The sequence below is a fragment of the Oreochromis niloticus genome, linkage group LG16 (genome assembly GCF_001858045.2).
Source record: "Oreochromis niloticus isolate F11D_XX linkage group LG16, O_niloticus_UMD_NMBU, whole genome shotgun sequence".
NCBI classification, from domain to species: domain Eukaryota; kingdom Metazoa; phylum Chordata; class Actinopteri; order Cichliformes; family Cichlidae; genus Oreochromis; species Oreochromis niloticus.
In genome coordinates this window covers 20,028,491-20,141,578 of record NC_031987.2, presented here as the reverse complement: position 1 = coordinate 20,141,578, position 113,088 = coordinate 20,028,491, and the positions used below count along the sequence as shown (strand labels likewise).

Sequence of the window (113,088 nt, the reverse complement as noted above, 5' to 3'; positions counted from 1 at the left end):
TAGTGTGCAAAAGTCTGAAGTCACCCCTCATTTCTCTGTATTTTTTCCCCAGGCGCCAGACTTTGGTGAGGTTTCTTTAAAGTGGTCTTGAGCAACAGTTTTACTTTGTACACTGGCTAATTTTTCATTAATTTTTTGGTCCAGTCTTTGCACTTGACCATTTTTAGAGGAATGTTTTCTGTTTGTTTGTTCACTGAATCACTTAATACTGAACTATGAATCACATCTTTATCTAACTTTGGTATAAACAGGTTATCGCAAGAAAACATTTAATTTGTTCCCATTTTGTTAGTTGAAGCTATGAAAAATATTAAAAATAATACAGTTTAACATGCATAAAATTGTGTTTTTGCACCAACAAGGTGATTGCCTGAAAACTTAGCATGTCTCAGCACAGTGTGGAGGGTGGCCTCAGAGAATTTACCTTGTCAAGTGAAGGACAAAAGAAGTGGAAGGCCTGCAAAACTATCTACAGCAGATAAGCAGAAATGAAATTAATGTCCTTAAGAAAGAGGATAAAAAAAATCCAACAAAGACCCGAGACATGACCCGAGAGCTGCATCTGGCCCTGCATCTTCTCCAACAAGGACAAAAGGCTGATATATGCCAAATTACACAAGAGCTGGACTAAAACTCAGTGCCAACAGGTCATATGGAGTGAATTCAAGCAACTGATTATCTTTCAACAATGACCCCAAACATGCAGTCAATGCAGTAAAAATGTATGTAGACAGAAAAGCAAACAGTGGAACACTGTCAGTCATGCATTGGCCTCCCCAGAGCCTGGACCTCATCATTACTGAAGCAGTGTGGGATCATTTTGACAGAGACCAGAAGCAAAGGTAGTCAACACCAAAGAAGAAGCCTGGAGAGCTATTCCTGAAAACTACTTAAAGAAAGCTTGCTAAGAGAGTTCAGAGTGTGTTGAAGAACAAAGATGGTCACTTTTGAGCTTATTATTGTATTGTATAAACCTTTTTTTGCCTCATATACTATATTTCTCTCTAAAGTAGCCATCTTACACCTACTGCCCCTACTCCCGCCCAGCTTTCCACTTAAATGTCATCATGTCAGATAAAATGTTCCATATTCATGAAGCTTGTTTGGAGCTCTGGGATTAAGTATGGGGCGGGGGTGTCATTATTCAATAGAGATTGAATAATGACACCCCCCAATACAGAAATAAGCTTTAACCTAAGCTATTTTAATATTTAATATTTACATATTTTTATTTATTTATTCATCATTCAAAAAAACAAAAACAAAAACAGTTCCACACAGTGAGGACAGTCACAACCTTTTTTCTGCTATGGGACAGGTTTGACATACCGATGAGATATGCTGTAGTCTGTATGCATTTTTACATGGCAGAACTATACCCACCAAGCTGACTAATGGGGACTTTGGTCCACACCAATTAATAAAGTCACAAAATGAAAATATGATGCTGGCCCACAAAGAATATCTACACCTATACATATTATCATATAAAAAACACTAGTGCAGCATACATATGAATAACCATGTGTGGAGAGGACACACATGCAATATCTCCATGTAGAATACTGATGTGTACACATTCATGTAATGTTTGCTTCTGTGCTTGTCAGGTCCTTGTCTTCAATTTTCTTGACAGATAATAAATGCAGATGACCTACAGGTGACTCAAAAGCAAATTAGGATGGACCGAGCTGCCCGTCATTGCACCACTCTGCATCTCTCCTTTCACCCTTAAAGAGAAGCCAGCCATGCTAATTAAATCACTTTTACCTATTAAGTAGGGCAATTACGAGATTTAATTAGTTGGCAAATGGTTGATTAGATAGTTAACTAATAGTTGATTAAAAAGTGCTACAGCACTGTGTGGTTCTGATTGTCATTTGCATTTCGGGGGTGGTTAGGCGAGAGAGGCTGTAACTCAAGATCTTTTTAGGTAAATATGATCAAAAAGAAAATTGCAGGGTATTTCCTACCCACATTTGTCATTGTGTCTCCCTCAGATGTTAAATATAAATGATGTGGGTTTTTCTCTTATCTGTCATTTTGCTGGTGACAGCAGAGACAAATGAAGGATGAAAGCTTGGCCACCATACAAAGGCGAGGTTCACGGGACAAATCAGAGAAGATGGTTTCACTCTCGCTGGCTTAGCCTATAACATGTACCTAAGATTTAAACACAGAAATATCTCTTCTGAATTCAACAATGCATGGTTACTCTCACCTCTATGTGTATGTATCCACTGATTAAATAGGCAGGTTCACAAAACCCCTTTTGGGTACACATGTGAGCTGGTGTTACAAGTGCATTTCCTTTGTTTCCACTCCACATAGTCATATAGACCATCTTATCGAGTGGTATGTGTTTACTTGTGGAAGTGGGTTTTTAATGTAAATTTGACATATAACAAACAGAGGCAAAGAAAGGTCCTTAGAGAAGTGACCCGAGGGAGAAAAGCACCATTGCAGCACAGTGGTTACACTACACTGACAGGGCCTTCAGTTGCTATGGAAACAATACAGAGGTTATTGACATAAATTCAGAGAGTTTCCAGGAATGCTATCTTCAAATTATTTTGCAAGCTGCCTTTATACTAATATAGGGGAAGTGCTCTAGAAGCACCTATACACAGTTTTAACATATATAAAACATTTGAGCAACTGTGAAGTATCAGACCGGGAGTAGAAATCAGTTTTTAAGTTAATTGCTTTTAAGTTTATCCTTATTTAATTCACACTACACAAGTCAGAATGTTTGCAGCCACATTTTAAAGATTTTACATCAACCCCAACCAATCACAGCAGATGGTTCTGACAGATGTTTCATCCTGTTAAAAGGGAGTTTTTCCTTCCCACTGTTGCCAAGGGCTTGCTCAGAGCGGGTCATATGATTGTTGAAGTTTTCTCCGTATTAATTTAGGGTCTTTACCTTGTTTATAGAAGCAGATATGTGTGTCTGACATTGTCAGGAGTATGGAACTCTGTTAACTGCTTTGTTAATCAAAGACAGTCTTAATCTCTGCTGACTAAAAAGAACATAAAAGGAAGATGATTCACTTACTGCCATCTGGATTCTGAGAGGGTGGGGCAGACAGTATTCATCAAGTATTACTGATTTAATGTCAGTGATTTATCTCTTTGTTTTGCTTTTCTGAAGCTTGAGCGCATGGGATCATTGTGTTTTTACATTAGAGAGTTAAGTGTATGTTGATCAAGTTTAGATGGGGGAAAGATTTTCTGTGGTGGATATGTTTGATGGAGCTGTTGGCACAATGCATATCTCATCACATGGGCTGATGGAAACTGTGTTTGTGCTATGGTGACATTTCACACCAGCTGTGTGGGTGCTTCAGTGTTTCATATGGTCAGTGTGTTCCCACAACACCCAAACAGGATTTGGACTTCCCTGGGCTCCCCACTGTAGGGGGACAATCTAAGACAATCTTCTGACTGTTTGTCTAAATACTGCTAACAGTCTGGAGCTCTGATTTAGCAATGAAAAGGCAAACAAAGAAAAAACAAAAGAAAAGAAAAACCCTGAGTAATAACTCTAGTCGAAAATCCCCTTCATGCTTATGAAATCACCTACTCTCCTTTACCACCACCTCAAAACCACTGCTTTTCTAATTTTTTTTTAAATGACCCCCACACACCTCAAACTAATCTTTTCTTTTTAGCGGGCGATGTCACATGCGCCTTTTTCTGACCAGCATCCTGGAGCTGCCTGTTCTCATTTGAGAACCTGTGATGTACGTTTCTCAGTGTTGATACTTTGATGTACCTCTCCTATCGCGCAGTTGTCCACTGGGTCCCCTGTATATAAGAGCAGAGTTGTGGTTCATAAAACTAAAGCAACAAAATGGATGTATGCCACTAAAACACTGTATTGTTGTCAGGTTGTTTACTACTAGGAACCCTTTTAACATTACATGGACTGTTGCTCTACTGCATGCATGAAGTATTCATAAGTTTACCTTTAAGAAACTTGTCTTAAGTATTTTTTTCTGCAGGTTGCATCATGCAAATTGGAGTACAGGAGCCACTCCATGTGTGTTTGTGTCTAATCTCATGTTTCAAAGGTTGATGTGATGGATGTGTCTGGAGAGACAGACCTATGAGTCGTTAATTGAAAATTGAGGCAGTGTTGAGATGATGGTATTGATTTTCACACTGTCAGCCAGCAGTGCATTTAAGGCTGTGCCAATGCGTGCATTGGGTGAAGAGGTGAAAAGGCAACAAGAGTTGGGTCAAAGCCGGATGGTCAAAATGGGACGATGGGAAAAAGAGGAGGTGAAAAATGGGACTGGCAGCGAAGTGAAGTTGCAAATGAACACTGAAGTGCTTGTCCTTCTTTATTATAACCCTATAACTAAACCAGGCGAAGAGTCCACTCTGAGTGAAAAATTCACACCAGTGCCTTTTCTTTGTGGCATCGATCAGACTGGAACAAACCAGTCCTCAGGTTGTTTATGAGTCAACATAAACCTAAAAGCCCCCCAACCAGTGCTCAAATAATCAATAGAGGTGGGAATTGTGTTTACTTCTGTGTTTCATGGCCTTTGAAATGTTGCAGATGGAAGAAATGCCTTCACCTGCTTCCTCTCCACAGATTTTTTCCCCTTTTTTAATTAAATTATATTTACAGAGCACCAATTTACAATGACAGTCATCTCATGGAGCTTTATGTTGTAAAGTAAACAATCCCCCCCTTTTTTTGCCTCAAGAGAAAACACGAACACAAACAGACTGTGGACAAGAAATATGACAAAACACTAACTGATACTAACGCTATATTAATGACATCCAACAGTAAAATATAAATGCCTGGAGTAAAAAATGAGGGGATTTCCCAATTTTAACGATACTGCAGATGAACAAAGGCAGCACTGGTTTAAGATTTGTGAGTTAAAGGGCATATCCTGGTCAAAAATGACTCCAGGGTTCCTTACAGCAGTACAGGGCACCAACTGGAACCAAATAAACCCACAGACAAATAGTCTGTGTGTCTATGGTGGTGGTTTCTAGACCGAAACAAGCATGGATAATCAATCTCTCCTTCCCACTGTGCATGCTACATACGGTAGTTCCCTATTTCCCACCACTCCCACACACTCTGTTGAGCAACCACTCAGTGCTTCCTGGGAACAATAACAATCTGGCATGAGATGATGCAAACATTTTATGCAAATACTGATTGCAAGCATCATTTATTTGTGTTGACTAATGGACAGGGTCCAGAATACTGCGAAGGGGAACTTTGTTTTTGAGTTCAGCCAAGCACATACAAAACACAACTCTTGATATGCTCAAAAACAAACACAGCAAAATCTCAAGTTTATTTATTCAGTCTTAGCGTTGTTTGGCTGTGCTTTTTTGTGGACATTTCCAGGACCTGCAAGTGAACAACAAGATGGAGTCACAGATAAGTTCCAAAAAGTTATCCATTAGTTGCTTTTTGCTTTACATGTCATGAGTTAGGATGTAAACGCTGTTTCTGGTGTTTAGTTGTTAAACTTGTGTCTCTGACGGAGAGGCAGTCAGCATCCTCATTCCATGATCGATATGTAACATGGACGAGACACGGAACCAGATCAAATTACTTGTATTGGCCTTTAACACATTTTGTGAACATATGAAAAAGTGGTACTGTCCAGTACATCCTGGCAGCGTGACAGTGAACCAGGATGTATTAGGACCAGGAACCTGATGCTAAAGTTGAATTTATCCATTATTATCTAATTATAGAGGACACTCTTTTGTATGAGCAGCTGTTTCACAAGCTCAAGTAACTCAGTGCAAAATCTAATACAGCATTTGCTTCATCAGATTTTCACTTGCTTTGCCAACTTCGGTATTTCGTCAGGCAGACATTTTCCACTTTTTTCTGCATTTAACTGCATTTCTCTCGCATACAGTTTGCAATTCACTATTGGGACTCCATTACCATTGAGAGGACGATGATGAGGGTAACTTTCACTAAACATAGACATCCTGTTGTAGTCTTTGTTGCTGTGAATGTTTGCTCTTTCTACTCTCATAATCCAGATTGGATTAACATGCACAGATGACTTTGAGATATTGACGTTTCCAATAAGGAATGAGAAATTAGGTTTTGTAGTAGTGAAGTAGGCTTTTCTAGTGGGTTAAGTTAAGTAGGCTTACAAGTACTGAGTCCTGTTTGGCAGGTGATTGGGAGTCAATTAGACAAACAAGGTTTTTAGGTTTCAGGGTAGCCTTAGGCCCCAATCACACAACATTGACTGGGGACCATGTGACCAGTTGCAGGGGAAATTTTGTATTCCTGGTTTCTGGGCACTTGCTGAAGGTTGCTGGCAGTTGCTGTAAAATCAGTCGCTGCAGCTAAAGCCCCAACACACAAGACTAAAGACTTCTCAGTGACCTGCTGGGAAATTGTGTAATTGGCTGGTTTCCAGTGTTTGCTGGAAGTTGCTGGCAGCTGTGAAAGTTTGTTTCAAAGAATTTTACAGTGCTGCACCAGAAACATCCATGCAGGTGTTATGTTGTTGCTTTGTTTGTGCAGAAGATGCAAATTGTCTACAAACACTTGCCAGCTACTCACTCAAACGTCTCACAGAAGGAGACGTTGCCATCAACATAAAAGGTGCAGCTTTTGATACATGTTGGTTTTAGGGAACTAAACTGGATCGATTATTGCAGTGAATGAACCAAGGGGCAATAGCAACGGTAAAGGGATGTGTACACAAAACATTGCTTGCGAGGTGTGCCGGTTGCTGTTGTTTTTAACAATCCACAAAACTCAGACAAATACTACTATTGGGCATAGATGGGTACAAATTGATCTTCAGGGTATCCTTTGGGGAACAATGAAGAGCAAAGTGAATAAGACGAAACAAAGGATAAATAAAGGCAAACTTGACCACATAGGGACCTAAATGGGAAACAAAGAAAAGGAGGCTTCTTTGATTCAGTGCTAGCTGGTGTACTGTCGAAGGGCTGTTCAGTCTAAATTGCCTCTGGGTCATTTATCCCCTCCTCCCATGTGATGGTGGATCTTTTCAACCCTGAAAAAATGACGGAATGGCCCTCGTGCCACTTATGGTGGAAGAGATAAATTAGAGAAGAAACCGGAGACGCTGGGGAGTAAGATTTAGATTGATGGTCAAACAGTGGATGGGAATACCTTCATTGCCCCTGTGTTAACACTTAAAATGGATTTTTTAATGAAAATTAAGGAAGAGAAAAAAAGTTGTTTTGCACATTATTGCCGAAACAGTCACAGAATATTAAAAGCTGAGGTTTCACGCATTCTTATTTTGTTATATTACAGAGAGTGTGAAATGAATAATAATGATTTTATTTGTTAAAGGATAATTAAAGCAAATGTTCTATAGTGAGTGTGCTTATAGTGTACCTGTTTTACTCATCATTTTAAAGCTTCTTTAGCAATATTAGCATCACAGAACTGTCTTGTTTTTTCTTTCAAAAGCAGTAGTTGGAGTGGTAATTACTATGTTACTAAATTATCAGCTAAGGATACCTAGCTTGGTTAGCTGCACTGAAATACTGTATGGGGACATACTTTCTAATTATTACTAAGTAACAGACTAATAAAACACTGGAACACAACTTATCTAAGTGAGGCACAAGCTGTTTGGATAGCTTTACAACGCAGCAAGATATAACACCAGTCAGATAATCTATTAAAATGTTCCAAAGGACACCAACAGCACAAAACACAGTGAAGAACTTGAGTTTCAGGCATTTTTGCATAGGCTGTGTTTTTCAACGTCTGAGGTTTTTCCTTGGAAGACACTCAAGGAAGAACAATAAAAGCATTAGGCAGAAACAGACTCACTGGAACTAGTGATTAAATGCTACTTGACCTCACATGTACAAGGAGTCACTTCTAAGTGACTTATTTGTGATTCACTGGTTATGAGACATGCCTTTTCACTCGTCAGCACATGTTATGTACATATATAACAAGTTAAAATGGTTCAGCCTGAATCATCCAAACATAAACTGCCTCCCAAACCTTCCAAATAATTCAAAGTTGATATTTTTTCCCCACAAAGTGGCAACTACAAACTTTTTCAGGTTTTTCTACAGGATCCTGCAGCGCGCAAGCAAAAGTTTGTTGAACGGATAATATTTTTGGAGGAATATTCTAGCACACATACAGTATCCAAGTTTTATCAGGATAAATATTTGCAGTTACCATTATCCCGGCGTCCATTAGAAGAAACTAAATGAGAAAATACGAATGAATGTGTGTTTTTCCAAGAGGTTAAGACTGTTCAGTATTCTGCTATTCTGATAAAGAAATAATTGATAAGATCTTATGCATGACTAAAGAGTTTTGTGAGATTTGTAGGGCTACCATGTAAATATAATGTTAAAAGAATAACCTCAAACCAATATCTAAAATTGTTTGTGTTTGTACGTTTGTACGATTGCTACAGAATGAATAAGAACTCCAAAGTAGTTCTATTAACAACCAATAACTACTGTTCCAAAGTTATGCCAGTTTGTTTAACTGGGCAATATAAATTTAATGTGACTTGATGATGACGTTTCTAAATCCAGAGTACATAGTCGACACACCTGGCAGTGCGTGTGTTAGTGCCCTTTGATAGAAGCCGTCTACAGTGATACACACTAAGGCATAAACTTCAAACGCTGGCTCCCACACTCTGAGGTGAAGCTTTCCAGTGAATGACGCTTGAGGCAAACACTTTTTTTTGGTAGACTGGAAAACAAACAGATAACTGAATCCTGCTTGTCTTGACCTGATTACTAACTGAAAAACCACAGGTTAGTAAATAGCTAGAAGCACACCCTCTCATCCTGGGAAATGTCACTTCAATCAAGCTTTATGCTAACACTGCTTTATGCTAACACTGCATGTATTGCGCTCCTCTTGTCATAATGTGTGCTTCATGGAAATATTAAGACACGCACACACATGCACACACATAAAAAAAAGCCCCACCAAAGTACATCACTGGAAACACTGGACAAATATCGGACTTTAATTACTAATCACTGTATTACGTTGTACTTATACTTCTTTACGGATTCATTGCTTTTATTTGCTTACTTAAGCAGCTACATTGCAGCACTGCGGTCATACATAAAAATGTTCAACTCACTAGAAAGTTTATAAAGTATCAGAACCAGAGAGTCTTTTATTCCACACATTTGTGTTTTACAGGTTCTCCTCCTTAGATTATGCTAAAGCTAATTTTACTATGATGCTGACATGGACTATTCTCAATCAGCAACGTCAGGGTGGAAAAATGTAGCCAACGTGTAAGTGTCAAAAACAGTTAGCTGTTCCTAACAATTCAATTTTATTTATATAGCGCATGAAAGTGTCCAGATTTCCAGTAAAAGTAAATGTTTAAAAACTGGAACTGATTTTATTTTTATTTTTTTAATAAGGCTCAAAGTTTGGGGCATTGCTCCTTTAACTGACAGGCCGGTGTCAACAGTGTAGCTAGTATTAACCAGCTATTAACTCCATGGATCTGGACATCTCAACTATGTTTCTGGTGCCTTTTGGAGCATTTTTACTGTCATCATTTGACAAATAATATGGCTTGCTATGCAATCCAAAAAGTCAAAGTAATTTTATTGGTATGGTACTTGTCACCAGCTAGTGTCTGTGACACCCAGGACAGGAATTGGCTGGGGAATGCGAGGGGATGGGAGGTTTCCAGCACAAAAAAAGAAATGACTATCACTTTTAATATCTGGTGATCCCTTGAGAGCAGAGAGGACATGTCACGGGTCTGGGATGATCTGTATCCCACACATTTTTCATTATGTCACCATTCCACTACTACTTTTTGAACTTGAAAACTACCACTATTGAAATAAAAGAGAAATCAACAGGAATCATAGACAAACGTGCCTAAATTCCATACAAAGTTGAATTCTGTAACTTTTTATTTGAAATTGCAGTTATGCAGAGCGTATTGCACAGTTTGTTGATTTTGCAAGTGATGGAGTAAAAGCTGTAATGGGCTGACACGAGAGGAACTGAGAGGAACTGTCTGGAGGCTTGCAGATGTGGGTTAAAAAAAAGGTTACACTTTGTAGCAAGCGGAAAAATCTTTTGTCAAAACAGACTTTTTACTCTTAGAAATATGCTTTATCTGAATTTTTAGTTATTCTTTCCTGAAACTGATTTTGTGCTGATGCTCAAGTGACACGGCTGGCCAAATAATGCAAGTAGAAGGGGGATTTAATTCTGGCATCTTAAAACAGTTTTATTGCTGCATTTGATTGTGCGTCTCTGAAAAAAGGTCAATGCTAAAACTGAGGGTTCAAAATTAGGTTTTACAAACAATGGGTAATGTTACAGTGGCTACTTAAATATAGACACACACACACACACACACACACACAGAAAGACTCGCATTGACACAATTGTGCTTTATTGCTGTACAAGTACAGTACTTAAAAAATTGGGAACATAATAATTCTGAAATATCACAATCATTTTTTTTCTTTCCACAAACACATATGTATGCAGATTAAAATATACTGTATGTCATGTACAAAAGAAAAATTACAATAAAAAAAAAACAACAATATGAAAGGCAGTGCTGAAATATCATGTCTCTCTGGACAACTATAAGTGGACCGGAGACAATAGATGGCCATTCTACACTGGCAGTAGCACCAGAGAGGTGATCTCAGAGCGGAGGATTCATAGATTCCTGGCTAACGAATATGACTGGCAGTATTTTGGCTGCCGGAGCTTACTTCAGAGTGAGCTAATTCATCAAGGTTTGTATGTGATGAAGTGGACATATTAGCAGATGGGTTTATGTGGATATGGATGAATGATGTGTTTAGCCGAGACACTGGGGGACAGTGGAGTGATTCACAGTGCAGAGGAAGCAGTTCTTCACATTAGACAGCCTTTATCTTTTCTGCACGAGCATGTTATAAGGGGAGGACACCCAACATGTGGTCATGCAAGGTAAAAACCACTGATATGCTTTAAAATACAACAAAAAAATGTCCTCATTTCATGACTTCCATAAACATAAGTATACACAAAACTGCACACGACCAACCATAACTCTAATTATACTGAAGGATAAATACCAAAGCTAGAAATTCTTTCATTGGCATTAGCAAGGTTGACGAGCTTAGTCTTGGTTCCTGTCTTTTGTTTGATCGCAGATGGAACACACAAATACTTGTGTGAAAATGTTTGATATATTTCTCCATTGCGGTGCTCATGCAGCCCCAATCACAGTGCACAAGGTGTGCTATATGGGGCAAATCAATACCTTATACTTGCATGAAAAAAAATGAACTGCATACACAACTTCTGAAGACAATAATCACATTAAGCAGTTAGGTACACTCTTTTGATTCAGGCGCATGTTCCAGTAATAAGATACAAAGAGATTCTGTGCACAGGATGGTGGAATAAAAATTTTGCATTTGTACATTCAGCCAGTCATTCCAAAACACAACTGGGCAAGTTCGCCTTCAACGGCCTCTTGAATATTTGTGCACCTTCACACGCCGACAACACCCGAGATTGATCCTGTGATGGCGCTGCTAATTTGCAAATCTGAACCAATTTAAATGCCTTGTGGGTGATCAGTGGGAATGAGAAATCTATTAGAGCTATTGATACTTGGAGGCTCTAACAATTCAGACTGGATCTTTAAAGATCGAACACCTTGTCTAGACACACCCAGCCCATTACAGAGGTCAACACAACACCACATAAACAATGTGCAATAAAACATCCATATACATTTAGAACATCTGCATTGCATCAGGGGAGCAGAACAATGGGGTCGAAGGGGAATAAACAAATCATTAAATAGAGTATAAACGAATTTTCATAACTGTAGGCAGTCGTTCTAAAAAAAAAAAGAAAAAAGCATATTCACATTTTAAAATAGACCTCTTTCTCTCAGCATTGCATCTAACCCGAGACATTCTTCAATCTCAGTTTCACCATCATACACAGTATTATGTACTCATCCTTGTCCTTCATCTTTAAGATCAACCGCCGTGCTTTTCTTCTATAGTAAAAGCTAAAACATATGACACCATTCACTATTTACACTGTGGCTACCATGGAAACACCCGTAAAGCCGGTTTGATCCACTGGAGGAGGTGGGGTGGGTCAAGTAGGGGAAAGGGGAATGGGGTCTGTTTGTTTTGGGTCAAGTACGGGAAAGGAAAAGAAGATGAGGAGAGGACACAGGAAGTAAAAAACAGGCGACTGCGAGGACACACCGATGATGTAGGGCTCTGTACAATAATCAGGTTCATCTGTGCGCGACGTCTCCTGAAAAACGCATTAACCTGTTCAGATGCTGATGAGACACGTTAAGAGTGTGAACAGTTTTATATCCATTTTCAACACTTTTTAATGTTTTTAGTCCACACAGGATCACCAGTGAACTGCAACAACAGCTATGATTTGGTCATTTGTCAGTCTGTACATACAGTATACAAGCATAAGGAGACTACCGTATACATCAGTTTTAATAACTATACTTGTTAGTTTAGATATAGCTTTTACACATTGTATCACTTTGGCACAGAGTTTCATGTTCACAACATGAACTAAATACCTATCGGCTAAAGCTTTTTTTTTTTTTAAATCTCAGCTTTACCTTTATACATAAAGCCAAAGTATGCTCATTAGATGGATCCCCGTCTCCTAGTAAAGGTAAGTGCAGTAGTTTAGGATTTGGCCAGAGGGCTTTCTCAAAGGCTGGTGGTAACAAGGGGGAAGAGAAGTGCACCTTGGGATAATACTGAGGTTACCCTGACCCCCGGTCGCTTGCTGCCAGGGCTGCAGTAGCACTTAGAGCCCAAACATGAGACTCTAAGTGAGAGCTGTGTACCTGAAAAAGGTCCCATGTCTAAGCCAGTAAAGTGTTGTTCAAAACTGGAGGTCTCCAGAGGCGTTGGTTGACTTGTAAACTTTCTGAGACTCAGGTGTGCACATATGACAACGCATCACACAGGAACATCATAGCACGTCAAGTATAATCAGCACCGGGTTTTAGAGTGGAGCTCGTTTTAATGCAGCAGCACATCTTATGAGGCCATATGATCCAAATCAGATGGCCATTTGGCATCTAAACCCCAGGTCAACTACTTTGCTTGTAAATTAAGCCTCCTGTTGATCAGCGTCAGTCATTTCATCTTAGAAGAGCTGAAAATAAATAGACACGTCAGTATTTTTCTCTTTTTGATCATATATGTCATCACAGACTATCCCGCATCTATACTTTTTCTGCTTTGCAGTCATTTTTCATGGATATCAGAGTTAGCTGTCACATGGTGCTGAGTTTCTATCACGTAAGTAAGGGAATCCCCCACAGTTGAGTGCAAAGGGAAAAAGCAAGACCTTCAGCCCAGGGACTAGGCTCATTCTTGGACCTTAAGCTTAGTCCATGGGGACAGAGGTTAACGGATCATAAACAAAAAAAGAAAAGAATAAAATTTAAAAGCTCGTGCAAGTGTGGCTGAAGAAAGAGGGAGGAACTTCATAGCCAACGTATGTGACTTTATCAGAAAACCTCCATCATGGAGGGGCCTTCCTGTTGGTCCAGAGCAGTGTGGGGGGCAGGGGTGGGGACTGAGGTGGGCGGCGCTTCCAGTCACTCCGCCCCTCACACTGCAATCGCCGCCATCGCAGAAGCTCTCCAAGGGCAGCGCTCTCATCCCCGTTGGACAGACGTAGCCGCTGGAACACCTGGGGCAGAGAAGGAAGCATACAAGGTCAGGAAAGGAGGTTAGGTTTTGCTGAGGAGATGCAGCACACTGAAAAATCAAAAAGATTAACGACAGGAAGTCAACATGACAAGCCATGATCGGAGCGGAGGGGTGGGATGATAAACAGTGACTGCACAAGCATCACAAAAATAATAACATTAACACCTACAAGCCAAAAAAAGAAAAAAAACAGGACACAACTTTGGTTGATTTTACATCTTAAAAAAAGGAGAAGTCCATCTTCTACAACTGGGTCACTTTTTCTCATGAATGATTCTAATAACACAGAACTGAATGTGGGTCTGGCACTGAGCCACCGTATGGGAGTAGATGCAGCAGGAATCAGGATCCCAAACTGACATTTCAACAGAAACAAATTTCCATATTGTGTCACTTGAGTCCAACTACAACACCTCCAAGAATATATTATGAGTTAAATGTTAAAGTAGTTCCTCTAGTGTCTTACAGGCACTCACAAAAATGTACACACACACACATATGCAACAGTCTGTATAGAGCCTCATCAGTCATCCACGAGTCAATATGCAGGTAAATCAATCAGAAAGGAATTCCAATCTCCCTCAGTGAGTAACACCGGCAACAGGAACGAGGCCTGGCCATCCAAACCTGATTAGAAACTGGGAGGTGGGGGGGTGGTATGATGGCAGCTGGTGGCCTCAGAAAAAAGAGCTCAAAGGTGAACGCTTTTAAGATAAAGCTGCAAATATCCCACTGTTGTTTTGTTCATTTTAATAAATACTATGAAAACACTCCCTCTCTGTGTGATTTCAGCTTCCCTTACCCTCACTGCTGCACTCTAAACCTGCTGGTTTTTACTGATGATGTAAAGTTTCAAAAACACCTTTAAGTGCTCCCACGGGCCCTATGAATCTCAATAGTAAAAACCATTTAAATTTAATTTTTTTAATCCACGGATATAAATTCCCTTTCTTAACAAAGCTGTTTCTCTTCACACCTATCAGTTTTTCCACTCTGCTGAAGTAGGAGCAGTGAGCTAAATCAGCTCAGTAGTACCTATAATGTAACATTTTCCAAGTCAACTGCCAAACATGTCATGTGTTTAGTGAGGAAGTCATAGGCTATGCCACACACACACGCGCACACACACACAGACCGGGGAAAAAAAACATTGCGCCGATTGGATACTCTGACAAACATACCTGCACATACCTGGAGAACTGCACGTGACTATACGTGCACACCCAAACGCACAAACATACATCGAGATAGATTGCCTGCACTAGCACAATACTCAACAAGCTAATCCATAATTTACACCTCCCTGCCAGGCTATTCTTTGCACTGGCGCCAGCGAGGAACACCGGCTACTGGAACAGAAAATAAGTAGGAACACTGTGTCCCTCTGCAATGCATGACTGTACTGTTCATGGACACACACATACACAGAGACATGCACACAGAGACATTCAGTGCGCATCAGATACAGTTTTTTTCTAATTAACAACTGTGAAACAGTTATGGTTTCTGGCCTTGATGTCTGAAATGTAAAACAGTTCAATGCTTGTCTTCAAAATGTCAGCATGACATCGAGGCGAGATGACAAAGTTAGGTTTAAAAAATAAAATCGCTTTCTGACTATTCAAAGCTGTCTGACGGCGACTTCACTCCAGATAACAGCACTCTGAAATCTAAACCACACCCTTCTGTGTTGGGGGAAGTGGTGGGGGGATGGGTTTAGATCATCACCAACATGTGAATGGATTGTTATGGTAATAGCGTGGTAATGTGGGATAGTAGTCATTCCAAACTGTCACTCACAGGAAGGATATCCCGAGGCCACAAAATATTCCAATAATCGCCGAGCTTTTCCACATAAAACGCACACATTCCCGGGTGTAAACAGCTACTGCATGCACGCTACTGTGTATACACCCTCAGATATAGAAAACTAAAACACCGCATCCTCCGATTGTTTTGTTTGTACTCACAGCACTAGATATGACTTAGAAAAGGATTTCACAGAATATAAATTGCATTTTTTTATTATCTGACAAACAGTAATACATGAAATTCCAAAAGAGTTTCTTTTATGTGTCATTCAAAGCAGATAGAAAAATGAGAAAGGTCACTAAACAGCTAATATTTCTATAACTGTGTGGCCCAAGGACGGGTCGATAACAGAGAATACAACAGGTAGAATAAAAGAAACTGCAGATAGGATGATATGTTGCTATCTCGGGATGACTTATGTGTGATGTTTTCCTTTGAAATTCCCCTGAATAGTTTCTGTGGAGTCATGTAAGGATCTCTGTCTAGTCCGATACATTTTAAGAATGAGGAATAGCGTGTCACATGTTCCCGAGTAGCACATGTGACCACTCCTTCTATTTCAAATGCCCTGCCAAGTCATTGTCTGAAGGGATAAACAAAAATATCAATCTTTGTACCATTCAATCATTTAGCAGTCTGTCAAGTCTTTATATAATTAGTCTAGACTGCTGCTCGCTATTCACGGCGAGGACCCAAACAAACCAGTCCATTCATTCTTAAATGAGCTGCCCATTCATCTTCCTTCATCCTTTCATTTTTATTTATCCCATTAGTTCTGAGAAACCTACATAAACCCAGTCTAGAGTGCAGCTAATTGAAAGACATTGTGTGTCACAGAGTTATTCCCACCTCACGATCGTGTATAAACTCACAGTGATGAAGGTGATCAAGAAAGCGAAACACCGGTGACAGCGATGATGCAGTGATGCCAGAGAGAGTCTGAGGAAGGGTTAAAAGGGAATCGAGTGATGGATTCAGCAACATAAAAATCCCAGCAGATGAAGAGCAATAAAAACTGCAGCTCGAGTTTGAGACTCTCAGGAAAAACACTGTATAGTGACTTTTGGCATGTGCTGAGGAGGACAGCAACAAAAAGGAACAACTGCAATTGCCAAAGGATTTCTCCACATGTGTGGGTATTCAGATCTATTTATCCTGTGAGCTGCAGTTTCTTTCCAGAAATGTGGGATAAAAAACAGAAGAGCGTAAATGTCATCGACTCTCAGACTCCTGAGAGCCGAGATGATGTCCTGCAACAGCAGTGGTTTTCAAAGATGCTTCTCCAGTGACCCATATTTTCAGAAGATTTGATTTTTTATTTTTTATGACAACTGCCAGAAATTCTGATTAGAATTTTTACATCTCATTTTCAGCCATGAGTTAAGACTTAAAATCCTGTGTAATATTAAACTAGAATTAATTTCAGGTAACCGCAGCCACTGATTTCCAAACCTTTTGGAAGTTTTATAAATCATTACTGATTTGACTGCACACTGGATTGATGAAAAACACTGCGATTAAGGGCAGAGAGGGGCGCGGCATGACATAACTCACCACATCCCTATATGTGCACAAGGGCTCACAGCGAGCCCACCCCCTGTGCCCCCCTCGCTGTTTTAGAGGGCAGCCCCAGCACCGAATGGAGAAAAGTTGAGATGACCCCTCTGGAAAATATAGGAGGGAGTGAGAGTAACAGCCAAGCTCATTAGATTCATAGAAAGAGAAAAAAACAGGCATTTATGTACAAGACAACAGCGTAGTCGAAAGTAGATGGTTACATGTGCTGCTGTAAAAAAGCAGCACTAAGCAGAGCTTGCTGGCACGTCTTTATTTTATTCCACAGTCACAAACAGGCTTCAGATACTCAATGCACAAGGTGAACTCACCCAACTCTGAATGGAGCGATAAAATCTGAGGATTGTCAAGTGGGTACACAGCGTGCCTTTACATCTCTAGTGATGTTTACTTACGAATAGCGTGTGCTGAACTCTTCTGAGAGTGGAACAGAACGTCCTTTGCTTCTTTGTGTATTAAACACAGCAGAAAGTGACACTCAGTGTCTCATTGATACACTGCAATTAATTTTAGTTCCTTCGCATGTTTGTTTTGATGTGGAAAACAGAGGCATATCCAAAACAAACATGGGAAGGAGCGCAAGCTATTGAAGAAGGGTTTAACTGTTTTTTTGGGGGGGGGGTTTATATGAGATTTTTGACCTTGTATAGATTTTAATCAATTTGATTTCAAATGAATTCTAAATTTAACCAATCTGTGGAAGGAACGACTCAAAAGAAAGAAGCCAAAAAAAGCCAGTGTTAAGTTTTTGTGTGATATTGGATTTAAACCCTACTCTCCCCAGTGCAAAGTTTCTTTCTTCCTGTGCGGCTCTTCCTCCTACTCAATCAGTCTGGTCTGAAAAGACCAAGACCTATACGGTATGTTCAAGGCCTGATAAGAGAGCCAAGAGAATGATTAGAGGATGTTTTTTTTTTATCTTAAACAGGAACTGGGAAGCAGTCCTGAACATAACGAATAACAGTTACCAAGCCTCCTCGTTCTCCTTTTTTTGTTCTCAAATGCATACAATGTTTTTTGTATGTAACTAAAAGTTGTCTAAGAAGCTTGGAAAGAAAAGCATCTGGAATTCTTTAAGTTCTTAAAGACGTTTCACCTCTCATCCAAGAATTTTCTTCAGTTCTAAGGAAAATAAATGCATAAACGCATAACACAACATAGAAGAGCCACCTCGGCAGGACAAGACTCTGCCGTTCATCTGCATCTAAAGGACAAAGGTCACTCTTTCGAGGATGCCAATATTCACATTTTGGACAGAGAAGACAGATGGTTTGAAAGAGGAGTGAAAGAAGCCATTTATGTCCACTGTGAACAACCATCTTTGAACAGAGTCGGTGGCTTACGACACCAACTGTCTGACATCTATAATCCAGTTTTGAGATCCCTTCCCAGGCGCCTTAACGCCCACTTACATCTTGGGTCAGTTGATCTCAATAAGTGTTCTCAGGCCATGTCCACACTAATACGTTTTCATTTGAAAACACATCTTTTTCTCTCCGTTTTGACTTTCCGTCCACACCGAGACGGCGTTTTTGGTCAAGGAAAACGGAGCTTTTTGAAAACGCTCTCCAAAGCGGATACATTTATAAAACGGCGTTTTTGCGGCACAGTGGAGACTGCGTAAACTGAGACTTTTTAAAACGATGACACATTTTAGTCATGTGATGCAGTCATGTGACCAATTAAACTAAGATAGCGGAGAGCATTACACAGCAGTTGTTTTGTTTGCTCTCAATTTTGACAGCCCTATTAAAGATTAATATCAGTCTGTACATGCTCCAGATAGCTTTTCTTCAAATTCTTTAATTCTCACTCGCTTTTGCAACTTTGTCCTTTTGTGTTACTCGCAGCAACAACTCCACCTCATTGTTAGTCCATTAAAAAAAACTCGGTGCTTTTCCTCGGCATTTTGCCGCGATGTTTCAAAGAGCCGGAAAGTAAATAAGCGGCAGACAGAAATGAGGCAGGTCGAATCGTCTTACGTTTCACCCGTGCGCGATACAGGAATGTAAGCATTTTCAGTCATTCCAGTGTGGATGAACAACTGTTTGGAAATGATTGAAAACGATAGTGTGGATGCGGAGCGTTTTTAGACAAAAAGCCGTTTTCAAATTTAACAGGATTAGTGTTAACGTAGCCTCATAATGGGTTCACCCAAAACCTTGGCTGATTGTGACGCACACCCGTTTTCACACCTTGGCTCGTGTGATTAGTGACCCTCGTAGGGACACTCCCTATAGGGCTTAAATCTGGGACTCTGGGACCCACCAATTGCTCTTAGAATTGAAGAAGCTTCTCAGATGAGAGGTGAAAGGTCTTCAAGAGCTTAAAGAAGTCCAGACACTTTTCTCTCCAAGCTATGATGACCTGGATGACTGAGAACCTTCAAAGACAAAACTAAAACTTGATTCTTGAGATAGGTGTTACTTGTTTTGGACTGATTTGATTTATGTCTCCCATTTTTTCTCTCGTCTGCTATGTCACTTTTTTTCTGGTAGTTTAAGTTGGTTTTGTTTGTTATTTTGATAAGTTGCTTTATTTATTCAGTTGAGTTCTTTCCTGCTAACTTTGGTACAGGCCCAAAACTATGATGTGGGGTTTTTTAAACACGTAAAATAAAACCAATTTTTCATCTGTGCCCCATCTGTGTGCATCATCTTTGAAAGTTAAAATTAGACTTTCTATGACACACATTCATCAGTCAGTGGTAAGGCTCAGTTTTCAAAAGGCTCATCTACAGCCATACAGTAGTTAATGAGCTCAACATAATGAGATCCAGAGTATGTGCATTCATGTAAGCATGTGGGTAAGCTTGGATGCAAAAAACAAAACAAAAAAACCCCAAAAATATTTTATCCTGTAATCATACACCTGTCAGTGGAAGCACCAAAAGCTCACGTCACAAGTGATGCATGCCACTGACAGAGGCCACTTCCCTGTCCACTCGAAATGTCAACAAACCCAAACAGAAACCTTATATAGTCGTGCTGTAACTGTGTGTGTGTTTATCTGTATACATATGTGCATCCCATGACAAGTTTTAAGCACACCAAGGTCAGACGCATCCCCGTGTTACGTAAAGTGTTGGGGAGTAAGGTTGCAAAGAAAAAACTGCACCTGTTGCCATCTGTACATAGCTTCTGATGAAGGCACCAAAAGTGTGTCTGGGTGTTTAAGTGCCTGTCTTTGTGGTTACCTGAGTATGATGACTATCCATGTGTCTGTGCAGAGAGGGGGTGCTGGAGGAGTTTGACTTGCTGTGACTCTCATCCTCCAGCGACCCTGAACACACAAAAAGAAGCGTTTCACAAACCACGGACATCTGTCTTGTCAAGTCTTTCCACACACAGGCAGGTACAGTCTGAAGGACACACCGTTTTTCAAATACAAGCAATCTGAGAGAGGGCTAAGAAACTGTTTTCATGCAAAGAAAAACGTTAAGGCAAGAGTATGGTTTGGTTGCAAAACTCTCTGGGTATTTAAGAATAAAGTAACCACTCTCTGGTTCCAGTAAATCCTTCTCAGTTTCTCAGGTCACCTGATTATACCATTTAATTTCCCTCTCATTATTTGTAACTCTAACTCCACTTACCAATCTTCCCAGCCTGCACACTACTTTTATTTCAGTCCACTCCACGATGAATTGAAGTGATTGTGTGGCTCTGGCATTACAATGTCTAAAAGGAGAGTTGCCAGCTAAGACTGGCCTGGTGTATGACTTTGTCACTCCAAAAGTAGAGCCAGTGGAACGGTATTTCTTATTTACAACCACATAGCATTTTAACTACTTTTTATTAACTGTAAACTATAAGTAGACTGACACCTATTAATCTCTAGATGCATAGCTACGTACCAACATGACAGTGGTGAAGCTGGCAGGGCCTTAATAATTAACTGTAATATATTTTGCAATATTGTGATAACAGATGTTGTAAAAACAAAACAAAAAACCTCAGTGTGTCTTTGCTTATCACCTGAAATGTCATGAAGCTGCCATGTCAGTTTTCCTTAATGTCATACTTGAAATATGTCAAAAACACAGTGTAACCTTGACATTCATAAACTATGGCGAACTTATTCGATTCAGTCCAGGCTCTGTATGTGCGCAGCTTTGGATTTCTATTTTTGCCATGCTTAAAAATATCTTCATGGATTCCTGGTTTTGGGTCTGTTAAGTACCACTAGCAAGTCTGTGCCAAGCTTTACCAAAGTAACCTTGAATAATATAGCGGGTCATTGCTATTTAAAAATATGTTCCTAAGATTGTGAGTGTAAATGTGCAACATTGGGCTGTTACCGTTTGAGATCTGGTTCCCGTTCTCTACAGGGGCAGGGCTTTGTGAGTGCGGAGAGTGGTTGTTGGCGTTCTTGTCTTGTAGCTGGAGAGATGGTGAGGTGGGGGCAGAGCCACAGTCTTCCCTCCCTGGCAGATTGATATTAGAATTGAATCCTGGTGGGAATATAACAAGAGGAAATGCAACTGCATATCGGTGCATGTTACAAACGGTAATATCCATCATGCATAATATCATCAGAGTACCCTCTCTTTATATATTTCATAATATCTGTCTGCCTTTGTCCCTTCTGCTGCTCCTTGGGGCTCAAATGCTCTTACGCACTGCATGAGTAAGTAACTGTGGTTGCATATGTGTGTGGCAGTGTGAATGAGAATTCATCAGCTGCTGTCCCACACTGAGAATGTTTGCCTCCCGGTCCATCCATGGTCACAAGATGCCTAAATATAAAGTTACCAAACTGTACTATCCCATGGGATAGGTGAGTTTTTACAAGGGACAAAAGGCCACGCAGTGAGACAGAGCCCATGCGCATGTTCATGCTTATGAAAGATGAGTCATTCAGGCACAAAGACCATAATAAAAGCCAAATGAAATTGGAAATTTTGGATGGTGCTGCTGAGGTATGATGTGTCTCATGACTCTGATTTCCTAAAGCCTGCCAAGACCCCCTGCCCTCTTTCCCTTGCATTCCTGTGGTTTTCTCATTCCCTTATGATAAGGAAAGGTGGGGGGAGAAAAGAGCGTCAGCTGCTCTTCACTTCATGTCTGGGATAGCAACTGCAACCCCTGGGCAGTCCCACAGCGTCAGGTATCACATTCAGTTATTTAACGGCCGATAGGGAACGGAAGTAGGGCGTTCTGTTAAGCCCACTGGCATCTCTCTACGCTTGGATCTAAGAGGGCCGCCTTGCTTTGCCCACTCAAAATACACCAGTGCTTGGTTCCCCTGTCACACACACCGTTTCCATGACGCCAGCACTTTTCCCGTACAGTTGCAGGTGCTGACGAGGGGTCAGACGCAAGATGTCATGTGATGCAAATGCGTAAGCATGTTCACTTGCCCTCATACCGTCTCTTACAAGGAGTTCAACTTTTTGCCCACTGAACTTATTATATTTATAGAACTATGACACAACAGCTTTGATCACAGCTCAGCTAGCTTCACAATCAGCATCTGGCATGATGTCTGGCTGATGCATTCACCTGAATTCACCAATATGCAAATAATAGTCCAGGACGTGCTGTTCAATGCTGCGAGGCAGTCACACTCCCTTCAGTACAACCTGAGTGAGCTGTTAAATATTTCATAGCTATCCTCTTGGTTCTCCTGCTCATTTATTATTAACCCAGCCACAACTAATACACTTTGAGGAAACAGAAACTCAGACAGTAGGATGCGACAGTTTCTCAAGGTGGAATATCAGTGATAAGTTTACTTTTCACACTCTCTGTCTGGGTTTGAAACCTCTGACCTGGGGACCGGAGCTCATTTCATTCACTAAGTGTGACAAATACTGTTTGTTCTCCTTTTGTAAAGGTCAGCTTTTTCATCACTACACACAGTTTCTATGTACTTTACATGCAGTGTGCAGAGCTATAGCACACAATAACAAAGCTAAAACATAATTACAGTGCAGTGTGATGCTAAGTGATTTACACAAGCTGGCTCATTACCTAACATATTAGAAGGCAGCTGCAGCAGCCAAAGGGCACTACACAGGAGGCTGTAACAAATGGGTTGCCTCAAGTAGGCCAAAGGGGGTTGCTGGTTACAACACCTGATCTAATGTAAGGGGTTTCCAAATGTAGGCCTGGATAACAGTGCATCTTACCTCTCTACTACTCGAAAACAAAACAAAACCTGTGACAGATTTATCGACAAAAGATATGGTTATTACCTATCTAAGCCCGTAAAACTACTCCTGCTGTACAGAAGGTAATCAAATGGTATGCAATAAATCATCTGACCTAGGTCAGGATGGGATTTTGATCATAACCTCACAACTGTGGGCAGATAACAGCAAGAAACACACGTGCATTCAGCTGAATGGGAAACTGTTTACAAAATGCAAAAAGGTTCATATATTGGTGGTTTGGGAAGCAAATCAATACATATGCAATAATTAAAGGGAAAAGGAAAAAGGGGGAAGTGCATGTATTTTATAATGAGGAGTGTGTGTCTACTGACAGACCTCCATCTCTCATCTTGCGGCCAGACTTCCTCAGTAGGCTACGTCCAGAGCTGAACAGGGTGTTGAGTTCATCCAGGGGGCTGGTCAGGGGCCTGCCGTTGGCTGGGTTGAATAGCAGGGGAGACGAGGAGCACGAGTGAGCTCTTCGAGGCTCAGGACGAGACACCTTCACAGGGGAGTAGGGGGGAGGCTTCCCCAGCGGCTCCCCGCCTGTTCTTTGTGAGGAGGTTTTGGAGGAATCTGAGCTCCCGGTGACAGATGCTGCTCGTGTCAGAGCCAGGAAGTTGGCCTCAGGTGGAAAGGGGAAGTGTGAAGGAGGTCTATAGGGTGGAGGTGGGGCGCTAGGAGGAGGAGGTGGAGGTGGAGGAGTGAGTGGAGGTGTGGACTTCTTCTCTGGCATGAGAACTGTGAGACTTGGGGAAGAATCAGCCCTCTGGCGGGCGTACTGTGGGGACAGGGGGCTGTCTGGCCCAGTGGCATAGTTGAGGTTTGTCTCAAACACCGGCAGCTTTTTTACTTCCAGGGGGGTTAGGGGTGACTCATCAGAAGCAGGAGAACAGGTGACAGGGGAGGGCGGAAATACCAGGAGTGGAGGGCGGTGGGGAAGCAAGTTGGGAAAAGGTGCAGGAATGTCACAGCTGCCATCTTTTCCATGCTGGCTTTTGGGAGCTCCGCTGTTTGATGTGCTATGTGAGTGAGCGATGTCCAAAGCAGCAGTCAGCCCCAATGCCAGTCGTTTAGTCTCTGCACTCTGAGGAGGGGATGTCCCCAATCCTACTAAGTTCAGTCCTAGAGCCTCCAGTTTGGCTGGTTTGGTGACAGAGGCAGCAGCTCCACCATCTTCAGAAGGGTAATACTTCATCTCCTCGTAGACAGCTTCCGAGTCGGCTTGCTCTGGGCTATCAGGCGGCTCCTGGAGGCTTCGTGCCCGCTGCTGGGATCCCAACATCTCTATGTAAATGTCTTCTTCATCTTGGCCCTTGAACAGACTTAGTGCAACTCCTTGTGGAGCATCTATAGAGGCTGCTCTCTGCATCAAGCCTCCAAATCCCCCGCCACGTGAAAGCAGGGCCAACTTTACATCAGCTGGGCGCAGCTGATGGAGCTGGGGTGCTACAGCATTAATCTCCTCATATGAGCCAGTCAGCTTAGTGTTGGGGCTGCGCTTGGGTTTCGGGGGTGGTACCTTTCTCATAGTTGTGTAGTCATCACTATGGGGACGGGGCTTGGACAAGGCTAAGGAAGAAACAAAACAATGAAAGCTAAATCAATATGTAACAGCAATGAGGCACTGCCATCTGTTATATCTTTGACAGTCCAGTAGAAATGATTTACCTGCTGGGTCTGTGGGGGATAGCTGGGATTTAGGAGGGCTTCCAGCTGGTGAAGCGTAGCCCTCTGGAGTGGAGCACTCTTTGGCGGCCATCGTCAGGCCTGCACTAACTGCTTCATAAGATGCACTCAGACGGGTGTTGGGGTCCCTCTTTGGTTTAGGAGGAGGTTGCTTACGAGGAGAGGAAAGACCTCCCCCGCCTGCTCCGTCCTCATTGATATGGACAACTTGCTGCAAGGCTGGTTTGATGGGTGGACTGGCAGACGAATGGACCATGTTCTCAATGGCGAGCGGGGTGGGTACCGAGCTGGAACGAAAGTGGCGAATGACTCGACTTCCGCCGTTGGCAGGGCCTTCGTGCACTTTCGTGCTTTTCTCTGCCACTCTACAAATGGATACAAGGAACAATGAATTTATGTTTAAAAGGTGACGATTGAGTTAACTTTATAATAAATCAAACTCAATATATGCTTGCCTCAAATGTCACTTCAGAGGTTTAAGATAAATTGGGCAAAAGGAGGAAATAACCAAAGAGATTAAACCTAATCTCCTTGCTGTAATTTGATATCATCCAGTTTGATATTTCCTTGGCTAATCTGGGTGAGCCATCTGTTAGTTTTCTGATTCCAGGCAGGGATGGGTTCGGGGGTGAGAGGTGGGGGAGTAGCATTTGTGGAGGTACTCAGGAGAGGCGTTTTGAAAATCTGCAGTGAGATTACAGTAGGTGAATTTGGGGGAATGTGTAGATACATTTTTATCTCCTCTACAGGACAAAGGTGAAACCTGTTATCAGATGTTACATGCTCAAGGACACAGAGTTTATAGAAAACATGCGTCTTATATTATTTGTGAGCTCTGGTCTCTTTTCACGTTTAAAAAGCACATTTAAATGTGCTTTTTTTAGCGATGTGTGACAACAACTCAAACCTAAATAAATATAGAACAATTTGCTATTGTGTCAAAATGTTTTGTCCTGTCAGGATTTTAGCCACCAGTATTTATCAAACTGAAATAAAGGTATTTTTTCTCCAACAGCAGCAGTAATCAATAGAAATGATATAGCACTGCGTTCTCTGCAGGCAAAAAAGAATGTATAGAAATAATGCACATATTTATGAAGCAGACTGCAGAAAGCACAAGAATATAGTACCTGTACATACTTACGGCTTTAATAGTGCTGAAATACCAATCACACTTCAGGTATTATGAAGGCCTTTAATTTCGCGCCACCTCTATGAAGCTTTTTATTGCTTTTTTACACTTTTTCCAAGTCAGGCTTGAGAGTTATTTAATTTCCTCCAAGTGTAATATACTGCTATATTAGAATGAGGTGGGGTGGAGATAAGGATTGTATTCCATAGGAGCAACACAATACGAAAACAATCTGATAGCGCAAGTCATTATCTGACTATCCATCATGAACCTCACAATTAAAAGTCTGCAGCACACAGGTATACAGTGACATCATTAATCAGAAAGCACATGCTGTGCTGGCATGGCCACACACAAGCACGCAGATGAATAAACACACACAATTATGAAGGCAAATGATTCCTTCACACAGTCATAAATCCTGTAAATGACTACGACTGTTTTTCTCCGGGCTAAATGACGCTACAGTTACTATGAGGTCAGCACCTCATAATATGAATCACATTATAGTGAGTAATGAAAGCTCTGTCTTAGTGAGAATATGGTCTTGATTGATCGCAGTGTCTATAAAATGTCAGAAAATGGCTAAAGGTTACGAAGATGTGCAAGAAAAAATATCCATATTTTTAAATTAGCTCCAACCAGGAGAATAGCGGAAATCTATCCTTGATCAAGCAAAATGTTTGCTTTCTGATCTAAATAAAAGGGCGTACGCTGTATTAGTGTCTGCTCATTTACCTCCTGATTGGCTGATCTTCCTCCTTCCCCACCGGCTCTGGTCTTTCGCCAAGGGGTGGGCTACTGCCAAGGGTGTTGAGCAGGCTATTGCCATGGCAGCGCAGGCGGTCGTTTTCTCTTGCAATGTCGGAGGCATTTTGGATAACCAGCTGGTCGTAGGTTCGCAGCCCCATGTCTTCTGCGCCCTGCAGGAAGTGCTGCACACCGCACTCCTCTTTGTGTTGTAACGATAACCTGCGATTGACCCGCTGCCTGGCTAGCCAGCCGCGAACAACTGAGACATTGGGTGGAGATGAAGACAAAGTCACTAGAGGTGTCGTGGCTCGAAAAGAAGATGCTGGCAGATGATATTGTTGTCTTGAGTATTACCTTTCTGACAGGTGATGATCTTTTTATGTAGCTGGTAGCAGCGGTCGTTGAGCTGGTCTGCCTGCCAGTATCTCAGAAACACTTTACTGCTGCCCATCTACACAGACAACGAAACAAGCAATCTGATAAAACATATATATATATTTTTTTTTCATCAGCTAAAAGGAGCTGTTTTCTGTTGGAAATCTCAGAAGAGTGTGACCTGCTAGTTGAGCGATGGGAGACCGGTGATGTAGCAGTAATTTATGATAATCAGTGGGTGTGGAGTGCGGATAGGGTGTGGGTTTGCATGCTGATAATGCATTCACTTCCTGGACATAGAGAGCTTTTGAGGGGTGATAGAGGTCACGCTATACCAGGTGCAAGGAATTGTGAGGGTGACATACTTGCACAGATAGCCCCTATTCATTCCAGCACAAGCTACTTGTAGGAGTAACGTGTGTGTGTGTGTGTGTGTGTGTGTGTGTGTGTGTGTGTGTGTGTTTGTGTGTGAGTGACTGAGTGAGTGAGTGAGTGAGTAAGGCAGGGTTTTATCAAAAGTGTCTGCGGGCTATTGTGGAGGAGTGTGTATGCATGTGTGACCTGTGGGGTCACACGCTCAGACACAACAGCAGTTTAGCAGACAGGAGAGGGGGAGGTTGGAGGGGTCCGTGCTGCTGTGTGCGTGCGTGAGTGTGTGTGTGAGTCAAATTCTGATGAGGTGGGACAGCTGGAACAAGTTGTCAGGATTCCATGGGATCTTTGAAACAGAGGGTCAGGGATTAAGTCATTTGGCAAATTTTTCATTATTGATGGAGACAGAAAAGGACACTGGACACAAACACACCTGCCATCCCTGGAGTTTTGATTGTTGCAGAACTGAGCGACATTTTTCCTCCGGAGACAGTTTCTTCTTGTCTCCCAGTGTTGGGACAACAAGGTCTTTATATCTGTAACACGACAATGAAAAACACAAAACATCAGAGCTCCAGGGATAAACACGAGGAACCTAAAAACCCAGACAAGACATGGAGGCAGCCTATTTTGGAAACAATGGGTTCAAGGGTCATTAGGGTCATTCAGAAGACAAGCCAAACAGCATCTGTTCCTATTGGCAGTGTCCAGGGCAACCGTTGTTATGAATGGTCAGCTGGATGGAGTCAGTGGTTTGTTTATGCACTGGGTGGTGTGGAGAGAAGCAGCAAGTAAGAAAAGTGAATATAGCTGTTAATATATAATAAGAGTAGATGTTTTTCTATATTCTGAATTCTGAATACACACAGAAAAAAGAATGATTATGAATTATGAAGGAAATAAACTGACCACATAGAAAAATGTGACTGAACTGAAAACACAACATCCATAAAGACGAAGCGGCAACCGTATGCTTTGTTGGTGTGAATATAAGTGTACAACAAATGTACTCAATAAGGTATGAAGATTTCTCTTGCTGTGATTGGTTCAGCTTAAACCTATAGTAAAGCCTTTAGCTTAATGGGAATTCAGTTTGACTTTTCCTTATTCCATGCAGAGGAACTTAGTTTGCAGTCTGCACTGCCAATGAGGAAAGACTGTTTTGTACAATAGGAAGTGCTTCCAGCTCTTTAACTGAAAAAGATTAAAGAATTAAAAATTAAAGAAGCAATTTTTCCTGCGAATTAAGTAATTATCTATATATACACAGCTGATTGTTATACACTGGGGGACTGCACTGGTCCACACCCGATGCCATACCAATGTGGATGAGCTGTAAGTATTCTAACTGCGCTGTTTATCTTCGACAGCTTACAGCATTACCATCTGTGATGGACAACTGGCTGACAAAGCTCATCCCAATATTTATAAAACTATGGGACAAGGTGCATGTGTCATTAACAGAATATATATCTAAAAGTATGTCATGTCATGAAGTGCATACAGTAAATACAATAAGCTTATTCTGTGCAGGAATTCTTACTTGACTAACATTACTGTGCAAAAGTCTTGAGTCATTTCTTTCCAAGGAGTCAGACTTTCCTCAAATTTTTTTTAACTGTTCTTGAGCAAGTACTCAAGGTTGTTATCTACATAACAGATTTTGCTCAAATACAGTATATTTAATTCAGGTGTTTTTTAAGCTTTCTTACAAATCAACACCATTATGTCATTTTTCATTGTTGTACTATTTAACAAAAGCACAGTTTTTTCACGAGTATAAAATACAGTATAAAACACGCCCTTTTAATGTTTTAAAGTTCTTTAGATCTTCAGGCTTTTTAGAGGTCTTTCAAAGTTTTCCTTTGGACACTGACTGATTTTTACCAGAATTTTAGTCCAGCAGTTGACCATTTTCAAAGGAATTTTTTGTTTGTTTGTTTTTTAAGCCCATTAACACTGGCCTATGAATCATCCAAGCATAAAAAGGAATCTAACTCAAGGGATTAACCAGTTTTGTGTCAACATATAACAGACAGTCATCATCAGGCACTTTGTTACTTGTAACCTGTTGTAAAAGCACACATTTGTTCCCATTTCTTTAGTTCAATCTATGAAAAATGCCAAAAAATCATACATTGACAAACATGAAATAGTTTTTTTCCCACAAACAAGGTGATTCCCGAAGAGCTATTAGTCTGTATTGGCAGCATTGTGGCAGCATATGAGGAAACTGAACACATGGAGGAAAAAAATCCTAAAAAACTATCTGCAGCAGATGAACAGTATTGGAAAATCATGTTCTCAAGAAATAGGATAAAATAAATCCAGCAAACGCCTGACACAGAACCAGACAGCTGCACGTGACCCTTCAGTTTATCCATCTACTGTTCACTGAAGCCTCATCAGAAATGGTCTCAGTAGAAGGGTCGCTGTTAAAAAGCCAATTCTAAGGAAGGAAAGCAGGGAGAAAAGGCTAAGGTACGCCAAATTACACAAGACCTGGACTCAAAATCAGTGGAAACAGATCCTATGGAGTTACGGGTTCAAGTCATTATCAATATGTATGGAGGAGGTCAGGACAGAGGTACAACAGTGACTGTATCAACACTGCTTAAAGACATGGCTATAGGCTTTTGCACAGCACCCAAGCAGCAATAACACAGTCACTAATACAATATAAAGTATATTAATATACCGTATAATATATATTTTAATATATTATATTAATATAATAATATATAACAGTGAGTCAGTAATCTAATAGTGTATGAAGTAAGGCATGACAGTCACAGAAACACAGTATAAGAATGCTAAAAAATTTATATTTGGCAGAAAAAAAAGAAATTACCATGTACACTACAATTATCATTATATGCTATAATTAAACTTTATATTTTACATAATATGTCTAATAAATATCACAATGTACATTTTGCGATCATGTTTTATGCAAAATACTTTGAATTTTTCAGGAGCCAAAGAGCTAAAGATTAATATGCTGAATTTGTCACTGGTTTCTATCTTTATTTTTTCCATAAATGCTGTAACTAAAGCTTCCTTTACACAATATTTCAGACACTGGTTTTTGAACATTTGTTTTTATTAAAAATCAGTATCAGGACACTAGTCTGTCTTTTCTGTTCTCAATGGGAAGCATTGCTAGCTGATGATGCCACTCTGCTGATGGGACATATATAACAAGCAGATGGCTGGAAACATAAACCACTTGTGCTGTCAATAGCGAGTATGCGAGTGTACATGGATGTGGGATGTGTTTGATTTACAGTAGTGGGCTATGTCTGAACTCTCCCTAACCCTCTCTCTGTATGGTAATACCAGTTCTGCAGACAGCACACGCTGTCCCTGTGGGCCCATAAAATGCAAAGGAACTCTGTAAACCCATGACCTCTCCAACGAGGATATGAAAACCATTGATGGTCCCTGCTTTAACAAGACCTAAGGGGGCTTCATGTGGAGTCAAAGAAGTGAAATAACCCTTTTAAAAAAGCTTAAATGGAGGGTTACACTGTGCTAACGTGGTTCACTGTGACCAGAGGGCTGTCACTGACCTCGTTGACTGAGCATCACAAAGGTGGTAATGGCAGTGCATTTGTAATTTAAACTCTTACTTCCTTTCTGAAGCTGCTTCTCAGACATATTGCATGGTGGCATTATTTAGTCAATAATATCTGCCTACAGTGGTAAGACTAAGACATTACTTTCTATGTACTACCAAGAAATGTGTATTTTTATCTGTCAGTGGAAGGTAATGAAGATGTACTTGGAAAAAAATCATATTTAAAAATGACTTTTATTCTTGTGGACTGCATTTGTACCTTGCTCTGTAAATACTTATAAATCTTTCACATCCAATTTTGGATAAATGATAAGAACAACACACATCAAGGGCTGGGGTTGGAAGAAACAAGGTTCAAATGGTCCTATTTGACCTCACACATTTGCAGAAAATAAAGCTGGCCACAAAACACATATGGTATCATAAAAGACAAATAAAAGCAACAGTAAAACAGATTTCATCGTAAATCACCCTGGTTACCAGGACACTAATGTAATTCGCTTCAGGCTGCCGCTTTGACTTAGTCAAGTGGTCTGCGAGGCTCCAGTGTGTAAGTGTGTATTTCTGTGTAGGCATGGCTCTGTTTGTATTCATGAGACTACAGCAAAGTCAAGGATAATGAGTAATTTAATGGCCTGCCATTCTGATTAGTCTAGAGCCAGGGATTATTTCTGAAGGAGAGACACACATTGCAGGGAAACGATGGAATAAAAAAAATGGAATGAAACTGGAATGACTGTGTGGACATGACAAAAGTAGGTAGTGATGATGAGGGAAAAATACAAACAGTGGTTCAGAAGAGAGAGTAAGTGAGGAAAGAATGAGACATCAAGTGAGAAAGAGCTCTGGAAAACAGCAGTGCAATCCACCCCCAAATCAGCAGCCCAAGCAGTGATCATAGGTTGGCACTGTCTGCACTGGACCCAGTGGAGCTGAGAGAGATGAATGGCAAATGGCCTGGATTGACTGGTGTTTTGTGTTTTGTGAGTGGCAACCACTCTAAGTATTGCTTTGATTTACAAAAAGACACACACACACACACACACACACACACACACACACACACACACACACACACACACACACACACACACACACACACACACACATCAGAACACACACCATTTACTTTATGTATGGTAAATTTGTATGAACAACAACAACAAAAAAAGTGCCACATAGGCATTCAACAATTTTTGTCTTTTGCTTCTAATGCCAGAAACGACTCACAAAAGCTGGAACTGTAACTCTGAAAACAAATTCTCTTTTATATCTACAAATCATAAAGAGGTCTACAGTAAACTAACTTAAAGCTTAAAGAAATCTAAGGACAATTTAAATCCATCCCTCCTTAGCATCAGTGCTAAGCCAACTGTAACTTATATTCTAAATATTCTTTGGCAAAGTTCCCAAAATCTCCATAGAGGTGGTGACCCCAGTGACTCAAATAATTGACGCCCTGTCTTAAAATGGTCTAATTCTGAGTTTCTAATGGAAAGTGTATCTGGAAAAAACAAAACATTTTATAGTCAGAAAAGTCATGTTTTAGATACACAGCACAACAACAGCTGCAGTATGTGTACTACAATGTTATTGTAGTATGTAGTAATGCTATTGAAGCCCTTGATAATCATTAGTAATGCACTGCATTTTTCATATATCTACCAAAAGCATTTAATTCAGTAGATCACATCATTTTATTAGAAAAACAATTCTCAGTCAGTTTAGATGAACAGTCCCTTAAATGCTTTCATTGTTGTCTTCCTGACAGATCTCAGTAGACTCCAGTGGTTTTTCAGGTTAAGTCCACTTGCCATCTGGACAGGTGTTCCACAAAGATCTATTCTTGAACCCCTTTAATTTACCCTCTGCCACCCAAAACTGTAATGTATATTTTTATGCAGATGATACTATTTTATATGCTGCTTGGCATTCCATTCATTGCCATTACAAATCTACATTTTGCTTTTTTTTATAATTTCAGAAATGTCGTATCATACATGAACTTGATTTAAAATTCTGATAAAACTAGGAACTGTGTGGAAAAAAAAAATTAAAGATAAATAGTTTATTTACACACACAAGAAGATTAACAGAGCCCTAAGAGCCTTCATCTGGAATTTAATGGGGATGTGGCGAACAACACTAGAGACCAACTTGAAGCCAAATGAACAACTCGCCATCAAGTGCAGGATTTACCAAGGAGATGCTCTGTCCCCACTGCTGTTCTGCTACAAGACTGGCTATGGATACTGACTACAGAATTGAGGAATCATTTGACACCTCCTCTACATGGAGTAGAGTAAATGAAACATTGATTCACTGATCCAAACCACTAGAATCTACAGTAATGACGTTGCAATGTCATTTGAACTGGAGAAGTGTAGTCAGATGGTGAAAAAAAATAGGGAAGGTATTCAAAATTGAGGGAACTGCACTATCAGTAGGCAATATTGAAGACATTGAGGACAGTTACAAGTACCTGGGAATCCCACAGACAAATGGGAACCATGACGATGCTGTTAGGAAAGCTGCAAATACCAAATAACTGCAGAAAGTAACAAGAAGGGAAGAACAAGATCTGGGGAATCAACACCTATGTCCTGCCAATCGTCAGATTACCCTGTTGAGATAATCAGGTGCCCAAGGGGGGAGACAGAAGCCACTGACATCAAGACAAGGAAGCGCCTTACCATGCATGGAGGGTTTCATCCCAAAGCCAGCACCCTGAGACTGTCCACTAAGCGTGGTAGAGGACTAGTGAGTGTCAAAACCACTATCCAGAAATAAACAGCAAAGATCCATGAGTACATCAGGAAGATGGCCACAAATGATAGTGTGCTTAATGAACACCTCAGGTAGCAGAAACCCGATAAAGAAGAGGAGCAAGAAGAGTTACCATAATGGAAGGACGGGGCCCTGCACAGCATGAACCACTTGCAGATAGAAATGGCTGATATCAAGAAATCTCTCCAATGGCTGGACAAAACTGGACTGAAAGATAGCAGAGAGGCACTAATCATGGCAGCAGAGGAGCAAGCTCCAAGCCCAAGATCCATAGAGGCTGGGGTCTACCATACCAGGCAAGACCCCACCCAGATGTAGGCTGTTATGCAGGTGCAGGCTGTTATATGCTGGGCTGTCCCTGAGACAATCCAGAGAGAGAGAGGGGGAAACAGGAAACAATAAAACCAGTGTTGTTTCAAAATCCCAAGGACAAAATACAAGATCATTGTAAAATTTTGAAGCCTCATGTTTCTGTGTATCATACAAAAACAACAAACCTATCCCCTCAAAGTGTTCCTATCTTTAAGTGTTCCTATCACTATTTGAAAACTGTGTGATGGATTCATGTGTACAGTAAAATCTACAAACGTCAATCATGTGGACAATATGTATTGTCTGACTCACTGCTTTCATTTTTCTTGTTTCAAAATCCATTTAGTGGTTAAGTGTTTTTTTCTAGTCCACTAGAAAATCACAAAACCCGCCAACCAAACTTAGCTGAATGTAGTGAAAGTGCAAAAGTGCATGTTTGTTTTTTCTTTCTAACTGCTCAGCGTGAGGTGTGCAGATAACTGAAGAACTTGCAACACGTGTAACAAAAAACTGGCATTGCTGAATTTGTTAATTAATGTGTTAAGATTACAGCATTACAGAAAAATTGAATGTGATTACAGTAGTGAGTTACTTTGAATAGTGTTAAACCAAACAGTAAGAGGCACAGCCATTCCTTTTCTTTAACTTCTCATAATTATGTTTTGACAACTTCAAGAATGTTGCTTAAAACGCATTAGGAGTCAAAATACTGAACAGGTTTTCGATTCATCCAGTCTTTCAATTGAGGTTTAGGAAGTGAGGAGCTGGTTTGCACAAGTTTGTATGTATGAGTATGTGTAGATGTGTGTGTGTGTGTAGGTGGTGGGTAGGAGGATTGTGTGTGTGTCCGGGGGGGGGGGTGATGTTTACAGCAAAGTAGTGGAAACTTTTGAGGGGGTCATGTGACCAGCTTTGTCGTCTCTCATTATCTGCCAAGAATGTTCATGTTAATCCCTTTATCCTCAAAAAGAGAGAGGGACAAGCTAAGAGAACAGAGGATGAGAGAGAGAGAGAGAAAGGGAAAGGGGGTGGGGGTGGGGAGGTGGTTGGACTTAGAGGTAAATCCTCTCAGTATTTTACTGGTTCTCAGAATCAGAAGACAGGAAAAACTGAGACAATTAGCTAAACTGAAGGCGAGGAAGTGAGACAGAGAAATGGAGGAGAAACGCAATGTCAAAATCACATTGTTCTCTCTGTTTCTCAAAAAAACTACAATGAGTAACACATGAAGGCAAAGTGTTTTTAAAAAAAAGGGGTAGTAGCACATAGTAAGGGAAGTCAGGTGATGTGGAGTAATTGTCAAAAATAACCGTCAAGTGCAGGACAAAATGACCTTTCGCACAATTGGTTAATGCCTGTGTGTCACGCTGACATGGGAAATGTCTGTGGTATTCATTAGCAGCAATGGTCTCCCATTATACCTAAAAAAAGACATTCTGGGTCACGCTGCACTCGTAACGATAAGAGTTGCAGTGACTTTTCAATCCAAATATGTCAGTCTGCCAGTGAACTCGCAGTACTGTATGGTATACGCCCATGCATTCATTGGCAGAGTCATTTGCTCTGAATCTTTAAGCCTACTTTCACCTGCTAGATGTGTAACAGGTAAAGGGACGGGTCGCAGTGACCTGCTGGGAATGGTTCGGTATAACTGAGATGAGTCAGAGAGACAAAGAAGCAGTGCAATGTGTCAAATTTAAATTTCCCTAAAAGAAGCAGCTGAGAGCTAAGAAAGATGTGGTCATAAAGTGGATCAGCATACGGAGACAAAACAGTAAATTAAGAGGAGAAGTTTCGATAGTTGCAGCACTCTTATCCGCTGCTATCACACTGACCTGCTGAGGAAGCCTGGAAAGGACAGGCGCACGGGGTAACCATAACGGATCATGCGCACCATCTCAAGCACCCCGATGTACTGCAGCTGGGTAGACACATGGAAGCTGTCAAAATTGTCTGGCTGACAACTGGAGTTGGGTCGCACACACTCCACGAAGTGGGGAGTGCAGGCCTGCAGTTTGCTAACCAACTCTGACAGTGTGTTCTGGAAGAGAAAGAAAACAAAGAGGAGATGCATTCAATTGCACATTTTTAGCGATTCGATCACAATAGCCTCGTGGCTGTTTTTACATGTTAAGTAATTTAGAGAGGAAGGAAGGATTGTCTGACTTCATTTGATGTTTGACGTGTGTGCTGCACAAACTGGAGCAAAATTACAATGTGTTTGTGACAAAGTGGTCTGATTTTGGGGTGTGTTTTTGCCTCTGGAGAAAACAAAAGCACAAAGAGCTCTTTGCTCTGTCTACGGGTGTGTGAGGGAGAACGCGAGAAAGAGCTTTTCTTCAATCTCTGAATTCAAAGATGCTCCATTCAAGGTCACACAGACGCATAAACACTTACATCTGTGTTTTTGCCATTCGTCAAACTGACGTCAGTCTATGCACTGCATACCCTTAGGTTCCAGCGCTCAGTACCTCACCCCTCATCTTTGGATGCCACTAGCAGCATTCACATAACTGTCTTCCCTCCAAACATACGTATGCACACACTCAGATACGTGCCCACAGAACACAGTGGTTTTTGTTCATTGTTCATTCATTCATGTGGAGGGCTTCATGTTTGGCTTGGTACAGCATCATTCTTCAGCCCACTCTCTCCTTCCCTGCCATTCCCAGAGGGACTCGTTGACCACAAGTCTGATTGTGCAATACACTGGTTTCATTCAAACCAAAGGTACTGCTTCTCTCAACCACATTTTAGGCTTCTTGCGTCACCACCAAGAAGCCGCTCTCCCCTGCTCTCCTCTAACTGAAAATTTGTGCTTCTTTATATAGTTATGAAATCACAGCACCCAATTCTAAACTTAGTTTTGCATTGTTGCAAAGGCACAGTAATTCACAAGATTGACATAAATTCCTTTGCTTTATTCCTGTGAAATTTCAACTGCTTGCAACTGGAAGAATTATGCAACGGGACGAGATCATACCCTTAGCTGGACTGCCACTGTGGTGGGTCCACAACGCTCTAGTCGCTGGAGGAAGGAGCTGGAGCCCTTTTTCTTCAAGATCTGGAAGCAGGAAGTGATAATACAGGAACTTGTTAGAGAGATGAACCTCTTGAATGGGCCGTTGAGGAATATGGAACATTATCATCACATATCATCAAATTTGTGCAGCCTTAATAAAACCATGTTGATATCTTTGATAATTGGGGTGCTTCTTGCAATCAGATTAAATATCAGATTAAATATGTAGCATATTTAGAATTCGTCATATGTAAGAAGAGGTTCAGTGCTTTACTGTTATATTTACAGGCTTATACACCGAGCAGCAAAACAATATTGCCTAGTGTTACCGTATAAGGCTGCTGGGACAGATCAGTGAGGTTAAAGGGGCCTTATATAAGCCTTTGCTCTAGATGGCTAATGAGCCACAGAAACAGCAGACAGGGCCTCCTGAAGGTTATACAACCAGCAATCACATATGTGCACCACTACACTGTACTTTCAAAACATTAAAACAGATAAAATAAAGAGGGAAAAACTGCTGAACGAAGAGACTTGGGACACTATCGTTTTCAGGTGTGCTTTTTTTGAGAAAAGTGTATAAGCACACTAATGCCCCCAGTTCATGTGCACGTGTATACATTCTTGTGGAGCTTTTATCTCTTGCAGGGCTGCACAAACAAATCCAATTCCCAGATGTTTATATATAGCAATGTGGTGGGAAGAAGCTTAAATTAGACTTTTCTTTTTTAGTTCCTGAAAAATACCACCCCTGTTTTTCCATCGATTGATTTTAGTGGTCACTTTGCAGCAGAGCTTTCTGGGTAAACATGTCACCAAGTCATTTTATAATATGCAGTTGAAATGGGAGTGGCCATGTTATATTTTTGTTTACTTAAATCTAGTGGTCACGCACTAAAAATACTATAAAGGTGAAGAGATGTCAGTGTATTGGCTCAAGTGTAGGGTGTAGCCACAGTAGTGGACTCATCCCACTGTGTGCAAGGTACCGTACCTTGGTAAGATCATGGTACCTCCGGGGCTGTTGGGGGATTGAGCTGGCACTGACAAGGGAGACTGATGGTATCCTGTGGAGCAACAAGGCAGCTTTAGGCCCCCTCAGCCCTATGCAACTCCGGGCTGCTGGCACCAAGGAACCAGTCTGAGTCAGCTTGGACTGGAAGAGCTGCTGCAGCAACACACTCTCACTGGCTGCTTGGCACAAAGCACATACATGCAGAGAGGGAGGAAAACATAAGGGTAAGAGAAGCAATAGCATTGGTTGAAAAAGTGGGTGGAAGAGAATATGGAGAGGTGAGAAAGGAAGAAAGAAAGAAAGAAAGAAAGATATAAAAATGAACAAGGACAGAGAGAAAAATCAGTGGAGGAGTGTAAGCAGGGAGGACGCATAAAATTAATCTGCATGTAAACAACAATCAGTTAGGCAACAAGAGGGGGTGGACCATGTCACTCTATAACACGTGGAGCGGTCCGCAACAACAATGAGCTCATTCAGAAAGCCAAACAACATGTGTGTGAACGTGGGTGTGTGGCTCTAATCTGAAAGGCTGAGAAAGACACAGAAAAAAAGGAAAGAGAAAGCGAGGGAGAGGTGGTAAAGGATGGTGGCAGGTAGGTGCAGTTAAGCAAATAAAAAACAAGACTTATTTCAGGACTTAATTACTAAAAGCTCCAAGCTAATTGCCTTTTCATTCACGGCAATCGCTTCGACCATCTGAATAATCCATGTAGCTTTGTCTCGATCAATAATCTATTTTGAAAGAAAAATCTGGAAACAGTTTTTTGTTCTTAACTAAAAGTTTTTTTTCACTCATTTTAAAGAAAAATATAAATCCGAGCAGTTGGTGACACAAAACAGACACCAGGATTCCTTTTTTGGGTTCATTTTCAGCGTAAAATGACAGAGTTCATGTAAATGCTTCAGCTTTAAATTGCAATTACTAACCAAGTGAGGATGATTATATTCAAATGTATCATTTTTTATAAAAAAGCTCACATGCTATATTAAAAAAATATGCTGGAGTGTTTAATTTGATCACATTTATGGACACATCATCAAGGGTTGGGTAGATTAACAGGAGCTGTCACTATATCTAGGTAGACTTCGTTCACTTGGCAGTTTGCACTTAAATCTTGACTCTTGTTTTTTATTGGCTGTCTAGTTTGAATTTACACTGCCTCTTGTCTGCCAAACAAATCAGTGCACTTTGCTCTAAGTGACCTGAGTCTGCCATGACTGCCACAGGGGCAGATGATCATGTTGTAGCACAAGAACACCGGCAGTGCTGAAAATTTATTATTTTCTTCCTGAAAGCAAACCATAACTCTATTGGTGCTGTAAAGTTTAAAGATTGTTAACCACTTTGACTTTTATGCTTTACTGTCAACTTTGAAAAACTAATTGAAATAACTATATAACTTTTTTCAACTTTAGCAGCGTAACTAGCAATTTATAGCCTATTACACTTCATGACTAACCTTTTTCAGCACTGCTGTGCTCCTGTTTTCCAAACTGTGGTATAGTGCATGTAAAATTACAAGAGCTGTTGCCCCCACTAAGAGGGGCTAAACCCTTAAGTGAGTGCTTCTGTGAAGAGCAAACAAAGGTTAAGTGAATGGCTAGCCAGAAACATGAAACAGTATACTGCAAAACGTCTGAGCATTCTGCAGAATTGCAAACAAGGGAAGATAATAATAATTCATACAGAGTCTTTGTGTGCATGGACACAGATCCTAAATTAGCTTAATCAGCCTACCATCTTTGTAATGAAATCTCATAAGACATATCTGCGAAATGGAAAGGTTCAAACACTAAATATGTATCCAAATTATGTAACTTTTTTTTAAATACGCAATTCAATTTTAAGCACACATTTATATGTGAAAAGTCATAATTTTCACCTTTAAAACGCTGTTACAAACTTATTCTTTGAGTTGGTGTTTTGTTTCAAAAATGGAGATAAGCTACATGGATTCAGAATACTGAACTACACTACGAACATTTTGGGCACACTTTTGGTTTTGAGTCAAAGAGCAAAGAGAACCACAAACATAAAGAGCTCTCTACAGCAACAGTGAGAAAAACAAGGAATAAATCTTGCATTTTCTTCAGGTTAACTGATTATAAAAACATGCAGGGCATTATTTTTAGATCATCTTCACCCTATATCCACTGCCTACAATTTCATGTAATAATGCACATAGCAGACACTTTGGTCCTTTTAACTTCAAGCCCTAAGCAAGGAGTGACGAGGGGATGCCACCTAAAAGAAAAAAACCCACATTGTTTATGTCTCGGTGTGGATGAAAGGCAGCGATGCATCGACCTGTCAGACGGAGGGATAACAGCCAAGTCTGAGAGACGGGCTAGCCTTTAGAAGATTAGCCTCATCATGGAAATTATAGCAATTAGGCTTCTGGACGCGAGGCTTGCCTGGCAGTCACACAACGAGTCCCTGTGTCCTGCTAACCACAACACCTCACATCTGGCACTTTCTATAGACAATACACACACAGACGGTGCTGTCTGCTGCACAGGGGATGAAACACACATATAAAAACACAACCACACTTGGACAACGAGTGGTTTTGTGCGCTGTTTGTTTACACAAGAGTGCGTCTTTGTAATGAAGCGCGTGCTGACGCCACAATGTGCACGTATATGTGTTATTCATTGGGTACTTACACTTAATCGTAAACAGGAGATTCTGAGGAAGAGAGTCCTTGTTTTTTGTGAGCGATCCTGTGAGGTTGTATGAAATCTGGCAGAAAAAAACAAATAAATACAAATCAAGAAATATATACTAACCTAGTATTAAAAAATATTCCATTATATTTATTCTATCAGTTCATATGTCACAAATGTGCTATGAACCACAGATACAGATGCAAGACAAACAGGCCCAGTAACTGGCTGGTCCTTTAGTGGTCGCCATAGAGGATCATCTGCCTCAATATCACCCTTTCTCTAGCATTCTCCTTCTGTCAGGCCAATCCTCCTTCACTGCGTCCATGAACCTTCTGTGTGGTCCAATATAACCACCATCCCTCCTCTGCACATGTCCAAACCATCCTTGCCTCAATAAGTTCTATTGATGTACTCATTTCTAAGATTTACCGTTTCCAGCTTGGCTTCCTGTCTTTTTTTCAGCGCCACCATCTCCAAATTATACATGATGAGAACTGAGCTGGTCTTGCTACCAACCTAACCTTTTACTCTTGTTGCCATCTTTATGTCACAAATCTGACACTCATCTCAATCAACTCCATCCTACCTGTGGTATCTTCATTAGCTCTCTTGTGCACTGGCTGTTGCTTTGGATGGTTGACCCCAGGTATTTAAACTCCTCACTCCCTCTCTCCTTGCTTGCTCACTGTTACACCTGCTTCCATCTCATTCATACATGTGTTCTGTCTTGCTTCTATTGACTTCCATTCCTCTTCTCTCCAGAGCATACTTTCACCTTAAGTCTCTCTTCCATCTGCTCCCCACTCTCAGCACAGATCACAATGTTGTCTGCAAACATCGTAGTCCACACTCCCGCGCGACCTCATCTGTCAGCCTGTCCATCACCATCACAAACAACAAGGGGCTCAGTGCCGATCCCTGGTGTAATCCCACCCCCATCTTAAACCCATCTTTCACTACTACTGCACACCATACCACTTTATGGCTGTCCTCATACATGTCCTGCACCACCCCCACATACTTCTGTGCCACTCCTGACTTTCTCATGCGGTACTATAGTTTCTCACTTGGCACTCTTTCACATGCTTTCTCTAGATTCACAAAGCCATTCTGTATACGTCTCCATCAACACTCTCAAAGCAAACATCACATCTATAGTTCTCTTTCTTGGCATGAAACCATACTGCTGCTCGCTGATCATCATCTCTCGTCTTCACCTAGCTTCAACAACTCTTTCCTACGTCTTGGTATGAGTCATCACCTCTATCCCTCTGTAAATTCTGCACATCACCCTTACGCTTGAAAACTGACACCAGTACATTTCTTCTTCTCACACACGTCTTCATCAGGAGACTCACTCTAAGTCTTCTCTCACTGTATAAAACAATGTGCTCAAAAAGACATCCCAGATATCGCCACACCTCCAAAAGTATGTCATCTGGACTAACTGCGTTTCTAACATTCATGTTCTTTATAGCTGCCCTCACTTCATCCTTATTAATCCTTTGCAAAATCTACTGAAATAAAATCGTCATACACACACAGACCTGTCCTGCATAGTGGCTGACAATAAAGGCTGGGCCTTGGTCTTTCGGTGGGGGGTTCCCATTGCCATCCTTGGTAGTGAGAGACAGCCCATGAATTTGGTTGGAGTCCAACTGGGCAGAGAGCCTCTTGTACAAGGTCTGCTCTAATGGCCGCAGGCTCTGGCTCTCCTCATCTAACACGCACAACAGCCCCTGGGGCTTCTGGAGGAGGAACAAACAGATGTTCACATTATCATTTATTTAGGAGATATTTGCACGCACTAAGCAATAACAGTAATCCATATTTTGTGACACTTCCAGAGAGCAACATAGGATATTTTTTTCGTGTGACGTAAAGGAGATTCAGTGATATTATTTCATTTAGAGATTTCTCGCACCAATTAGAACAGAGGCAGACAGTTGGCTTAGAGGGGCATTAGCAGTTATGTTTATACAGAGTTTTTTGAACATGTTATGTTTTTGCCTTTTGTCTCAATTAAAACGTCAAGACTTTAACAGTGTACATTATTCGAATTTTAAATAAAACTGTGAATAAGTAAAGAAATGTGTACATTTTACTATGTCATTCCAAAAGTTAAGTCAATAGTGTGGTTGGGATTGTTGCATTACATAATGTCAGAGCAAACTGGACTGGACTGGTCCAAACTAGAAGCATACAGTACCTGAAAAAAGAAGTCCAGAATGGCTGGGTGGTTTCTGGGAGAGCGTGCGTTCTCCATGGCGATGCCCTCCTGCAGACACTCAGCCTGCTCCTGCTGGAATAGCACCTCAGAGACGTACTGCCTCAGCCGCTCATTGGTCATGTTCACACACAGCTGGAATGCACAGAGCACACACACACCAGCATGTAAACACTCTTCAGCACGCATGGCTGAAGTTCATCAGAGAGATGCTGCTGAATGCTTATGTTTAAAGAACAAAAATGCTCAGAAACAATGCTGGACACAATCGGCTGTCAGGGGCATAAATGAGCTGACTTCTCTTGTAACAGCTGACCAGTAAACTATTACAAATGTCTGACACCTTGGGCATGGTGTAGACTAGGGTTTAATGACAGAAAATGGGATTCCTGGGAAATTCTAGCAAGATCATTTCCCCAGTTCCCGGGAAATGTAAAGACAGAGAAAAAATTAACTTGGGTGCTGTTTATTAAGAAATGTAGCCTGTTAATGAATACAAAGCATTTGGGGTCAATAGCACATGTTCCAACTTCTGAGTTGACACTGTGGGATTGGATTTCCACGGTAACACATTTTGTATGGTGTGGCTTTGTTTATGCACACATCCAGAAGAAGAAAAAAGTGAGTGCAAAATGAAAAAATGTGACTAAAAGAAATGATGCATGTTGTTGCAAGTTCATTTTTGCTTTAATCGGGGAAACTCAGAACATATTTTAATTATTATTGGCCCATCTGATTTATATATTGTAGTTATATTTTGGTAACACCACTATACATTTTTATATGCTCAAAAATTCACTATGTTATAAAACTAAGAAAAAAAGATAAGTCTGTCCTGTCCTAATGTTATCTCTGCTAACTTCAAGTGAGTGTTCATTGATTTTACTAGGCTACGATTTATTGCTTTGTTGTTATAGCAGGTAGTCTACTTTGCACCTGTAGAGTTGCCATACTACTTAGTTCATGCAGCATGCTGGATGCGAATGTAGTTTGCATTTATATTAATGTTGGCTAACATTAATTGTCTTTTTTGCCTTAAATATGATCGGAATAATACATAGAAAATGTCATTGTGAACACGTGCATGCCCGATTCTCCGTGGTGTATTAGAGCTGCTTTAAATGCCCAGAGTTTAGCTGAAGTTATTAAAATGAAACATGTTTAATTCCCAGGATTCCTGGGAAAACTGAAGATGAATTTTCCCAGGAATCCCAGAAAATAAAAACACTTTGCAGTTTATTGTAAACACATGACAAAAAAAAAAGATTGAAAGAGGCTGCGAAACATCTACAAACATCTATAAAACAGGTGTAACACTAACTATATGCAGGTCTTCGTTGAGCTTACTGAGCACGATTATGATGCGACTGTATTCCTGAACAATGCAACTGTCATATCTAACAGAAGCACTGCAGATGCAAATCATCTGTGCCCTATTGATGGCTACTGTTAATAGGAGCACTAGAGTAACCAAAGACATATCCATAGCATCGTAAATTCAATAACAAATGCAGTTAAAGTCCGAGCAGCACTCACTGCCACAGCCGCAATTTCAATAAGCACAGACCACTCAAAGGCACTCAGGGCCAGCTACATACTGTCATAGCTTGCCCTTTTAATAGGAGTAATGAGAAGCAGGATAGAGTGGTCAACCTGCAGTGCAAAGTGTCACATCAACTCTCCTTTCTATAGTTTCTCTGGGTTGGCAGTGTACTATAACTGCACTAATCCAAGGCAGAAACTGCTCCAATACAGCAGAAGTAAAATATCACAATAATTATAGGATATTAGGATAAAATCTGATTTACTGAATGCATGGTAATCATTAACTAACAGGCGTAATATATTTTTCATGGTGCAGGCGGACAGAGTCCCATTTTTCTTCAGTCTATTCTTTTACTCCAAGCTAGTTTAGTCCATTAACAGCTTAGCCCCAGCAGGTGGTTGATTGAGTTAGCTCATTAGCAAAGTGCTGAGCAGGTACAACACATCCCTGACAAACACAGTTCTAATTAACAAGTTCTAATGACCCCGATCCTTGTGCGCATGTGGAGCGTGCTCGGGTACGTTGCTGCATATGTGTGCACATGTGTGTACAAACATGTCAGAGCTTGTTTGTCACTGAAGTGCCACGTCTACTGTACGAGGTCATTGTGTTTATCCGGAACTTGCCCCTCCTCTTCCCTCTTCTGTGGGTTTAGTGTCTGAGGAAAGAAAGCATGCAGTGCCAGACACACAGCAGTTTTTCCTCTCGCTATCTTTTTTTTTTTTTTTTTACATCTTCTTATCCTGTTATTTTCTTTTCTCTTCTGGCACTTTCCATGACTTAAATAGGAAAGGTGAAATAATCCCTCACCTCCATTTGGACTGGAAAAAAATCCAGATGGGTTAGGCCACTGTTATCTTAGTGACACACACACACTCATACAAAGCAAATACAAACAGACACTCTCTTAATAAAAGCTGTGAAAAACTAGTAGCTCCACAGAGAGGAAGTGTGAGCTTTCAGCAGTAGGAATAAGCACTTAGCCTCTTGAGCACTATGAATTACACTCTGAGGCTCCAGATACACACACACACACACACACACACACACACACACACAGAAACTTGTCTTGTCTGTCTGATCCCTGCTGATCTTACAACTGAGTAGTCTATTAACAGTGCATGCTTGATGAGGACATGACAGATTTACAGCCTATAGCAGGTGAGCTGTATACAGCCGCATGCGTAGCACTTTGCAGACTTCACAATCTATAGAACCAAAGATGGCAGACATGCTGAGCAGCCTGTGTATGCAAATGTATGTATATATACAAACATGTATTCCAAAGCTTCCTTGCCACAGCAGGTAGCTCCACGTGTTTATGTCTGAGACAGTAATGTCTCAAACATGAGATGCAGGACTTTAAAAACCCCGTTTCAAAAAGGAGTAGTTTATGTGCCAGTTTGAGGTACACCACTGTTATACATTAAGCAAATCTGCTTGTCTTCATAGATAGACTTCTTAATGTTAAATATAAACTTTACTCATGAACCAAAACTAAAAGTCATGCACTTACGTAAATATGGAATTATTTACTAATGTTTCTGGTAGTGAGCAATAATTACACAGCCTGTTACTAATGTTGCCATATCTGAGTGCAAAAATAAAAAATAAATGGGATCAACAATTCTGGACTAAGATTAACTTGATTCAATAGCCTGTACTGGCAAGTAATGTAATGCCAAATATATAAAGTTGTATTTTATTAAAAACAGATTTTGTATTCCTCACACACACACACCCACATGGTGGTTTGAGGCTGCCTATTACACTAACATGTTGCACAGAGACAGACACTGTGTCAGCCGTCGGTTCATTGGAGGACAGATGAAAATCACGCCACAGTCAGCCACAGACCTCACCACATTCATTACAATTACAGACAAAAATGTCCGGGCTAAAACAGATAAGAACTCCAAATATTTTAAAAATTTGATTAGGATCACATACAGTACCATTCAGAGAGGTTTCTATAGCAGAGGACAGCCACAGGGGATGCATTTGGCTCGATTAGGCGGAAGAATCACACAGCGTAAAGGGACGAGGAACATAATAGCGATGTTTTGTTTTTTTGGCTGAATTTTAAATGAGAAAGCACTGTCCCACCTGCTCAAATCCATTCTTCTGAAATTCTTCAAACCCAAATACGTCCAAGATCCCAATCTCCCAAGCAGGATCACTGGAACAAAGAAATGAATGTTACTTATTAAATAGCCACTTTTATTTTTCCTGAGTCAACATGAGAAAAGTGTTGCTTATGTCACTAACGAGACATTTCATTCTAGTGTGTGTGCGCGCGTGCGTGTGTGCGCGTGTATACGCATGTGCGTGCAATAAAATCTGAAAGGGGTGTGCCACGAGTGTGTGGTTCACAAATTTATTACATTCTGTGGCTGGTGTGTAAACAAGGCAGCTCACAAACACATTCCAGAAGATCTAGAGCAGGTTATCAGAGTGTGATAAGACTTCACAACATCAACAACACCAAGGATCCTACGTCCTTCACCTGGGTGTGTGTGAATGTTGTTTTTTGTGTGTATTTGAGGCCTTTAATAAAAAAAAAAAGCCTTGGTTGTGTCCTCCATCTTTACCCTGTTGTTCAACACACAGTTTAGTCTACAAGTTTATTTAAATGTTTATCTCTAAACTAAGGATTACTTTACAGTATTAGTGTTAGTCACTCCAGTTTACCCAAAGGTTTTTATTGTGGTATGCCGTGGAAACACATATAGACACAGACACCACACACCACTATACCTGATGGTGTCATCTTGTCCCTGAAGGTAGTCGTTGATATTGTTGACCAGATAACTGAAGAGGCGCCCGTAGATGGCTTTGGCAAGCTGGTCCCTGTACTGCTCTGACATTTCTACTGTGTGGCGCCGAGTGATCACATCACCTGCACAAAGGCACAAAATACATTTTCTGGTATTCGACAGATGGGGTTTTTACACTTTTCTTTCTTTAAAAGGTTAAATCTCCTTAGGGCTATGAATACTACCTATCCCTCTATGCCCTCTCTCTTGAGGACTCCAAAGACATTCCCAGGATAGAAGAGATATACAGATTTTTGACATATTAACAGAAAACCCTTCAAATTTGACGCCTACATAAGGGATATGCTGTAAGGGGTATTTCCCAAGCATGGTCTGGGTCCATTTATCCCTTTGGAGGAAGGACCATTGTAAAGCCAACCAGCATTTCCATCCTGTTGAAAGTGTCCATATATCCATCCATCCATATGGTACCTCATTGAAAGGTTGGATGAAAATAATGTGAATCATGAACAAGAAAAGGCTGATAAAGCGATACCTTTGAAATACTGAACATCAGAGGTGAGGGCGGTGCTTAAGTCACTGGAGGACACCTGCAATAATCCAGCAACTGTTGCAAGGAAGAAAAAGAGAGAGGGAGCGAGGAAGAGGCAGAGTAAATGACAGTGACAGAGTGACAGGTTAAAAAAGCATCAAAATAACGCCATTAAACATTAACCGAGCATCAGAAAGATAGGGATGATAACATCCCAGAGCCCACTGCTCTGATGATGATATCACGCTGACAGCATAACAGCCTGAACTCTGCTAAAGCTCATTCCCATTTAACTGATCGATGAAGCTGGCAGCAATTAGTCATCATTGGATTTCTGAGCAGAATCCATAAACAAGCAGCAAAAACAGGTGACAGCAACCCTTCGCTGACATCACTAGCCGTAAAAATACATCTCTAAGGTAACAATGTCTCCTTCCCGATCAGGTGCTGATGTGATTTGTTTACCTCAAACATGTGCTACCTGCATAATGAGCGAATTAGACTGAGAGACAGGGGAAAAAAAAGCTGTCCCTGATGACGGAGAAATCTGTACATGTACATTTTGTTTTCACTGTGGATACCAAACAGGTAACTGCCTGGCCTTCAGCTACTGCTGGCAAGCTGCCAGGAAGAGTACTCTAAGGGAGGATGAGGGAGGTGCTTTGACAGCAAGGTAAATAGAATGAGTTAGTGAGATCCACCCCTCCTCCACTGCCTAGTTCCACCTCCTCTAAGGGTGGAAATGTGGCCCTGGTGGTGGCATAAGCACTGACCTCTCTCCAGCAGCTGCAGGTCGGAAGGGAAGGCTGTATCAGCATCTGTCAGTGCTGTGAAACGCAGGTCCCCGATATGGAGCACAGCAGAGAGCAGCGCAAATACTGAGTCAACCTCCTAGCAGAGAGAGAGAGAGAGAGAGAGGAGAAAGTTGAGAGAATATGATGTTAACTATGATTCTTAACTACTAAATAAAAATGGAACTGTATGAAAAGGTTATCAAATCCAACCTTTTTCAGAGGGATATGAGTCTTTATTTGATATTTATCTTGATGTCAACTTCATGATCTTAGTGATCTTCTAACAAGCCCATGGAGCCAAAGCCTTATTAAGTTCAGTCCTCTTTGCCATAGACCTCCAATTAATCTCACTTCTATAATTCAGTGGCCAGGTTCGCTCATTACCTTGATCGCTGGCGGTGAAGATAGTCTGGAATAAACGTGCTAGTTTTTAATTTTAATGCATGCATAAATCAACAGCTTAAAAACACTGCCCTTACATTAAGCGCACATCCTGTTATGCCTGTGCTGTGTATCCTCTAGCTTCAGCCCCACTTCAAACAGGCTGTTTCATGCTGCACACTACACTCATTTTAAAACACAAACAATCTCTTTTCAGATCAGCATATCATCACCAGTTAAAAAGTAATCTCTATCCTTAATTAAGCGCCTGATATGCATCTCATATGACCATTTATACATGTAGGCAGTTGTAGTATGATCAAATATAGAATTTGACTGAATAGCGATCTGGCAGCATAGAAAAGAAAATTAGCAATGTCTGTCATTTTCCCTGAAGTAAGCATTTGTAATCAAGGTTGACGTCTGTCTGACAAATGAGCGAACAACACAAACTGTCAATGCGCGATTGTTTCCAAAAGTTTCAACGTCTACCTGTCCAGCCTGAGGGCAATACCAACGTATTTTAGATTTAAAGCATCCACCTCTTGCTACAGTTATGAGATGAATCTACACTGATAAGGACACTAAATCACTCTCTGACTTTGAAAAATGCTGCTGATTGTCTTTTGACTGGAGCAGCATGGAGATTTTGGAAATGATGCAGAGACCTACGTTCACTTCCAGTGTTCAGTCATTTCAGCATGCAAATCAAAGTAGGATACATTGTGTTAATTCACATGCACATTGTACAATAATTCAACCATGAGCTGTCAGTTCAGCATAGAGATGATAAACGGTAAAAGTAAAAGATGTTTATTTTACTGATGTATGCTTATGGTTAGGGTTACTGCTGGTCTCACAGCATATGGTTGTCTAACAAATATAGCTCACTTTGTGCTACACGTATGCCGATCTGACAATGTATGTTGATGTGACAGAACACCGCATTGAATCACGTCACAAAACTTAAGCCAAGAAGCACTTTAATTCTGTCTGTCTCACGTGAGCGCTCCTTTACCACCGCTCACCTACTACTCATGTGTTCACACGATCAGCCTCCAAGCAAAGAAATATCTGGTTTTACTTTCTGTTCTTCTTCTTTAGAGTCTTATATAAGCAAGCAACGTGTGACTCCTGTTTACGCCAACAGATACTGAGTGTGCATGTATAGTCATGTATAGATATGTGTTTACAGGCATGTTAGTACACAGTGAGGTTGTTCCTGAAGCACTTGACTTAATGGAAACCGCTTTCATTCTAAAATGTTTTTATTTTAATTTAATTTAAACGTACTAGAACATGTGTGTTTGTGGTTTGGAATGGAATCCTGGAGTTTTGTAATAATTTTGCTTTTTTTAAGGTTTATTTTCTTTTAGCAGGAATGGTAGAACAAGCAAAATGCAAAATGCAAATAAACAGCACGAATATCAGAAAATTCAACAGTTATGATTCACAGGTCCTCCGAACTCGATTCACCCGCTTCTCTTCCTCTGTCACTACCTCTCTTCCTCTGTGCCCTTGAGTAGAGGACGCTTAATGGAATACCCCATTAAACAATGCACTGAATCTCTGAAAGGGGGATGTCTGAGTTTGAGGATGTGTGCTTGTGTACATGCGAATATGTCTGCGAGTGTGCTCTTTCCAGGCAGGATATTGGAGCTGATATCTCTGAGATAAACAAGCATTAGTCTCTGTCTGACACTCTATACATGGAGAGACCCTTCCGCTTAGGGAGCAGAAGAACGAGAGCAGGGGAGAGAAAAGGCGCTGCGGGGAGCGTTAATGACAGTTGACCTTTGGTTCTGGACTGAGAGCCATCCCCTGATGAGAGCTTAGACAGAGACCAATGGGGGGTCTATCACTTCCCTCCTACTACCCCACCCCTTCTTCTGTCCCTTGGTCCTTCGCTTATCCAGTGGACAGTAATGCCCTCTGATAATACCACTATCTATTGCTCTATCCCTCTGTCCCTTATGCCTTGTCTGTGTATACTGACTGCTACTGGATTAAAAGGTGAGATGATGGTCACTCAGTGCTGATAGATGCTGACTGGAATCTAAGTATAGAACCTGATAATGGGCTGGGAGCACAGCTGGTGGTGGACAGGATGGACTGTACCAGTGAACACTGCATGCACTCTGTAAGCATAAATCAATGTCTCCTTGACTATTCAATTCTATTCAATCCAGGTTTATTTATATAGCGCCAAAACACAACAACAGTCATCTCAAGGTGCTTGATACTGTGAGGCAAAGACCCCACAATACAAAACCCCAATGATCCTGTATTAACAGGCAGTTTGCAAAGGTGGAAAGGAAAAACTTAATTTTTAACAAGAAGAAACCTCCGTCAGATACAGGCTCAGGGAGGGGCAGCCATCTGCTATGACAGAATGGGGTATGTTTGGTCACATACATTTCATGCTTTCTGTAGACAGATGCTTCATGAAATTTTTCAAGGAATTTAACTGCGAATACACAAATTCTGGGTGCTTGGCAGCCCTCTTTATCCCTCAGTTCATTATTTCATGCAATCAAGAGAAGCTACCTGTATCTTTGTCATTATTTAACAGGAATAACAGGATATCTGTTTGAAATATTTCACCTTACAGATGAACCAAAACCAGACGGTTAATTCTACTCGCAAAGTAAGATAAACCGGAAGGTTCAGCCTACAGTTTTAGGTCCGCCTAAAGCCCTTGGAGTTCCATCGCCTGGTTTCAGGCAGCTGCAATCTCAGAAAAGAAAATCTGATGTAATATCTCATCAGTGACCTGTGTGGCTTGTGACTTCAAGGCCTGTGACACGACAACGTTTATTTCTCCCTGCTGTCAGTAACCTTTGGCTCAACACCGTGCTGTGCAGCTGTGCAAATCAATACCTGCTTGTTGAAGCCGAGGGCTCGCAGGGCTTGTTTGACTGCCGCAAGATGTTCTCTACTCTGGGTAGAGGCTGTAGCTACTGGAGGGTTCTCCCCTGGAAGTCTTCCGCTAATATACCTGCAGTACGGACGGAAAAACACAACCTATAGTGAAGGATACTCATAAAATAAAGCTATTTTTTAATAAGTGACACATATGATCTTTGTGGACAGGACACCATATATGCGTGTATTATATCAAGGCTTGTGTGAACTGTAGCTTGTGAGATCTAAACTTTTAGCAGGAACATAACCGACAGTCATTTTTACAACTTATTTAATCATTTATTAATATAGAACATATAAAGCCCATGACAGCCGCATACCTATGAGCCAAGACGTTGTTGAGGTAAAGTGCACTCTTCTCCTCAGCTGAAAGGCCCTCAGCCATCAAATAGAAGATTTTGAAGCTGTGTTGTTGAGCAGGCAGGTGGACTAGACGGGACTTCTCCAGCATATAGGTGTATACATGGGCTAAAACATTAAAATGTGTTGATAATTCAGTAACAGGGGAGTGCAAATCACATTTTAACAATGGCAGTTGTGAAAAATGTAAATCTGTGGCCACTACTGAAAGACCAGTCGACAGGGATCAAATAAACTAGTAAAAGAACAAAAAGGTGATTCACATAAAAAGAAAGAGACATATGGGATTTTGCTGCCCTCTGCTGGTGTGCAACTGATCTTGAAGAAAGTGGATTTAATAGTAGAGTATCTTAATCACAAATACAGTGGCTGAGAATGTGAAAACAATGGAAATTTACTCTCTTATTCTGACAATAATTTTAATATTCAGGAATAAATGTGTGGAACAAAAATGGTAAATATTTTATCTTGTGTGAATCCAATCAGAACAGAGACATTCTGATTAAAATTCTTTGTTTTGATGCGTGCAACAGAGTCACATCCAGCGTTATGGTAGCGTGAAATGCAGGTTACCTCTGAGTGGTGTCCTCCTCTTATCACAGTATTGGATCGTCAGCAGCTTGATAAAGCGGCTTGAGTTGCTGTTCCTCTGGGTCTTAGCGTGGCCAAAGGCTTCCAGTACACAGTTGACCTGCATTTCCCATCAATCATATCACATTATGGTCTCTTAGAATTTCTTTATTATCTATATATTTCTATTACTTATACTTAAAGCATCTCTAATACATGCCTTGCAAAAGTGGAGCCCTGCTTCCACTTTCTACCACTAGATGTCAGTGTACATCCATTATTTGAGCACTCAAAACAGCATGCTACCAGAATTATAAGAGCAAGCTGACCCAGATATTAACTGCATAACGATGACTTCATCCAAACACAGCACTCCCAGGCTACATGCTGCTATGTTACACATAGTTACATGACTGACAAACTAACTGGAAGACGGAGCGAGTGCATCGCAGGTGCCTCACGTTTTAAACGCCTTGAACAAATCTGAACCACAGCAACTGGAAGCACAAGAATATGAATCCTTCACGAGGTGAAGGCTTTCACTTTTCAGGACACTTAATTCCTTAATTCCAAAAAACCCCCCAAAACTTCAGTATGTTTATTTTATGTCTATCTGCTTTATCTCTTCTTTGGTATTCTTAGCTGTAGCCTCTCCAGATCCACAAGAACGTATCCTATTAAGGGCATGTGATCATTAGTGCTCTACAGTCATTTTTTTAAACAACCCCTCTTCAGGCTGTAAGTGTTGATGATGCCATCAAACAGTTTATTAATGTGCAAATGGTTTATCTGACAAATGAAGAGCTATCAAGCAGAGATGAAAAGACTACAGTACTATGGTATGCTAATCCATACATTTATTATTTCCCCTGCCACAGTGACAGAGGAACAGTAGGATATATTCACACAGTTATGAGCACTGCTTTGCTGTCTGCTATGTTATTTTGGAGGAGTATTTTTTTATCACAGGAACTGCAGGAAAAAGAAGTAATAAGCACAGTGAGACATAAGAATCAGGAAAAACGCACAAACATTACGTTTGTCAGTGGATTAGTATTGCAGCATTTTGCCATTGTGAATAACAAATGATACATGACTGCTTAGCACACACACACACACACACACACACACACACACACACACACACACACACACACATGCAGCACATGGTCCTTAGTTATGACAGGCTGCAGGACACCCAACCCGCTGGCTGGCTGAAGTGTAAAAGAAAAGAAAAGCTTGTAGACAGATAAGTCCTAACTCACATGTTTCATTCTGGGCTCCAGCATAAAGCCTTTGGCGCCGGAGCGGGCTGTCAGGTGTCTCACTATGTGCTTGCATGCCTCTGTTTTCCCAGAGCCACTCTCGCCACTATGGAGACAAAGGGAGGGACAAAAGATGCCGATTTGTCTCTGGTGGTACTTAAATTGTTTCACATGCCTTTGCCCTTACTGTTTCAAGTTCTAATGCTGCAGCATTTTATACTGTTTCAGCCTCAACTCTTCAATCTTCAGTACTATAAACATGCATTGCTGTGCTTATAAATCTATCCATCAGTCTACAGAGCCGTGAAAAAGAATTGCCCCCTTCCTGATTTCTTTGCACATTTGTTGCACTTAAATAATAATCAGAGTAAAAGCAGGTTTTAAATTTTGATTTCATTTATTAAGGGGAAAAACAAGTTATCCAATTATCCCCTACACATAATTACTGGTTTTACCACCCTTAGCAGAAAAAACTGCAATCAAGCGTCTGTAATAACTATTAATGAGTCTCTGACATCCCTGTGGATTAATATTATTACTGTATTTCAGGGCACAAGCTGATGGCTGGACGTACTCCTTCAGGGCTTTCTAGCAGAGAGCAGACTTCATGGTTCCATCATTTACAGCACGTCATCCAGTTCATGAAGCAGCAAAGCATCCCCAGATCATCACACTACCACCACCATGTTTGACTGTTCGGATGATGTTCTTTTTATTAAATGCCGTGTTAGTTTTACTGCTTTCATGTCGTCCATCCACAGAATATGTTCCAAAAATGTGAAAATATGTGAGACGAGCCTCCCATGAACTCTCCCATGGATGCCATTTTTGCCCAGTCTCTTTCTTATTGTTCAATCATGATATTGTTCAATCATGAACTCTTGACTGAGACAAGTGAGGCCTGCAGTTCTTTAGGTGTTGTTCTGGGTTCTTTTGTGACCTCCTGGACGAGTCGTTGATGCACTCTTAGAGTACTTTTGTTAGGCCGTCTACTCCTGGGAAGGTTGACTGCTGTTCCAGCTTCTCTCCATTTGTAAATAATGGCTCTCACCATGTTTCACTGGAGTCCCAAAGCTTTAGAAATAGCTTTGCAACTCTTTCCAGACTGATAGATGTCAATGACTGTTTCACATCTGTCCTTGAGTTTCTTTAAATTGTGGCATTATGTGTTATTTTTTGAGATCTTTTAGCCTACTTCACTTTATCATTTATTTAAGTGATTTCTTGATTCAAAAGGTCTGGCAGTAATCAGGGTCGAGTGACAAGCGATCTATCCATCTCGTGTATTTAAATGGGATTTTTTTTTTTTTACAACAAATGAAAACAGAAAGAGTAAAAGGGAGCAACTTAAACTTTGTGATACACTGCTGTGTATGTGCCTTGGAAGAATAAGTGTGACTTATTAGTCATCAAATTTCTACCTATTGACGTCATCCCTTTAGGGACTCCCTCCCATTAAATTCATAATCTGTTCTTTCAATAACGTTGCTCCACTGAGTGCCCCTTTTCGCACCACTAAGGCCACAACTTATCTGGCAGTGAGGTCCTGTTTTTAATTTTCTGTTGAGTGGATATTAAGTCTGACATAAGGTACCTCTACAGTACATGCACTGACACTCTCCGACATGCAGAGAGTTGCGACCCACATAGTAACACCAAGCAGATGGCTCGAGAAGGTCAGAAGCTTGTACTAATGACCGCAGTGTGCTGTATTACAGTTTGTCTATGTGTATGTGTGTCGCTTTATTTCCTACTAACAACCCTGCTGAGTGTTAAGTCCAAAGGTCTTTTCGCTTGTCTTTTCATTTACCAGTTTTTATTAGATTTCAAGGGCATTTTGTTAGAACTCTTGCCTCGGGGGGATCTTGGAGACTGATTGCCAATAAATGTGTATAAGTGTGTCTGTGCTTCGGAGTGCGCGCGTGCATGTGTGTACTTCAAGAAGCGAGAAGAACCACAGTGAAACAGAAAGCTTGAACAAAAGCAAAACAAGAGGAGAAATGATAAAGGAAAGGACTGAGGGGACAAAGGATGCGTGTACATGTGAACAGTGCAAAGTTACAACGAGTCTGTGTGTGTGTGTGTGTGTGTGTGTGTGTGTGTGTGTGTATGTGCATGTGCATGTGAGTGAGATGGATACCCTATGGCGAGGGTGCATTAAGTCTCTGCCAGATTGGTTACAACTCAGCGGGAATGTCACTGGAGAGTCGGAGCAGGATTTAATTGCAATCAGGGAGCTGCCTGAGTCCAGTCGAGGACAAACAACAAGACGCCGCATTGCTCCCAGTAAACATACATCGTAGTGTGAACACTAAACAAGCCTACAGCTCAGCTCAGGCTGAGAGCTATTAACCTCTCAGGGAGTGCTAAACAGGTGCGTGGCAGAGGGGTGCATATAACCAGGTGGCCGCCTTAACTTTCACTCACTATTATTCCCGCAGTAATTCAACTTTAGGGACTTTTTATGTTACATTATCCTGAAGCAGACCATTCAGTGACTGTACAAATGAATGAGCAGCAGGTGTACCTCAAGATGAAACACTGCGGGCGTTTCTCCTGCTGCATCATGTGATAAGCTCTCTCTGCTGAGGAGAAGATGTGAGGCGGCAGAGAAGAGCAAAGGCGACCCGTGGAGCTCAGGTACAACTGACTGACCTGAGGAAGAGAGGATGTTACATAACACGGACACAAACACGGCCTAGCTAAGAGATAAGGATTCAAAACAGAGAAACCATACTGGGTATCACCTTTTGTATGCGATTGTAATTGTGTGTCAACTTCACAAACAAGCGGTCTTTTACCATCCTGTTTAAGTCATTCGAATCTGCATTTTCACACCACATCAGAGTGCAATAATATTTATCAAAACCAAAATATGAAAAAAAAAAAAATCCAAAAGGGATAAATAAGAAAACTTCTAGCTGTAACTATATGTCTCTGAGAGTATCTGTCCTATTAAACTGTGAGCCGACTGTAATGTCACAATGTGTGCCCTGTGCCAGTGTTAGTGGCTGTGGCAAAGGGGGATGGTTTTTGGACCACCAGACCAGAGGAGGTGACAGACGGCCAGCAGATCACACATGTTGTGACATATGTCCTTCTCACACTGGCTCCTCCCTGCCCCCTCACATCCTCTCAGCTGGGTATAGATGCCTGGAGTAAATCCAGACAGAGGCAGGAACAGGACAGCCAGACAGGGGCTTGGCTTCATTCTGTCAGGGTAGCAGAAGATCCATGAAACCCCTCCTGGGATCCACATGGGCAAGCCTCTACCTGGCAGAAAGTCAGCTATTTCAAAATGAGCTATGTGCTATTTAAAATAAACCAAAACCCTCTTTATTATGATTGGGATCACATGTTAATAAAGAACTAAAGATCCTTTACTGACAGGCTTCTCTACTGGTTTATCGTAAATATGCTCTTTTTTAAGGTGAGAGGTACCGTGTATGTGTGTGTCTGTCTGAGTGCTTCTGTCTTCCGTGGCTGATGCAGAGTCAGCCTTACGCAGGGTAACTCTGACAGGAAGACTGCATTATTTATCAACTACAAGGTCCATTTCATCTGCTTATCCCTGCTTATTGTACTGCAAACATGCCCCGTTTATCATAAACTTCCTTAAGCATAGTGTGTAGTTTGTCAAATATAAAACCATGAATTTCAAGCGTGAGGCCAAATATGTGCATATACCTGTAAGTGACTCAAATGCATTCTTACCAAAGTGGAATAGATGGGCAGCTCCTTGTTTGGATTGACCAGCAGAAGGATGTGGCCAATGTAAGTCTAGAAAAGAGCAGAAAATACACCTAAGTCATCTTCACTAAAGCAACATGTTCATTCAGTGTTATAAAATATATCTTTGATGGACCATTTTGACACAAATAGGCTGACACCGCTTAAAATTACTCTCAACCTGCCTAAAGCCAACACTGACCTAGAAATAAAAGTGCTGTCCCAGTCTGTCCTTACCAGCTACATTAACTGTGTGGGCATTTTCCATTGCTATAAGGCAATGTTTCCTAATAGAGTACGGGCTTGTGTAACGTGCTGCTCTGACCTAAGACCGTGGCTTCAGTTTAATGACTTGAACACATTCCCAATTCTTGAAGACACAGAGCAAAATTTGCAATATGTTCTTCATGTGTTTTTTTCATTAAGTGTTTAAAACTTTCTATAGTTTTTTTTACCCGCTAACTCTGTTGTTTAATCTCATGACATGCTTGTCAATAATCAGAGTCTTCTGTTCTGTATTTCTTCAGTTCCTTGCCACTCTCATCAGGGGTTTAGCGGTGGAATGGCAGAAGGCAGTGACAACTCATCAAAGCCCCATCTCTGACCACCCTGCTAGGCACATATGGAGCCCTCTGCGCCTTTGTTCTTGCCTTCATCATATCTCGGCTGGTTTCACCTTCTTTCTAAAAACTCAAACGACTTCGCACATAATCTCAAGGGCATACGGACGAAATATAATGAACGGGAATAAAACGTCTCTTATTTTTCTCATCGACGTCTTGTTGCAAACTTTATGTTTAAAGCCAGTCAAGCTAGCGTTTGCTTCCTTGAGCGGTTTAAGAATATCTTAGTTGCATATAAAAAGAAACACAATGAATGACTGTTTTCTGTGCAGCTCTACAATATTAAAATAGGTATGCTCCTATATAATTGTGATAGTTGCACATTTCAGTGTCTTCTTTAAATCTAGGGCACCTCCTGTACCCAGCTTTCAATATTCTGAATTCCAATCGTTTCTCTTTTCTTCATCCACCGCTTGCACTTCCTTTCACTGTCATCCCCTCATCCTCGTCTCCCGCTGTGACTAACCCTAATGTCTGTCGCCCATCTGGGTTTCGATAATAACAGACTATCACTGCCTCTTCACAGAGAAGAGAGCGCACTGATAGCTCCACATTGATCTGGTTCCAGTCTTTATAGAGCTCCATCCCTGTGGAGCTGGAGTGGAGTTTTTAAAGGGAAGGGCTATAAAACAGAGATACAAAATGGACCAATTGTTGGAGATGAAGGCCTTTTACTTCTAATTTTTTTCTCCCAATCGATCAAAGTGGTATCGATTTCGCAGTTGTCATGTGTCTCAGTATGTGTGTTGGAATGGGATACGACCCTTACACCCACAAAGAGCTGGAACAGATAAGGGAAATGATTCAGCTTAAAAATTATAGTCTCATGTACAGATTACTGAAACACCTAATTGTGTTGAATGTTATTGCGTAGTACTGTGCAAAAGTCTTAAGCAACTCCTCATTTCTTCATATTTTGCTTCGAAGGAGCCAAATATTCTTGTAAAGTCTTCAGGTGATCTTGAACAATAGTTCTCTGAAGGTTTTTCAGAGTTTTTCTTTTGACATTAGGCAGCTTTTTCCACTTGTTTTCATTCCATTTTCAGATTAATATCTATATTAAGAAGTGTCAGTCCTAAAAAACAATCTACAACCGATGCAAAGTGTCTTAAAGTCTGAACCTATTTCCCATTTTCAATGCAAAATATAAAGAAATGAGAGGTGTTTATTATTTACAGATAAAATCCAGCAATGTTTTAGTTCATTTAAACTCTACTGATCATTCCCCACTTTTAAGCATTTAAAACAGAAGGAAAGGTGCAATTGTAGGACCTAGTTTACAAACTGAATTCAAATGAATTTACCAGTCCTGTATACTGGTGTCAAAGGATTAAGATGGTATAGTTGGTTGTCCTTTGTTTTATGCAGTGAGCACAGTGAATCAATGTTTTAGCAGTTTTTGACTGTTAGACATTGACTATAGACAACGGAGGTCTACAGAAAATATCGTTATACTTTGACTATACAGCAATATTTGTTAGGTTTGTTCTTCTCTGAATTTGTAAAAATTAATACAGAATATAAAAAACATAATATAATCTACATTATAGAGTTCAGAATCTGTGATGCACTGTGCGTGGAGTTTATATGTGTATACTATACATGCATATATGCTTAAGGGAAGCTGACTGTAGAGCCCATGTGTATAAAGAATGAGTGATGTGATCCAAACACCTAGAAAATTACCAGAGTATAAAACACACTCCATAACAAATAAACAACTAGATGTCCCTGTTAAGCCCATGAGAGCATGTGTTTGTCGGTGCTCTCTGGGCTCCAATGAATGTTTAATGTTGAGTGGAATTCATTCTTAAGTAGCGCAAGGGCAGCCGAGTCTTACGTAGATTTGGTCGTTGCCAAAACGTTTCTGCATCTCGTAGAGAAGGCTGCTGTCAGTCAGCTCACTGAGGGACGCCAGATCGTCATTGGGTGCCGGAGGCATCAGTTTCACCTGAAGAAAATACACTTAGTTTAATGGAAACTCTCACAGTGGTCTCAGAAAGAATGAAAGGGCTGAAAAGATAACTTGGGGATTTACAATGACCTCAAATGCTTAATTTTGGAGCAATCTATTCTTAAAATGCTCTGAATAGACAACACAGAGGATGGATGATGTTTGAAATGTATTTATTTGCAACTGTTTTATTTGAAATTTGAAAAGAGAAGCACAATTTGACACATACGACGTCATGATGTCAAATTTCAGAGTTTTATAAACAACATGCAAGTAAACCCTGTGTTTCATATAACTATGTACAAGTCTGTATGCTTTATTTGTTTATATTTTTCTTCTCCTTAAGGACAAATAAACTGTCTTTATGGAACTTTCTTTCTTCTGTCTCGCGTAAACCCTTCTGGACTTTGGGGATTTTCTGTGTACTTACTGTCTTACTCTGATTTTTGCAGGATGTAAGATTACAAGGTACCTGCTCCAGTTTGCTGGCTCCAGAGCCAAAGGGGCTATCTAGGCCATTATCCTGAGAGGGTTGTCGCCTCAGTGCTCCAGCTGCCTCTCTGAACATGGCACATTTCTCCAGCAGACTGTCCCGCTTAGCGATTGGGATACCCAGGGGGTTCCTGTATAGGGTGGCATAGAAGATGGTTAGGCAATAAGGTGAATTAGAGCAAAAGAGAAAAAAAAAGGTTTATAATATGTGACAATTTTTGTGATTATGAAAAATGTGAACCCACAAGTTCTTGACAGGGGTGTTGAGGTCATGTGACCCACTATCATAGCGCTGGTCAGTGGAGGGCAGAGGAGCAGAGGGATCCTTCAGCCTCTGCTGCCAGCTCTCTTCTGCATTCAGCAGCATATCTGCTATGGGCTCTGACACCGCAATATCTAACGACATGAAATGAAATATGAGATAAATTACTATGAGATCTGAAATTCACAGAGGCATGTTTAATTCGATAGAGATAAAAATTTTAAAATGTCAGATTTGTACGCTCTAGTTCTATCATCTAAGGGGCTAAAGACACTGAGAGTGTAATGATGTTGTTCAAAAGACTCTAAGGGTCACAACACTCCACAGGTACACCTTTTTGTTCTCTTGCCAAGCTTAAACCTCCTTTAAAATTTGTGCGAATGAGTGTTCACTGGTGGAGAATACACACTGTGGATCAATGCAACCGTGCTTCAGATGAAGGAGTTAAGATCGTTTTTTGTAATGAGGTCTAAGAGGGCACGAGGGATTGGAATGGCTTGAAGCTGTCTTTTTATTTCTGTGTAGGCACTCATCTCTTGCTCTGACTTTCTTTCGTCATTTGGAGGGGTGTGGGGCTCTGGACTCTGAGTCTCAGTCTCTAAGGGCTTGTCTCACTTCTTTTCTAAGACTGCATGCTAGAAGGGGTATTGATTAAGACCCAAGTGAGGCAGTCAGAGTAGTGATTACACCATGGGAGTAAGTGGTAAGAGGCAGAAATGACATTTTATCCCACAATTTAGCGGTTAGGAGGTAAATCCAAAGCCCACATACAAAAAACATATCATCACTACAACACAATGGACAACTAAGATTTCTAAAGACGCTCGCAGGATAGTATCCCAGTGGTTCTTTTCTCTTCAACAACATTAGTAACATTGATCTGGTTCATTAGCCAGTAATGGCTTCAACTCTAAAATTACAGTGTTTTTTAGTGTAAGGCCTCAATCTCACAGGCCCAAAGGCCGGTTAGCAATCTCCTGACAAAAATTCTTATTCCCCAACCAGTTGGCAAGTGGTTGCTAATAGTTGCTGACTCTCACTGGGTGAAATCGGAAATATGGGTCCTACATCTAACACCTCATTGTTATTACTTGGTAACATGCTTGCATGGAAAAATTCACTATTTACTCTTCGAAATAGTGGGAGGCAAACCAGAAATGGAGAAAATCCATCTTCAAAGTTAAAGTTGAACCTCACAGCTATAACCAAAACATTTTAAAAAGTACAACTTTTACTTTGAAGGCGAATGTTGTCCATTTCCAGTTTGCACCCCTGGTGACTACTGGTGACTGAGTCAAACCGCTGTTCGATGGTCGCCAACAGGCCTGTGTGACTGAGGCTTAAACACTGACAGCGAGCTGTTTATCCAGCAGGGTGAGATTTGTATTCCAGGACACAACTTTAAGAGCAAACGTCAAAACATTCCTTCATAGGAAAGATCAGATGTAACATGACAACAAAATTCATCAGATTTTGGTGAGTTAGACGACCATAGCAAATGAGTCGCATCGTTTTCAAGCTCATCATCAAACCACTGCGTGACGCCTCTTCCCCTGTGGATGGAGAATTGTCACCCAGGAAATGTTCACTTCTATAGCAATGAACCAAATGTGCTCAACGGTTAATTGTCTCTGTTGATTCTATTATTACTGCAGCATGCTAACACCCAATTATTCTTTTAGTGCTGAAAAGACAAAAAACAAACAAACAAAAAAAAAACATGCTTCTGGTAATAATATGCTACCTTTATGTCCATTAACAAATGATTTCCGGTGGTATATAATTACTGCTACCAACCAAATTTAATCAGGACAAAAATGTGTTTGTGTTTAGCACAGGTTGGGTGTTATTTTGTTTTTGTGCATGCCTCTTTGTTTTCTATCATCACAGTGACTGTTAATGCTTTTGAATGGGCTGAGCTGAATAAGACAAAATTTATGCCCCTACTTCTTTTCGCATCATTACCTCCCACTCTCTCGAATGTGTTTGCCCATTCCCGCTGCCACGTCTGTGTGTGTTTCTAGGCACACGTGTATATTTGTGTGAAATGCGTTACCGTAGGGCTTGTCTTGGTTGCAGTTCAGCAGAGTTGGGTTCGCGCCATGCCTTAGGAGCTGGCTAACAATGCTTGTCTGTAAGAGATGGGACAAACACAACCATTTTTCATTAAACCTAGAAAAACATGTCATTGCAGATCTGTACATCCTCCTGTACAAGGTCACGGGAGATGAGGCGGTTATACCCACATTTATAGTTACCGTGAAGAGAAGAGTGGATATGCAAATGTAGTAGGGTTTACCGAGACACAGACTTAGAATTTCAAGCACCTCACAGATGTTACACACGGCATATGTCAAACATCACAAGTCTACACAAGTGTTGCCTCTGACCGAGGAGATCCTTTAATAATGAGCCCATCTCCCATTACATGTCACAGTGAGAGAACCTCATAGCTATCTACTATCATCTCTGCACAGAGCGACTGTCTCTTTCACCACCCCTCTTTGCTCCCGAAGTGTGATGCTTGATATGAATACCCCTTTTGGATTAGTATACAGCAGGTATTTTTAGTGGGACTCAAATTACTGGAAAGAAGGATTAAATTTTTCACTGCAACGTGGGAGAGATGCAATGAGTTTTAGGACAGCTCCATTTAACCCTAACATAACGAGCGCTGTTAAAAGAGAGCACTTTACATTTTTATGCAGCAATAACTGTAATAGTGTTCTAACTAAAGGATACCATCCAGCAAAACTACCAATAAACAGAAATTGTCCTTTAATGAGAACAAAATATTTAAATGTTCCAATGTTCCAATTCCAAAAAAACTTGGGATGCTGTGTAAAACGCAAATAAAAACAGAATGATTTATAAGACTCATAAACCCACAGATAGATAATAGAGCCTTAGAATAATATCACATGTTTAAAGTGAGAAAATGTAAAGCCGGATGGTTTCTCTCCTTTTTAATATGTTTTCCAAAACTAATTACAAATTTTTATTCACCTGATCAGGGAACAGTTTGCCCTTTGCCTCCATTTTAAATAAGCTTTGGCCCAGAGAAGACATCAGTGTTTCTGAATCACGTTCACATTTGGTTTCTTCTTCGCAATGATAGGGCTTTAACCTGCATTTGTGGATAGCACTTTGAACAGTGTTCACAGACTGTGTTTCTGAAGCCCTGAGATTTCCATTACAGAATCGTGCCTGTTTTTAATGCTGTGCAGTCTGAGGGCTGAAGATCACGGGCATCCAATACTGATTTACAGCCTTGTTCCTTGCACCCTGAGCTTTCTCCAAATCCTCGAAATCCTCTGATGATATTATGTACTGTAGATTATGAGATATTCATGAGACAATTATGAGTCTCTACAATTTTGCATTGAGGAACATTACTCTGAAATTGTTCCACAATTTGAAGACACGTTTTTTATTGATCTGTGAATGTCTTCACATTTTGCTCCTCTGTACATTTTGCACAGTGTTGAAACTTTTAGACCTCTGTGTCCTACTGTGTAAAGAAAAGAAAAGAAATCAATAACAAGGCCCTCCACAGATTTTACACATCAAGGTTAGTTTTGTAAGCTTATAAACGCAGTTGTGTTTTGTTTTCTGAAGGGCCGGAGGAGGTTTCCAAGTCTGGGGATTGTCCTGGGAACAACAATGTGGAAAGAGTCTGACAAATGACACAATCAAATTGCGATTTACCAAAGGTCAGGATATCTTGGTCTCTGGAGTGCTGATGTTTAGCATTTTATTCAATACTACTGCCCAACTTCATGGATCTCCAATACCAAATGTACCAACATACTTTTCTGTCACAGTTCACATTTCAGATTCTTTGAAGTACTGCATAGTAACAAGACATCATGAAAGTACATGGGGGAGTGACTCAGCACATTCTGTAGACTTGCTCTGACCCATGTCAACAGCTGTTCAGCAATGAGTTTACAGCGTCTCTACTGTACACAAACGCCGTCAGCGACACTCACACTCTATAAATACTGACAGCTCATCAGCAGCACCACGAGATCTGAACTCCTGAGTGGGTCAAAGATTAAAAGAGCACTACCAAATGGCTATCAGTACACGGGGGTTCAGCAGGGACAAGGCAAACTCAGTGGTGATGTAGATTCCCACAGACAGAGTAGCTTTGGGGAAAAGCCCAAACATCCCTTTAATATTTGTCACACATTGCAAAAACTGACATTAACATTAAAGTTCTTCACAAAAATGAACCTGTTATATAAAATCATGCTGCTGCTATATTTCCACAGCCTTCACGTGTAACTTCATTATAAAACTGAATAAATTAATCCAAATCCCTGCAGTGCTGCATTTTAATACCCTGTCACTTAGTTGCAAAATCCAACACAAAAGTATTTAAAATTTTCTCCCTCGAGAGAACACAAGTTGAAAAGCCCTGAGTCAAATCGGGGAAGCCAAGAGCCAGGGTCTAACTTATCACAAGACTGAGAGAGGTAAGCTTAATTAGCTACAGTAATAGGGTCATACATCTTCTTAAAGGGTCAGTCTAGTGTGAATACCACACTCCACATGGGATTTTTAGGTCTAATGCACTGGTCGGTGTTACAGTTTCCAGCGAGTTTTTACAAAGAAATTGTCTGCTTTGGACTCGTGTCAGAAGAACTTCTTACTAGTAGAACTAACAATTTACTTAGCTGGATACTTGCACACATTTGCAGCCATAAAGTCTTGTGCCAGCCACACTAACCAGTATAAGAAGAAGACAACAGAAGGTAAATGTTAAGAAGGCTCTGGGAGTAGTTTGTATGCAGGAAAGAAAGCACTGGCACCAGTAAAGAGCTGATGGCTAAGGGTATTAAGCACTGTGAGGGAAACCTAATCGATTTTCCAATCCTCCACACTGCCACTCTTAAGTCAAATATACTTACATATTACATAGAACACACAAACACTCAATCTCACAAACACACACAGTATGACTTTTGTAAAAACAAAGACATGGAGGGAGGTTAAAATTCAATTTGAAAAGAGAATTATGTGGAGTTATACATTTAAGCTTACTGAATAGCTATAATCTGATCATGAAGCAACTACAGAGAGGAATTCTGTAAGAGGGGAGAGAGAAAACTAAATCAGAAGATCCCTGTGAATGAAACTGGGAAAGGCTGAAAGGCACAGAGATAAAGAAAATAATTTTAAAACACACAGGAAAAAAACATAGCGTGAGAACAGATAAACCAAAGACAGAACGACTCAACGCACCAAATGAATAAATTCTCTTTGTCAGCAGCCAAGCACACAGCCCAAAATGTAATTAAATAACAAGTTGGGTCAGCAGGATCTGAATGTGATCAGTCTCCTCTCTTCAAAGCTGGAACCCTCCCAAACCAGCAGATCCTATTCCCTTCCTGTTCCACCACCTCATCTGGAAATCAATCTCCTCTCTTCAGAGAGAAGCCATTAAACTGCTAATCTAGAGTGCTGTATGCATTTGTTGTAACAAATTCATACACAGAGTCCTCCTGTGTGCCTGTTTCTGATCGACTGGCCGAAGAAGAACAGCTTATCAGAGCGTGTAAAAGGTAACGGGAGGCGCGCTTCTCTCTGGAATAATCTATCACAAATTTTTCCCATCTTTTCATTACTGAGTTTAAATTAGGGGACTATTTAATCAACGTCCATAACATGCTGGCTTTCTGTGCAGCTGTGGGTTACCTGTCCATATTTAGCAGCCAGGTGGAGAGGGGTCCAAAAGTTGTTGTCAGCAGGATGAGGATCTGCTCTGCTCTGCAGTAGCACAGACACCACTTCTCTGTAACCGCTCGCACATGCAATGTGGAGCTTCAGAGAGAGAGAGCAGCAAAGAGAAATTGTAGGTTGAAGTGCAACAGAAAGCTTTTACATCCTAACACATATGTGCTTTTACATACCAGAGTAATTCCTTCTTCATTGGGCTGATTGAGGCTTCCCCCTGAGGCTACAAGCTGTCTAACATCAGAGAGCATGGCGCTGGGTCTCTGAATCTTCATGGCATGCATGGATGACACATCCACACCTAAAAAAAACACCACCATAACTGAGAAACTTGTGTTACAGTAAGTCTTTAGTTGGCATGCTTAAAGGAATAGTTCCAAATAATCTGACTCATTATCTTGCAAAGAATTGAATGGGAATGTTGATAAAACTCATATTTCAGTGGATAACGCTGGAACCAGGAAATGGGTAACTCAGCATTGCATGAAGGTTGAAGCAGCTAACACAACAAAGGGGAAAAGCCTGCATCTCACCGACAAATACACTATCAGCTAGTTTCCCAGACATGGCCTTGCCCTAGACTAAGAGAAATATTCAATAAAGCTCTTGGCTGACAAAAGGTTTGAGTCTACAGCTAAGCTTAAACCATGTCTGGAAAGAGCCATTACTTGTTTTACTTATTCTGTGCAAAAATGTTAACATAAAAGAAACATTTTTGATGTAGTTTGATCCCAGACAATTTTTGACCTTTTAACTGCAGCAATAAATCAAAGCCAGATACATATTCTTTTAAACTTACTAGACTAAACTGCTTAAAACAAAGTGGTTTACTGACTTTTGCAGTCTAAAGGAATGAGCTACAACCAAGTGCCCACTGCTGCAGAGCTAAACTGTTTACCAGACTAAATCTGAGATTCACGTGTTGTTTTATAATAGCAGTTTTGAACAACATCATATAAGGAGAGATCAGGCCGTGCGCTCAACAATGAAAATTAAAATACCGACACTTGCTCCACACTGTGACCTCTGTAACCAGGCCATCAAAGACAAACAGAGGTTTACAAGAGCATCTGTCCCAAACAATGATAATCTATGTATCCTTTTAAAATTACATACACACTGCGCACCTTACTTTGGTTGCTGTAATAATGTAGATTGATTATCAATCAATCTATATTTCAGTGCGATAAGCTTGAGGGCACTAACTAATAGGACTTTTCCAAACAGCCGTGATTAAATCAGGTAATCAATAGGACTGTGTTTGCAAACAAATTAGAGCCTCTGGGTGTGGAGGCCTTTAAGACATACTGATAGTAAAAAAAATCCAGAGCTTGCCAGAAACTGTGGGAATCCAGTGGTGGATTAAACCGTCAGTGACTTAACGAGAACAGTGAGAATGAGCTAGACAATTTTTAAAGAAACCGATGGCATGGCGGAGTACAAAAAAAATCCTGATGCAGACACACACGGAAAGTCTGTCGTTCTCCTATAACCACGCAAACTTGATGGGGTGAGAGCGCATGCAGCCAGGTTGCTATAGCAACAGAGGCTGAGGGAGCCTGTGTGAGAAAAAGTATGTTTTATGGTGGCAAAACCAAATGCGATTGGGCGGTGTGGTGTGGTGTGGTGTGGTGGATGGGTGGTGGTGGGTTGGGTTGACGGGGGAGGGTCAGAGGTGCTGCAGGTTGGCGCGGGGGGCGGAGGGGATCACCACAGGGGCTGACAGACTCAGAGGCTGGATGTGCGCCCATGTGCAGGGTGGTCTGAGCTCGATGAGTGCGCTGTCTCCATTCACAAGCTTGCATTTGTCATGTTATTCAGCGTAGGCTCATGTGTGGCAAATGGCAGATGGGTGAGGGAAAACCCTCAATCATTGTCATCATCTGTTTCTATCCAGCTTTGTCAGCATGATTCCCGTTCTTCGTTCTCTGCATGTCTCTCGCATCTTTCCCTTCTTCTCCTTCTGCCCTCATGCGTCTCTGCCTATACCGCTGTGCCTCTATCTCTTTCATTTCCTACTCTGCTGTTAATCTTCACCTTTTTCTAAGAGACTAGTGCCCCATTCACGATATACAGCGGTTATGCCTGTGGGTGTGGCTCACCTTCATGCACAAGTACACACACAGAGCAACTCATGTTTAGCTGCAGGTATGACATAACATCCAAATACGTCCCAAGCAAAAGACAAATGTAGCCATTAGGATTTTTTTCTCTCTTTGAAAAAAGGACGTGATATAACGGAAGTGAGCCACTGGATTTGTTTGGTTAGAGTTAAAGTGAAATGTCAACGTTAACACACATTAAATACCAACTTTACCGTTTTCCTCCAAGTGTTTTCGGAGGATGTAGCTGGTCTCCGTCCCCTCAATGGCGTAGTCCAGAGGAATGTTTCCATTGATGTCCTGAAGCAAAACGTTCACTCCAGCCTTCCAAACGCAGGACAGAAAAAAGACAAGAAAAAGAATTAACGAGCAAACTCTGTTTAAGCATGTACCCTGGGCCATTCATCAGACTCGAAGTGATGATAAATTGGGAGTAATTATCGTGGCTTCCCAGAGGGATATACCTGAGCAGCGCCATGGAGATGCTAACAGACAATACACTGAATTAAAGGCTTTATTAAATCACTGCCTGGGGGGGGGCAGTAAAAAGTGGGTGCATTGGTTAACACTGCCTGGGATCACCCAGGTCAGTGTGTGTGTGTGACAAGATTAATATGTGTTCATTCAACAGGGATGCTGCCAGAGCATAAGATAACACAAGAGGCCTCCCTCTGGAACCTTTAATGACTGTCTGATGACAGTCGTCAACAATCAGTGTTCACTCTATGGTTTATTGTTTCTCTTGAAAGGAAATTCCCCTCCAAAAATGCACCTCTTAACCTGTAAACCACAAAGGTGTGCAAGCTGAGCAATATGTACTCTAGTTACAGTGATGCTGACAGGGCCTTCCCGCTGTCTTCCTTTTTTTTTTTAGTAATTGCCAGTTGTCAGCATCCAACCATAAAATGCTTCCTGCTGTTTGACTAAAACATAAAAAAGCAAGTCAATGTAGCTCTCATAGAAGGACAAGGTCTGACAATAGGGATGAGAGACTCTAACTGAGGGTCCTTGTTTAATATTTATAGTTAATAGATTTCTAACGACCTGTTTGGAGTGTGGCAAAGAGATTTATGGCCTAGTCCTCAGGCAGGCAGCGATGGAGGGCTGGGGAAAGAAAAGAAAACTAAAATGCAAAGAGGGAGCAAGCTGACAGAACTGCACGAAAGCTGTTAACCTTAGTGCTGAAAACCAATCAGCGAAATCATGAGAAAAAACAAACTTCGAAATAACCTTCATCTGTCCAGTTGTCTTACAATTAACAGAAGTATTTTATTAAAAGAAATAAATAAAATGAAAAGGGAACATTTCTGATTCACGGACATTGAATTCAGTTTTGACTGATCTGAAAATGTGTTACAGTGAGATCCACAGCTTCATTGTGCATCCATCTGTGCTATCCAGTGGGAGCTCTTTTTGCTCACTTATGAGGGTGAGCTAGGGGTTAACAAAGAGAATTAATTAACATTAACTATCAGCTGGTGCTTCATGACTATTCATGAAAAAAAAAAGCCTTATCACAATGTGAAACACAGCTTGAGAAGAGTAAGATATGAGATGATGACGAGTAAGTCAGAGTGGGAGTGCGCATTAAGGGGGCACAATTATCCCCCCTCTGCCAAACACACCGCAACTACACAAACACACACTCCACCCTCACTCCCTCAAACACTTATGGTGCTTTGCACCCAGTGGTAATCTGCAAAATGTCCTAATAAACCTGAAAGGAGTTCTCATGGTGCCTCTGTTAGCATGCATGGGTGTATTACACAGTGGTAAGAGAAGAAGTGTGCTAATCCAGACGTTTACCATCAAGATTCAGTAACGGTAAATAGATGTGCGGCAGAATGAAGTTATTACCTGACAGACAGATACATTATGTCCTCTCTAAACATCCACACCTATACACCTGTACAAAAAGCATCCAGAAAAAAACATTTAAACATATAGAAATTGTTAATAGAATAGAATAGAATAGAATAGAATAGAACAGAATAGCCCTTTACTGTCACTGTACATGTACAACAAAATTGTGGAAATATGTTGCTGCTCATTCTGACAAAGTTAAAACTGCACAAGCAGGACATAATCCTGCACCTGATACTGTTATAAGACAGGGCTTTTCATCCTAGAGTGAAACAGTCACAAGAAGGAAATCAGCAGAGAAATTCACTGTGAAAAAAAAAATGAATGTAAAAATGCTGGTTAAGCTGTACAAGTTCTAACAATAACAACCAACTGTCATTTAGGAATTAAAAAAGGTATTATGGCACACAGATCTCAGCCAACAGACACAGATTATGAAGCAGGAACACTAGGCACCACCAATCCAGTGACATAAATCACACATGATAATTGCCGACAGATATAAATGGGTTTGTGTTGTCTGGCAGTCAAGCGTAGTGCAAAGGGGTTATAAAGTTGAGTTGTGAGCCCCACAAAGGCCAGCACCATTATGATGGATCCACCAAAGACATCCCAGAGATGGAAATCTGTTAATACCATACTCCCTGTGGTTCATAATGGCAGTTGTTAAAGACAGTGACTGCTAAAAATCAATAACAACTAGTAAATGTGTGCTGAAAGCTGTCCCTGGGGTAGTTACTGCTGAGCTGGACACCTTCGGTGTGAAAAGCTAACCAGCACTGACAGCTCGCATACAATGAGGCATCAGTCCAACGTATGTCTGACAGACCAGTAAGCTTCTGTCTTAATCAATACAGCTGTCTACAGCTGTTCTTCTGACAATTTATGTAACCTAGACACAAAAATGCTACTTTAACTCAAATCAATCGCACTCGGATCACAGCCATAGCCCTAACCAGAGCTCTGAACAGCAGTGCAATCCACTCTGTACACGTAGCCCCATTTAGACCTTCAACCTACTCTTCTGTTCCCATGTTTTACTTTTGTGACAATTTTGCTTGCTTTTACAAAAAGTGCAGATATTGATAGAAGGAAAATAAGGAATCATGATTCCATAAAGATTTTAAGTATTGTGCAGCTCAGAAAATCTTTTCTTTCTGCTGAAAAACAAAAATTAATATATAAAAAAAATACATTTGTTAAAAGTATAGCTTGAAAGAAAAAGCGAGGGGGATGAAAATCTAACCGATGAATGCAAATGTGAATGTCCCAAAATAAAGAGTACGTAATACATTTCCTGCTAATATTACGAGCAGTTTTCTGGGACCTAGCTCATAATGCGCTATACGACTAAGCAACAGTTGCCTGATGAACAAGTGTCATGTTTGGGGGTTGCACTGCATTATTAGCAGAGAGGCAGAGAGAGTGATTTCAACTGATGTCAAGTGAAGTTCAGTGCAGCCAGAGGCTTGCTGTTAAACGTCTGACTTCAAAGGACTCTGAGTTCACAAGTTCTAAATTCATTATTTACAAGCATGGAAAGTGGGTTAATTCACCGACTGTACCCGTGCTGGATTTTGAGCCGTAAGATAGGAAATTACATTTTGCAAGAGAACTTGTTTCCAGTCGATCACATGATTCCATTCCTCTACTAACACAAGACTGAAAGCTAGCATTTCACAGAAAATGAGAAAATAAAAGGAAAAAAACAGAAGTGGTCTTGTTTCAAAAGGTAGAAACTTTGACAGGAACCAAAACGGATTGGAGCCTCCAAACTAAAGACAAGAGGAACTATCTGACTTTCACAGAAATTCCAACATTTCCAGTGACACTGGGGGTGTGTTAGTGTATGTTGCATGTCTGTGAAGGCACCAATCATGCTAAACAATATAAACAAGTATCTGAGCTGCAAATGCTGCCATCTCGACGACACCTGTATCAGGACAGGCCTGTCTGAACGTACACCTTCATAGTTAAAGAGCCTGGGTTCTAAAATGACCTGCCTGCAGTCCACTCCTGTTACTTGCTGAAAACATTTGGTTGGGATGGAACAAAAAGTGCAAAAAATAAGCCTCTAAACTGCTGAGCAACTTAAATATGAATTGTAGCCTCTGTCCTATTTACAATTAAATAAACCTTTTTAAAGATCTGCAAATATTTGAATCTTTATTCCCATTTTACAAATTTTGGGAAATATAGCTGTAGCATTTTTCACATTCCACTCCGAACTGCGAGTTAATCCTACTAGGGTGTCAATAACAAACATTTACCAGAACTGGAGTGTCAATGGTTTCTGGAAGGGGTTTGGAAATGGGCTGGGAATGACAGAGCTTAGAAATGGCTCGCTCTGCTGCTGTTTGGAGGGAGGAGATAAGAGAATTAACATTACTGCCAATCCGGATGCAGAAAAGCAATTCACTCATATTTCTAATCATTCCCTCCATCCCTCTACTTTTCCACATGACAAGCTTGGTAACATCTCTGTCAGCAAAAAAAGCGCTCTGTTGCTCTGAGAAGGAACTGGAAATCAAGGACAGGGAAGCAGAGGACAAAAGAGATGATGGAGTGGAGACAATAGATTAGTATATACTAGCAACAATATTCCTTCTTGTGCCAATCAAAGATAAGGGTGCCAGTCAAGCTCCTCGAGCGAGGCCATTGTTAAATAAAGCCGTTACATTCACAGGGAAGAGCTCGCAATTAGAGCTCTGACGAGGGAACAGCTTGACAACAGAGCAGAAAGACTGGGAATTGGCAGAGTCTGCGGTGAAGGAGTTGGGTGTCAAAATGAATAAACGGAAGAAAAGGGATATTGGATCTCTATCGGAAATACTGTTGGACTGAAGCTATTTTTGCCATGGTAGACAGAAAGAGCTTGGGTTTCCTTTCAGAAATCATACTCCCTTGCTGTTCATAGCAGAAAAAAGAAACTCGAGTGTTTGTCTTACTATGAAGTGAAACATTCACCCCAAGGAAATTTGCACCATTTTGAAAACTCAAATGCTTGTAAGTGTTTTCTTCCTTTCACCCAAATGTTGTCACAAGCATGCGCAGGGACACGCTCACAGAAAGCACAAGCAGAGCCAAATACAGTACTGTTTAAAAGTCTTGAGCTACCCCTCATTTCTTTTTTTGGTTCCAAAGACTAAGGCTTTCTTGTCCTGTGTTAAAGTGGTCCTGAGCATTTCTCCAGGTTTTCTGAAGGTCTTTAAAGGTTTTTCTTTAGACATCGGCTGCTTTTTCAGTCATTTTCAGTCCAGTCCTTGTACCATTTTCAGAGGAATGTTTTTTTTCTGGCTTATTACGCCACTTAACACTACTAAAACAAATAAATAAAAAAGCAACCTAACTCAAGGGATGAACCAATTTTGTGTCTACACATAACAGACAGCTTACCAAAGAACTCATTTTAAATGTTATCTTTACATACTTTATTACTAGAAGCCTGTTGCAAAAACACATTATTTATTTCTGTTTCTTTAAATGAATTTACAAAAAATTTCAAATATACCAAAATTTGACAAGCATAAAATAGTATTTTTTAGCCAGTGATAAATTAAAAAATCAGAGGACAAGTTGAGGACAAAATAGGTTGCAGGTCTAAAAACCAGTCTGCAGCAGATGAACAGTGTCTGAATGCACTTAAGAATTCCAGAAAAGACTTAACAAAGAAATTGAGATATGCATCCTGAAATTTACAAGAACGAAATACACATAACACCAAATAATAATGTTCAAGCTAGTTAAAATCGCACAAAGTCAATGTTTGTTTAATTTACTGTGATTCCTTGTGTCTTAATATTTCAATACCCATTTCCCATTTTCCTAGCAAAATATAAAGAAATGAGGGACAGCTCAAGTCTTTACTGTACTCTGTGTTGGTAAGCTATAAAAAGTTCTCATAGTTTTTAATTTCTTACAAATGTTCTTCCTTTTTCTTCCCTCTCCCTCTGTTCTCTTCCAGCAGAGCAGAGTTATGCATCAATATGGCCCAATTTATGAGGAACTAGTTCTTTCCTGATAGCGAACAGGAAAAGTACAGGACCAATCTCTGTCTCTCTCTCTCTCTCATGGTATTGCCCATCATGAAAGCACATGAAAACACTAGTCACTGCATTAAAGTGCATTTGAGATACATACAGGACACCCTCCCTAAACAAACTAGGCGCCCCACATGCTTGTAGGGATATTAAATGCACACAAATACACAAACACTATTAATTATCTGTATTCTTTTTTTGGGAATACTTCAAACATACACATTCCTGCCAGGAAAATCTCTTCCCTTTCCCACAGACAGGAAACACCAATCACTCAGGACCCAATCAGCAGAACCAGAATCCACTGGATTCTATACAGTTCTACACCACATGCAACCCTCTCTGGGTCTAATCAAAACCAGCGCAGCAAACTCAGCCCACTCAGTGACTGGGCTTCATGTGCATGCCCTCCCTTGCAGCTGGCACTGCTCTCATTATGGACCTAATCAGTACAACCAGGGCTCTTGTCAAGACATTCTCCACAGAATAGGCTCTCTCTTTGATATGATGCAAATGCCGAATTCCAAATATCCTAATTTTCGGAGATTCAACTGGATTTGTGAAAGAATAAAAAGCTCTGTTTCAGATCCTCAGCCACACAAAACCCTTCATCAATGGAAGATGCTCCACTTGGACAGAAAATTCTTGATGACTAATGTGAGCCAGTAGTTCAAAGCTACTTCTAAATGAAGCGTGAGTACCAACCAGGTCCAAAACACTAATCTAATTTGTAGCCGACACACTTGGAATTGCAAAGATCAACCAGAAAATTACAACTACAGCCAAAAAGCGTGTCCTTGCATATCTCTGTATGTTTTTTTTCCTTCCAATATACTGCATGGTCATGTTTGAATGTGTGTTTCTCACCACCAGCAGCAGCAGCACCATATCTGCATGGTCACACACACAGGCTACATGTAGGGCTGTCCACAGGTCTTCATCCTGCAGGTTGACGCTCAAGCCTCGTTCAATCAGAAGCTCTGCCGCAAACACATTGTCATGGCGGGCACACTGCAGAATGAAAAAAGAAGGAAATTACAATATTGTTAGATTTATAAGAACCACAGGAGTGCAAAATTAGATTTTGCCACTGTCATGGAGGAATGTATAGCATTTTGCAAAAATAAAGGCATGGAGAACGGTTATAAGTATAAACATGTTACATTTATAGGAGTGACAGTATCATTCTGTGAGGACACATAACAATGTCCTGATTTTTTAAATCGGTGCATTAGGAATGCAGGAAAAATTCCAGGGAATGAATGTGAGTGTAAATAATGCCACTTCCTGTTAGGGACATATCTTACCAAGTGCAGCAAGGATCCCCCAGAGGAAATGGGAGTGTTGGGGTCAACACCTTCTTTCAGGAGGCGCAACACTGCAACACACCAAACATCCATATGTTAGCACCCGCTGTTTGCGAGGACAGGCAGCGTGCTTAAGGCAAGCACAGTAGACACATACACGAACACAGGCACTCACTATCAAAACCGATGTGTGTCGAGTGAGTGTCCTCTGATTGTCCTTGTTACGTCAGTGCGGATCAGTGTTAAGATGTGCGTGCATGTTTGGTAACCCCTGTTTTCTGACCTGCTGCTGGGAAAACAGTGAGCCACGCAACCCAATAACACACTGACACAGATCTACTGAAGGAAACCATAAACCATTACAAACAAGCTGACACAGTCAGACATAAACAGATAAGCAGACATGGTTAACACAGATAAGCAGTGTCCCGTAAATTTGATGTGTTTTTAAAGAAATAAATGTGAACGCAGCAGGACACGGTGACAGAGCGAGAGCGACAGGACACTGGGGTGTGCGACAGATAAATAGAGACTGATAGTCAAACAAGAAAGGCAGGTGGAGCGCTGTAGTTTGGACACATGTGAATTCAGTGACACTGACAGCACTAGACGGCTGCTGACTGAACCGAGGAAGACCTTATACCAACACTGTCACACGATCCCACCACATATGCCACATACACAAACGCATACAGTACATACATACACGTGCAATAGAGTCTTTATGCAAAACCAACTGCTCTGAAGACATCGCCATAGTAATTTTACACAATGAATCCTGCTGATGACCACAATAACATCATTCACTTAGGACAGCATTACACTCCATTGGACTGTGGACAGCAGCTGTTCTTATTTTGCTGTGTTAGTCTGTTACATTAGCACATACATGAACATCCACACAGAGCCATGGCAAAATATTACACTTTAAATTTTTTGCTAAAATCTAAAGGAAAGCATCTGTTAAACATTACTGTCTGAAAATTTACTAGGATTGCAAATGGATTCACCTGCAAAAAATATGTGTATTTTATAAACACATACTGTTTGAAGTGTGCATTGTGCATTTACACACCTTCAACGTCTACAGTATATGTTAAAGAACTAAAATACTAAATCTGGAACAAATAACAATAAGCTGGTTTGGCAATAAAAATCCAGAATCATCATCAGATATTAAGCAAAGCAAAAAAATCTCAATAATTTATACATTTATCAATCTTACATAATATGATGTATGGTTTGGACATGGTGGCACTGAGAAAAAGACAGGAGGCAGACCTGAAGACAATATTAGAAATGAGTATATATGAGAGGGACAGCTTAGGCTGAGCAGTTTGAAGACAATTTAAAGCACAGGTGTCGAACTCCAGGCCTTGAGATCATTTGGGACACATACAGAGCAGGGATAGTGGATATATTGAGTAAAGCATGTTGTCGGTTGAGACGTCAGAAAGGAGGAAAAGACGACTGAAGGAAAGGTTGATGGATGTAATGCAGGAGGACATGCAGGAGGTTGGTGTGCAAAGGGTTCATGTGTTGGTATAAGAAAGGGGAAAGGGTGAGACGGAAGAAGAGGATATTCACTAATCACTTGGTTGGCCTATCATTGTAGAGGCACATGCACGCATATCAAACAAGCCAGACATTATACACAGAATGTTTTTCCATTCTTCTCATGGCTGCAGTGCTTAATAGCATTTAAGTGGTTGATGAGTAATAAACAGACCAGTGCTGGAGCCAATCAGCATAATTATCTCCTCACGTCTCCATATGCTGTGGAGACGCAAGACTGTAAAACATCAATTAAAGTACATCTAAAGCTGAATTAGTTCCAGGGGAATTGATAATGTTCCTGCTTTCTTGTCTATTAAACAATATATCACAACTCATCAGTGAACTCAGAAGGGCAGTTTTTAAGAATGTAAAGCATCTTGTGATTTACAAACGGTAAAGTTTGGTATATTGAAGGTTGGTATATTTTCCTGGTTAGGATAGACTCGAGTTTTAAAATGACCCAACTGATGGAGTTAGTAAGGAGCTTTCATTCAACCTGCCTGAATTTTATGGCACACAGCTGCAGACAGGTCAAGGGTCAAGTGGTTCATAATGTCATCAAGTAGCAAATGGGGAAACAAATGTTCGTCCGACAATATGGTCATCGGGAATCAATAGTACTGTTGCATGCGTGTCCATCTGTTGTGTGCATTAGCAGTAAAGGTGCCAGCTATGCTAAATATCACTAATATTGAAGGCTTTCATTTAAAAATGCTTTGTGTGCTTTATGATCCCAAACATATTTTGTATTATACCTTTATGTAGCTTAGATTAATATAACAGTTATTATTTATTATTGTAATTTGCACCACTTTCTTACAATGTCAGTCTTACTTTCGCTGTTTTTTTAACCAACTACATTTGTACTTTTTTTGCTTTTGATCATTGCTGTATATATCTCCATAGTATAAGGCTCTTACCAGGTGCCTGTGGCACTTTAACTCAACTGATGTTTATTGTAGAGTGTACTATTTTTATACTTTATACTTTATAATGCTGCGGTAACACAACAATTTCCCTTGTAGGATCAATAAAGTATCTATCTATCTATCTATCTATCTATCTATCTATCTATCTATCTATCTATCTATCTATCTATCTATCTATCTATCTATCTATCTATCTATCTATCTGTCTATGAGCACTGAAACAAGTTTTGCTTCCTGTAGGCAAAATTCCTGTCAAGTCAAACAAGGGGCATCCAATTATCCCTGTCTAACATACGTCAAATAATGGAAGACAATAGCAAACAAAATCCCAAGACTTTGTTCTTAGCATAAACATGGTTTAATCCAAAGTTCAGATAAAGTTTATACAGAACTTCAGAAGCCTGATTTAGACAGCTCGGGTAGGTGTCACCCAAAGTTTGAGTCTTTTTAGTGCAACATTCCCTCTTTATGTCACTTAGTCTTTACAGTAACTAAGTGCAGAAACAGTAGGCAGGGGAAAGTCGAATTTAATACCATGAGCTTCCAATAAAACCTGAAATGTATTGGATTTTATCCCCCATCTGTTCTCATGGAAGCATCTTTGCAAAGGATCTGTCAAAGTCCTGCATACACAGAAGTAACGATTAACACAAGCAAAGTTTATTGAAGAAAGATGAAACAGTGTGAATCCATAGTTTAAACCATAGCTTGACAGACTAAATTAGTTCTCGATAACTCTATAATCCTAATAATCAGCTTAGGTAATGGGATTTTAACTACAAAAAGAGAAAGCCATTTGTCAAGTCAATAGCAAAAGGGATACACTAGACTGTTTGTCTTAAAACTACTAACGACAAGCTGTTTTACATTATGAGGTGATGCCACATTATCACGTAACTAAAATGCAAAAGGAACCCTGGAGTTGCAGCAGCTATATGTTTATCTCACAGCACAGCCACAACATTAACTGTCTTTATATATTTATTAATTTTTATATGTGAGTCGGTGTATGTAAGTGTGCCACCCTTCAATCAGGCAGTGAAATGAAGAGTGTGCAAAAAGTAAAGTCAACTATCATTTCTGGACAACCACAAAACAGCTGTTCAAGACGTATGTGCAGTTTCCATGGCAACCACATAGGACCTGATAGAAAAAGAGTAAGCACGATGGAGAGAGAGAGAAAGATGAGAGAGAAATCTAAATTAGCTATAGATTGACAGGTGGACATGAATAGAGGATTATGACCTTGATAACTATCAGATTCCTAAAAGCCAAACCTGTGACATCTTACTGGCCTTCTTCCTCTTCCATGGAAAAAAATACTTCACAGCTACATCCCTACAGTAAGATATTATGAAGCTACAGCCAATACATAAAACTGTACAAGAAGTTAATCAGTAGCTCTCTTAAAAATCCATGCTATCATTTAGATATTAACTCATGCTTGTGTTCAGCACCTGAATAGAGCCCTCCAGGACCTTTTGCCTACACAGTAAATTGCAAAGTATGTGCAATTCACTGTTAAAAAAGCAGTTCTCCACTCAGGAAAATTAGATTTATATATTGTTGAACTGGAACTGCTTGAAATAGACACAATGCCTCACACTGACTGTTGTGCAGATACAGTACAAGGTTGGATGTACTTTTCTCATGCCTCTCTTTTCAATTCTCTGGCTCTTCTTTCTCTTGCTGCACCGTGACATTCTATGAATTTGATCAAATCTCTGTAATGTGTGCTCCATAATATGCCACTTACAGCAGCATTGCCAATTTTCTTCGTATGGCAACCAGACACATTCTTCTCATGTAAACTATCATTCCTTGGCAGCCCTATATGAGATTACGTTCAAATCCCTTACTCTTATAAATGCGTCTGTCTCTTGGGTCCTTATCACAGAGTCATGATCACAAACGGGGGACCGTCTCACCTCACTGCCCCATGTTTTTGAAATGAGTTTTTCATTCCTCCTTTGTTTCATTCATGATGGAAAAACACAAGTGTAGAGTTTTCAAATAGATAATGAGTCTTGTATGATGGAACAGGGTACCACTGCCTACTTATCCCGAGAAAAGGCCATGTAATGGAATTCAGCTTCTGTAACCATGTAATAAATGCCACCGAAGGGGGGCAATGCACGCTCACAGTATTTGGAGTATTTAATAGACAAAACCCCTCAATAAATGTTGACTTGCAACTTTGTTTAAGTTGCAATCCTGAAGTGAAAGAAACACATTACTCTAAAAGACAACTCTCAGACAAATGTCTGACCCAAATCAAGGAACTGCAGCTCCAGTGTTCTTTTTCAGTCTAGTATTGGTTAGGCTGGTGCATATTTTATTTCTCTTTCTTTTTTCTACAATGAAGCACTGGAATTCTCCTCGTAAAATCATGCCTGCAGACTGAAAAGAAAAATTGAAATTGCTTATTTGTGACAGTAAAGGGAAAGTGGGACCGCAAATTGAATGTGAATGCATTTTAATCCATTTTTACAGCCGGCCATTTTAGGGGAAACTGTCATTATGTGTACTTCTCTTCCTTTGTGTAATTTTAATTAAAATACTCAAACATAGAAAAAAAAAACATCTAAATTAAACTCAACCTTCAAACCGAGCGCAACTCTGTAAGAAATGACTTCATAACATTCACATCGTTTGCTCATTTTACCTGTCTGGATGAACCTCTGTAAGGACACTCATGACTCATCAAATGAAGTATACATTTAATATTAGAAGGTCAGAGAAGTATGAATTCCAGTGTAAAGTTTCATCGCAATATGACAAAAGTTGTCATTAAAGCACATTTGTAAGGGATGGCAGAAAAAGGGCTTCCTTTTCTATCAGCTCGTGGGCCTAGGCCCTGTTCTGTCAAAAACATGACAGATGTCTGACACCCTTTTAATCCCAGCATGGTGCAGTGAGGGAGATATCAACTGATGTTCCCTAACATCCCTCACATATTTACTTATTTTTCTTCCTCTATGGTTTAAGTTTCACCATCTGGGGGAGATTATATATAGATGGAAGGCTAACAGAAGACAGCTAAATGTCTGAAAACTTCCCATAAGACTACACTACACATCACAGTGACTTCAGCTGTGGTCCAGCACACCCGGCGCACAGTATCTAATGATAACAGATGGATATAGTTATGTTTATGGATATAACAGAGAATTCCTTCGAGTTAAAATGTATTTCGCGGGCAGTGTCAAGTGGATTCCTTAAACTTTGTATTGAAGCTTTGTTTCACTGATATACACTGTACATACTACACATGGTGTTTAGTACTTTAGGTGTGATAGGTTTCTAAGGAGTGCTCCAAAACACTCCACATGACTGGAAACTTTTATTACCTCCACTTTCCTGACTTCCTCACTGTGGAGAAGTGATTGCACTATGAGTCCCTGTGCTGTGCCTGCAGGATGGATCTATACACATTGATCAATAATGAAAGATGGCCATTCAGACACACTTCACACAGTAATTACACTTCCATATAGTGCACACTGAACAGACACACAGCACAAGCACAGGGGAAACACGCTCGCCCACTGGTGCAGAGACCGATCCAAATAACAATATTTCTGACTTGAGTTGGAGTCCCCACTGAGGGGACTGTGAATGCATACGGTTGCATAATACAGGTAATCTTTACTGCCAGCAGGAGAAAAGTAGGTTTGACCCGAGGTCTGCGGCAGCTAAAAAGTCCAGGATACAAGAGAGACTAAAGGATCATGAGGCTATGAAAGTCTTAAATGACAATCCATTAAACAGTACTGGTCTAAAGAATGGATGTTCTAAAGCAGAGCTGCAGGCTTCACACATACACATGCATGCAAAACAACAATAATCATTAGAAAACAACAAATCGTTCTAACACAACAAAGTACTGGTGATTTTCTATGTAAGATCTGATATATGAATGAAAAGAATGGGGTGCACACTGCAACACTGGAGCTCATGAGATTTTGGGTTTTAAAGAAAGTGCTTCAAAGAAAGATGCAGATACAGTCCACAGGTGTCTTAAGATGAGTTTTTGAATGGTACCAATCAAAAAGGGGTACCAAAAACCTCTTAAGATTTGATAACCAAAGTTGGAGAAACCAGCACAAAATGTCATTAAATAGCATTTTTGGAAAGTTAAGACATGGTAAATATTAGTAGTAGGTTCCATGGTTACGAGAGCAACAGCTTCACACTCTGATGATTGCTTAAAAAAAAAAAGCAATTTCACCAATTTCACCAAATGTCAAAATACAAGCGAGCCAGATGTTTGCATATGACAGATAAACCTGTGAACGAAGATGACGTGCAGTGTTCTCAGATCTACAGCTAGAGCTGTGTGCCCGTGGTATATTTAACCTTAACCCAACGATATCCTTCATAATCCAAAAGCATCTTTGCTGCTGTTATCCAGTTTCATCCATTTTCCAATTTTCCCAATTTTCCCTTTTCTCAGCGTGTTCGCCCTTCCCTCTTCTACGCTGCCGTGTCAGCAGACAAAGTTTCACAGTTTCTTAAAGAACTATGAGTCACCTAAACATCTTTAATTATTTTTCAATAATCATCACCGTCTGGAGCAGACGGCGCTGATAATGACAAATTAAGTTGAGATATTTAAATGTATTCAAGATAACAGACATGTTAGAGATACAAGTGCCTATCAGCTAAAAAGTTGGCCTGTTTTTGTGCCTTATTTGCTGTTGCAATGTAACATAGTATATCACTTCAGCTTACTCTAGAAGGGATCCATGAAATGATAGCTTAACTGTAATGCTGAAAGCATAAAATAATTAAAATATTGGCTTTTTTTGGCAGTCATACAGTATATGATCTACTGCTTAAATGGTGACAGTGTTTAAACCCCAACAACAGCTTTTTGGAAATCAGCCAGGCATGATACACGTAGCTATAGTTCCAGTATAGAGCATGAAACTGATGTGCAGCACACAGAGTTCATAGCTATTGCTAATTTCTAACCCTAAGTTTAAGTTTGCCAGTGCCAAATATGTTCCCACATTACTCTGGGGACAGTCCTGGCCTGAAGCAAATCCTATCGCTCTTTATAAAAAAGGCTAAGATGAGCAGAGATAGTGAGAAAAACTTATCACTTCGAGCACCAGCACCACTGAAGAATACTAAAGAAGAGGCATTGTCAAGATATACAGTACTGAGTGCTGATGGATCCAACTTCCAAGTGTTAACTCTAAGTGGTTTGGACTGATCCTTACACAGAGGCAGAGGCAGAGGCAGACACTGACCCAAAAGAACCTTAAGAACATAAAAAGAACAGCTGATGAATCTTTAAGGCAGTATTTTTCTTCAAAGAAAAAAGAAATGAAGTGTTCCCTTATCTACAGATGCCTCTGCATGAATCTACTATTTTGTTTCATTTGGAGCCAGTTCTTGTTTTGAGCACCAAATGGTCACAAAGGCCTCACATAGCAAGACAAACGGCGGCCTGGTACCACTTGAGCACCATGGTGGAGCTTAGGTGATTAGGCAGAGGAGTATGCAATCCATGCCAAGCCAGTGAACCCTGTTTTCAGGTTGGCTTTTGCAGTGGCACACCAGCTGCTCCCACAGACCCCAGCTGAATCTTACTGGCAGCCAGGGAGCAGAGATTAACACAGTGACCTGCAAAGTCTGCCGGAAGGACTGACAGAGATATGCTCAGACAGCTGTGTCAGTGACTGGCAAGTGACTGTCATAAACGAAAAGAAAAATGGTAAGGTTGGACAAAAAGATGTGCCTTTTGGAGTAAAATGTGAAAACCCTTTAAATTTCAAGAGGCTTTTTTTGTGACAGAATGATGTCAGCATCAGAAGTTAGTGTGTTTTTATTGTCTGAGGAAAGCTTGCAGACTCCTTTTTCTCTGGCTGGTAACAGATAAATAAACACACACACAGACGGGAACAAAGAAACATTCTCAGACACAGAAACAGACACAGGAGGGCAGACAACGGCGCTTTTCGCCAACATCAGTAAAATCACACAGTCATTCTAAAGCCACAAGAAAGATTTTTAACCATTTTTAAATGCTTTGATGGACTATTAACTATCAGCCAATCAAACAGCCGTATCACATGTTCTTTCTTTATCTGTTGAAGAACACTCTTATGTCATCTAGCTCTCTGTCAGTGTCACTGAACAGCAGATGCAGGTGGGATTTTTTTTCATCACTTTGCTCTCCAAATCAGGTATTGCCATCTCTGCCACCCTCTTGTCACCCTCATGTTAACCAGAAGCAGACACGCCCACTCGCAGAAAAACCCGAACACGCACCTTCTTTGTCATTATGATGAACGATGGCATCCTGTATAATATCGGCGGGCCTGAAGCGGACGTGGTGCTTCTTGCGGTGCATGGGCAGGGCTCGAACCTTGACACCACCTTGTTGGCGCTGAAGGCTCTTTTCTCTCTCATAGTACGCCCTTATTTGTTCACAGCGCATCCTCCTGACCAGCCTCTGGCGCTGGCCAATGGGAAGAGACTCCAGCAGACACTGGTCTATCTCCATGTTCTGACGAAAGACGTTACATAGCTGGAAGCAACCTAGAGACAAAGAGAGAAAGCCAGAAACAGCAAAATAACATTAGCGATGTTTTATCTCAAAAAAATTATGTTGCATCATTTGTCATTTATTTACATAAGATTTGTTTTTATTCAAGCTCTGAATGCAAGCTGTCCATGCTTCAGTGAGGATGACAATCTGGAGAATGACTGAAAACACTATCCCGCTAAAGATGTCCTGTTGGTGCCGGTGTGGGCCCACTGTGGACGGACCCAGACACCCCACACAAAAGAGCAAAATTGCTACGGTGCCCATGATAGTTTACACAGTAAATGAGAGAATGCTCTCTGATTAAACACAGAAACTAATTTACCTAAAGATGCAGCTGTGCATGTCATTTATTTTAAGTCTTGTTCCTGACAAGCAGAGATTTGCGTGGATACTCTGAATCTTCCAGATTTATTATTAGGGCTGTGGTCTCAGGGTCGACTTGTTGATTTTTTTGGATGATATGCAAACAAGCCTTGATCAGAAAATAGCCGGTGTTACTCAGATAAGGAGACAACACTTTATCAAAAGCAGTCGAGGATTTATCACCCACACGGCTTCACAGCTTTGTACTTGGCCAGCTCGGCAGAGACTGCTAGGTCAAACTTATGCAATGTTTACATTTGTTCAGCTTTAGCTGAGAGTGTACGCTGACTCAATCATATCATGTCAAAGAAGCACTCTGTGTGGGTGCGTTTTCGGCCAAAATGTCAAGTATAAACCTTTTCACAGTTCAACAATCAGCAAGACACATCGCTGAAAAGTATGAATATATCATCAGTGTGCACCAGAACTGTCATTTTTCAACTGTCATATTTTCACCTTGATTTGTTCTAATAATCTTTTTTTCCTTTTTTTTGACACGTTCTTCCGGCCACAGCTGTACAAACTCCAGCGTCTATCAGTAGCAGCTGCTACACAGACCAAGCTGTCTCCCTCATTGGAAGGGAAAGTGATATCACAGGGGGAATAGCAGAATTTATTATTGCTTTATTGCTTGTTTCCTCAGCAGTTCTTATGCTGAATCACCGGCTGATGTAGTTCTATTTTTGGATAACAAATGAATACGGGCAGGTGCTCAGTGATCGGATCTGGCCTGTGATCTTATTTTCAGTCTAACATAATGAGGTTAAAAAGATGTAATGCGGTAGCATTGGGTCATAGTGGAGGATATCTTTATGTAATAACTGTAAATATTCACAGCAACAAAACAGTGTCAGCTGAGTTCTTCAGCTTTCTTCACCAAGAAACTGAACCAAAAGAAATATTGTGCCTCATATTAAATATGTGTATTTTGGTCTTAGCTCACTTTGCTACTAAATCATTTGGGAGAAATCATCAACACCCCAGCGAGAGGAAAACTAAACCACAAACACACCCTTTAAAAAGTAATGAGGATGAATGGAGATTCAAAATATTTCACTTCCAAACATCACGGATGTTCTCTTATGAATTTTACTTGTTCAGAATAAATTTGAAGAAAGTTATTATCCAGAATGCCTTACATTTAAAAAAGTAGTTAGCACACTGAGATCTTATTTATTTATTTATTAAACATGTCTCAGATAATAAGAAGCATCCATGTCCTCAGGTGTGTTGAAGTGGTAATGTGTGCTTTAAATATCAGCTTTTTATAGCAATAGCAATTTTATTTATATAGCACATTTTATTATGTATAAACTCAATGTGCTTAACAAAGGAGATAAAAACATAAAAAAAAATCTGTGTAGCTTTGCCTTAAGGCACAAAAGCAAAAATAAAATATAAGAAACAAATAAAGAGCTCCTTTTTATGCTTATTTATAATTCACTGAGGACAATAATTCTAGAAAATATGCTGCACTCCATACGCCAAACAATTACTGCAGAGTAAGTGTGATTATTTTGTTTACTACAGCTCTAGACACTTTGCACATAAAAGAACAAATTCTTTGCTGATTTTAAATTAAAAAAAAAAGTATTCTGAAATTGTTGAACAATTTTCCCACTCGCTTTTTCACAAAGTGGTAAAAGCCTCCCATCGTTACTTCTGAAACTATCAGCCTCTCTGGGATGCTCTTTCTTTTTATAGCCAATCATTTTACTAATTAGTCTAATTTCTTTTATTTGTTTTCATTACACGACCTTTCCAGTCTTCCTGCCCCGACCTTTGTGTTGCGGGCATTCAATGACTACATGATTTTCTCAGGTAATTTTCAGTTAGTTAACAGTTTTAATAATTTGTGAATAATGGCATCCTGACTTACGCTGTTAAAAACATTTTTTTAAACCAAGCTGCATCCTTTTGTGTTTATGTCAGCATTTTGCCCAGTTGTGTGCAGGCAGTCATTTAGCATCCTGGCTGTGAAGGATATTTGCTCATTGTTTAGCCCTGGGGTGGGTTGTGCGAGACGCCACAATATTTTATGTGCTGTTTTTTTTTCTGTCCTAACAGAGTGTATCAATTCTCCTGACTGTGCATAATCTATCTGCCTCTCAGTGGAACGTAGCCAAACAGATCTCATCACAAGGCAGCTGCTAAACTTATTCTGGTCTGCTTGGGTGATGTAAAGTAGCGTGACTCTACAGCAGGTGGGCCAAGCCCCGGAAGACCAAAAGAGCTCATGTAGAAATAAAAAACAAAACAAAAGATGCCAACACTTTTAGGAATAATAATATGTTACAAAGTAAGTTAAAGTGCAAACAGAAGACGAACTGTCATGACAGCACTGATAATATGACAAATTCAGGTCATAGTCAGCCCAGAGGACAAGCAAAACATGAAGACAAGATAGTCTTCACACAGACAATGACTCACTAACTTATGTCTCTTTGGGCATGTTATATCTCACTCCTTACATTTCTCAAACTGCTCTTCTTTTATTGTGCTTGTCTTTTTTTCTTCTTTGCCCACTTTTGATTTAGTTCTCCCTTACTTTGAGTATTTTTGTCTGTTCACTGATCTAGCGCTCTTTCTCTCCGTCATCTGTCTGCTTCTCTTTTAGGGTGACTGAGCACACATCAGTGTTTTCAGCAGGTGAAAAGTAGTGTCAGCAGGGCACTTTTGTAGCACTGCATGTTTTCCAACACCTTCTGTTTCTTTGTCACAACTTTATCAGGTCTTAAATATCTTATTTTTCCAGAGCTCCAGACTGTGACTGGTCACACTTTACCGTCAGAGGAAATAACAGTATCAGACACACGTTATTATTTTATTTCTCTCCCAGGGTGTTTTCTGTCTGTTTCTTACTTTGTATCTGTGATGTTAGTTTTTCATTGTTTTTACACATTAGAGAGTGTTGCAAGTTATCTCATATAAGTGGAATATGCATAAGAGCTATGCACATTTGTCCCCCAGTCCAGCACTTGCACTACCACCTGAGAATCTTTTTGGCACTAGAGCCACCTTTCTGAGACTTTAAACTGGGGCTTTTCTTTCAACAGTGAAAAGCAACCTAACAATAAAAGAAGTCCTTAACTGTCGAGGGGTGTAAGTACACTGTTGTTACTTTTTACAGTATACCAGCAGCTCTCATTCGAAGGGGCCGAGGTGTTCGGACTCGATTTTTATCAGGCAGAAACAAAGACGTCCTAGCAGACCAAAAGATGCTTCTGTGTGCTTTTTTTGTTTGTTTTTGTTTGATATACATCTACACATTCATTTAAACACCTGCCCCGAACCCGGTTGGTCTCTCACACACACACACACACACACACACACACACACTTCCTTCACAATACATCAGTGCCATCTGCTCTGGACAGACATGTAAAAAAAGCGTTCTTTTGTATTCAAGTTCCAGACGGGAGTGGTGGGTGGGGGTCATTATTATACTGCTCATGCCAGGTGCTTCAACTGTATTTTATTTTGGGAACTTGGCTAACGGTTGAAACACAGAAACACACTCAACCTACTGCTTTTTCTAATAATATACGACAATGTGTCTCCACAGTCTTGCATTCTCAGTCCCACAGTTATCGCCTCATTTTTTCTCCTGTTCTTATATGCACACGCGACAAATTAAAGGAAAAACCATCATAAATTGTTTTAATAAGGTGTTGGGTCACCACATGCCTACAGAGTAGCATAATTGCAACATGACATTAATTCAGTGAGTCTCTATATCTCTTATGTGGGGAATTAAACACCACTCTGCCAAAGGATATCCCCTCACATGATGGTCGTTCATCTAAAGTCTCACATAGATCTTCAATTTGGCTGAGAGGTATTGGCTGTGAAGACAGTATGTGATTCATATTAATTTTATACTTATTAAACCAATCAGTGACCCTTCATGACCTACGGAAGGGGGAGGCATTATAATCTTGAAAGAGACCACTACCATCAGGAAAGAAATGCTTCATGTTAGGTTAAAGGGGATCAATTTGAGCAATCTTGCATTGATTTATAGTGACCCTACCCAGGAAAGATACATGTGAATCTTAACGGTGTCATCAAAATACCTCCTACGACATATCAGAGGATGACCTTGCTGTAGGCGTTCGAGGATTAAGGGTTTTTTCCTTTAATTTGACACTGGTGTGTATTCCATCGCATCTATTTCATTCACTGCAGAGTTGAAGATAAAACAGAAGAAGAAAAAGATGAAACAGACCATCAAGACCAAACACGTGCAGTGCATCACACCTGCACATACACACGTGCATACGTCAGAATACTTTTCAGTCCAAACTCAGAAGAAGTGGCATGTTATTTCCTTGATTACAACAATTAATCATCTTTACGTAAATGCAGCAACAGTCACATATAGATCATACTGATATTTTGTTCAAATATTCAACTTTTTAATATCCCCCCCCCCAAAAAAAATAAAAATAATATTGATTATCGTTTTCTGAGCAGCTGACTGTTTCTTGCCTCAGTCTCTGTCCTCACTGTTCCTACTGTGTGTTCTTTGGTCAGCCTGGTTGTATCCTTCACACTCTTTGTCACCCCAATACATCATCTATTAGGCATACATTCAAGGCTACAGTCACACAAATCCATAAACTCCCAGTCCATGACAGACAACAAATAAGATGACATATTAGGGCAGACAGCCCACACATGAACTGTAGGTGTACAAAGCATGTAAGATAGATGGGTATAAAAAATAGGCTAAAAACGAGGAGAGTATATCACTAGAAACTGAACATTTTAGTTCAGCTTCTAGTGAGGTGCACAGGAAACTTCACTTTCCACATAAAATGCTGTGCACATCACATCACCTTTTAATAACCTGCAGTTTATTTTCAAATATTAGGACATAACGTCTGCACTAAGTGGTCAAAATAGCAAGACACACTGACTCTTGCTACTATGTGATGAATGGTTGTGGACAAATACACCAGACCAGGAAAGGACTAATCGGAAATGGGTCTGAATGAATCTGGGATATGGATTAAGTGGATATACAGAGAGAGAGAGAGAGAGAGACGGGGAAAGAAAGCATGAGCTTTCTTCTTCTGCCATCCCATCTCCAAGCTATCAGTTATTGATTAAATGTAGAGCATCCCATGCAGGCTCCAGCAGGCTTCGGCTAATAACACAAACAGCATTGCAGGAGCTTGTAAATTGCAAAATACTACACATACACAGTTACATGCACACAAACTCACATTTATGGTGTCTGCAAGCTGCAGACACCATAAATATGCAGGATATGTAGGAGAGGGGATGTGGATGGATTAAGGGGTGAGGTGGTTCCTCAGAGTGAAGGAGAGACTTTGACAGCCTGCATCACCTCTCTCATAGCACTCAATTATCTTTCCTCCTATATTCTCCCTTTTTCCGGTTTTCCTTGCTGTTGCCTCTCAAATATCTGCATCTATCACTCAAAATTTGGCCATATTCCTTATGTCACTCCTTCCATCCCTTTCCCAATAATGCCATCCCCTCCCTCTCTCCCGTGCTCCTCTATCTGTCTTTCTCTCCTTGAAACCACTTTCTCTCTGTGAGTCTGTTAGTGTGATGTGAATATGCCAGACACTCGTGGGATCTGCATCTTTGTGGCTCTACTTCAGCTTTCTTTCCTTCGTTTTGCTGCTACCTGCCGCATTCACCGGTCAACTTCACACATCTGCAGCAGCTCTCTGCAGCAAGCTCACACACCCACTTACTGCACGAACACACACACACACACGGGGGACACAAATACCCATTTGAAGTTTAGACCACACCGCTGCTGCGTCTGCAGCAAATGACCAGAATTCTTAAGCATGTGAACTCATACAGTATGGCAGCCTGAACATACAGTAAGTGCTAATGCAACAGACACACACCCATGACTGACAAGTACTTGCATGCATAAATATAGAACTGCTGAATGGCTACTTACAACATTTGATGAAATGGTAGTGAGACATTTTCTGAGCAAGTCAGACAGTCCAACAGTCAGGTAGGAAGGAAGGCAGGTATGCGGGGGAGTCAGTGAGTGAGGAAGGCAGGCAGATAGTAGGCAGCTACAGGTTCCAGAAAAACTAACTAAAGCAGAGCTCATAACCGGCACGATACATTATTAATCTGGCTCACTGCATGCTATCCAAACTCTGTTCCCCTGTCTGCATTATTCACCACCACCAGTAGCAGCTCCGGTTGCAGCTCATGCAGCATCTACATGCATACGGTTCCTCTCTCGCTTTCACACACACTCTCACACACACACACACACAGACATGCACTCTCTCGGTCACCCCTTCAGTAACACGGAGCTGCGGCTGTTTCTAGCTCTTCTCGCCTACAGCCGGATAACCGCTGCACAGCGTCTTCCCAGCCATAGCCAACACACGTGCTCCACTGTCGTCACTGACTGGCAGCCGGCTCAGCCCACCTCCTGTTCAACACACCCCCAATGACGCAATGCTCTTCGCCTCCTTACACACCCCTCTCCTGGTTTTCCACACACACACACATATGCAGTGACTCATACAGATGCACACTTCTTTGGACTATCCTCTACCTTCTCAGCCCAAAAAAAAAGGCGGCAAGAAAGGATTCATTGAGCTACCCTATATTATAGATATAACGCAGAGAGAGCGAGACAGACAGATTGTGAGGAGGGCTGTTTGATTAAACTGAAGAATTGCAGACACAGCAGGGGGAGCAAGAGAAAGAAAAATAAGCAAGAGGCAAAAAGAGAGGGGAGTGTTAAATTTGATAGGACAGCTAAAGACAGAGAGAGAAAGACAGGCGAAGCTGCTGCAGTGCGGCTTTTGGTGTGGTGACAGGTTAAGTGTTCATCAGCGGTCTTAAACTAGCCTCAAATTTATTACGGATAAAGATAGTTTACAGAACGTTGGAGCTTGAGCGCAGTACGTTTAGACGCCACTATAATGCACTTATCATGCAGCAACACACCACAGCGCATGGTGCAATATGAACTATGTGTGTCTGTAGGGCGATCTCTATGATTTTGTCCTCTAAGGCTGATTTGCATTTACTAAGCTTTGTGTTAAAAAGGGATTTGTGCAGGATGGGAATGTGAGCAAGAAGGAGGAAGAAGAGACAGCGAGAACAAGAACAGAGAGAAGCTGAAACACACTTAAAAAATGGATAATAGTAGTAGAGGTTAACAGGGTGTGCAGTGTGTGAATCAATCTGGATTGCGAGACACGTTTTAGAAATCTGTGGCGTGGCGCTTACACATCTACAGCCTGAATAGCACGCTGATTTTCCTGTGTGAGATTTTGAGGCACAATCGCTGTCAAATACAGGCGAGCAGAGATGGGATTAAAGCACGTGAGAAGCAGGTGAGGTTCACTCTGCGTTGGTGGCGAACAGAGAGGAGTAACAGAGCAAACTTGAAAGAGACTGGGGGAAAAGAAAAGACACACTGGGAGTGAGATTTGTGTGTATGTGTGTCAGACTGGATACTTGAGTAATTCCTGTCATAGGAAATCAGGTCAAAGCAACTGCTCGCTGCATCGTATGCAAAGTACAGCCTGAGCAACTACTACAACAACTACCGGAGTAAAATCAGGTGCCTGTGTTCGAGTGTGTGCAAAAACTGCACTATGCAGAGTAATTAAATCGTACTGCTACATGTGTTTGCACACAAACACGGAGACAACAGACAAATTCACATCTTTACTGCACTTGCAAGCCGAGTAGAAAAGTGTTTTTGGGATAACACAATGACTATCCCATTATCACTTTTGAAATGGAGATCGCACAGCAGCACATTCTGACAGGGTATTGTCATGCGTTCCCATCTAAATGTCTTTAAGCATTAATGGCGCATGTTATCTGCGCCTGCAGTAATAGAGACTTAAGATGCCGTATCAGAAAGTGGTGGCTTGCTGGAAAACTGAAACATGAGGTACTGTAAAGCACAGTTTCAAAGTGAGACATCACGCTAGAAGGCAAGTCAAATGATATCTGCGGCAACAGAGACAGGACAATAAATTGGTGACACGTAATGATAATTTCTATCTCTCTGCAGCCACAAGTAAGCAGCGAGACAGAGTGAAGAAAAGAGATAAAAACAACAGATGTAAGGACTCCATTGTATATAACAGCCATCTAAATCTCTGTCAAAAGAAAGCACGGCTGCAGTCACTTGTGTAACTATCCACAATCTGTTTTCTCGGCATTATCTATCTATGTCTTTATTGTTTCAAAGTCACTCACACTGTAGCACATGCTGTTTCTGGTAGAGACTGAGGCTCTCTTCTTCTGTGCAGCACTGACAGGTTTTCACTAAGGCAGCGTTTGATGCACAGATCATAAATTTCACTCACTTTGACACAGCGGTCACTCTGCCATCATCACCCTCAGGTGTCAATCAATGCTGCAACTGTGTTATCACCATGAATTTTGTGCTTGACACCCTAGAGAGTGTGCACATTTGTTCTGACATGTGATCTCTTCAACTGAGTTCAGTAGTGAAGGATCCAAGGTGCAGGCAATGTTCCTAATTAAGGCAAAGCCAAAGGCACTTAACACTGGGGAGTGTGAGATATTACATATTAAAGGAGGCTTTGAATTAAGTATTTCTCATTTCTATTTGATAGATTTATTTGTGTAAATCCATTCCAGCTACTTACAATCCCATATATTGTATCATGCTATCAACAAAAGGTGCTCAAGTAAACATACACCAAACATAATTTGCTACTTCATGTATTTTTTTAAATTATTTGTTTAACAGCTGCAATCATATTGTTTTTGTCTGTTTTGTTGATTTTTTTCACTGCACCAAATGTTATTATCATATTGCTAATCTGTCCTGTTTTTCTTACAGGGGTATCGTTTTTAATTTATGGTAATTGTGCTACTGACAGTACTTCATTTGGGATTCAATTTAAAATCCTCAATATTAGGTTTGGTCATAATTGTTCATGACAATTGGTCGAGCCCATTGCCGACTTGTGCTGTGAGGGCATGAAAAATAATTAACTTGCAAAGCACAATTGATGAATACTGGAACAAGATTCTTCCTTTAGGTTGTGGAGAACTACAGTGGGGACACTGATTGAGACTCTCATTGGTAATGACTAGTCCCATGGAGACCTGGTATTGTATGGTGTCCAAGACATTTTTGAGCTAAGAAGCTAGCTCAATCCACACTAGACAAGCTAGCTGCTAACTTGGTGTGCATCCCAATCACTTAATAATATCTGTTAACCCCATCCGTTCATTCAGAAGCTTCAAGGTGTTATTCATCTAGTTCCCAGAGACTGGTTGGTGACCCCATGGTAAGCACTGGTCAATAGGGAAAAATATGTTTATCGTCTGAGAATTTGTTTGCTGTTGCTAGGTATATCTAGTTGTTGAAAAGTCTGGACTGCTAACCTCCCTACTGCTTTGCTTGCTAACAGACTGCAGTCGCCCACTTACTAAATAACTACAGAGAGGTAGCGAAACTTGAGAAAGTGTGTCACAAACTGGAATCTGAGAATTTCTACCTTTAAATGTAGAGCAGCCTTACCGCTAAAGCCAACATGTTTCAATAGGTGCAACTTTTCCTTTGAAAGTGAACATGCTCTTTTTCCCGTAACCGTTTTTTTCAAGTTTCACTTCCATTCAGTTGGAAAGTGTTTGTGGACAAGTTGGCCTCTTCCCAGCAAACTACAGGTGACTGGAGCATTCTGCTAGTGGCCAAAGCAATCACAAAGAAGTTTTTGGTGCACTACCCTCTCTGTGACTGATTTTACTCAGCATCACCCAGCAACTTCCAGTAACTTCTGGCCAGCCAATCTGGGAGTACACATTTTTCACATTTTTCCCCAGTGAACGAATGTTGCCAGGGTTTACCATCTGGTGCCTCAGTCTATCATGTTTGTCTGGTCTAACACAAAAATAATCCCAAGTATATGAGTTTATTTTATTATTTTTTTGCAGCAAGGTCATTCATGCATGTGCATGCATGGGGGAGTGGGTGGCACTGCACATATATCAAAAAACTGCAACTGTCTGTTGTTGATGGTGGCCAGTAGACAATTTTTAACATACTGCCCAAGCTTTCTATATTTCTCTCTCTATTCTGTGTCTATTCTTACAATCTGTTGTCAGAGTTATTTTGATCATATTTTTATGCACATTTTTTTCTGCAGGTTTTTTGGTAAGATTAGTATTAGTATCCGTCTTGGTGTTGACAGAGTACATACTAAGTAACACTCAAATGTAATCAGAAAGGTCAACGTATACTCATTGGCAATGCAAACAGCTACATACATCATTTAGATGGTGAAACACCTGTCCTATTTACCTTCTCAAGAGTATTTCATCTAAAGTCTACGCGGTTCAGACAAACTGGCCTCCTGCATGGCGCAGCACTCACGCTGGTTTTTTTGAGCTGCTACTAAAGCAATGAGAGACATATGGGTATAGATCTATGCCTACTGTTGTCAAACATGATCAAACCATTAAATACTTTACCCCATGTTTTGCTTTTAAAATAATATTTTAAAATATATTAATAACAAGAAGATTAAACAGCACTGAGAAATTTTCTAAATTTCCTCAAACAATATTTTTGTTACTTTTTGGCAAGATTACAGACCAATACACTAATACAATTGACAAATTACTTATTTCCTAAGCCACACAAATTATGTGTTAAATCTTTTTGAATCACCTTCTAAACAGAATAATTGTGCAATCTGATCATTACACAGTAGCAGCTCAAGCCAGGTTTAAATTAAATAGCAGGCTATCTAATATTCTTAATACCAGTTAATAACATAGCATCAATGTTAGTTAATTCTAAGGTGGATTGCTGCCTGCAGGGGGAAGATTTAAGCATTTCTCTGCACGATGCTGCAGATCACAGAGAAACTACCTATAAATGCAGAAAAGAGGTCAAACAGCATTATCCTCTCTCATTTATCCTTTTACTGGTCTTACTAAAGCACCACTTTGTTTCATTTGATAGTTTGTTACTATGCATAAGTGACATAAAAGGTTGCCTCAATTATTTCAAGGACATTGCAGCCTGTCGCAGTGCATTAGTGGAAAACAAATTGAATATACAATGATGAACAGAGGTCGAACAGATGAAGGTAAAATGGTATCAGTCCCAGTACCAGTCAGCTATGCCAGGGTGACTCAATAACAGACAGGTGTTAACAAGCCATGCTGAGCCTGTGAGCTTTAGCAGCTCCCAGGCACTGACCTAACAGTCACAACTGCAGAATTGCATGTTCTTATAAATCAGATTTATGGGCTTCAGACATGGCAGGCAATTTCATCTTTGACCCATTCATTTTTAAACTAACAAGCACAAACAAAATAATACCTGTTGTGTTCAGTTTACTGGCTCACACTACGCTGAATCTTGTTTTCTGAATTTTTTTGCTGGAGTATTTCATGAACACACAGGTAAACGATGCAAAATAACAAACCTTTTGATTTTCACCTGGTAGTGACTAATCAGCTGGTTTTGTGTAAAAGAGCAACTTATTTTTTGCCAGAAAGAAAAAAAATCATGGATGAAACAGTTTTGAAAATGGAAACAATTTTTTGTAAAAAAAAAAAAAAAAAAAAAGCAATTTTTTTCTTCAAAGGAAGGCACATAAAAATGCTTTGCTTTGCTGTCAACACTAAAATTCAGGCATTTTCTGAGTGATTATATGAATCAAAGCATTACAGCCATTAAATAAAATGTTTATAGTAATATTCAAACCCATATGACGACTTGTTTGTTTCAAGTGTTTGTTTCAAAGATCTGAAACAGTCGCCCACCAGTGTGACAAGACCTGCAATCTGCTTTGGAGCTCCCTGCCAATCACGTGTGTCATTCTCATTAATTTATTATTCAGCTACAGTTGTGTCGTGAATGTAGGCAGTTATAAAGACAAACACGATCTGTTTGGGAGTTCAGTCAGCTCGATACGCCCTCAAATATGGTAAAATGCTCCCCACTTTGAAAGTGTAACTCTCGCGCCTTAGATGAAGTCCAAAGAAACTGACAATCAAGACAAAAGAAAATCCTGATTAAGTGGTTGATCAAGATTCATGCAGCTATTTTATTTTTTGACGTTGAGGCATAGATTGACTGCACTAAAGTGGCAGCCGTGTAAACAGGATTGTTTGTAATTTCACAGTTTAAGAGTCAACAAATGACAAAAGACTGCAGTAATCACTTCAGCATCATCTAGTCCGTTGATTGCTGAAACACTGATACAGTTCATTATCACTGCTGGCCAGAAGAAGAAAGAAAGAAAGGAGAGAGAAACATGAGAATGGCGAGGAAAAAAACTGTCAGAGTGAGGAGGGTTTGAAAGACAAATTACATAAATTAGTACATGACAAAGGCAGAGACAGATGAGAGCTATAACAATTAATAACTTATGAGTTAGATTCTCTCCTCTCGTGCAGGCTTCGCTTTCTGCCTGTAATTATGAGTCTCTCTCTAAATCCCTCCCTTTCCCTCCTCTCCTCCACTACACAATCCCTAAAACTGGAAGGGAGTCCAGTTCTCGCTCTGACTTTGTTTATCCTCCCAGCGCCAAGCAGCTGGCACAACAAACAAACGCGGGTACACAAAGCTTCGGCGAAAGACAATCAATAACCAGACAAATAAAAGAAAAGTACAAGCAAACATGTGAACAGCTCCAAGTCAAGCAGCACTTAGTGAAGAAACAGCATCCTACTCTCACCTGTTCTCATTCTGCCCCATCTGAATGAGTGACTACTGCCTGACACACAACACTGTGTGAGTGACTCACAGTGACTCACGCACAGTTGGCTCCATCTACTAATCTACATCACCGTTCAGCTTCATGTTATCATGCTACAAACAGCTGTTTAAATTCAAGTACTAATGTTCCATAAGATGCCTGCTGTGTATCTGAGCGAATGTGCACAAACACACACACGCACACTGCGCATGCACAACAACGCTCGACCAGCTGTTTTTTGGCAATGATATAAAGGGGGTAGGGCTACACACACAAACCTCATAGATATATATTAACGCACTGGCCGATGCTACTGTACATGCGTCATGTGACTACTTTAAGTAAACAAACACATTTTACAAAACAGACTTTTACTGAAAAAGTGACAGGCTGTCACTTTGCGATGCAATCAGATTAAAGGAAAGGAGTCCATTTCTAAAACGAGCGCACCTTTTGTTCACTCCAGTTGAAGTCTTTTATAATTATATCATAATTTCATGTTACGTAACTGACTTTAAACTGACAGCAGGAGTGTAGAGGTGAAAAAAGGAGATGGAAAAAGACAGCTGTAACTCCAATGAAATACAGGGAATAATAACGTGGATACTATCGTGTCGCAATAGCAACAGGAAAATAGATTAAAAATAGGACAGCAACCTTCTTTTATATAAGAAAACTCAACGGTTGCCTGATTGCATCAAACATTTTTGGTATTGGTGACCGATTACAGGTAGTTGCGTTGACCAGCTGGTCACCCAGAGGTTGAACATGCGACATCCACAAACTCTGAGCGATCACACAGGTCAGCTGTTGGAAGCCGATCTGTCTCTGTAACTTGGCCTGACTGCGATCACTCAAGGTTTGCAAATAATTGCTGTCTAATTTCTAAAACCAGACCGGTTTCCAGCATGTTCCAGCCAGTCTGAGTCAGCCTTTTTGTTGAGGTTTTTCTGTATGGACTCTGAATGTATATATTTCATGTTTAATGTGAATGTCTAATTAATATAAATTTCAGTGTATGTAAATAGCAAGAGATTTGCAATTTCATGAAAGTTAAATGCCATTATTATTGCACACAGATTGCATGTAACTCATCCCTAACTGGTACCACAGCTTGTCGTTTTATTGCGGCTGACTGTGAGCGGTCACAGATCTTCCAAGCAAACATTTCAGAGGCAGCAAGTTCACGGCTCACAGCTTCAATAAGTTGTGTCTTGCTGCATTCTCCAACCACTGTTTCACCTAGTGTGATTGCACTATTAACAACCACAGCATAATTATAGTCTGGAAGCTTCACCAGTTTAATGCAAATCTAATCGAGTTACTTCTTGAACCATTTCCATGTTTGTTAACAAATTTTGCATTTCACTCTACTCTTGCAAAACAGCTGAAATGGAAGCTGTAATTCTACCATAAAAGTAATGAGAAGAAACCTGTGCAGCTATATTTGTGTGTTGTGCTTCTAATACACCCATTCACACGCAAGTTAGAGTAGCCAATTGAGATGGATTAAATACAGTAGTATTCAAATCTTTGTAAATCTTGAGAAGAACACAAAAGGCCTGTTCACTGCAGGAGCTTTTACAGAAGCTCCTGCAGTGAACAGGCCTTTTGTGTGGAACAAAAAATGTGTGGAACAGAGATGATATGACAAAGAGAGAGACAGAGTGAGACAGTTTATATTAGAACTGTCCAAGTCACTATGTAAATATGTCAGTATGATCACATAAACATGCTGCAGCAATCATGACTCTCCACAAAAACTTGGAGGGTTATTTGTCTCTGTTAACCGATCAGCCGACACAACAATAGTGTTACATACTGTAATTCTGTCAGTAAAGACGATAAAGAAAAAATACTGGTTGATTCACTTTTTGTCATTAAGGATAAACAAAAAAGACACACACACAAAAAAATTACAATTTGATTAAGAAATTGTCTGTTTTCATGGCACAAACTGCCCCTCTGTACTACACAGAATCCTGTGAAAGAACCAAATCCCCCCAACTTTGATGCTTTTGCTGCTATCACAGTAAAATGAATGCCATAAGAAGCATCATATATCTAATAAATCAAAATGATGACACTGGTTCTTGTACAAAAACGTATTATTATTATTAATATTATTATGGAGACATGCCACCACCATCCTGATAAGCTAATGCTGCATTACCAAGTTTGTAGGTGTAATTTTACTTTGAGCTCACTGTGTAGGTTCCAGGATTACTGTCAGCAGTCAGTCATCTGCAGCTTCCCACAACATAAACGAACAATATGTCAGAGTTATCCAGTAATGTGATTTCTCTCCAAAGCTAAACCCAACGAGGAACTGTAGACTGCAGGCTACACAATAAATATGCTTATATCACCCAGGTACAGTATAGGCACAACTCTTCATGTTGCTATGCAACCACCAAATAACTCTTACTTCTTTGTAGTAGTCATAAACAGAGAAGAAGAGACACAAAGTTAAGAGCAAGGTATTGAAAAAAAACTAAAGACACTGTGTAAGTGACACAAGAAAACATGCAGTAACACAGAGTGGGATGGCCTAGATCTGACTTACAACACTGAAACAAAAGCACTATCGTAGGTACTGTTTTGCTACAGGGCAGTTGTGTTTTCAGAGTGAGTGATTGGACATCTTTCATGGGCAAGCACTGTGTCCCAAGTGATGCTTTCCAGAATGCCAGCAGCCTCACACTCACTCAGTTGAACTTTTAAAATGACCTAAAAGAGACTGACAGTACAACTGAATACTGTCTGCAGTGGAGCACCTTAACATCCATACTAGCTACTCCCATCCGATGAGCCTATAGACTGTATATAAATGAGAGCCATCTAGTCGCCATGATGTCACCCATTCATTTGAGCCCTACCATTTTAGATCCTCACAATCTTGATTTATTCTGACTTCTTTTTCCAGTTAGCAGAGATGCCACCTGCTGGCCTTTAGAAAGTATGAAGGTTTAAGCTGTATCCTCAGTACCTTGACTTTTTAGATGCACGAGCTACATCCATCATTTGCCTACAGTCTGTGTCTTAACAACTCTTTATATAAAAGCGTAGATGGTGTTATTGCACATGCTAAAGAAAAGAAAAAATAAATGGAAAACAGTAAAGGTTCATATTCAATAAGAGGCTAAAAAACACTGTCTCGCTGTGTTTGGTAAAAACATCAAAGGAATTTGACATGAAGGCAAAGGGAGACTGCAACACTGTAAAAGACGATGTGGCTTTCACACATACGATTCTCTTTTTTCTCTTCATGAAAACATGTTTTTGAAGCGTATGGATTTCCATGTTTTGATTTAGAGAAGTGTTTGTTTTGTTTGCTTTGCTCTTTTGTTCTGTGGTTGCTCAGTTGTTTCTTTTGTTAAAAATAGATTGTGAATAAATGGGCAAAAGGGTCCATCTCGCACTTTCAGATGTCATACAGAATGACACAAAATAAACTGCACAGACCTGAGCTGAGGAAACTTTTTGGTTTCATAAAAAACATTAAACTTATCCGACACATTCGAACCACACCGTTACTGTGTTAATAACCACGATCCTTTTGGTCACTATAACTGTGATATGAAATTTTTATACCATTTCATCTTTAACACACAGAAACACAGTGTGACCCACATCTACGGTACAGTTTTCTGCATAGCCCAGTGACAGTTTTCTCAGTTTCACATTAAACTGTCTGAAAGAGCCTCATGTATATTCATCCTCTCTTTATTCATAATTGATGCCCTGAGCCTACCAACAGTGCTGAGGCCGGACAGGCATATTGTTTGGGGAATTCAGCCTTTCCTGCTGTTTTTATAACTAAGTACAGTATTCTTCCTTTTGCTTCTAAACTATTACATTCAGTGGCTGAATTATACAATACTATCTGTTAAGGATCATTGCTAAGTGACTACAGTTGTAAATGCACTGTACCTCTTTGCATATTCTCTCCAGAGAAGAATAGACAGCAAAGTTCACACATGTAACAGCTGAAAAGATGTGAAACAAACCATCTGGACTAGGCATTTACCAACAAAAATGTGGACCAGTGTGCGTGGATAATGGATTATGCATTCAAAATCACTTAATGTCGATTCCTTGATCACTAATGTAATCTGTTAACTGTCACCATTCTGGATTCTGGCCAACGGGAAGAGAAACTGAGCAATGACTTTGATTGACTTTACTGTGACCTCCAGCCCCTGCCCTTCAACTCTGTCTGTTTGTCTCTCAGGGGTCAATACAGGTCAACTTCCTCATTAATCACAAACCCAGCTTTGCCAACGAACTCGCAGCACATTGGTGCACTGCTAAGAAAGACCACCCGTAAATTAAGAGTCAAGTTCACTCTCCAGTGGTGGAAAAGCTCCGCAGCTCCCCGGCTGAGGTGCTTTCTGAACAGAAACCAGGTTTGGCTTCTGAACGTCCCTTTTACGCTGCTAAAAACAGAGGCAACAAAGAAGTGACCTTAAGGAACTAAATGAAAATGACATGACAGCTGAAATCAGCAACAAGATGACAACAGATGCAGTCTCAGCAGCTATCAAGTGTGAAAATCTGTAATCATAATAGATCTAATGACAGCACGGAAATCTTACGCTACACTGAAATCTTTCTTGCACAATCAGCTGTTCATTCCCAGCCATAATAACACACTAAACTAAGTGTCTCGTGGTATATTTAGACCCACGACAACTGCATGGCACACCATATGCATTTCCTTTCATTCCCAAAGACACACATGACACCCATGCTCCTTAATGCATGCATGCATGTTCTCATTCTGTGCTGTAGTACCTGAAGGCTGTTATCAAAACAAAAATCACACTCACCATCAGGCTCAGAAACAAGAAGTGTTAGAAGGAGAGAAAAAGCAGAGTCTCACCAGTGAGAGCTCGTCCACAGGAGACACCACGGCACGCAGGCGAGAGAAATGTGTCTGCCTGACGAAAACCCTACGAGAGCAGCCTGCCCGTGCTCCAAATCAATTTCACACTCTCTCACCTCCCCGCCACTGTGATGTCATTCATTCATCCTCTTCCCCTTCCCCGTAGCCATGGTAACTATGCCGCTTGGAGCTGATCATTCTTTTACATCTGTCTTTCTATCTCCCTCTGTGTCCCTCCCCCTCTCCAGACCTCGCTGAGCCCAGCCCACTCACTCCATCTGAGGGGTGCAGTCACACCCCTAGCCTCACAATCATCCACCCCTTCTTTCTATTCCCCACTAGGCTGCTCTGACAAATGAGGCGGAGGGACAAGAAAAGGGGAGGTGCCTGGATTTGCTTCATGTAGTGTGCCCTGATGAGTTTGTGGCCAAACAGGGATAGTTTGCCAAGGAGACCCATAAAGACAGAAACCGGCTACAAAGCCAACTGCCAGACAAAGCAGACAAAACAGAGCGACATGAGCTGTGTTTTTGGAGCCAGACACACAGAAAAAAATATAATGGAGGTTAAATGCTCACACACAGGTGTGTCTAAAACCCCTTAATGTGCTCACACACATAAACCCAAACACTTAGTCCTGTAATGTGGTGGTGATGAATAGTTAATGGCTATCACCATCATTACTACAGAGCTGCACTGGTAATAATCCCCACAGTGACCTTGGATTTTCTCCTTGTTAACATTTGTTTTTCTCTCAAAGCATCTTTTCACAATTTCCACAAGTTAAAAATCAGAGACAGTAATGGTTAAAAAAAATCATACATCTACAGTCACTGAAGAGACTGTAATCATGAGAAAGACAAAGCAGACAGCAACACGGGGGAAAGTAATTATAATACCAAGAAAAATAGAAATGCTTAAAGTAGACACAGAGAGAGGAGGGTACCTCTGAAAGGGGAGATCTCCTTGTTGCATATCTTCACACATCAGCTGTTTTTAATTAGCTTCCTGTGCTTTCCTCCTGGATAATCTCTCCATCTGTCTGCATCAATCCTAGTCTGTCACTCTTAATCTCTGAGTGGCTGCTCATATAATTAATGGGGGTCTTACCCAAACACCAATACAGTACCTACTGTTTGGCCTTATTGAAGCAATTATTGTCATAATTAACCTAAATTACAAGTTGACTGATCCATTATCCTGAGAGGTGGCGCAATAAAAACTTGTATTGTACACATACATATGCAGACAGTGTGCTATAAGCTTACATTAAGTGAGGGCAAGACACTAAAAATGAAGGTTTACATACTAACCAACAACTCATTGCTGTTGATGCTATTTAATATTTCCTCAGACTGGCTAAGTAAGGCGCTAGCTGTCATTTTACAGCAATATTGTCATCCCAAGACTTTGTTAATAACAGTACAGTAGTTTTAGCACAAAGAAAAAACTGGTGTCTCACTTCATTATCACCCAGTTACTTCCCATCACTCCTAATTTAATGGTAAAGAATGAATTTAGCTATGTTGACAAAGTTAGCATCTAGCTACAAGGGCTGCCATGGTATTATAAGTGTTCCAGTTGCCTTACCTTAAAAAAAAAAAAAAAAATACAAATTAAGTATTTCGGGCAAACAACATCTCATGAAGTTGTAGAAAAATAGCAAACCTTCACTGTTGTGGGTAGTTCATACAATTAGCTAGTTAGCAATATTTCCAGTGAATATTTGAAAAATCTTGAATCTAAAGTCTAAAGTAAGCAAGCAATGACTAATGCAATATAAAGATTTTTTTATGCTAATGCACAAGGCATAGCAATTGTATTAGCAATGGTGTTATTATTAGCTTATGCTACATATGTCTGTAATGTAATGTAGCTTGTTAGTCTTAAATGCTGATTTGAAATTAGACCATATGTCTTATCTGAAGATAGATTTAAACAAATCCTATTTTTAATTATCCCTAATTTTAGTAATACATAACGTATTACTGACATGATTTTAGTTTGTTTTCCAATTACTGTAAAGGTCAACACCTTTGAATGCAAGTGCTGTGTGACAGATTGACTTTTCTTGCAGGGATTTGAATCCATTTCTTTTTTTCATAATGAACTGCTTAGATAGGGACAAGAAAAATGAGCTGATTTAATTCATTTACTTAATTAATAGTTATAATGTGTTTCAAGTGACAAGATTAGACACCCTCACAATTAGCTGCAAAATGTTCCTCTAATCAGTCTCTCTGTTTTCCTTTTAATATTCCACTGTCTCAGTGATCCCTAATAATGTCAACACTTCCCTATACCAGCCCATGCTGTTCAGTCTAAGGCTACATAGGCGATGATATGAACTTCTAACACTTAGCATGTACTTAAAATCCTTTATTGCACTACCTATTATCACCTCCTGCCGCAGATCGTGTGTGACTATGGCTTTAATTAAATTACACACTCTGTAGTCTGGTGTAAGGTCAACTGGAAAATGTAAGAGGGACGAAGGGAGTTATAACATGGAGACAAAGTAAAAACAAGGAAGGCAGGTGGGAACGATTTAGAGGTTAGTGTATTACATTTTGGATTGGTGGTTATTCAAAGGGATGCAATTACAAGATCAATAAAATACACACACACACTTTTAAAACACACACACGTACTAACACAAACACTCTGGGAGTATGTGTATGTGTGATCCCGAAGCAATTTCTTCCACATTATGGTATGAGACATTGCTTTACCGAGACGTTTTCCTTCATTTCAGAACTCTTATCTGTACCTGCGGAGATGAACAGATATTATGATAACACTAACTGGGATCTTTTATCACCCTTTCCTCCACACTTTCTCTTTACCAAACATTCCTTCACCTCAAATCCTCTCTTCTTCATTTCACTCCAGCTTTGCTGTAAGTGAGCCTTTTTCTCAAGAATTTAGGTCACACACTCTGCTTTTTGCCTCACTTCTGTCCATAATCCTCGATCTTTCATTCTGTGGACGACAGTCTAACGAGGATCTTCAGGAGATCAGCGTGATGGAAGTGGGAGTGTATTGCACCATTGTCAAAAGGGGCATCATGCCCCATTAGCTAATGCCTTAATTTGATTAAGGTTAAATGTGAGTGACGACATGTTTGAAATCAGACACACAAACATCACAGCTAGATATTATCTTTCATCTCAGCAAAAACTCCCCCCATGGCTCCTTCAATAGATCAAAGCGGCGTTTTTAAAGGGAATACTTAACCAATCCTGTTCAAATCATTAGCATGGCTGTGCTGATGCACTCACACTCAGCGCTCTAATATCAGCCACTGTGGCTACAGGCAAAAGAACCCGGTAGGTGGACAATTATTTATGCGCAACGGCAGAGGGTCCACTTGTCCATACGATGGCAGAAATGGAGTAGCCACATTTTATGCACCTGCCTTCAAACAATTTTCAGACAGGCGAGCGAAACAGCTGCTTCATGAGCTGTTCTCGCAGCCTCTCTTTCCATCCTACTTGTTTCTTCCTGCTGAGAAATGCATTCATCATCCTCCCTCTGCACCATCCAAGCCATGTTACACAATCAAGCAATCTCAGCTCTCATTCCTGAATTACCTTCATAACATTAAAGTATCTGCAGGCTACTTATGTGTTGCTCTTTTCTCTCTGTGGGGGGAAAAAATCCAGCTGTGTTAACTGTGGTTTTCACATAAGATAAAGCTATCCTACCCTTATCACCCGATCAGCTGATGAAAGGTAATTCATAAATACATGTAGCAAAAGCAAGTCCTGGCAAGCCCAGACATCGACCCTGACACTGATGTCCCTTTATGACACAGTGTCCAATTATAGGAAGTGAAACAAAGTCTGCAAGGCCACCAGTCACATACCAGCAGCGTCACGCCTGTATTACTGTGAGGAAGTCTTCTATATAAAGTGAGATCACATAGAGGACAGCCTCCATCTCCTTAGGGCTTAGTCAACCTTTGTGTCAGCTGCTGCACCTGTTTAGCATTGAACCCATGCAGACTGCTTTGATGATATTGTTTCATCAGATGGGGGGAAATCTCAGACAAAAGGTTTGGATCCAATCCAAAGCTTGCTGCAGGAGTTCCACTCCTAAAAACATGCTTTTGCTGCTGCTGATGCCAGGAGTGCTTTTCACCACCTGTCATTAACTTTAGCTGCTGTTTGAATCAAGCAGCTGTCCAATCCTATGTGCTTTACTCATAAGAATAGCAGTTTTCAGACAGTTTCATCCCATTCTCAAAGCTTATTTTCCAATTCCGGCTTATGATCTATAAAATGAAGAATAAAGCACTTTTTTCCCCAAATTTTGCTTCCAATTTTCAGAAAATTTGTGCCGAGTACCAGAAATATGAAAAATTTGATTTAGTTTATTAGCTGCTATTATTATAACACACCCAAATACAACCAAGGTTTCATAGCTGGAGTAAAGCTTTGGCAAGCGAGAGCAATAACTCTATTTCTTTTTTTTAACTGTCATTAATCTGAAAATACAGTGGGAATTTGGTGGATTTACTGTTGTTCAAACAAAAGAAACAAACAAATAATGAAATAATTATCATAGATCAGGAATCTTTTCAATCCTGATCATTTTAGTAAACAGTCCTTTTCTTTACAACATACTCCTAATATTGCCCAATTCCATCTCAAGTCGTAATTCAAATAAATAGCACAGTTGCTCTGGATTACAGCTGGCAGCAGTCCAATTTAATCCATGGCATTCCCAGATGAACCCCCTCTACCCCCTATTTTGTCTGCCCAGTCAGCTGTCTGTCCTCTGACCTCAGGCACATGAAATTCATCTATCTACTCAATGTCTGTGAAGATATGATTTTTGTTTGTTTGTTTGTTTTTCAAAAGGAGGCTTGGAGGCTTTCTGACAGAGTAATGCCAAGGAATTTCAGTGAGCGTGATAACCGTGCAGTCCCGACTATGAAGATATCAGCTGGTGGACAGACACAAAAAATGTGGACAAAGATGTTTGATCAGAGTTTCACTCATCCATCCATCCATCCATCCATCCATCCATCCATCCATCCATCCATCCCTTCTCACTTATCCAGTTCAAGGGTTAAATTTGAGCTGGAGCCTACGCCAGCTGTTACAGGACAAGAGGCCGAGCAGACCCTAAACAGATCCCCAGTCCTTTGCAGGGCTAACATGGAAAGACAAACAACCATTCAAGCTCCCATTCAGGCTTTGGTCAACCTAACCCAATGCATGTCTTTGGACTGTGGGAGGAAGTCGGGGTACACGGAGAGAATCCGTGCAGACTCAGAGGGAACAGTTGTTGTCAGTTCCACACAGAAAGGCCCCACCTCCTTGGTGGAGTCAAACCCAGGGCCCTCGTGCTGTGAGGCAATAGTGAGACTCTCTAGTTCTGAATTTATTTATTAGATGGAGCAAAACGATATCTAAGTGGTGGCATCATCTTCTACCTTTACCTTTCTCCATTTTATATAACGTTGACTTTCAGAACCAGACACTCTCTCCCAGAGCTCTCTTAAAAGGCGATTCGCCCCTTAATCATACAAAAAAGGTGTCATTTAAATCTTGTCAAAGCCATGGGGCTTCAGCATTGCAACACAGCCGGTGGGCTACTTTACATGAGTGAAACAGTTGGTGGTTTGTATATTCTTTGAGCACCGCTGGAGTTCTGATAGCAGCAAATCCATCAAAAACCTCGCTTGCAGCAAAAGGTCTTTGCTCAGCCACCACCCTCTCTTGCTCTTCATCATCATCCTCCTTGAGCTCATAAATCAACCTATAATTATCAGGGAGGGTGGTGACTAAGTCTTGAGACCATGTGGCTCAACAGCTGACCGCAGGACAGGCAACTGGGCGCCCTTATGCGGATTACACAGCATTTAGTAATGCTCCACAGAGAAAAGAAAAGAAGCAGGAAAAAAAAAAAGAGTCTGGAATATAACTGCTGGGAAAATGTTACTGTTAAAGTAACGTGGTGGAGACAGTCTTTTGAGTTTAAAGAGAATGATACCTCTGATACTGCCAGACAGAGAGGCCCACAGTCTGGCTGAGCAACAGGACAGATGGGAATAGCACACAGACACAGATACAGCTTGTTGAAAGGGACGCTGTGACTAAAACAAGTGGTCCTCCTTGTACATCACGAGTGATTTTTTTTACACTGTGTTTATCAGTAACAGCTCTGAATCATATCATCCCAAGGGTTTAACACCAACAAGTTTAACCCGCATGCACGCACTCTTCTCTCTCTCTCTCTCTCTCTCTCCCTCTCTCTCTCTCACACACACACACACACACACACAGACTGGGGTGTGTAGACTCTCACTCTGAATGAGACCATCTGTGAGCTCCAGAGAAACAAAAGCAGTTTTTTTTAGGCTACACAGCCAGAGTCATCATCTTGTCGGATACTGAGTTATCTTATGTCACACCAAGAAAAGGCTTTACACTCCATAAAATCTATTCACCACCCATTGTCACCCCTATTTTTCCTGGCTCTCCAGTCCTCTATAGTATACTTCTTTTTTCTTTCCTGATTTTCTTCCTCACATTCTGTAAATATTTACACATAGGCTCCGATTGTACACATCACACAACCACATAGAGCTTAGGTGAAAGTCGCCCAAGGTCATCTGAAACTGGGGCAATCCCCAGTTGACATTCAGTACCCTAAAGGTTTTTTGGAGGGCTGCGTGTTTGTGTTTGCAGCTGACAAGCCAACAAACCTGTTTCCCTTTTTCTGCTCTGCCGGTTAGCACACATGGAACATCTCCAGGCAAACAACAGCATACAAGAGGGACAAAAATAAAAGAATAGAAACAAAGGCCGATCTACAGACAGCAAACAAAGGCAATACCTATTAGGAAACTCAAAATACGTATAAAAATCTAAGTCAAATCAAGATCTAGCAGGCATTTACCCTTTGTAGATTACTTGTACGCTTAGGAAATCCCATTCATGCAAAGGGCAAATTATTCACAATCATAGTTTTGACCGTCTCATCCAAATAATTTGCTGGTGACCCAACAGTATGCCATCGGGCCTTATGTGACCGACCGAGACAGAGGAGCTCTGAAGTCGCTAAACAACACAACACACGGAAAAGCATTAGACATTTAACGCCGTACCTCAGTGTAGCTTCTCCCTGTGGTTCTGTGCAGATAGCAAATAAAATCCAGAGACAATTTGGTCTCAGCTGCAGAGATCTGAAACACTCAGAGAGAGAAAGCCAGAGAGAACTCAACTCCCATCTCTCTCTACATCTACACCAATAGGCTCAAATCCTCCACTCACATCCCATCTGAGAGAGAGCGAGGGGGAGAGAGAGTTAAAAGGAGAGTGGGTGGGGTGGGGGGTGTGCTTGCTTGGGTGAATATAGGGGAAAAACTGAAAGGGAGAGTGAGCATAAGTCAGGGAGAGAGAGTGAAAGGGAGAGATTTATGAGTTTGGTTTTGTGTAAGAGAGGGGAAACAGAAAGGGAGGAAGACAGGAGTTTAAATCTCTAATTACAACTGCTTATCACAAGCCCATGAGCAGATGGTAGGAATGGGTGACAGTGGACTTTGTACACACTACTCCGTTACGCTCGTCTTTTGCTTGTGCATGTGTGTGTGTTTGCATGCCAAAAAGGAATGTAAGCACATATGCCGAACAATGAGGACAGCTCGTAAATAGTATGTGCCTTCTCACCTAACGTCACCTTTTTCTCACAGGGTACCAGTGCCTGTTGCTCTTCCTCATCAGCATGAGAATGAGTACTAGAATAAATCTCTACATGCATCAGATGGATTTCATGAAATCCATACTTGGGTTCTATTTTTCTATCATCAGGTCAAAATTTCAGAATTTCTCCAGGACTTTGGTTAATAAACAAGAGCAAACAAAACTGAGCGGTCTGCGGTGCTAATTCGAAAATGTTCTCACGCTGAATCACTAACCAAGATGGTGAAAGTATTTAACATTGTGCCTGCTACTGGAAATCAATCACAACAACATAAAAGTACTTGCAACCACTGGCAGACTCAAAAACGTGTAAACTATAAACGTGTAAAATAATACCAAGAATCGGTGAATTAAAGCCAAGCCTGCAGAAGCCACGAGAAAGTGAGGGAACAAAAAACTGTAAAAACAAATAAATGAATAATTGTAAAGTCAGTTATTCACTTATATTAACTGTTGAACTGATGGTACATTCAGGTAAAATTAGCAAAAGGGCTCATGACAGAGCATATTTTTTTATTTACAGTATATACAAATTGTTCCTTTTGTCCAACAGCTTCTAAGTGTGTGTGTGTGTGTGTGTGTGTGCAAACAAATGCTGCGGGCTGTGTGTCATCCAAAGCCCCAGCTTGGAGTGGTGAAGAAGATGGAGAAAGAAGGGAAGAGAGAGGGGGAAGCAGCAGAGTTGTGGCAAGCCGTAATCACCTCTCATCATCCATCTGAGGTGCTTTGCTCTCTTCTGTAATAAGCTCATGTCCTTGAGAAAAATGCCTGGAAAAATAAAAGATTCAATGGGAAGAGCTTGAACGGAGACAACTTTCAAATCTGCTCAAACTTGCCTTGTACCCATGCAGATTGGACGCCTGCTGTTTTGTGATGGTTTGATTTTTCGGTAGATGCAGGAATATATGAATTATAGATCAGCTTATATTTGCAGATCTCATGTGGACAGGGGAGAGAGGGAAAGCATTTTTAAACCCAATCAGATGTTTGCAATGTTAAAAACAGATAAACCTCTTATTCAGCTTGGTCAGTCACGTTTTTCAGATCAGAAACAATTGACATCTAGCTGAATCCAAAAAAACCCCCCAAACTATATTGCATGGCGAGCACAGAACACAGTGTTTAGGATGTAGAGTAACGGATGGTGCAATCCTGTTTGCTGATAAACCAAATCCTCACTTAGAAGAGAAATCCATGCACTGCCTCTGCCAGTTCAGCTGCAGGGCTCTGGATCAGCCTGATTACTCTGGGCTGACAGCAGCAGATCGAAGTAATCTCCAAATACTACATAAGTATGTACACGAAACAAACATATAGCACATTTAACCGCAGTGAGCTAATATGAGCGTGCACATTTCGTTAGTATTTGTGGGAGGGCAACAGATCTACATATGTACACAGTGAGAGTCAATGCTCTGCAAAAGTGAATGACTGTCTGCAAACTCTGATGTCTGTGCAAGCATGTTAGTGAAACGGGGCATGCTCGGTTTTATAATCAGGATTCAGGGATCACCTTTACTCTCTGTCATCTGTCTGACCTGTCCCCAAGGTACCAAGCAGGGAGAGAGAGAGAAGGGAAGCAAGGGAAGTACAGATGGGAACAAAGAGATAGTGAAACCCACAAGGGATAGAGTCCGAGAAATGAGAACATAAATGAATTGAAACTGAAGATTTCTTGGAATTTAGCCACCATTAGTATAACAGCTCTCCTGTAAGTAATCTTACTTCTCTGTCAGAGTAGATAATGTGCCTTGTGTAGCTCTTGAATAAAACAGAACAGGTGAAAAGGTCATTTGTACTGTTGTTTTTCATCTTTATTTCTTTAAGACGCTCTTTAAAATATGAT

At 40.6% G+C, this 113,088-nt stretch overlaps 1 protein-coding gene across 7 annotated transcripts; it reads right to left on the bottom strand.

The window, feature by feature from the left end:
* Positions 1-10,404: 10,404 nt before the first annotated feature.
* On the bottom strand, positions 10,405-110,802 carry myo16 (myosin XVI). 7 transcript variants are annotated; one of them, XR_002058787.2, is made up of 36 exons: positions 94,147-94,245; positions 85,263-85,532; positions 76,495-76,565; positions 76,055-76,198; positions 69,500-69,608; positions 67,359-67,483; positions 67,144-67,269; positions 63,497-63,572; positions 61,424-61,574; positions 61,159-61,309; positions 60,573-60,683; positions 58,095-58,160; positions 56,908-57,035; positions 54,381-54,486; positions 53,119-53,236; positions 52,506-52,653; positions 52,141-52,258; positions 48,859-48,976; positions 48,089-48,160; positions 47,534-47,675; positions 46,883-46,955; positions 43,213-43,365; positions 42,551-42,751; positions 41,001-41,076; positions 38,310-38,506; positions 37,277-37,357; positions 36,129-36,334; positions 28,048-28,150; positions 27,222-27,318; positions 26,853-27,126; positions 24,965-25,347; positions 23,630-24,865; positions 21,437-21,589; positions 20,336-20,421; positions 17,119-17,228; positions 13,596-13,732 (listed from the first exon to the last, which is right to left on the bottom strand). XR_002058787.2 is itself a non-coding variant. In XM_019353363.2 (35 exons), the coding sequence occupies exons 2-35, from the start codon at positions 85,495-85,497 to the stop codon at positions 13,562-13,564; spliced, it is 5,805 nt and encodes a 1,934-aa protein (XP_019208908.1). In that variant the 5' UTR covers positions 85,498-85,532; positions 110,648-110,802; the 3' UTR covers positions 10,405-13,561. The 7 variants fall into 7 exon arrangements, 6 of the variants coding, with proteins under 6 accessions (XP_019208908.1, XP_019208907.1, XP_019208905.1 ...); XM_019353363.2 differs by lacking the exons at positions 17,119-17,228; positions 94,147-94,245 and adding an exon at positions 110,648-110,802 and having other exon boundaries at positions 10,405-13,732; XM_019353362.2 differs by lacking the exons at positions 17,119-17,228; positions 94,147-94,245 and adding an exon at positions 103,472-103,741 and having other exon boundaries at positions 10,405-13,732.
* Between the last annotated feature and the right edge of the window lie 2,286 nt (positions 110,803-113,088).

Bases quoted from the DNA above. Each gene is read 5' to 3' on its own strand.
- myo16 (XM_013276209.3), bottom strand. From the start codon at position 94,243: ATGATCTGTGCATCAAACGCTGCCTTAGTGAAAACCTGTCAGTGCTGC. The intron at 67,484-69,499 runs GTAAAGTTGGTA...TGTTTTTTTTAG, and splicing joins AAAACACTTGGAGGAAAACG to GTGTGGATGTGTCATCCATG. The intron at 25,348-26,852 runs GTAAATGAGCAG...ATCCATTTGTAG, and splicing joins GAAGATCAGCCAATCAGGAG to AGTGGCAGAGAAAAGCACGA.